This window comes from Salvelinus namaycush, chromosome 19 (genome assembly GCF_016432855.1).
Source record: "Salvelinus namaycush isolate Seneca chromosome 19, SaNama_1.0, whole genome shotgun sequence".
In the NCBI taxonomy this organism is placed as follows: Eukaryota; Metazoa; Chordata; class Actinopteri; order Salmoniformes; family Salmonidae; genus Salvelinus; species Salvelinus namaycush.
In genome coordinates this window covers 19250870-19374885 of record NC_052325.1, presented here as the reverse complement: position 1 = coordinate 19374885, position 124016 = coordinate 19250870, and the positions used below count along the sequence as shown (strand labels likewise).

General features: G+C 43.6%; 1 protein-coding gene across 1 annotated transcript; it reads left to right on the top strand.

Moving 5' to 3' along the window:
- The first annotated feature begins 23795 nt into the window (after positions 1-23795).
- Positions 23796-67657, top strand: LOC120064212 (proteoglycan 4-like). Its single transcript, XM_039014616.1, has 2 exons — positions 23796-24167; positions 65090-67657. Exon 2 carries the CDS (start codon positions 65365-65367, stop codon positions 66808-66810), a length of 1446 nt encoding a protein of 481 aa, XP_038870544.1. The 5' UTR covers positions 23796-24167; positions 65090-65364; the 3' UTR covers positions 66811-67657.
- Positions 67658-124016: the final 56359 nt, after the last annotated feature.

Genomic DNA, 124016 nt, shown 5'->3' with positions numbered 1-124016 from the left:
AGATTTTGGGTCTCTCTCGCTATACCTAAGCTGGATGTCGTAATGAAGTTATTTTTTGAATTCTAACACGGCGATTGCATTAAGAACTAGTGTATCTATCATTTCCTATACAACATGTATTTTTTAGTAACGTTTATGTATAGTTATTTGGTCAGAATAGTTGAGTGCCATAAAAATATCCGCACATTCTGGGAAAAAGATGCTACGTTAGCACAATGTATAACCACTGATTTCAGCTCTAAATATGCACATTTTCGAACAAAACATAAGTGTATGTATAACCTGATGTTATAGGACTGTCATCTGATGAAGCTTATCAAGGTTAGTCAAAAATTATATATCTTTTGCTGGTTTATTCGCTATCGCTAACGTGCCTATTGCTATCGCTAATGTGCCTTGATGAATGAATGCGGTAGTGTGGTAGGCTATTGTAGTAAGCTAATATAATGCTATATTGTGTTTTCGCTGTAAAACACTTAAAAAATCGGAAATATTGTCTGGATTCACAAGATGTTTGTCTTTAATTTGCTATACACCATCGATTTTTCAGAAATGTTTTATGATGAGTATTTAGGTATTTGACGTTGGTGTCTGTAATTACTCTGGCTGCTTCGGTCCTATTTGTGACGGTAGCTGTGATGGTAGCTGCAATGTAAAACTGATTTATACCTCAAATATGCACATTTTTCGAACAAAACATAGATTTATTGTATAACATGTTATAAGACTGTCATCTGATGAAGTTGTTTCTTGGTTAGTTTAGTTGGTTCTTGGTTAGTTAGGTTGGCTTTGTGCATGCTACCTGTGCTGTGAAAAATGTCTGTCCTTTTTTGTATTTGGTGGCTTCTTAAGGCTGCAAGCCCGATATCGGTACACCTATGACAACATCCAGCTCAAAGTGCAGGGCGCGAAATTCAAAAAAATATTTTTTTTAAATATTTAACTTTCACACATTAACAAGTCCAAGACACCAAATGAAAGATACAGATCTTGTGAAAAAAGCCACCATTTCAGATTTTTAAAATGTTTTACAGGGAAGACAAAATATGTAAATCTATTAGCTAACCACGTTAGCAAAAGACACCACTTTTCTAACTCTTACTCCATCAGGTGCTATCACCAATTCGGCCAAATAAAGATATTGATAGCCACTAACCAAGAAAAAACCTCATCAGATGACAGTCTGATAACATATTTATTGTATAGGATAGGTTTTGTTAGAAAAATGTGCATATTTCAGGTATAAATCATAGTTTACAATTGCACCCACCATCACAACTCGACTAGAATAAATACAGAGAGCAACGTGTATTACCTAATTACTAATCATAAAACATTTCTTAAAAATACACAGCTCACAGCAATGGAAAGACACAGATCTTGTGAATTCAGACAATATTTCAGATTTTCTAAGTGTTTTACAGCGAAAACACAATAAATCGTTATATTAGCATACCACATATGCAAACGTTACCCGAGCATTGATTCAAGCCAAAGAGAGCGATATCGTTATCATCGCCAAAATATATTAATTTTTTCACTAACCTTCTCAGAATTCTTCCGATGACACTCCTGTAACATCATATTACAACATACATATAGAGTTTGTTCGAAAATGTGCATATTTAGCCACAAAAAACCGTGGTTATACAATGACAATACTAGCAAAACTAGCCTGAAAATGTCGGGCGCCATCTTTCACAGTGATCTTGTCTCATGGATAACTATTCATAAACTTGACTAAAAAAATATAAGTTGGACAGCTATCGAAAGACAAATTAGTTCTTAATGCAATCGCTGAATTACATTTCTAAAATTATCCTTACTGTGCAATACAGGGTTCGCCAAGCGAAGCTATACCAAACAAAATGGCGGAATATGCGTTTAACATTTTTCGACAGAACAACGATTTATCATCTTAAATATTTCTTACTATGAGGTGATCTTCCATCAGAATCTTGGGCAATGTATCCTTTCTTGGGTCTAATCTTCTTTTGGTCGAAAGATGTCCTCTTGTCCGTCGAAATGCCCACTAACGTTCGACCGGGACCCCGAAACGTGCCCGGCGCTTCAAAGTGCATCACATAGAAATGCCTCAAAATCGCACTAAACGGATATAAATTGCTATAAAACGGTTTAAATTAACTACCTTATGATGTTTTTAACACCTATAACGAGTAAAAACATGACCGGCGATATATTACTGGCTAAACAACAGCTTGGAAAGAAGCAGGTCCAACGTCCATCGTGCGTCAGGCGCAGGGAGCAAAAGAACGGTACATCCGGTCTTTGGTGTTTTATACAGGCCCTGATTGCGCAATCGACTCCATTCAAATTGTCACCACTTACTGACATCTAGAGGAAGGCGTGGGCAGTGTTTGTATCCTCATAGGATTTACAGGGACTTTAAAACTGACCTGGGACCAGAGGCCAACATTTCTGAAATCTCACTCCCTATCAGGAAAAGTGCTGTAGAATGAGTTCTGTTCCACTCAGAGACATAATTCAAACGGCTATAGAAACTAGAGAGTGTTTTCTATCCAATAATAACAATAATATGCATATTGTACGAGCAAGAATTGAGTACGAGGCCGTTTGAAATGGGCACCCTTAATCAGAGCTACTCAATACTGCCCCTGCAGCCATAAAAAGTTATAAGACTGTCATCTGATGAAGTTGTTTCTTGGTTAGTTTAGTTGGTTCTTGGTTAGTTAGGTTGGCTTTGTGCATGCTACCTGTGCTGTGAAAAATGTCTGTCTTTTTTTGTATTTGGTGGTGAGCTAACATAAATATATGTGGTGTTTTCGCTGTAAAACATTTTAAAAATCGGACATGTTGGCTGGATTCACAAGATGTTTATCTTTCATATGCTGTATTGGACTTGTTAATGTGTGAAAGTTAAATATTTCAAAAAAATATATTTTGAATTTCGCGCCCTGCACTTGAAGTGGCTGTTGTCATATTGTGCCCGGCTTCAGGCTTGCAGCCCAAAGAAGTTAAGAACCAGTGTATCTTTCATTTGCTGTGCAACATGTATTTTTTAGTAAAGTTTATGATGAGTTTTTTGGTTAGATTTCGTGACTGTCCAAAATTTCTCCGGACAATTTGGTGCATTATGGCTACGTATTCACAATGTAAAACCACGATTTGTACCTCTAAATATGCACATTTTTGAACAAAACATAAATGTATTGTATAACATGATGTTATAAGACTGTCATCTGATGAAGTTGTTCAAAGGTTAGTGATTAATTTTATCTCTATTTGTGGGTTTTGTGAAAGCTATGTTGGCGGTGAATAAATGGAGTTGTGTGTTTGGCTATTGTGGTGAGCTAATATAAATATATATTGTGTTTTCGCTGTAAAACATTTAAAAAATCGGACATGTTGGCTGGATTCACAAGATGTTTATCTTTGATTTGCTGTATTGGACTTGTTAATGTGTGGAAGTTAAATATTTCAAAAATATATCTTTGAATTTCGCGCGCTGCGGAATGTTGTGGGTGTTCCGCTAGCGGAACCCCGGGGTGAGAAAGGTTAACCTACGCATATACATACACACTAATATTTGGATTCTCTCTTCTTCTCCTGGAGTCTCACCAAAGTTTATTACCACACAGCTGACAGTTCCAGTCCCCTCCAGATACGGGAAATCTGGAGGGGCTCTCCATGTCCTATCTTATCTCCCCAGAGTTATAGCCGGGTGAGTTCAAACATAGTTTAATGATCCACTTTGATTTCTTTAGGCACACACATACCTTCCTCTCTTCCCATGTACATGCAACATAACCTCTTTCTTATGAACTAACATTATTTATAAATATAGAAAAACAGGGTAGAATTCAATCAGTTATAGTTCTACGTTAAATGTATACATCATTTAGTCATTATTCATAAAATCCATAACAAAAACTTTCACAACTTTCTAAAACAACAAACCGAGCTCTCCTTCGTTCCGTGTTCAACAGGAAGTGACGTGTACAGTGATGTGTATTGAGAGTAAGAATAGTCGAATACACCAGGTGCAGTTTCTAAATTTGGTTGAGCATCAGCAGTTTTTCTCTTGTTATGTCAGTCACTCAATTAGCCATGTCAGCTAACAATTGTTTGATTGGTATTTAATCTAACCAGCTATCTAAACTTGTAGTAATCATGGTTGAAAACTGACCGGGCACGTGCCCAGGGGCCCTGACCTCCAGTGGGCCCCCATTGATTTTGTTAGTCATTCTCACTCAGATATCTTATTTTTATTTCATTTATTTATTTTACCTTTAGTTAACTAGATATCTTATTAACATGGCATAAGTCAGTATAAAATGTGTAGAATTACAGGACATGTGCTTTAAATCATCAAACATTTCTCTCCACCCCATGGCAAAATAGGTAAAATTGCAGGATGAACTGTAAACAGACGACATTTTTTACCCTATGGCAAAATGAGTAGAATTGCATGCTTTTTAAAAAAATACAATTGCAGTTCTGTCCATCCTATGATGAAACGTGAATAATGGCAGAAAACTTGCTTTAACACTGCAACATTTTCTCTTTTCCCAGTGTTAAATATGTAGAATTGCAGGAAATTAACATACAAAAAAAAATATCTCCACCGTCAAGAGGGGGGCCACTAAAATGTTTTACTGCAAGGTGGGAGGCCCCCCAACCAAATCTCACTAAGGGACCCCATACTGTCTCTTTCTCTCACCCTGTTCACACTCACGTTGTACAACACATTTCACACAAGGGTTGTGATACAACTGATATTTTGTGATAAAACAAAGTCTTCACAACAAACAAAAAATGATCACTGTGTGGTTTCTTCACAACACTTATGTATTCATGTTTGTGCAGAAAAACCCTCAGTTGCATCACAACCGTAGTTCCAAATGTGTTGTACATCAGGGGTACAACTCAAGTGTGTAGGAGGCCATACAGCCAGACTACTATAGGTTTTCTTCTTTAGGAGAAAAGAGTGTCCCCTGGCCTCCCTGCGCTAAGCTGAGCCATCGTTGCGAGAGACTTCCTCTGTGAAGTTTCTCTGGTATCCTGTAAAATTAAACTGATCAGGCCTGTTCTAAGATGTGACCCAGTTGTAAAAGAGTACTTGACTACCTGATAAAAAAAAAAACTGTTTATTAATATCACCTCAGCAAGGATTACTGTAGTCTGTATATGATTCAATTCCATTTTTCCGTTTCTGGCTTTGTCTAAGCTTGGAAAATAACCAGCAGTTTGTATGGCTATATGGCAGGGCATTGTCTTGTGAGTTCGACGTTACAGTAGGAGGAGGTTCCTGATATCTTAAGCCCAGATATATCCACTCTGTAGTTGTGCAATCACTGCCTGGTGACTCTTATTCCTGTTTTTCCTGCCTGGCCATGGGGATTTTAGGGCTGGTTTGCTACACACACCATCTCTCTCACTCTCGCTCTCGCTCTCTCTCTCGTTCCAATAAACACCCAGCACACATCCATAAGACAATGCAGGTACAGGCCATACACTGCTAGAGAAATGGCGCGAGAACCAAAAAGGGTTCTATGGTAACCCAGGTTACTGTACCACTCAGCCCCGTCTTAGGACCTATGTTAGGAATAGAAATTTAGATAAAGAGACTGTGATATTTGTGTGTGTGTGTGTGCGCGCATGTTCCTGTGCGCACAGACGCTCGCAGTGCAGAGATTGACTAATGTGATGTCAGTTCAGTGTCAGAACCATGTCAGTAAGGTTAGGGAGTGGAATGGGAGGGGCCTCCAGACAGGGGCTGTAAGGACTGGGGAGTGTTGTTAGGGGAATCCAGCTCAACTGATGTCAGCAGTAGTCTAGCCCTACACTCTATTAGACTGGAAACAGTTCTCATGGCACTGTCATTGTTTAACAAAGAACCCAGCACACAGAGGTACACTGGAATATGTACATTTAAACTGGGTAATGTACTAATCATAGGGTCCAAATCACCATATCCTCCAGGGGTCGCTACACTAATCTATGGCTAACCCTGTGCTTTAACCTCTCGGGTTGTCTAGGGGTTACGTTTAGGATAAAGCAAAAAAATCTAATGTGTATGTCCTGTGACAGTAGAGAGCAATGTAATGTTCTGTGAGGAATGATTATTAGGATGACTTCTGAAACCAAACCAACCTGGTGTCAGTGCAAAGGCCTATGGGTAATGTGGGCAGGTTTGTGGTCAGGCAGCTCAAAGAGCAGGTTGAGATGTACATGTGAGGAGGATGTTGGACTATGGGGAAACTTCCACCTTCCTTCCTCTCTCTCTCCCTCTCTCTCTCCCTCTCTCTCTTTCTTTCTCTCTCTCCCAAGTTATATAGCAAGTCTTCTCACTACAGGAACTTTGGTGCAAACAGCATGCAGCGAGAGAGAGAGAGAGAAAGAGAGAGGGAGAGAGAAAGAGGAGATAGACACAGACAGACAGACAGACAGACAGACAGACAGACAGACAGACAGACAGACAGACAGACAGACAGACAGACAGACAGACAGACAGACAGACAGACAGACAGACAGACAGCAGAGTGATGTGTGCACCTGATAGGAGAGAAAGTGAGAAAAGGAGAGGTTTTGTGGATCAGCGTACACCTGCGTGGTTGCTTGGTTTGTGAGTTAGTATTGGGACGAGAGAGAGAGAGAGAGAGAGAGAGAGAGAGAGAGAGAGAGAGAGAGAGAGAGAGAGAGAGAGAGAGAGAGAGAGAGAGAGAGAGAGAGAGAGAGAGAGTCTCTGAGAGGTTGTGATGTTGGAGAAAGCTGTAGGTTTAAGCCGGGTGTATGGCTTGGGGATACAAGGATACAGACAGCTGTGGTTTGACATGACTGTGTTCACAGCTGCCTTAAACTGAAGTGAAAACAGGAAATATATGTAAATAAAGATAGACTTTCCACAATAGATAGACTGTGTTTAGTCAGATGCGTTTTCATCACTTCATTGTACTTTGCTACCTATCTTTCTTTGAGGCTGCTAGAGGGAGACACTCCCCTGGGTAAAAAAAGAGAGAAAAGAAACATGTTGTCTCTGCAACTCTTGGCACGGTTATCTCCCCTTTTAAATGTCAGCGCTTTTGTTAGCTTTGTGGTTGCTGGGCCTTGGTCAAGACAGGAGTAAACGACTTAGATACAGAACAACACTCAGAGAGAGATGAAAAAACTCTGTGCCATAGGACCCCTTAAACTTTCTATAAGTATACCAATTCAATGCATGCACACAGACCAGATCTGTTGCAACATACAGGGCAGAGATGCATGGATAGGGATTGACTTCAAAGTGAACTATCTGGGGAAATATCTCTTGAAAGCCACTCACTGCCTCTCTCTGGTGTAGTGTGGTGTCCTGTTGTGTAATCGGGCTGCGCTACTAGTATGAGTCCTGTAATCCTTTTAAAACATGCTTGTATTGGTGGGTTACAAACTCAAAGATAATCTGGATTATACGGCCTCTAGTTTTGATGATGTGTTCTATGACCATATTCAAACTGTCATTATTCATAACATTCGAAGCCCATGGTTTGCCTGAAATTATCTCTTATCATTCAAGTTTCCTTCAGTCACATAACGTAACAGATAGTACTGATGAGTCAATGTGACCAATGTGATATTATTTAACCCTACACTGTAAGAGTCTATCCAAGTCCCAGCCCCCGCATTGACATCAGGGGCAGAGTGGTATGATGCTGTACTCTCAGTGTTGCTCAGATTAAACCAGTCATTCAGTCTTGTTTCCACACTCATGGTTAACTGCGAGGGCGGACATCAACACAAACTGTAAAGTCCTGCCAAGGTGTGTGTTGACGCGGGGGCGCACACACACACAATCGTGTAGTTAGTGAGTTACCACTGCTACTATAAAAACGGAACTGATTCTCACTCTTGTGCTGCCCTCCAGTGGTACTACACTGAGATAAAATGTTTCACATAAAAGAGACAAGATATGGATAAAGATGTGATTAATACAACATCTGATTAATTAATTCAATTACCATAAAGCAGTATGATGATCAGACCCATTAAGCACTTTTCAAACACCCTGGAATGATCATGGGATCTTTTGCCATGTTTACTATAGTTGAAGTTTCTACCTATGCCGAGTAATAGGCAGTATATTTCAAAAAGTAACAAACGAGAGACAATAATTTATTTTATCCAGTGGATGGCAGCAGTGTACAGTGTACAAACGTTTCCTCCAATATTCCTAATCACCATTCAACCACAACTCAGAGAGAGAGAGAGAGAGAGAGAGAGAGAGAGAGAGAGAGAGAGAGAGAGAGAGAGAGAGAGAGAGAGAGAGAGAGAGAGAGAGAGAGAGAGAGAGAGAGAGAGAGAGAGAGAGAGAGAGAGAGAGAGAGAGACGAAGCACCCCATTCATAACTTGAGCAAAGTCCTCTCAGCCTCATCCAGGAGTTTCACTTCTGATCCTGATACATCTGACCCTGTCTGAACTTGTGACCGGCCAACAATTTGCAATGTAAGCTATCTACCTTCACAGACCTCAGAAAGGTCAATGCAGGCGGCCCTCAGAAAGATCAATGCAGGCGGCCCTCAGAGAGATCAATGCAGGCAGTCCTCAGAGAGAGCAATGCAGGCAGCCCTCAGAGAGAGCAACGCAGGCAGCCCTCAGAGAGGTCATTGCAGGCAGCCCTCAGAGAGATCAATTAAGGCAGCCCTCAGAGATATCAATGCAGCCAGCCCTCAGAGAGATCAATGGAGGCAGCCCTCAGAGAGAGGCTACCTTAATATGGTTCCCAATCAGAGACAATGCAAAACACCTGCCTCTGATTGAGAACCATATTAGGCCAAACAACAAACCCAACATAGAAACACAAAACATAGACTACACCCACCCAGCTCACGTCCTGACCAACTAAACAAAGACTAAACAAAGGAAATAAGGTCAGGAACGTGACAGTACTAGGCTTTGGGATAGTTAATAAAAGGCAAGAACCAGAGGACCTGAGACCTACAGGATACATAACTTAAAAGCATGTCTGACAACCCCACATGTACTGGCCCCCAGTACAGATATACAGACTGAATCAACAACCCCACCGGTCCCCTATATACAGACTGAATCAACAACCCCACTGCTCGCCGAAATACAGACTGAATCAACAAGCCCACTGGCCCCCGAAATACAGACTGAATCAACAACCCCACCGGTCCCCTATATACAGACTTAATCAACAACCCCACTGCTCCCCTATATACAGGCTGAATCAAAAACCCCACTGGCCCCCGATATACAGACTGAATCAACAACCCCACCGGTCCCCTATATACAGACTGAATCAACAACCCCACTGACACCCTCGATACACAGACTGAATCAACAACCCCACTGTCCCTTATTCAGACTGGATCAACAACCCCACTGCCCCTTATTCAGACTGGATCAACAACCCCACTGCCCCTTATTCAGACTGGATCAACAACCCCACTGTCCCTTATTCAGACTGGATCAACAACCCCACTGCCCCTTATTCAGACTTGATCAACAACCCCACTGACCCTTATTCAGACTGAATCAACAACCCCACTGTCCCTTATTCAGACTGGATCAACAACCCCACTGCCCCTTATTCAGACTTGATCAACAACCCCACTGACCCTTATTCAGACTGAATCAACAACCCCACTGTCCCTTATTCAGACTGGATCAACAATCCCACTGCCACTTATTGAGAATGAAACAACAACCCTTACTGGCCCCCAATACACAGACTGAATCAACAACCCCACTGCCCTTTATTCAGACTGGATCAACAACTCCACTGGCCCTCGATATACAGACTGGATCAACAACCCCACTGCCCCTTATTCAGACTGAATCAACAACCCCACTGACCCTTATTCAGACTGAATCAACAACCCCACTGTCCCTTATTCAGACTGGATCAACAACCCCACTGCCCCTTATTCAGACTTGATCAACAACCCCACTGCCCCTTATTCAGACTGAATCAACAACCCCACTGACCCTCGATACACAGACTGGATCAACAACCCCACTGCCCCTTATTCAGACTTGATCAACAACCCCACTGCCCCTTATTCAGACTGGATCAACAACCCCACTGCCCCTTATTCACACTGGATCAACAACCCCATTGGCCCCCGATATACAGACTGAATCAACAACCCCACCGGTCCCCTATATACAGGCTGAATCAACAACCCCACTGGCCCCCGATACACAGACTGAATCAACAACATCACTACCCCTTATTAAGACTGGATCAACAACCCCACCGCCCCTTATTCAGACTGAATCAACAACCCCACTGGCCCTCGATACACAGACTCAATCAACTACCCCACTGCTCCTTATTCAGACTGGATCAACAACCCCGATGCCCCTTGTTCAGACTGGATCAGCAGCCCCACTGCCCCTTATTCAGACTGGATCAACAACCCCACTGCTCCCCGAAATACAGACTTAAACAACAACCCCACTGGCCCCCGATATACAGACTGAATCAACAACCCCACCAGTCCCTGTCGTGGAGAATCGTCTCAGAAATATAACACTCTTACAAGAACTTGTGAATTCAATATAGACTTTAATACAAAGTAGCAAAAATGAGCCTTTCCATGAAAGGACCCCATTACAAAACGTAACAGCGCCCCTCCATGGAAAAAGACTAACTTCTCATATCACAGAGTCCTGCCTTTATAGGACTTCTGTCTTTGCCTAATGTATAGAGTCCCCTCTCTCTATATGAAAATAGCTTCCCTCAGGTCATCTCCCTTATTTTCTTTTCATCTCAGAGCTTGCTTGTTAATAAATTTTTCCTTCTAATCCAGCTATTTATAATGTCTACACTTTCTTATCTCTTTATTTATCCGCTTGCTATATTCTCTCTTAGCCTATTTTACTGTTTAATTCCTGATTCACGGTTTTAGTGAAACAAAGTCTCTCCTGTCCTTCAGGCTATTTTTAAACTGCAGCCTCTGTTGCTACAGAGTGCCTGGTCGCCTGCTGTTTCCTCCTATTTCGTTACACTGCTCGTGATATTTTTAATATGTGTTCTAGACTTCTGTTATGGTGTTTCTTGTGTATTTTTGTCACTATTTATTCTAGACAGCCTAGATTTATTTTAACCACGTAGTATAATTTTAGTTTATTTTTAAATTCTTTCTTCCTTCTTCGCATCCGTTATATACTTTGCATCCGTTATATACTATCCGTGCCATGTTTAATACCTCTTTAATTATTATTATTATTTATTTTAACACCTATTGTATTCTTACAATGGTCGTTTAACACATTATCACGTCAATGTTTTATCCTTAATTATAACTTATTTTGCCCAATGTTTATCGATTTCGTTCCATTTGTCTAGCAATAGTTAAGAGTGCCTCCCCTTAACCTTATTATCCTGTTGTCACGCCCTGGCCTTAGTTATCTTTGTTTTCTTTATTATTTTAGTTAGGTCAGGGTGTGACATGGGGGAAGTTTGTGTGTTTTTGTCTAGTCTAGGGTGTTTGTATTGTATTGTTTTTTTTTGTAGAGTTCATGGGGTTGTGTTCAGTGTAGGTGTATGGTTGCCTGGATTGGTTCTCAATCAGAGACAGCTGTCTATCGTTGTCTCTGATTGGGAGCCATATTTAAGGCAGCCATAGGCATTAGGTAGGTGGTGGGTAATTGTCTATGTTTTACGTTAGTAGCTTGTGTCTGCACTTTCGTTTGTTAGCTTCACGGTTGTTTTGTTTAGTTTGTATTAGTTTCGTGTTCGTTTCATCTTCTCAAATAAAAGAAGATGTATCTATATCACGCTGCGCCTTGGTCCTCTCTTTCACCTAAAGATGATCGTGACAGAATTACCCACCACAAAAGGACCAAGCAGCGTGATAAGCGGCAGCAGGAGCAGCGCAAGGAGGAATGGCAATGGGAGCAGAGTCTGGACTACACTACGTGGGAGGAGATCGACAGGTGGGCGATCGACCCAGGGAGAATGCCGGAGCCCGCCTGGGATTCTCTGGAGCAGTGTGAGGAGGGATACCGGCGAATGGAGGCAGCACGACGACGCGGTAGGAAGCCCGAGAGTCAAGGCCAAAACATTTCTTGGGGGGGGGGCTACAAGGGAGTGTGGCGAAGTCAGGTAGGAGACCTGCGCCAACTCCCCGAGCTTACCGTGTAGAGCGAAAGTACGGGCAGACACCGTGTTATGCGGTAAAGCGCACAGTGTCTCCTGTACGTGTGCATAGCCCGGTGCGGTACATTCCAGCTCCACGTATCGGCCGGGCTAGAGTGAGCATTGAGCCAGGTGCCATGAAGCCGGCTCAACGCGTCTGGTCTCCAGTGCGTCTCCTCGGGCCGGTGTACATGGCACCAGCCTTACGCATGGTGTCCCCGGTTCGCCAACACAGCCCAGTGCGGGTTATTCCACCTCCCCGCACTGGTCGGGCTATGGGGAGCATTCAACCAGGTAAGGTTGGGCAGGCTCGGTGCTCAAGGGAGCCAGTACGCCTCCACGGTCCGGTATATCCGGCGCCACCTTCCCGCCCCAGCCCAGTAACACCAGTGCCTACACCACGCACCAGGCTTCCAGTGCGTCTCCAGAGCCCTGTTCCTCCTCCACGCACTCTCCCTGTGGTGCGTGTCTCCAGCCCAGTACCTCCAGTTCCGGCACCACGCACCAAGCCTCCTGTGCGTCTCCAGAGCCCTGTACGCACTGTTCCTTCTCCCCGCACTCGCCCTGAGGTGCGTGTCTCCAGTCCGGTACCACCAGTGCCGGTACCACGCACCAGGCCTATAGTGCGCCTCGACAGTCCAGTGTGCCCTGTTCCTGCTCCCCGCACTAGCCTTGAGGTGCGTGTCTCCAGTCCGGTACCACCAGTTCCGGCACCACGCACCAGGCCTACTGTGCGCCTCAGCAGGTCAGAGTCGTCCGTCTGCCCAGCGCCATCTGAGCCATCCGTCTGCCCAGCGCCATCTGAGCCATCCGTCTGCCCAGCGCCGTCTGAGCTGCCTTCCTGCCCAGCGCCGTCTGAGCTGCCTGCCTGCCCAGCGCCGTCTGAGCTGCCTGCCTGCCCAGCGCCGTCTGACCTGCCTGCCTGCCCAGCGCCATCTGAGCCATCCGTCTGCCCAGCGCCATCTGAGCCATCCGTCTGCCCAGCGCCATCTGAGCCATCCGTCTGTCCCGAGCCGTCAGAGCCGCCCGTCTGTCCCGAGCCGTTAGAGCCGCCCGTCAGTCAGGAGCCACTAGAGCCGTCCGTCAGTCAGGAGCCGCTAGAGCCGCCAGTCAGGAGCTGCCAGAGCCGCCAGCCAGTCAGGAGCTGCCAGAGCCGCCAGCCAGTCAGGAGCTGCCAGAGCCGCCAGCCAGTCAGGAGCTGCCAGAGCCGCCAGCCAGTCAGGAGCTGCCAGAACCGCCAGCCAGTCAGGAGCTGCCAGAGCCGCCAGCCAGTCATGAGCCGCCCTCCAGTCATGAGCCGCCCTTCAGTCATGAGCTGCCCTCCAGTCATGAGCTGCCTTCCAGTCATGAGCTGCCTTCCAGTCATGAGCTGCCTTCCAGTCATGAGCTGCCCTCCAGTCATGAGCTGCCCTCCAGTCATGAGCTGCCCCTCAGCCCGGAGCTGCCCCTCAGCCCGGAGCTGCCCCTCAGCCCGGAGCTGCCATTAGTCCGGAGCTGCCCTTCAGTCCAGAGCTGCCTCTCTGTCCGGAGCTGCCCTTCAGTCCGGAGCTGCCCCTCTGTCCTGAGCTACCTCTCTGTCCTGAGCTACCTCTCTGTCCTGAGCTACCTCTCTGTCCTGAGCTGTCTCCTCAATTTAGTGGGGACCTTGGTGAGGATTCCTAGGCCAAGGTCGGGGGCGAGGGTTGCCACTCAAAGGACGCTGAGGGGGACAAAGACAATGGTGGAGTGGTGGCCTCGTCCTGCGCCGGAGCCGCCACCGCGGACAGATGCCCACCCAGACCCTCCCCTTGAGTTTTAGGGGTGCGTTCGGAGTCCGCACCTCAGGAGGGGGGTACTGTCACGTCCTGACCATAGTGCTTATGTGTTTTGCTTGTTTTAGTGTTGGTCAGGACGTGAGCTGGGTGGGCATTCTATGTTGTGTGTCTAGTTTGTCTGTTTCTGTGTTCGGCCTAATATGGTTCTCAATCAGAGGCAGCTGTCAATCGTTGTCCCTGATTGAGAATCATATATAGGTGGCTTGTTTTGTGTTGGGATTTTGTGGGTGGTTGTTTCCTGTGTCAGTGTTTGTGCCACACGGGACTGTGACGGTTAGTACGTTTGTTATTTTGTATAGTGTCTTGTATTCGTGTATATTAAATCATGGAAACTTATCACGCTGCACATTGGTCCTCCGATCCTTCTCGCCTCTCCTCGTCCGAGGAGGAGGAAGAGCTAGACTGCCGTTACAACTGCCCCTTATTCAGACCTAATCAACAACCCCACAGCCCCGTATTCAGACTGGATCAACAAGCCCACTGGCCCCCGATACACAGACTAAATCAACAACCCCACAGACCCTTATTCAGACTGGATCAACAACCCCACTGCCCCGTATTCAGACTGGATCAACAACCCCACTGACCCTCGATATACAGAAAAAATCAACAACCCCACTGGCCCCTGTTATACAGACTTAATCAACAACCCCACTAGTCCTCTATATACAGACTGAATCAACAACCTCATTGGTCCCCTATATACAGGCTGAATCAACAACCCCACTGGCCCTCGATACACAGACTGAATCAACAACCCCACTTCCCCTTATTCAGACTGAATCAACAACCCCACTGACACCCTCGATATACAGACTGAATCAACAATCCCATTGCCACTTATTGAGAATGAAACAACAACCCTTACTGGCCCCCAATACACAGACTGAATCATCAACCCCACTAACCCTTATTCAGACTGGATAAATAACCCCACTGGCCCTTATTGAGACTGAATGAACAACCAATACTGGCCCCCTATATACAGACTGAATGAACAAACCCACTGCCCCTCATTCAGACTGGATCAACAACGCCACTGGCCCCCTATATACAGACTGAATCAACAACCCCACTGGCCCTCATTCAGACTGGATCAACAACCCACTGGCCCTTATATAGACTGAATCAACAACCCCACTGGACCCCGATATACAGAGAATGATCCTGCCTCACTGACTGGACATTGAGCATCTTAAAACAGAATGGTCCTGCAACCCCACAGCCCACTGTCCCTTATACAGAATGATCTTGACTCACTGCCTGGCTACTGAGCATCATGCATCCATCAGCAGACTACGCCAGGGTGAGATGTGATGGGATGGGAGTGAACATTTCCCCTAATGGGAAACAATTACACAGTCAGTAGGTTCTTCAGTGACTTCTGATGAGAGTTGTTGGCTGAGGAATTGGCCATGTAATCATGTGTGTGTAATGTGATAATGCAGCTTATTGCTCTGTGACTCGCGAGCGGAGCCCATAGAGTTGAGGCAGATAGAGATAGAGACATATTCAGAGGGAACTCTAAACCTCTATGAGACATCACTGGTTTTTAACCCATCCTAATCTGAAGATTTAACCCCTCCATCCCAACAGCTTCTGGGTATAGCCCCAAAAAATCTAATCAAAGTGTATTTTCATATGCAGAGGATACAGAAGGGTGTATCAAATAAAATAAAATGATATCAAATCAAATGTTTGTCATATGCTTCGTAAACAACATGTGTAGACTAACAGTGAAATATTTACTTGCGCGTCATTTTCCAACAATACAGAGTTAAAGATAAAAATTATTTTAAAAAATGTTATAGTGTAAATAGGAATAAATACACAATGAATAACGAATAACATTAACGTGTAAAAAAATGACATGGTTATATACAGGGAGCACCAGTACCGTTAGATGTGCAGAGGTCCAAAGTAATTGAGATACTGATGTACATATAGCAGAGGAGGCTGGTGGGAGGAGTTCTAGGAGGGCAGGTTCATTGTAATGACTGGAATGGAATAAATGGAACAATAACAAACACATCAAACATATGGAAACCACATTTTTGACTCTGTTCCATTCATTCCATAACAATGAGCCCGTCTTCCTGTAGCTCCCCCCACCAGCGTCCTCTGACATAATGGTAGGGGTAAAGTGACTTGGCAACAGGATAGATAAGACAGTAGCAGCAGCGTATGTGGTGAATGTGAAAGTGTATGTGTGTGTGTGATGGTGCGTGTGTGTGGCATCAGTATGTATGTGTGTGCGTGTTATGTGTGGACGTAGGTAGTGTGTGTGTGTGTGTGTGTGTGTGTGTGTGTGTGTGTGTGTGTGTGTGTGTGTGTGTGTGTGTGTGTGTGTGTGTGTGTGTGTGTGTGTGTCAGTGTAAGTATGTGTGTGTGTGTGTCAGTGTAAGTATGTGTGAGTGTGTGGGTTGAGTCCAGTGTGTGTGCATAGAGTCAGTGCAAAAAAGGTCAATGTCTGGGTAGCCATTTGATTAGCTATTTAGCAGTCTTGTTTAGCACTCTTGTTTAGCAGTCTTATGGCTTGCCCTCTTCACAACTCTGTGGGTGTGTCTGCACCATGTTAATTCCTTAGTGATGTGGACGCAGAGGAACTTGAAGCTCTCGACCCGCTCCACTACGGCCCCATTGACGTGGATGGGGGCATGCTCGCCCTCCTTTTCCTGTAGTCCAAGATCAGTCCGTTAGCAAACTTGATGATGGTGTTGGAGCCGTGCGCGGCCACACAATAATGGGTCAACAGGGAGTACAGGAGGGGACTAAGCACACATCCTGGGGGGGGGCCCTGTGTTGATGGTCAGTTGCGGCGGATGTGTTGCTGCCTACCCTCACCACCTGGGGGCGGCCCGTCAGGAAGTCCACGATCCAGTTGCAGAGGGAGGTGTTCAGTCCCAGGGTCCTTAGCTTGGTTATGAGCTTGGAGGAGACTATGGTGTTGAATGCTGAGCTGTAATCGATGAACAGCATTCATACATAGGAATTGGGTGAGGGCAGTGTGGAGCGCAATAGAGATTGTGACGATGTGATGATGATGTTGATGTGAGCCATGAAAAGCCTTTCAAAGCATTTCATGTAATTTGCGGTACAATGAAATGCACCTTACAGTCACACGAGTAGACATTTGATATAATTATTTAGCATTTTAGATAAAGCATGCTGAGGCTTATACTGTGTGCCGACACACTCCTATGTGTTTGGTTCGCTTTATCCACTATACACTCTAATGAAGCCAGTGTACACTACTCTACAGTAAAGTTTGTCATTGAAAGCGTTTGCCTTTCTGGGAACAGAATATCTGTTTGTGAAGAGGACATGTAAAACCTTGAATGTATTCTTAATCTATTCAAATAAAAGTTGAGCTCTTACAAACATACATATATGCACTGCAGCTTCTCCACAGCCACAGTCAGGGTCTGCGTCCCATAACGGAACCCTATTCCCTATGGACTACTATTGACCAGGGCCCAGAAGGCTCTTGTCAAAATTAGTGCACTATATAGGGAATAGGGTGCCATTTGGAATATTGTCAGTGTCTCAGAATTGGACATGAATCACTCTTTGAATAAAATATGAATGTATTTTATTTTCTCAGACATTATATTGGAAGGGAATAGATGCTTAGAAGGAGAGAAACAGAACTGTCTGTCATGTTCTCTGTTGTCTTTAGATTTCCAGATTTTTCAAATTATGTTTTTGACATGCTTAATTATGTTGTGGAATGATGTGTTGCCCACAGTATCCTGCACTTCTTAATGTACACTGTAAAACATTTAGTGTAAAATTGACAGTAACTTACTGACTGCAATTGGCCAATATGTTACTATAACTTATTTTACAGTCCAGCTACTGTAATCCATTTTACGGTACCAGAAATGTCACTGTAATATAATTTACAGTATGTTACTGGAATTGCCCATGCAGCGACATATTACCCAGTGTTCTTTGCAAGTTTTCATTTTTACATTTACATTTTGGTCATTTAGCAGGCGCTCTTGTTATTAGCAACGTACAGTCAGGGCAGTCACAGTCACAGCAAGTAAAACGTCTCTGTGACGGTTACCGAAAATGTTGTAGTTAAGGACACATTGGTCTTCAAAATAATTTGAATTACAACAAGATAGTCAGAGATATTGTTGCTGAATGGAATTGACAATTGTGCTTGGTCGGTGCTGTGTCCAGGGTTTGTGCTGGTGTTGTGGCTTGGACCAGTAAATCCTGGGTTGGTACTGGTGTTGGGGCCGGGAATGGATGTCGTGCTGGGACCGGGACTGGAGGCCAAGGGTTGGTACTGGGTCTGGGGGCCGGGGGCCGGGGGCCGGGGGCCGGGGGGAAACAGGAACCGGGAACCAGGAACTGAGGCTGCTGCAGGTGCTGGGTCGGGATCTGTAGAGGGGAGGAAGGACAACCTGAGGAGCAAGCAGACACACATGGGAGCCCTAGACACAGAGGTCAACAGTGATACTTCTCTGAGGCCTGCTCTCTCTGGGTAAAGGTGTAATCTTTGCTCCCTCCGCCGCACCTCATCTGGTAGTCTGGTGCTGACCAATTGGATCTGGATTGCTGCTGGTACTGTTGCTGGATCTACACAGTGGAGGAAGGACAACCCAAGGCACAAGCAGACACACAAGAGTACCCTAGATCCAGAGGTCAAATGTTGTGTTCCCCTTACTCCAGGTCTGGGGTTTAGTCCCTCCTCCACCCCTCTTCCAGTGTCTAGAACTGTTGATGGATCTGCAGAGGGCTTACGATTAAAAAGTTTACAATCTACAACTCTTATATGTTCCCTACATAAATGTAATTGTTAGAGAACTACTACTACATATCACTTAAATTGGTACAGTACTCTCATTAACGGGTGCAAGAAATATAGCGACTTATAAGACATGCCTTAAAATATGTTAATGAGCCAGCAATTCTTTCTCCTCCCACATTATTTCTCAACCATTAAAGGTTTGAGACTTGCTGCTACTCCGGCCTGTCTCCTCCATAAATAAACTCAGCAGAAAATGAATCGTCCCTTTTCAGGACCCTGTCTTTCAAAGATAATTTGTAAAAGTACAAATAACTTCACAGATCTTCATTGTAAAGGGTTTAAACACTGTTTCCCATGCTTGTTCAATGAACCATAAGCAATTAATGAACATGCACCTGTGGAACGGTCGTTAAGACACTAACAGCTTACAGACGGTACGGAATTAAGGTCACAGTTATGTAAACTTAGGACACTAAAGAGGCCGTTCTACTGACTCTGAAAACACCAAGAGAAAGATGCCCAGGGTCCCTGCTCATCTGCATGAACGTGCCTTAGGCATGCTGCAAGGAGGCTGACGACTGCAGATGTGGCCAGGGCAATAAATTGCATTGTCCGTACTGTGAGACACCCAAGACAGCGCTACAGGGAGACAGGACGGACAGCCGATCGTCCTCGCAGTGGCAGACCATGTGTAACAACACCTGCGCAGGATCGGTACATCCGAACATCACACATACTGGACAGGTACAGGATGGCAACAACAACTGTCCGAGGTACACCAGGAATGCACAATCCCTCTATCAGTGCACAGACTGTCCGCAATAGACTGAGAGAGGCTGGACTGAGGGCTTGTAGGCCTGTGGTAAGGCAGGTCCTCACCAGACATCACCAGCAACAATGTTGCCTATGGGCACAAACCCACCGTCGCTGGACCAGACAGGACTGGCAAAAAGTGCTCTTCACTGACGAGTCGCGGTAAATTACTGATAAAATGTTAAAAACAGGTAACAGTGTATACTTTCAGCATTTCAATTAACATGTTGTACATGAGATTATTTCCTAGAGTACCATGCAGTCAAGGCACACTTTCCAATGGCAAATACATACATGGTTAGTAATGTGATTATTGGTATTCAATCTGCAGTTACCTTGTACTATACATTAAATAACGATACACTACTATACATTGAATACAGTCTGCCTGCTGTCTTCCCTTTCTGATTCAACACGTGGTTAATATATTGTGACAGCCAGACAGGCTGTTGAATGAATGCCCACAAATGCATCTCACATGTCACCCTATTCCCTATATAGTGCACTTCTTCTGGTCAAAAATAGTGCACTATATAGGGAATATGGTTACATTTGGGTTGCAAGCCTTTGTGAATACCCTTTGCTGCAGGGGGAGAGATTGCATTGGTTGCAGGGTAGCAATGAAACAAATAAGCACTGTGATGTGTGAGGAGGAGTATGATAAAGTTGCTTCATAAGTTGCAGAACATTGTGTGTGTGGAATCATTATGAGGCATTAGCCCTCTGGAGGCTGCTATGGTTTTATTGGCTCGCCTCATGCAGCAAAGTCTCATCCATTAAACAAATCATGGACTTATGTATTAGATTAGCTACACCACTGGCACCAGGGGAGCTAAAGCAGGCAGGCAGGTAGACAAACACACACACTCACACACAAACACACACACACACACAACCTTATCGTTTTATGATTCTGTTTCATAATAATCTGTGGAATAAATTATGTAATTGACAGCATTAAGAAGATACTGTCAGAGGAGCGATCTTTAAAATATATATAATGAAATTGAAGAAAAAAATAGAGTGGGCTGAATTGCATTTGAGGTATTATTAAAATGATAAACGGCAGTCACTGGAGTTGCTTAAGAGCGAGAATAAGCCGCAGCCCCGATTAAAATTGAAAACTAATTTTAATATTTCTTAATCACTTGTCAGTGATATTAAATGCTCATCACACTGAGTCGTATTTTAATAACCATGTGTCTAAATGATAAGATGTTCCAATGTGTCAAATTAAAAGACACTGAGACAGTAAACTTGTTGGTACCTGCTTGAGTCACTGTGTGTATCCCACCCTATTCTCTATGTAGTGCACTACATGTCACTAGGGCCCATAGGGCTCTGGTCAAAAGTAGCACACTATAAAGGGAATAGGGTGCCATTTGGGAGGCACACATGAGGCACACATTGAGTCATCCCACCTGCTAGCTTTATGCTAAATGCATCGTGACGCTGTGACCTCTGAGGTGATAGTCTACCTCCCCCCTGTGGTGAAAGGTCAGAACTACAGTTGCAGTGCTGCAGAAAACAGTCCTTTGTGACTTTCTGCAAAGTGAGCATTGTAAACTTCCAATGTTCAAAGTCTTTGGGGAAGGACTCAAGGATCATTTGAAGAGAACATGAAAGAAGGACAGAAAGTGAAACAGGGCTATTTGCTTAACATTTAAAGGTCCTGAACAGTCACTCTGAAAACTACTTTCTCTCCCATGGCTAACTACCAGGAAGTTTAAAAAGACAGGCTGAGTGGGCGGAGCTTATATTCATGACCTCGCCTTTATTGAAAGCTCTTTGAAAGGCCTACTGTATGTCAAGCAACTTGGAATCAGTGAGCATTGTAATACACAAAGCAATTCAAACAACATTTAAATTATATCAATTATACATATATATATATATTTGGAGTTGGAAGTTTACATACACTTAGGTTGGAGTCATTAAAACTCGTTTTTCAACCACTCCACAAATTTCTTGTTAACAAACTATAGTTTTGGCAAGTCAGTTAGGACATCTACTTTGTGGATGACACAAGTCATTTTTCCAACAATTGTTTACAGACAGATTATTTCACTTACATAGTCACTGTATCACAATTCCAGTGGGTCAGAATTTTACATACACTAAGTTGACTGTGCATTTAAACAGCTTGGAAAATTCCAGAAAAATATGTCAAGGCTTTAGCAGCTTCTGATAGGCTAATTGACATCATTTAAATCAATTGGAGGTGTACCTGTAGATGTATTTCAAGGCCTTCCTTCAAACTCAGTGCCTCTTTGCTTGACAGCATGGGAAAATCAAAAGAAATCAGCCAAGACCTCAGAAAAAAACATTTTAGACCTCCACAAGTCTAGTTCATCCTTGGGAGCAATTTCCAAACGCCTGAAGGTACCACGTTCATCTGTACAAACAATAGTACGCAAACATAAACACCATGGGACCACTGCAGCCGTCTGTCTGCTAGAGATGAACATACTTTGGTGCGAAAAGTGCAAATCAATCCCAGAACAACAGCAAAGGACCTCATGAAGATGCTGGAGGAAACAGGTACAAAAGTATCTATATCCACAGTAAAACGAGTCCTATATCGACATAACCTGAAAGGCCACTCAGCAAGGAAGAAGCCACTGCTCCACAACCGCCATAAAAAAGCCAGACTACGGTTTGCAACTGCACATGAGGACAAAGATCGTACTTTTTGGAGAAATGTTCTCTGGTCTGATGAAACAAAAATAGAACTGTTTGGCCATAATGACCATTGTTATGTTTGGAGGAAAAAGGGGGAGGTTTCCAAGCCGAAGAACACCATCCCAACCGTGAAGCCAATTGCACACTCTCTCAAAACTGTAGACATGTGTGGCATTGTGTTGTGTGGCAAAACTGCACATTTTAGTGGCCTTTTAATGTCCCCAGCATAAGGTGCACCTGTATAATGATCGTGCTGTTTAATCAGCTTTTTGATATGCCACACCTGTCAGGTGGATGGGTTATCTTGGCTAAGGAGAAATGCTCGCAGACACAGATGTAACGGATGTGTGCACAAAATGTTAGATACTTTTTTTTTTGTTATGCATATTGAACATTTTTGGAATCTTTAATTTCAGCTCATGAAACATGGGACACTTCAAATGTTGTGTTATTTTTTTTGTTCAGTCTAGAAGCAACAGTCCCTTTCCATAGTTTTGTCATCATACTTTGATCTGGTTTCCTTCAAATATCGTCCAATTTCAAGAAAAACATAATTTTGTCTGTTCATGACCTTTAAGCGTAGGGGGGTTTAAACTGGTGCTCAACACTTATGCCAGATGTTCCAAGTCTCTCACTGATTCATATTTTCATACCATTATCATTCTAGAATTATAAGTTAATTATATATTCTCTGAAGCTCTGAATATTTCTTTGGATTATGCTGCAGTTCAAAAATTACCCAATATTATGTCTGCCATTCATCATTATAGGCCAGGTTTCCTTACAAATCAACACATTAATATGTGTACGTTATCATTTACCTTGATTCTACAGTTCTCTTTAACATTGTAACATGTATATTCATAATACAGTTTAATTAAGGGAAAAACAACATGCAGAAGGTTTGGGGGTGTGTGTGTGTGTGTACGTGTATGTGTGTGTCCGTGTACATCCTATGTGCGCCCAACATAGAACAATTTGCATTTCTGACCAGACGTTTTGGCATATTGCAGCTCAGAGGGTGTTCACACCTCTCTTGAGGTGCGACAGAGAGAGAGGGGTGTTATTGAGAGGTAGGTCGTTCTGATGTGGACACACACTATTTACATTCTATCCAATTACTCGAACTTCAGTTGTCATTTGTTTTGTTTTTTATTCAAAAGTCAAAGCTGAATCACAACGAATTCAGTCCTATTTTAAACAACACATTATCTAAGACAATAAATACCATTGCCTATGCTACTCATAATGTTATTAATTATTATCACTTAGATATCTGTCTCTAGAAATGTAACCTCAAGAATATTTTAAGTGGTAAGAATAAATGCCTGTATATAGTTTATTGTGCTTACATGTTGGTCTCCCAAAACAGGTATTATACACGTTCGAGGGACACGACGGGAACCGACGCAACAAATTCAAGAATTTTGGCAACTTCAAAGAGCCAATGGGAGCCTCCCTGGAGTTCTAGGAGGAGGGCTTCAATAAATCAGCACTACCGTCGACCAATCCTGTTGACTGTGGGAGGACACAAACATGCAAGGGGTGTGTCTCTTAGACTGCGAGACGTCGCTTCGTACGGTGTCCAACTCGGAGAGAGTATTGGCATGATGAGCATTGCTTTACTATTTTGACAAGCCATATTACAGCGCTACTTTGGAACCTGGTTGGAAGCTAATCAATCTGTTTGAACTTTTATTCACAAGACATAAACCAGACGGGGAGAAGAAGTAGTTGGACTAATTAGCCTACTAACCCAAATTAATAACCTAACTGTAAACTGACACAACAAGCTACGTATACGTTTTCATCTTTTTCAATCCGAAAGGGTTTTTGCTTCTGGACATGTGAATCAAAGGAGTTACTGCGAACCCCTGAAAATGAAGTTACTAGCATCGGTTCTTTGTTGCTTCGGCTTTCTGCTCACTTCTGCGATGTTTCGGACGAGCTCTTCACAAGCAGGTGAGTGACTGACTGACAGTTCGGTGTCTGCCTGGCTGGTGCGCAGCGCAAGGTGTTTGGCTACCCTTGACACTCGTGCGCGTTGCGCACGAACAAAGTGTTATTTTGTGTGCCGCAACAGTCCCCACACATTTGTCCGTTATGTTTCAAATGTATCGGGGTTGTACTTTAAATTGTCTATACCCTCTATGTTGATTTTCGTTCATATCTGCTATAAAATCACCCTGGCTCCTTTGAAAATGTGTGTTCGCATTGAATGTTCGTCACACGTGTCTTTTGGCTTGGACAAACAGTGGACATCACATCACCGAGACCGAGACCAAGTCCACCCTATCCTCCTGGCTCCTGCTACTGCTTCATTATTCTCATATCGCGTCGTCCTTCGCTCTGTGAGAGTAAGGGGTGGTGGTGGGCATTTATAGTGTGCATCGGTCCGTCTTGGTGTGTTTGTTTGTTTTCAGAGAAAAACAACGTGTTTTGTTGGCTTTGGTGTACAAGTCCCAGGTACTTTTGTCATTTTGAAGGGGCACATGTATTATTATTATTATTTCTTTATACGAATTGGTAATAACAATTGCAGGCTATTATTATTCTACTGGTACTTCTTATTATTGTTATTGTTATTATTATTATTATTATTATCAGTTGTTGTAGAAGGCTTAGTAGTAATATATATATATAGTAGTAGTAGTGGTATATAAATAGTGGTAGTATAGGTTATGGAATAAAAATATAATATATCCTATAAGCGAGTATTGTAAAGAACTGAACTTTATTTTTGACATTGCTCACATTCATTGGCGGTCCCTGCTTGGAACAGTGCAGCTCTCCACAAGGTGGTAGTGTAGTATGAACCGGAGAGAAACGCTCCGGAAATCTTTATCCTCAGCTCTGAGCCATGCAAAGGGACAGAGCGCGCGCTGACTGACTGACTGATACCGACACACACACACACACACACACACACACACACACACACACACACACACACACACACACACACACACACACACACACACACACACACACACACACACACACACACACACAACAGAGAGATGGAGAGAGCGCTTTTGTGAGCACGGACCATAGACACAAACCAATACTTCATTGGTAATTAAAAAAAAATAATCCTAGAAACTGTTGTTATAGTATAGCAGATTTGGCAGGTGTTCTCAACTCTCGCTTCTAAACATCCTATAGACCCGTGAACAGCAAGGAATTAACCATAGCACCACACACTCCTGTGCGTGCCGTTTGTTCAAAGCTACACATGCAATAAAGCGCACCCACACTTCCCCGGGGGACAGGGGGTTGATTGAATAGCCTTTAGATGAAAAAAGAGGTTGAAAGATAAGGGGACAGGGGAGGGAATAAATAGCCTAACCTGTCCGTGCTGCATTTGTGATTAGACCTGTTTAGCCGATTACCTACACATTTTGTCGTCATATGAGTAATTATTAAAACATTATTAGAACAATAAAATATTGTTGTCAAAATGTGGCATAATTTTAAGTAGTGTGTCTCGATTTCAGACTTCCAGGCAATTACTTATGATTATTTATGCTCTTTCTACTGTCTATATATGAGACTGAAGTTGTATGCCATAGTAATGCTTCATCTGCTGCAGTTTGCCGCTTGCGTGTGTGTGAGTGTATGTCTTGGTCTATGTGTAGCCTTGTGCTTGCGTGTATTGTGATCCCCAACATCCACTGGACAGGATGTCAAGCACGAGGTGTTGGCATACCTCAGCACTTCAACCTTGCCATGTGTACCACTGGGTGTTTCACAGCTGCCCCTCTGATATAACGCACCAGTTCCAAATCCCTCTTTGGAGTTATGTTGCTTACTGACAATGGCTCTATATGACATTTACAGACGGGTTCGGCCCAATGACGTATATAAACCCTGGATTGCGCATTCTATGTATTGGCCATTAGGAGGCTTTGATGCCATCAGTCGATCATATTGGCACTACCCAGTAGGAGAAGTCCTCCATAGAAATTAATGGAATTCTAAAGTATTTCAATTATGTTTCAAGGACAAAATTGTACTGAACAAAAATATACACGCAATATGTAAAGTGTTGGTCCCATGTTTCATGAGCTGAAATAAAAACTCCCCAAAATGTTCCATAGCACTAAAAGCTTATTTCTCTCAAATTCTGTGTACACATTTGTTTACATCCCTGTTAATGAGCATTTCTCCTTTGCCAAGATAATCCAGCTACTTGACAGGTGTGGAATATCAAGAAGCTGACTGATTTCAATTGACTGATTCCTTATAACTGTAACTCAGTATGTTCATATTTTTTTCCAGTGGGTACATGTATTTAAGTATTTGTATTGTTGGCGTGGGGACAGTAACATTGTTTTTATATATGTTTTATGAGTAGATGACATAATATAATTTAAAAGTATGCATTAAGGTGTCTGTAATAGAATAAATGTGTCATGAATGAAGACATGAATAAATGTATTTCTATAGTTTCCTAGATATTCTTTCACAATGGGGAGTGCCAAAATGGAGGCAATGTGGCATCAACACAGCGCCCCCTATCAGTCATCAAGTGTATAAATATAGAATTGGTTCGGCGCCTCTTAGTGCTGTGGCGGTCATGAAATTTGGTGATTGTGAAAAAAATAACTGCCGGTCTCACGGTAATTGAACATTAATGAACATAAATACATGTTGCATGTCCTGGCTTCTACTCATAGCCGACAAGCCACTGATGCAGACCTTTGAAACATCTACATTTGGAAAAAGTCGAAAAAATCCATCACAACAAATCCATAATTTATTTTAGACAGGTCTAAAGAATCATAATATGAAGAAAACATAATATGAAGAAAAATATGAAGAACAGAATAGCATACCCTGAGTTGTCTTGATGTTAGGCCCTGATCTGGTTATGCAATACGGCTGTGGGCTACACTGGTTCATTTAGCAGACAAGATTTGCTTCGAATTCTGTGTCATTATTTTATAGAATGAAGAATACAATTGAACGTAGCTGAATAAAATAGAAAGGATATTTTCTCTGAAGTATTTGAGGGAGTGCGCACATGTGCTATTCTGTGTTGAGTGATAACAAAGAAACAGGAACTTCTATATGCTTCATTTATAGTTATTCATGCAACTTTAGTTGTGATCCAAACATTGGGCTTTATGTTTAGATTTTTTTATCTATTCTGAAGCTGCATGATGAGACTGTAATTTATTGAACTTTTCACACTTGATCAGCAATCAAATAGTGGAGAACCATTGATATAATAATTTTTTCAATCAATTGTTTTAATGTTTGACTTGTGGACGTTGTATGCCTCAGTAACATGACATGGGAATATAGAGCGCCATCTCAGACGCCACATGTGTTTGCCGTCTTTGCTACCTTCAGACAACATTGTGCTCTGAAGGAAGTGCAATTGCCATGAAAGAAGGGAAATATGAAATAATAAATGAATGATCTGGTCTTATTAATATTTATTGAATTACAAAAAATACTCCAAATTAATTTTGGCCTTCATCAAGGGAAATAGAATGTAGTCTCTGCTAGGATGTTTTGATCCTTTTTCATCATGAATCATATTTAATGTTTGCCTAGGGCTATATCCCCCTGGTATTTTCAGTTGCACTATGTTTGAAATGTTACAGTTTATCAATCTAATTAATGTACATGAAGGATAATACATGATTAAGGTAATTTCATGTTTTCAGATTTTAATGTCAGATGAGTGAATGAATGAATGACATGTTATTTCCGTGTCAAATCGCCAGTTGGCAACCCGTCCCTTATGGGATTATTTAACACATAAACATTACAGTAATTCACTGTGGTAATTCAGTGATAATTATTATTCCGGTATTTTCTGCATTAAAGATGGCCTTGGTTCATGTACTGTCAATATTCTGAATTATTACCCTGGCTATCTCCACGTACAGAGCTGAGGCTACAGTAGCTGAAATGACATGGAGAAGTTGTTTGGTTGACATTTGATTGTTTCTATTATTATATTATGCCCATCTCGAGTTCATAGTACATCTAAATGTTTCCATGGCCTGACTGACTCAGACAGAGAGGCTGGACTATGGAGAAAGAGAATGTGTTGTGGCTTGTGGCTTTCACAATTTCTAAACTACGTCACTTGTGTTCCCCTCTATCTAGCAAAAAATAATGGTGTCATTTTCTGTCCACACGGCAATACGCCACCACCACACACATACCCTCTTATTCATTTCTCTCCCGTCTTTCTCTATGAAAGAAGATGTGACCTCTGTGTCTCTGGCACTCAGCTGGAAGAACAGCAAGCCTTGATTCCCAGGCGATCTCCTCCGTAGCCAAGTGGAGGCAGACTAGCGGGCTGCTTGTGAGGCGCTCTGCACAAGCTGCTGTCTGCGCTAGCTGCTCTCTGAGTTAAGGGTCTCACTCAGATGCAGAACATGCACTACACACAGCAACAGTGTCCCCCTCTCTGCTGCAGAGAGCAGCAGCAAAAGCAGTGACACTAGGAGACACGTGTGTGTGTGTGTGTGTGTGTGTGTGTGTGTGTGTGTGTGTGTGTGTGTGTGTGTGTGTGTGTGTGTGTGTGTGTGTGTGTGTGTGTGTGTGTGTGTGTGTGTGTGTGTGAGGGAGTGCGGTGGCTTCGAAAGGGGGGAGTGATAGGGCATCGATATTATGTTTTGAGTTGTTGGTTGTTTTCTGTCCCCCAGTATTAGATTCAGTGAGTGTTGATGAGAGAGAGAGAGTAGCCTACCTGACCTCTGCATCACCCTATACACTCATATGTCACGTGTGCTATACAGCTATACAGCTATGCACCGCACAAGGACGGGCAGTAGGGCACATGTGTTTTGCCAGCGTCATTGTCATCCATCAAAATGTCCCCCGCTTGAGAATGTCTTAATTGAATTCTGAGCACCGTCCTAGCCCGAGGTCCACAGGACAGTAATTCATCACATGTAGCCTAGTCCTACTGCTGCACATGAGATTGCAAATCATGTATGTGTGATTAAGGCTAAGTCGGCTACATGAGACAATTAAACCACTTTGCTTCTAATTAGGCCATGTGAGTTTTCCTCTTTCTGTCACTGTCTTTCAGTCTCTGTTTCTCTCTTTCTCCTACTGTATCTTCTCTCTCTCGTTCTTTTTCTTCCTCTCTCTGCCTGTCTCTCTCTTCCCCTCCTCTCTTTCTGTCTCTCTCTCACTTTCTCTCTCCTCTTAATTGTCATAATGCTTTATCTATGGTTTCAGTAGCTCCACTCCTCTCTGAAAGGCAATCTTCTTTTTATTCTTGTTTTTCTTGATTATTTACAGCAGTATATCTGACCTGACGAAGATCCATGTTGGATTGAGACGTTGTCAATAAAGGTGGCAAACTGGGAGCATATTCAGTGTGTGGACCTCTCCGTAGGCGAGACAAAAATCTGCTGCCCCCCAATATGTTTGGCATTGGGCCAATTTTTTCCTCCGCTAAAAGTCGGAGGAACAGAACATAATAGCAGCCCAATTAATAGGCCTATGCTACAACATCGACAGGGCTGTAGTGGAGTGGGTCGAGAGTTTCAAGTTCCTTGGTGCCAACATCACCAACAAACTAACATGGTCCAAGCACACCAAGACAGTCATGAAGAGGCCACTACCAAACTTTTTCCCCCTCAGGAGACTGAAAAGATTTGGCATGGGTCCCCAGATCCTCAAAAGATTCTACAGCTGCACCATCGAGAGCATCCTGACCGGTTGCATCACTGCCTGGTATGGCAACTGTTCGGCATCTGACCGTAAGGCGCTATAGGGGGTAGCGCAAACGGAACAACATCAACATCATCCAACATCAACATTTATTTATTTCGTCTCCACCTAGAGTGGCCTCTCCTCTCCTGTGGTGCTGCATTGCAGTCAGCGATGTTTTCTCTCGGTAGCTGTCCATGATCCTGAAATCAAATCGTCTGAGTTTGATTGGACACCAGCCTGATCTCCAGCTCCTTCCACCTCTGGAAACTATCTAGGTGGTCATGCGACTTCTCATGCGAGCTGAGGAGGAGGAACTGATTCTTCCAGTCCCTGGTTCCATCACTGACCAGCGCAGATTTGCACTCGTGTGAAAAAAATTTGCAGCAAAAACAGAAGGCTGCATGGTTTTGCTTGGAATAGACAAGCTTTGGTCTCTCCACTCTCTCTCCGTTCGCCATCCTCCTATTGTAGTGGGCCACCGAAAAACGTTCATTGCCCCTAATCTCTTGGGAAATTCCCCTCCTTATCCTGATGTGGCCCAGCCTGCACTAACATATCCCCTAAATATATATTCATATATTTTGGCCACTCACTGGGATCTTTTATGTTTTTGTCTGGGAGTCGGATTTAGCAGCAGCACCACCACTGTCATCGGGGACGGGGAGTCTGGGTCCAAGATAGTAGGGTCTTCGTCTGCAATGTTTGGAGGTGTGGCTAGGCCTGGTACGACCACCTGTTCTTGTCATCATCAGTGGAAGTGTGTGGCTCAGACTCCCCCGGTTTGCCCTTTTCGCTGCTGGAATCAGCGAACGGGGGCTCATCGTTCTCGGCGAATGATTTGCCTGTCCTCGTAGGCTTGTCATTCTCCACACAAGCTGATGGACATTGCTGCACGCTGATACATTTCACCAGCGAACTTGTTTGGTTTACAAATTGTGCCTCTTTTCTTATTGTTTTTTTTAAATATTCACTATAATTATATCCACTAGTAGCAGCTAGCTAACATTAACAGGCTAGGTTAGGCTTCTGCCTTAATCACTAATCATCTTCATCACACACAAACGTAAAAAAAAAAATACAATTATTTATTTGGCAGATTAATTTTTATTAATGTTTCACAATTGGATAGTCCCATGTAAACACACATCACCATAGCGACCAAGGATAGTGGGAGTGAACTTCGGGAGAAGAGGGAATGGGATGGGGGCGGGAACTGCAGCAACGCTATGAGCTGGTGACTGGGGTGCCGCGGGCGGTGTAGTAGCCAATCAGGAGCGCCGCAGGGCAGCAGCAAATTGTCGAATTGCCGCCTCAAATTCAAGTGCTGCCATAGGCGACGGCCTAATCTTGCCTAATGGGAATGCCGGCCCTGCCTCTCTGTTCTTTTCAAGTTTACTTCTTTAGCCCAGCACCTTGTGAAAGTTACCTGAGTTTTACAACCATAGGCTTGCATAAAGGAAACAGTGAGAGGTAGCTGAATAAACCAGATGTCTTGTACAATAAAGCAACTGTCAATTAGAGCTAAGCCCGTACTGCTAGCTAGCACGTACATATTACCTCAACTAACCGGTACCTTAGCACATTGACTCTGTACCGGTAACCACCTGTGAATAGTCTCACTATTGTTATTTTACTGCTGCTCTTTAATTACGTGTTTCTTATTCTTACTCATATATATTTTTTGAAACTGCATTGTCGGTTAGCAGCTTGTAAGTAAGCATTTCACTGTAAGGTCTACACCTGTTGTATTCGGCGCATGTTACTAATAATATTTTGATTTGATTTGAGCAGGCCTGCATTGGACCACACTGAGTAAACTGTAAATCTATAAAGTGCTCCAAAATCCCACAATGCAGTTCATTACGAGGGTTCTTAACAACATTAGGTTACATTTCCAAGATGTGGTTGAACATGTTCTTTCAAAGTTGACAGTGAACATCATCGTCTTCTCCTTTTCTCTGTGTGTCTATGACATCTTCAGTACATGTAGTGTTATGACCCATCCTTCAACAGAGCTTTATTCAAACAAGCATGAACAATACAGATGTCTAGGTCCCTCCTAGTGCATCTGTCTATCTGGAGTTCCTATTGTGCTACTCTCACAGAAATGCACAGTACCGCTCTTAACTACCCCTCCTCTCTTGTCAGGCTTGTGTGTGTGTGTGTGTGTGTGTGTGTGTGTGTGTGTGTGTGTGTGTGTGTGTGTGTGTGTGTGTGTGTGTGTGTGTGTGTGTGTGTGTGTGTGTGTGTGTGTGTAGCAGAGGCTGAGAGACTGTCTGTCAGGAGGGTTGGCGGAGTGAAGGGCCTTTTGACAAGTGTGTGTTCTAAAGGTTTAAACTGACAGGGGGTTGGAAGAAGGGAGGACGGATGGGGGAGTAGAGGGGAGGAGGAGGAGGGGTGAAGCTTCAATGGTGATTGACAGCATCAACTCGGGTAATTCACTGTCTTTCCCCATCTTTCTCTGACTGCTGTAGTCGTCTATATGTTATTTCCCCCGCGCTTTCATCCCTCGTTTTCTTTGTACGCTCCACAAAAGAGGAGAGAATTAGAATGAAATATGGCTAATCTTCTCTAAGACGCACTCATTACCACAATGTTTAGAATTCAATGTTCAGATAATTGTGGCCTTTCTGTTCTCACTCAGCCTTCAGTGTCTGACAAGTCAGGGTGATTTGTTTTATTCTCTACTTCTAATTTTCTCTCTCCCTCACTTGTTGCCTTTTATAATTCCTAGTCTCTCTCAGCCTTGTTAGTTCCTCTCTCTCCCCAACTCTCCTCTCCCTTGGCTCCTGAATAACAAATAAAACAATAGTAATATGTTGGCAAACTTGAAAGCAGCTTGGGCTCCGCTCCACCTTCTGAAGAGCGTTAAATGTGTTGCGGGGGCGCAAAAGGGCTAATTTCATGCTTGTTTTTTTCTTTGTCTTTTAATTATCCCCTTTTAAAATATTCATAGCTATCTGTATTTACAATGTAATTACAGCATGGTTTTGAGTGATATTGACTGCTTCAGGACAGCTGGAATTCTTGCTCAAAGCTTAATCTTGATATGGGTCAGTTAATATAAAGCTGTTTTGAAAGCAGGTACAGCCAAACATAAGAAAATGTTTTTTTATCTCTCTCTTTCTCTCTCCTTTCTGTCTGACTGTCTGAGATACTGACTGACTGACTGAGACTGACTAACTGAGAGACAGAGGCTGTGATAGAAATAGCATGCATGGTCAACAACTCCATTGTTCAGCACCTCCCATGGTCCAGAGTTTAGAGGGCTGTGAACTCTGTGTGCCAGAACTGCCAGCCTAGCACTCGCTAGCACACACACACTCGCTAGCACACACACACACTCGCTAGCACAAACACACTCGCTAGCACACACACTCCCTAGCACAAACACACGTGCACACATACACACTGTCCCTCTCTGTGCCAGCCTCTGCAGCTAGCGTTGCCCCTGGTACCTGTGAAAAGCTTGTCACTTCCGCCAAAGCTACAGCCTGTGTGTGTGTGTGTGTGCACCTAGCAGTCACCTTGCAGCGGAGCAGAAATAGTGCAGCTCTCTTTCCCTGCCTTGGCGTAAAGGTACATAAAGCACAGAATGACAGGTGGAAATGCAATTGACCTTGGCTGGGTGGCTGGGCTGGCTGCTGAGGGCTGGCTGCTGAGGGCTGGCTGGGGTTTGGGTGGAGGGGGGTGGAGGATGAGGATGCAGGTTGCAGAGTAAATTCCATTGTTCAGAGAATGGAAAACATAGCCTGGTATAAAACGCAGAAGTATATGGGCATTGCTGGAGGAAAGCTGAACGATAACTAGATTACATTTCCTTTCTCCAAGGGATTTAGGGTGATTGGCATTTGTATAGTTTTTCAGGACATTGTGTGGGAGTCTGTAACATATCTAATTGCATGGTCTTTCCATTGTCAGAATTATGTCAGGACATATGTGCAATTACTTTGTCCAAGAACTCAACAGTTCACTGGTAGGGTTTTGATCAATATTAAATAATTGTAGCTGAATAATCCTGGCTCTTAACCAGCAAGATGAAACTGATACAAAAAGTAATATGACTGCTTGGTAAAGAGCAAGGTAAGGGAAGAGCTGTAGAGAGAGACTGAGTTAGTGAGTGTGATGGGAGAAAGATAGAGAAATTGGGAGAGAGAGAGACTGAGTTAGTGAGTGTGATAGGAGGAAGATAGAGGGAAACAGAGAGAGACAAACAACAAGAGTGTGGTTAAAATTGGCAAAAAACACACATTTCTTTCCAGAGGGCTGTGGGTTGAGACAGGGATGCAGCTTAAGCCCAAACTCTTCAACATACAGTACATATCAACAAATTGGTGAGGGCACCAGAACAGTCTGCAGCACCTGGTCTCACAATACAGGAATCGGAAGTCAAATGTCTAATGTTTGCTGATGATATGGTGCATCTGTTCCCATCCAAGAATGGCCTACAGCAGCACCTAGATCTTCTGCACTGATTCTGCCAGACCTGGGCCCTGACAGTAAATCTCAGTAAGACAAAAATAATGGTGTTCCATAAAGGTCCAGTTGCCAGGACCACAAATACAAATTCCATCTAGACACCGTTGCCCTAGAGCACAGAAAAAACGATACATACCTTGGCCTAAACATCAGCTCCACAGGTAACTTCCACAAATCTGGGAATGATTTGAGAGACAAGGCAAGAAGGCCATAAAATGCCATAAAAAGGAAAATCAAATTCAACATACCAATAAGGATCTGGCTAAAAATACTTGAATCAGTTATAAAACCCATTGCTCTTTATGATTGTGAGCTCTGGGGTCCGCTCACCAACCAAGAATTCACAAAATGGGACAAACACAAAATTGAGACTCTTCATGCAGAATTCTGGAAAAAAATATCCTCAGTGTATAACGTAAAACAGCAAATAATGCATGCAGAGCAGAATTAGGCCGATACCTGCTAATTATCAAAATCCGGAAAAGTGCCGTTCAACTCAACAACCACCTAAAAGGAAGTGAATCCCAAACCTCCCACAACAAAGCCGTCACCTACATAGAGATTAACCTGGAGAAGAGTGCCAGAAGAAAGATCCTGGGGCTCTGTTTGAAAACACAAACAGACCCCATAGAGCCACAGGACAGCAACACAATTAGACCCAAGCAAATCATGAGAAAACAAAAAGAGAATTACTTGACACATTGGAAAGAAATAACACAGAAAAAACAGAGCAAACTAGAATGATATTTGGCCCTAAACAGAGAGTACACAGTGGCAGAATACATGACAACTGTGACTGACTCAAATTTAAGGAAAGCTTTGACTATGTACAGACTCAGTGAGCATAGCCTTGCTATTGAGAAAGGCCGCAGTAGGCAGACTTGGGTCTCAAGAGAAGATAGGCTATGTGCACACTGCCCACAAATTGAGGTGGATACCGAGCTGCACTTCCTAACCTCCTGCCAAATGTATGACCATATTAGAGACACATATTTCCCTCACTTTACACAGACCCACAAACAAATCCAATTTTGATAAACTCCCATATCTATTGGGTGAAATACCACAGTGTGCAATCACAGGAGCAAGATTTGTGACCTGTTGCCACAAGAAACGTGCAACCAGTGAAGAACAAATACCATTGTAAATATCAAATCAAATGACATTTAATTGGTCACATACACACGGTTAGCAGATGTTAATGCGAGTGTAACGAAATGCTTCTGCTTCTAGTTCCGACAGTGCAGTAATATCTAACATGTCATCTAACAATTCCATAACAACAACCTAATACACACAAATCTAAAGGGATGGAATACGAATATGTACATATAAATATATGGATGAGCGTCGACCGAGCAGCATATGCAAGATGTAATAGATGGTATAAGATACAGTATATAAATTTCAAGTCGGAAGTTTACATACACCTTAGCCAAATACATTTAAACTCAGTTTCACAATTCCTGACATTTAATCCTAGTAAAAATTCCCTGTCTTAGGTCAGTTAGGATCACCACTTTATTTTAAGAATGTGAAATGTCAGAATAATAGTCGAGAGTGATTTTTTTTCAGCTTTATTTTCTTTCATCACATTCCCAGTGTGTCAGAAGTTTACAAAACACTCAATTAGTATTTGGTAGCATTGCCTTTAAATTGTTTAACTTGGGTCAAATGTTTCGGGTAGCCTTCCACATGCTTCCCACAATAAGTTGGGTGAATTTTGGCCCATTCCTCCTGACAGAACTGGTGTAACTGAGTCAGGTTTGTAGGCCTCCTTGCTCGCACACGCTTTTTCAGTTCTGCCCACACATTTTCTGTAGGATTGAGGTCAGGGCTTTGTGATGTCCACTCCAATACCTTGACTTTGTTGTCCTTAAGCCATTTTGCCACAACTTTGGAAGTATGCTTGGGGTCCTTGTCAATTTGGAAGACCCATTTACGACCAAGCTTCAATCTCTGACTGATGTCTTGAGATGTTGCATCAATATATCCACATAATTATCCTACCTCATGATGCCATCTATTTTGTGAAGTGCACCAGTCCCTCCTGCAGCAAAGCACCCCCACAACATGATGCTACCACCCCCGTGCTTCACAGTTGGGATGGTGTTCTTCAGCTTGCAAGCTTCCCCTTTTTCCTCCAAGCATAACGATGGTCATTATGGCCAAACAGTTCTATTTTTGTTTCATCAGACCAGAGGACATTTCTCCAAAAAGTACAATCTTTGTCCCCATGTGCAGTTGCAAACCGTAGTCTGGCTTTTTTAATGGTGGTTTTGGAGAAGTGGCTTCTTCGTGGCTGAGCAGCCTTTCAGGTTATGTCGCTATAGGACTCGTTTTACTGTGGATATAGATACTTTTGTACCTGTTTCCTCCAGCATCTTCATAAGGTCCTTTTCTGTTGTTCTGGGATTGATTTGCACTTTTCGCACCAAAGTATGTTCATCTCTAGGAGATAGAACTCGTCTCCTTCCTGAGTGGTATGACGGCTGCGTGGTCCCATGGTGTTTATTCTTGCATAATATTGTTTGTACAGATGAACGTGGTACCTTCAGGCATTTGGAAATTGCTCCCAAGGATGAACCAGACTTGTGGAGGTCTACAACATTTGTTCTGAGTTCTTGGCTGATTTCTTTTGATTTTCCCATGATGTCAAGCAAAGAGGCACTGAGTTTGAAGGTAGGCCTTGAAATACTTCTGCATATACACCTCCAATTAACTCAAATTATATCAATTAGCCTATCAGAAGCTTCTATAGCCATGACATAGTTTTTCTGGAATTTTCAAGCTGTTTAAAGGCACAGTCAAGTTAGTGTATGTAAACTTCTGACCCACTGGAATTGTGATACAGGGAATTATGAATTAAATAATATGTCTGTAAACAATTGTTGGAAAAATGACTGGTGTCATGCACAAAGTAGATGTCCTAACCGACTTGCCAAAACTATAGTTTGTTAACAAGAAATTTGTGGAGTGGTTGAAAAACTAGTTTTAATGACTCCAACCTAAGTGCATGTAAACTTCCGACTTCAACTGTACATGTGAGATGAGTAATGTAAGATATGTAAACATTATTAAATTGGCATTATTTAAAGTGACTAGTGATCCATTTACTAAAGTGGCCAATGATTTGAGTCTGTATGTAGGCAGCAGTCTTTCTGTGTTAGTGATGGCTGTTTAACAGTCTGATGGCCTTGAGATAGTAGCTGTTTTTTAGTCTCTCGGTCCCAACTTTGATGCACCTGTACTGACCTCGCCTTCTGGATGGTAGCGGGGTGAACAGGCAGTGGCTCGGGTGGTTGTTGTCCTTGATCTTTATGGCCTTTCTGTGACATCGGGTGCTGTAGTTGTCCTGGATGCGTTGTGCAGACCGAACCACCTTCTGGAGAGCCTTGCGGTAGAGGTGCAGTTGTCATTCCAGGTGGGGATACAGCCTGACAGGATGCTCTGAATTGTGCATCTGTAAAATTTAGTCGGAGTTTTACGTGACAATCCAAATTTCTTCAGCCTCCTGAGGTTGAAGAGGCATTGTTGTGCCTTCTTCACCACAATATCTGTATGGGTGGACCATTTCAGTTTGTCTGTGATGTGTACGCCAAGGAACTTTCCACCTTCTCCACTACTGTCCCGTCGATGTGGATAGGGTTGTGCTCCCTCTGCTGTTACCTGAAGTCCACGATCATCTCCTTTGTTTGTTTTATTTGAGTGAGAGGTTGTTTTTCTGACACCACACTCCGAGTGCCCTCACCTCCTCCCTGTTGTGTCGTCTGCAAACTTGATGATTGAGTTGGAGGTGTGCATGGCCACGCAGTCATGGGTGAACAGGGAGTACAGGAGGGGGCTGAGCACGCACCCTTGTGGGGCACCAGTGTTGAGGATCAGAGAAGCGGAGATGTTGTTTCCTACCTTCAGCACCTGGGGGCGGTCCGTCAGAAAGTCTAGGAACCAATTGCACAGGGCGGGGTTGAGACCCAGGGCCTCAAGCTTAATGATGAGTTGAGGGTAATATGATGTTGAATGCTGAGCTGTAGTCAATGAACAGCATTCTTACATAAGTACTCCTCTTGTCCAGTTGGGTTAGGACAGTGTGCAGTGTGATGGTGATTGCATCGTCTGTGGACCTGTTGTGGCGGTATGCAAACTGAAGTGGGTCTAGGGGGGCAGGTATGGTGGAGGTGATATGATCCTTGACTAATCTCTCAAAGCACTTCATGATGACAGAAGTGAGTGCTACGGGGCGATAGTCATTTAGTTCAGTTATCTTTGCCTTCTTGGGTACATGAACAATGGTGGCCATCTTGAAGCATGTGTGGAAAGCAGACCGGGATGGGGAGATATTGAATATGTTTGTAAACACACCAGCCAGCTGGTCTGCACATGCTCTGAGGACGCGGCTAGGGATGCCGTCTGGGCCAGCAGCCTTGCGAGGGTTAACATGTTTAAATGTCTTAGAGAGGGGGGCCCACAGTCCTTGGTAGCCTGTCGCGTTGGTGGCACTGTATTATCCTCAAAGCAGGCAAAGAAGGTGTTTAGTTTGTCTGGAAGCAAGACATCGGTGTCCGTGACGTGGCTGGTTTTCTTTTCGTAGTCCGTAATTGCCTGTAGACCCTGCCACGTACGTCTCATGTCTGAGCCATTGAATTGCGACTCCACTTTTTCCCTATACCGACGTTTCGCTTGTTTGATTGACTTGCGGAGGGAATAACTACAATGTTTATATTCGGCCATATTCCCAGTCATCTTTCTGTTGTTGAATGTGGTGGTTTGCGCTTACAGTTTTGCGTGAATGCAGCCATCTATCCACGGTTTCTGGTTAGGGTAGGTTTTAATAGTCACAGTGGGTACAACATCTCCAATGCACTTCCTTATAAACTCACTTACAAAGTCAGCGTATAAATCAATGTTGTTCTCTGAGGTTGCCCGGAACATTTCCCAGTCCACGTGATCAAAACAATCTTGAAGCGTGGATTCCGATTGGTCAGACCGCCGTTGTATGGTTCTAGTCACGGGTACATCCAATAGGAGCAAAATAGAGTCGTGGTCGGATTTGGCGGGAGAGGGAGTGTCTTGTATGCATCGCAGAAGTTAGAGTAGGAGTGGGCCAGTGTATTGCCCGCGTGAGTGCTGCAATAAATATGCTGATAGAATTTAGGTAGCCTTGTTCTCAAATTAGCTTTGCTAAAATCCCCAGCTACAATAAATGCAGCCTCAGGATGTATGGTTTCCAGTTTACATGGAGTCCAGTGAAGTTCCTTGAGGGCCGTCGTGGTATCTACTTGAGGGGGGATATACAGCTGTGACGATAACCGACAAGAATTATCTTGGGAGATAATGTGGTCGGCATTTGATTGTAAGGAATTCTAGGTCAGGTGAACAGAAGGACTTGAGTTCTTGTATGTTGTTATGATTACACCATGAGCTGTTAATCAAGAAGCATACAACCCCACCCTTCTTCTTCCCAGAGAGATGTTTATTTCTGTTGGTGCAATGCATGAAGAAACCCTGTGGCTGTACTGACTCCGACAACATATCCTGAGAGAGCCATGCTTCCGTGGAACAGAGAATGTTACAATCTCTGATGTCTCTCTGGAAGGCAACCCTTGCCCTAATTCCATCCACATTGCTGTCTAGAGACGGACATTGGCGAGCAATATACTCGTAAGCAGTGTGTGGTGTGCACGCCTTCGAAGTCTGACCAGGAGGCCACTCCGTCTACCTCTTCTGCGGCGACGTTGCTTTGGGTCGGCCTCAGGGATTAGATCCAATGTGCTGGGTGGTGGTCCGAAAATGTAAGGATCCGTTTAGGGAAAGACGTAATGTTGGTAAGTTGACGTCGCTCTTATATCCAATAGCTCTTCCCGGCTGTATGTAATAACACTTCAGATTTTCTGGGCTAACAATGTGTCACGTTCTGACCTTTTTTCCCCTTTGTTTTTGTCTTTAGTTAGTATGGTCAGGGCGTGAGTTGGGGTGGGCAGTCTATGTTATGTGTTTCTATGTTGAGGTTTGTCATTTGGCATGATATGGTTCTCAATCAGAGGCAGGTGTTTTGCATTGTCTCTGATTGGGAACCATATTAAGGTAGCCTGTTTTCACTGTTGGTTTGTGGGTGATTGTTCCTGTTCGTGTGTTCCTTGTTTTTCTGTGTTCACTAGTTCGGGACTGTAGCTTCGTTGGTTTTTCGTCTGTTTATTGTTTTTGTTCATATTGAGAAGTATTCTAATAAATTATGGATACGCACCACGCTGCGCTTTGGTCCTCCTCTCCTTCTACCGACGAAAGACTTTACACAATGTAAAAAATAATACATAAAAAAACTAAATACTGCATAGTTTCCTAAGGACTCGAAGCGAGGCGACCATCTCTATCGGTGCCATCTTAAATTAAATACAACCCATATTTATGTTTATTTATTTTCCCTTTTGTACTTTAACTATTTGCACTTTATTACAACACTGTATATAGACAAATGTCTTTATTCTTTTGGAACTTTTGTTCATTATCTATTTCACTTGTTTGGCAATGTAAACATATGTTTCACATGCCAATAAAGCCCTTTGAATTGAATTGAGAGAGACAAAGAGACTGAGATAGTGAGTGTGATAGCAGGAAAGAGAGAGAGAGAGAAACAGAGAGAGTGAGAGTGAGAGAGAAACAGAGAGAGCGAGAGAGAGAGAGAGAGAGACAGAGAAAGAATGAGTTGGCGAGTGAAAAAGGATGACAAAGAGGCACCACCGTCCCAAAGTCAACTGTACTTCATCCCCTGCTGTTACTGGTCATTTCCCTGAGTCACCGGTGCTTTATCACACACACCGCTGCAGCTGCCCTCAGTGGCCACGGCCACTCCCACAGCCACGCCCACACCCATGCAAATAGACACGGGTATCACGCTGAGGTTCAAGCTGTTTACATGCCCCCCTCCTTTGTTCTATCGCTCTCATGCTAAGAGACATTATCCCCCCTGGCAAGGTGAACACTATGCTGGTATAAGATCATTTGAAACGGGGAGTGTGAAAAATAGAGAGTGAGAGAGGGGAGAGAGAGGGAGAGAGGAGAGGGAGAATAGAATGAGGGAAAGATTTTAGCAGCATGGAGAGGAGATACTAGGCCAATATCATAGCTGCTGGACGGCACATTAATCAAGCATGGCCCTGGAGGAGAGCTAAGACGGTGACGGAGACACTTCATCCTGACACAGGACACAGGACAGGACAGCCAAATACTGACATGACAGACTCACACCCTGCCCGTCTTCTGTTCCCTCCTCTCCTCAACACCCACTGCCGTATCCATCCTCACTCCCCTCCACTCTTCCTTGGAATGGGGTGATTGATTGATTGATTCAGGTCCGACATGCCTGAGTTCATTTGGGGACAGAGTAAGGACGCTGTTAAGTGAACAAGCTGAGGTCAGCCCAGGCAAGGCAGGGGAAATAGGGATTTAGGACAGGGATTGAAAGGAACAGGATGTTAACCATGAAGCCCCAATGTGTTACAGACAGTACCAAGTGCCTGTGTGACTTAAGTGATAATGCCCGGGAAGCCGGTGTTTGGAAAACATATTGGCATGGGAGTTGTTAGGCACAAGACGATGTCGAGGACCGGCACACTGTCCCAATCTATCCTCTGGACACCGGCTTCGAGGGCATTATCACTTTTATACAACGGGTTACCAACATATTCAAATAAGGATTGACATATTTTCATGAAAGACTTTATTTTGATGAATTTAATTGTACTATGTAATCCTTCCACGAGATATAGTCCGACACATCTAGGGTTGCTACCCAAGCCGGCTGGTCATTCATTCTATCGGTTACAGTAGGTTGCCTGAGACGCGAGTGAAGTCAGTCGTGAAGTCTTTTTGTTCTGTATCTATTGACACGACCCAGTCATTCGTTCGACATTTTTCGTTGCCTTGCTTGCTGGCAACATTGTTATCTCTTGCTTGCTAGCTAGCCAACTATGGCTAACAGTCACGTCAAACAGTGCATCCAGAATAACAGTAAAGTAGCTGCATTTGCGCTTGTTTAAGCAGTTTTCGAATTACATTTATTTGGATACACCCATAACAATGAACTAGTGATGCGCAATTTCACCTGGCATAGAAAATGTGCTCTCTCGTCAGGACACTGTTCAGAGGAGCTAGCCAACTACACAGCTAACACAATCACTTCAAACTGAAGCTGGAAAGACAGCAAACTAGCTGCATTTTGTTTCGTTTGACCTGTTTTCGATTGACATTTATATATCCATGAAAATTATGCTGATTCATGATTTTGACTGGTTGAGAAAAGATGTCACTCGTTCAGTCACGTTAATCCTCAATGGGACAGTGGAGATTGAATTTCAATATTGAAACAATGTTTCAAATGTTGGAGAGACAGACAGCAAGTTTATACAAATCTCCGCTGTTGAAAACCTAATTCTAGTCTAAAAGAAGCTGATTGTCAAATCAATTCAAATTTTATTAGTCACATGCGCCGAATTCAACAGGTGTAGATCTTACAGTGAAATGCTTACGTACGAGCCCCTAACCAACAATGCAGTTTAAAAATACAGATAAGAATAAGCAATAAAAGTAACAAGAAATTAAAGAGCAGCAGTAAAATAACAATAGTGAGACTATATACAGGGAACATAGTTACAGAGTCAATTTACGGGGACACCGCTTAGTTGAGGTAATATGTACATGTAGGTAGAGTTATTAAAGTGACTATGCATAGATAACAGATAGTAGCAGCGATGTAAAAGAGCGTGGGGGATGCAAATAGTTTGGGTAGCCATTTGATTAGATGTTCAGGAGTCTTATGGCTCAGGGTAGAAGCCTCTTGGACCAAGACTTGGCGCTCCGGTACCGCTTGCCGTGCGGAAGCAATGAGAACAGTCTATGACTTGGGTGGCTGGAGTCGGAGGCCGAGCAGTTTCCATACCAGGCAGTGATGCAACCAGTCAGGATGCTCTCGATGGTGCAGCTGTAGAACCTTTTGCGGATCTGAGGACCCATGCCAAATCTTTCAGTCTCCTGGGGGGGAATAGGTTTTGTCGTGCCCTCTTCACGACTGTCTTGGTGTGCTTGAACCATGATAGTTTGTTGGTGATGTGGACACCAAGAACTTGAAGCTCTCAACCTGCTCCATTACAGCCTCATCGATGAGAATGGGGGCGTGCTCAGTCCTCTTTTTCCTGTAGTTCACAATCATCTCCTTTGTCCACAATCACTGTCGCATGCACAGATTAAATACCTCCGTATCTAGGAATGGTTTGGTGTGTTTGACTAAAACCAGTGCTCGAATTGGGTGAGAGTATCACATAGCCTTAGTCAAAGAAAAGGGCAAAAAGGATATCTATTGTTTGCTTTATAATTTTGAAATAAATACATAAAATATATCCAGATTATATCACGCATTCTATAACAATGCGTAACTCTGACGCCTTATGGTAGAAACAAGCTCTAAAATGCCTGCGAAAGACGTGACTCCGATGCATATGGGGATATATTGATTCCTCTCTATGACAATCTGAAGCTAAACTGCATCCTATAATATTCGATGATCTTTTCTCTTTTTGAAAAGATGAAAAGTGAATATGTTTGTTTAAAGCCAGGCAGCTTTTATGGAAGCACTTCTATTTTTGGGTTATACAACGTACGAGTTGCCAGCAGTTGAAGTTTGCTGCTTTAGCCGAGCCTTTGTCTGGGTGGAAAGGTAACTATTGAAGTGCCATGCTTAGATTCATAACGATGTCTAAGATGTAATTATTTTTGTCTCACCAAGAGCGAAAGAACGTCCAGGGCATTGGTGATTTTATCAATGTAATCAGATTGAAAATATTAGGCTATGTTATTGACATTGAACTGATTATATAGCCTACTAACCAGATGTGTTAAAAATTGTGTTTAATTTAAAATCAAATCAAACAAACATTGTCACATGCGCCGAATACAACAAGTGTAGACTTTACCATGAAATGCTTACTTACAAGCCCTTAACCAACAGTGCAGTTCAAGAAGAGTTAAGAAAATATTTACCAAGTAAACTAAAATAAAAAGTCATAATAAAAAGTAACACATTAAGAATAACAATAACGAGGCTATATACAGGGGGCACCGGTACAGAGTCAGTGTGCGGGGGTACAGGTTAGTTGAGGTACTTTGTACATGTAGGTGGGGATGAAGTGACTATGCATAGATAATAAACAGCGAGTTGGGGGGGGGATCAATGTAAAATGTCCGGTGGCGATTTTATTAATTGTTCAGCCGTCTTGAGGCTCGAGGCGCCTTTTGGTACTAGACTTGGTGCTCCGGTACTGCTTGCTGTGCGGTAGCAGAGAAAACAGTCTATAACTTGGAAGCTTGGCCCCAGTGATGTACTGTGCCGTTCGCACTACCCTCTGTAGCGCCTTACGGTCAGATGCCGAACAGTTGCCATACCAGGCTGTGATGCAACCGGTCAGGATGCTCTCGATGGTGCAGCTGTAGAATCTTTTAAGGATCTGAGGACCCATGACAAATCTTTTCAGTCTCCTGAGGGGGAATAGGTTTTGTCGTACCCTCTTTATTACTGTCTTGGTGTGCTTGGACCATGTTAGTTTGTTGGTGATGTTGGCACCAAGAACTTGAAGCTCTCAACCTGCTCCACTGCAGCCCCGTCGATGAGAATGGGGGCGTGCTCGGTCCTTTTTATCCTCTAGTCCACAATCATCTCCTTTGTCTTGATCACGTTGAGGGCGAGGCTGTTGTCCTGGCACCACACGGCCAGGTCTCTGACCTCCTCCCTATAGGCTGTCTGGTCATTGTAGGTGATCAGGCCTACCACTGTTGTGTCATTGGCAAACTTAATGATGGTGTTGGAGTCGTGCCTGGCCATGCAGTCATGAGTGAACAGGGAGCACATGAGGGGACTGAGCACGCACCCCTGAGGGCCCCTGTGTTGAGGATAAGCGTGGCGGATGTGTTTTTACCTACCCTCACCACCTGGGGGCAGCCCGTCAGGAAGTCTAGGATCCAGTTTCAGAGGGAGGTGTTTAGTCCCATGGTCCTTTGCTTATCAATAAGCTTTGAGGGCACTATGGTGCTGAACGCTGAGCTGTATTCAATGAATAGCATTCTCACATAGGTGTTCCTTTTGTCCAGGTGGGAAAGGGCAGTGTGGAGTGCAATTAGTGTTGACAACTTTCTCACTGCCCAATAAGGGACAAAAGGTGGCGTGCCAGTGCACGGTGCCACGGTGGTGTGGGTATGATGGTGTGGACGTTTACAGCAACAAACAAAAAAACATTTAAGATGCAAAAGAGGAAAAGAGGGGCATGAGTCACTCACCAAGTCTACTTTTTCCATGGATATTTTTTGCTGCTCTTGACCGATTCAAGCAGTCCTTTGTCCTTTTGCACAGCCAAAGAGAATTCCTTACACGACAGGGCAACCACCACCAGCTCCAGGTCAGTGAAGGAGAGCTCCTCAGAGGCCGATCTGGTTCAGTTTCACCATTACATTTTCTGGTGAGAATTTGTCAATTTATACTCGTCAATGAATGTAATGACAGTGTCCTAGAACTTCACAAAGTCCTGTTGCTGCTTGGACCTTTGTGCTGACAAATGTTTGTTCATCAGCTGCTTGGTCTAGTATCCAAAAAAGGTGTCCTGTTTCCACTGAAGTATGTTCATTTTGAACTCTTGGACTTCCTCGTAAACATCTGTGATGCAGAGCGTTGTTTGCTCCAGCTTTTTAACGAGTTGTTCAAAAACACACCCCACGTTGTGGAAAAAGCACAAATAAATCTTAGCAGCTTCCGTTCTTTCTTCATACTCAAAAAAACTCTTCAGTGCCACAGGACAGGTCTCCAAGGGACCTGATGTATGAAGTAAGAGCTGGCCAGCTTTGCAGGAGATAATCGATAGCTGGATGAAGAGAGCCATCGTGTGCAAACGTCACAGAATTTTATGCCACTCAATGTCAACAAAGGCAAAAAATGCAAGCAGTTCCTCTCTTCGGGAATCAGATACTGAGAAGTGGCTGTAGGTCTTTAAAACAAATGTCTCAATATCCACTGACAGCTGATCGCAGGCATGCCTGCAGGCATTTTCAGCTATGTGAGTTAGGCAATTAGCTTTCAGAATGTTTTAGTTGGCACTGCTCAATAACTGCTAAACGAAGTGGTGTTTTCCAAAGTTATCTGCTGCATAGGCTGTGATGTGTCAAAAATATATTATTTAAGAACAAATTCTTATTTACTAATATCCAGTTCATGCTTTTCCAGTTCATCAGATCTTGATGTATGCCATTTGCAGTTTCACCACTGTCTTCATAAAAGTCAAGTATCTTGCATTGCACTTCAGACATAGAGAAATATCTCACGCACACTGGAAACATTTTTCTATTTCCCTTGTTTGAGGCATCACTGGCAACTGAGAAATACACGGGCTCACCTTCGGTCGGGGATAGATCCAAAATATCGCCCACAGTCTTTGGTCTTAAAACATTCATTGTAACCATCTCAGCTTTCGTTCTTCCCAAGTGCATCTTCTTCACAACATTTGAGTCATGAAACAAAGCACCGTTGAGCTTAAAACAGTCGGTGCTGTTGTAGCTGAGTCCGTGTTTAACCGTGTGGTACACATACGAGGCTTCACTTTCCGCGATTTTGTCATTTTCCGCAGTAGACATCACGAAGAATGCACCGATATTGCTAGCACCTTTAGCTAGCATGGCCTTCTTGTGCATTTCTGTGGATGCATGCTAAGTTCGGTCATTCTCCCCTCTATGGCCAATTGAGAATTCCCGACGGCATAAAGTACAGAAAGCTTTTTTTCGAGTCACCACGTCGAGCTTAATCCACGTATTTTTTGCTTCCCATTGTTTGTTGTAGCTGCAGTATTTTCTTTTTTACACGTTTATCCATATTTCCTTGATATGCCAAACCGACCAAACAGAAATTACTTTGCAGGAATTGGATGCGCTGTACTGTAATTGCATGAATATACAGGAAAAGGAGGGTCCCGTACGGGACAATTCAATTTAGCCCAATATAGGGAACATTCCGGCTAATATAGGACAGTTGGCAACCCTAAGTGCAATAGAGATTGCATAATCTGTGGATATGTTGCGGCGGTATGTAAATTGGAGTGGGTCTAGGGTTTCTGGGATAATGGTGTTGATGTGAGCCATGACCAGCCTTTCAAAGCACTTCATGGCTACAGACGTGCTACGGGTCAGTAGTCATTTAGGCAGGTTACCTTAGTGTTCTTGGGCACAGGCTATATGGTGGTCTGCTTAAAACATGTTGGTATTACAGACTCGGACAGGGAGAGGTTGAAAATGTCAGTGAAGACACTTGCCAGTTGGTCAGCGCATGCTCGCAGTACACGTCCTGGAAATCCGTCTGGCCCTGCGGCCTTGTGAATGGTGACCTGTTTAAAGATCTTATTCACATCAGCTACGGAGAGCGTGATCACACAGTCTTCCAGAATAGCTGGTGCTCCCATGAATGTTTCAGTGTTATTTGCCTCGAAGCGAGCATAGAAGTAGTTTAGCTCGTCTGGTAGGCTCGTGTCACTGGGCAGCTCTTGGCTGTGTTTCCCTTTGTAGTCTGAAATGGTTTGCAAGCCCTGCCACAGCCGACAAGCGTCAGAGCCGGTGTAGTACGATTCGATCTTAGTACTTTATTTACGCTTTGCCTGTTTGATGGTTCGTCGGCGCATAGCGAGATATCTTATTCGCTTCCGGGTTAGAGTCCTGCTCCTTGAAAGCGGAAGCTCTAGCCTTTAGCTCAGTGCGGATGTTGCCTGTAATCCATGGCTTCTGGTTGCGGTATGTAAGTATGGTCACTGTGGGAACGTCGTCATCGATGCACTTATTGATGAAGCCAATGACTGATGTGGCGTACTCCTCAATGCCATCGGAGGAATCCCGGAACATATTTCAGTCTGTGCTAGCAAAACAGTCCTGTAGCTTAGCATCTGCTTCATCTGACCACTTTTATTTATTTATCTAGTCACTGGTGCTTCCTGCTTTAATTGTTGCTTGTAAGGCATAATCAAGATATAATTATGGTCAGATTTGCCAAATGGAGGGCGAGGGAGAGCTTTATGTGTCTCTGTGTGTGGAGAAAAGGTGGTCCAGAGTTTTTTTTCCCTCTGGTTGCACATAAAATCTTCTTCAGGCTAGGGTCCATTTTTCTCCACTTCCTGTCTGACTCAAGCCCAGAAGCCAGGATATGCATTTAATTGGTACCATTGGGTAGAAAACACTTTGAAGTTTGTAGAAATTTTAAAATAATGTATGAGACTATAACACAATTGATATGGTAGGAGATAATCTAAAGAACAACCAACCAGAATTATTATTTTTTTGAGCCCATGCTCTTTCAATGGAACGCTATGGGTCCTAAGCAATTCCAGTTCCCAGATTACAATTCCTATGGCTTCCACTAGATGTCATTAGTCTTTGTTCAAGGTTTCAGGCTCGTTTCTTCCCAAATGAGGAAGAACTTTGAGTTTTGGTACTGGGAGTTGGAAATCAGTCTGTGCGGGTGCGACGAAGAGGACGCGCACTTGCTAATTTTACTTTTCCATTGAACATACTTCTTTCTGTAGGAAATATTATAGTTTAATTACATTTTAGGGTACCTGAGGATTAAATAGAAATGTATTTTGACTTGTTTTAACAAACTTTAGCGGTAGCTTTTTGGATTCCTTTCTCTGCATGTTGAGTGGAGTACTCAAGTCGATGGCACCAACTGAACAGACTTTTTGGGATATTAAGGATTTTATCTAAATTGGACACTGGTGGGATTAACAAGTTTCTTTAAAATGGTGTAAAATACTTGTATGTTTGAGGAATTTTATGAGATTTCTGTTTGAATTTGCGCCCTGCACTTTTAATGGCTGTAAGAAGTTAATATCGGGCACCAGCTGTTATTTACAAAAATACATAGTCCGCTGCCCCTTGTCTTACCAGACGCCGCTGTTCTATCCTGCCGGTACAGCGTATTACCAGCCAGCTGTGTGTTGATAGTGTCATTCAGCCACGTCTCCGTGAAGCATAAGATATTACAGTTTTGAATGTCCCTTTGGTAGTTCAATCTTCCGCGTAGGTCATTTATTTTATTGTCCAAAGATTGCACGTTTGCGAGCAGAATGAAAGGAAGTGGGGGTTTATACGATCGCCTACGAATTCTCAGAAGGGAGCCCGTCCTCCAGCCCCTTTTTCTCCACCTCATGCAAATCACTGGGATCTTGGGTTGTTCCCGAGAAAGCAGTACATCGTTTGCGTTATCCTCGTTAAAGGAAAAAAAGGATTCTGCCAGTCCGTGATGAGTAATCGCAGTCCTGATGTCCAGAAGTTATTTTCGGTCATAAGTGACGGTACTGGCAACATTATGTACAAAATAAGTAAAGATACATTACAAACGCAAATAAACGAACAAAAAACACAATCGGTTGGGGAAATGTCAAGTCAATATAATAAACTTGGCAAAGAAAACGTCCCTTTTTCAGGACCCCGTCTTTCAAAGATTGTTATGTACGCCTCTAGGAAGAGGGAATGCCTCTAGGAAGAGGGAACGCAACACCCTGCTACAACTCAACTGGTGTGAAAGAGGTATGGGACTGTAGGTGCGAGTAAGGATGACAAAGGCAGTGAATTTACCATTTACAGGGAACTTATTGATTCCTTCACACGGTAAATTTGGGGAAAAGGGGCTGAACGGAACCAAAGCAAAGAAAGTAAATGTCAAAGCCCCCTCTCCTACCTTACCTGCCTACCCACTACTTACCCATCTTAGCACCACCTGGTGCGCTAGCCAAAATACAGGGGGTGGTCCACCCAGGTCTTACCTAGTGTGAATAGCCAGTAAATACTACGGGTTATGTATGCCCACAGGCCTCTTGCCTAAGCAATCCCTAGGTGACTTCCCCTTCACCCCTGAGAACAAATTAAACAGTATATTAAACAATTTCACAAAAAAACTCTGAGAAACACAGGACATCAAATAAGCTCTATCTGACTGAGCAACAAACTAACACATAACATAACCATCAGCTCTCTCAGCAACAACTAACATAGTACATACCAAATCTCTTTCTGGGAAACAACCAACATATGATATAACCCTCAGCTCTCTTCTGAGCAACAGAAACTGGCTTATATAGCTGGAAGAAGGAGTCTAATGGGATACAGCTGTATCCTGGTGAGGGGGTGGGGTCAGCGCTCCACTCATCAATGGGGCCGACCAACCAGCTGCTTGGGGGAATCCAGGAAGCCATTTTCCTGAAACACACACATACAAACAAAACCACAACACAGGAACTGGGCTACGTAACAAAGATAATTAGTAAAAATCCAAATAACTTCACAGATCTTCATTGTAAAGGGTTTAAACACTGTTTCCCATGCTTGTTCAGTGAACCATAAACAATTAACTTCTTGAGCCTATGGGGGCGCCATTTCGACTTTGTAAAAATGAGTTCCCAAATTAAACTGCCTCGTACTCAATTCTTGCTCGTACAATATGCATATTATTATTACTATTGGATAGAAAACACTCTCTAGTTTCTAAAACCGTTTGAATTATTTCTCTGAGTGAAACAGAACTCATTCTGCAGCACATTTCCTGTCAGGGAGTGAGATTTCAGAAATCGAGGTCCCTGTTCTGAGGTCAGTTTATAAGTCCCCATGTAAGCCATCGGGCTACATGCACTGCATACGTCTTCCTCTAGATGTCAGTAAGCGGGGAGAATTTGAATGGAGTGGATTGCGCAATCTGGGACCCTATATAAGACCGTGGAACAGAAGTACCGTCCTTTTCAACGGTGCGCCTGGAGCAAGAAGACATCACAATGGCGTCCTGCAAACGCTTTCGTTTTAGTAGTTCTATATCTCCGGTCATGTTTTTATTCGTTATAGGTGTTAAAGACATCAAAAGGTAGTTAATTTAAACCGACTTATAGCAGTTTATAGCAGTTTATTGCGATTTTCTGGGATTTCTTTGTCATGCGCTTTCACGAGTTGGACACGTCTCCAGTGGGTGGCTATCGTTAGCTGCTATTTCGACAGGAGAAGAGGACATCTTTCAACCCAAAGACGATTGTTCTGGAGAAAGGACACCTTGCCCAAGATTCTGATGGAAGCTCAGCTAATAGTAAGCAGTCTTTATGCTGTTAATTCGTACTTATGTTGACAAATGTCAAATAATAATTCCGCCATGAATTTCGGTGCGTCTCGCTTTAGCGCACGCTGTATGCTTGAAGTAACGTTAATTTACAAAATGTAACCCAGCGATTGCATTAAGAACTAATTTGTCTTTCAATTGCTGTCCAACCTGTATTTTTTTAGTCAAGTTTATGAATAGTTTTCGATTAGAATAGGTGCCTCTCCAAGATGGCGCCGGACAGATTGCTTGAGGTTTTGGACACTATTCTCATTGTATAAGCACGATTTGTGCCGCTAAATATGCACATTTTCGAACAAACTCTATATGCATTGTGTAATATGATGTTATAGGACTGTCATCTGAAGAATTCTGAGAAGGTTAGTGAAAAAATTAATATATTTTGGTGGTTTATACGTTATCGCTATTTTTGCCTTGAATTAATGCTGTTGTGATGTTTGCTATTGTGGTAAGCTAATATAACGCTATATTGTGTTTTCGCTGTAAAACACTTAGAAAATCTGAAATATTGGCTGAATTCACAAGATCTGTGTCTTTCATCTGCTGTACACTGTGTATTTTTAAGAAATGTTTTATGATGAGTAATTAGGTAATACACGATGGTCTCTGTAGTTATTCTAGTCGCTTTGGTGAGAGTTGTGATGGTGGCTGCAATGGTAAACTATGATTTATACCTGAAATATGCAAATTTTTCTAACAAAACATATGCTATACAATAAATATGTTATCAGACTGTCATCTGATGAAGTTGTTTCTTGGTTAGTGGCTATTTATATCTTTATTTGGTCGAATTTGTGATAGCTACTGATGGAGTAAAAAAATGGTGGAGTAAAAAAGTGGTGTCTTTTGCTAACGTGGTTAGCTAATAGATTTACATATTGTGTCTTCCCTGTAAAACATTTTAAAAATCAGAAATGATGGCTGGATTCACAAGATGTGTATCTTTCATTTGGTGTCTTGGACTTGTGATTTCATGAATATTTTATTATATGATATCCCTGTGGCTTTAGGCTAGGCTATGCTAGTCAGCTTTTTTGATGGGGGGGATCCCGGATCCGGGTTTGGGAGGTGTTAGAGGTTAATGAACATGCACCTGTGGAACGGTCGTTAAGACACTAACAGCTTACAGACGGTAGGCAATTAAGGTCACAGTTATGAAAACTTAGGACACTAAAGAGGCCTTTCTACTGACTCTGAAAACACCAAAAGAAAGATGCCCAGGGTCCCTGCTCATCTGCGTGAACATGCCTTAGGCATGAGGACTGAAGATGTGGCCAGGGCAATAAATTGCAATGTCCGTACTGTGAGACACCTAAGACAGCACTACAGGGAGATAGGACGGACAGCCGATCGTCCTCGCAGTGGCAGAACACATGTAACAACACCTGCACAGGATCGGTACATCCTAACTTCACACCTGCGGGACAGGTACAGGATGGCAACAACAACTGCCCAGGTTACACCAGGAATGCACAATCCCTCCATCAGTGCACAGACTGTCCGCAATAGGCTGAAAGAGGCTGGACTGAGGGCTTGTAGGCCTGTTGTAAGGCAGGTCCCCACCAGACATCACCGGCAACAACCTTGCCCATGGACACAAACCCACCGTCGCTGGACCAGACAGGAGTGGCAAAAAGTGCTCTTCACTGACGAGTTGCGGTTTTGTCTCACCAGGGGTGATGGTCGAAATTCGCGTTTATCGTCGAAGGAATGAGTGTTACACCGAGGCCTGTACTCTGGAGCGGGATCGATTTGGAGGTGGAGGGTCCGTCATGGTCTTGGGCGGTGTGTCACAGCATCATCGGACTGAGCTTGTTGTCATTGCAGGCAATCTCAACGCTGTGCGTTACAGGGAGACATCCTCATGTGGTACCCTTCCTACAGGCTCATCCTGACATGACTCTCCAGCATGACAATGCCACCAGCCATACTGCTCGTTCTGTGCGAGATTTCCTGCAAGACAGGAATGTCAGTGTTCTGCCATGGACAACGAAGACCCCGGATCTCAATCCCATTGAGCACGTCTGGGACCTGTTGGATCTGAGGGTGAGGGCTAGGGCCATTCCCCCCAGAAATGTCCAGGAACTTGCATTTTTAATTATTATTATTTATTAAACGTTTATTTAACCAGGAAGGGCTCATTGAGAGCGTCCTGTCCAAGATAGGCAGCACCAAGTCATTACAAAAATTACAGACAAACAACATGAAAAACTACAAGTAATCTAGTAAAAACCATAGAATTCACAAGAGTATAACAAAATCAAAAACAGCAAATTAAAAACATTGACAGGTCAGGGAATCAGTCTCAAGATCATTCATCAGTGATTTAAAAATACCAATCGGGACAAGTTCTTCCAGTTTAAAAGTATTTTGTAAGGCGTTCCAAGACGATGGCGCAGAGTACATAAAAGGCCTTTTACCAAATTCAGTTCGGACATTTGGAACAGTTAGCAGGATAAAGTCCAGCGAATGAAGAGAGTACCCACCACATTTATGAACAATAAAAATGCCCAAATAAAAAGGTAGTAAACCAAAAACGTCTTTGTAAATAAAAGTATACCAGTGACTGAGCCTACGAGTGACTAGAGAAGGCCAGCCAACCCTGGTATACAAAGTGCAGTGGTGCGTAAGGGTGTCAATTGATCTCAAACACTGAGAGGAAGCATTCATATATACAATTCAAAAGTAAAAGAGGCCTTATTCCTAAAATAAAATCCCAATTTCAGCTTTTTTTGTCATTTGTTGAATATGCAATTTAAAAGAGAGGCCGTCATCAATTAAAATTACAAGATATTTATTTGAGGTTACAGTCTCAATCACAATGCCCTGACAGGTAATAATAGGTGAAAAGTTCAGAGGTCTATTTCTTGCTTTAGAAAACACCATTAGTTTAGTTTTGTCAGTATTGTGGATAAGCTTCAATTTAAACAAGGTATGTTGAACAGTATAAAAAGCATTTCGCAAGTTCTGGAAAGCTTTTGTAAGAGACGAGGCACAACAGTATCAGCATAAAAATGAAGTTGCGCATTTTGGAAATTTTTGTCTAAATGATTTATATAAATAGTGAATAAGAGAGGACCAAGTACAGAGCCTTGGGGCACACCATTACAGACAGACAATTTAACAGACATGAGCCCATCAAATTGAGTGCACTGAGTTCTATCAGACAGATAGTTAGCAAACCATGCAACTGCATGCTCCGAAAGACCTACACTCGACAATCTCTGCCTTAGTATAGCATGATCAACTGTATCAAAAGCATTAGAGAAATCAATAAAAAGTGAGACACAGTGCTGTTTTTTGTCAAGGGCTTCAGTGATATCATTTAAAACCTTCATGGCTGCTGTAAATGTGCTATGCTTCTTCCTGAAGCCCGATTGGTACATTGATAAAATAGTAAATAAAAACTATTTTAGCTGTTCACTCACAAGGGTTTCAAGTATTTTCACCAGGGGTGACAGTTTTGAGATTGGCCTATAATTATTTAAAAGAGTTGGATCTCCCCCTTTTAAAAGTGGTAGGACAAATGCTGATTTCCAGATCTTTGGAATTTCATTACATTCCAGGGTTAGATTGAACATATATGTAAGTGGTTCAGCTATGAAATCAGCTGCCAGATTTAAAAAGCAGGGATCCAAAAGTACAGGACCTGCAGGCTTTCTCTGATCTAAGGATTTCAGGGCTTTATGTACCACTGCACTGAGAATGGCAAAAAGCTAAAAGTTTGACCAGCTCTCACTGGTTCATCCACACAAGGTTGTACAGAGACAGAGAACACTGAATCAAACACCCTACCAGATGATACAAAGTGCTCATTGAAACAATTCAGCATTTCAGTTTTGTCATATACAGCAACAAAGTCCTTCAACACACATGACGGTAATTCATTAACATTACTGTTACCAGACATAGACTTAATAGCCTTCCAAAACGTTCTAGGGTCATTCAGGTTATCAGTGGTAACAGACATAAAATATTCAGACTTGGCCTTCCTGAGAAGAAAAGAACACTTGTTTCGTAACTGCCTAAAAATAAGCCAATCAGCATCAGAACATGATTTCCTTGCTTTAGCCCAGGCTAAATTACGGTCGTGAATAATACAAGACACCTCAGAAGAAAACCATTGATTATCCCGCCCTTTAACCCTGAACCTGCAGAATGGGGTATGTTTGTTTACTATTTGGGAAAAACCATCATGAAAGAATTTCCAGGCAGTTTCCACATCAGGAATAAGCTCAATCTGCTCCAGTCAAAATAAAACACATCATGAAGGAAAGCCTGCTCATTAAAATACTTCACATTTCTCTTACAAATAAACGTGGATTTGTCTTAGGAACCTTAGTATGACCACAATGGTCACTTAAATCATTACAAAAAACACCAACCGCAGAATATTTATGTGGAACATTTGTCAATATCAAATCAATCAGGGTAGAATTTTCTGGGCATTTAAGATTTGGACGAGTGGGTGAGTTAATCAACTGGGTAAGATTCATAGAATTACAAAACATTTTTAAATCATCAGATACCGGCTTTAACCAACACCAGTTGAGATCACCAATGAAGATAATTTCACTGTAAAGAAGTGTAGACATAAATGCATCACCGAGAGCAGAGGGGGGTCTATAACAGCCAATCACAGTTATAGAGAGACCCTTTGAAACCTCAATATTCAAAGCAAGAAATTCCAACTGTTTACAAATAGTTTCAGACTTTGCCACACTTAAAAGGGAATTTAATTTTTACATATATAACCACACCCCCACCTTTCTTAACTCAATCATTGTCATATGTACCCACGCAGCGGCAATGTTCGTTTTCTCTGAGAAATGTAAAAAAAAATAGAGGCCAAGGAAGGTAAGGGGAGAGAGGAACAGCCTGCATGTATGAGTCTGAATGTGAGTGTTTGCGCGTATGAGTAGATTGGGTGTTGAGGTCGTTTGAGAGAACGGGTTGGCGATTGTTGAGCTGCCACTGACAGCCAGGCGAAGGGTAAAAAGGAGCAGCTTGGACGAGACACTCCGCGGATGAAGGAGGAACTCAGGCCAGCCAGAGATAGGGTTACTTTGGTAAACTGCCGAGTTGAGGGAGACCCGTGATCTTTACACCAGCAAAAACAAAATAGTTTGCACTACACAACAAGGAAGTTACTCAATCATAAATAAATAGGTTATAAGTAGGTTAAAATGTACTAGTCACAGACAAACAACATGACATGCTGCCATCTTGGATTTTGACCACTGTGAGATCTGTGGAAGAGTGGGGTAACATGGTGTGGGGTAACATCTCACAGCAAGAATTGGCAAATCTGGTGCGGTCCATGAGGACTGCAGTACTTAATGCAGCTGGTGGCCACACCATATACTGACTGTTACTTTTGATTTTGACCCGCCCTTCGTTCAGGGACACATTATTCCATTTCTGTTAGTCACATGTCTGTGAACTTGTTCAGTTTATGTCTCAGTTGTTGAATCTTGTTATGTTCATACAAATATTTACACATGTTAAGTTTGCTGAAAATAAATGCAGTTGACAGTGAGAGGACGTTTTTTTGTTGTTGCTGAGTTTAGTTATGGAGCATTGGTCACCAACCGGTCGATCTCGATAGACTTGTCGATCTCCACGGCATTTCTAGTAGATCGCCAAACATTTCTGTAAAGAAACGATAAAGCCTCCCATGTTTTTTTTTATTAGTCTCGGACTGTTGGTGGTAGGTGCAGCCAATTCAGCTGTCCTGCGCGCCGGGTAGGCAAACTGTTGACATTTCATGTGTGGGCCTGGTGGGAAATCAAGTGCACTATGCTACCACTGGCCAATCAGATTGCTCAGATGACCGAGATGGCGTTAACGTAGCAGGCATAAAAGAAAGCTACGGCTAAATTGATACTGTGAGATTTCAAAACTTTTTAAACCATGACTGGAGAGAGACTGTCAACGAATACAGCAAAGAACTGATGTTTTTATGAGTGAGTTCATGTTTAAGTGCTTACTCAACACTTTATGTTCAACACTTTTATGAGCCATAAAATGTGCGTTCTTCCTATTTCCACTCAGCGCTACAACAAGCAGTGCAGCAGTAATGAATGAGTAGGAAAGTGTATCTATAGGCTTGCATTGTTGTTATTATTAGCGGTTTCGGTCTTTTTAATATCAAGGAATATTTCACTTTCTCTGTTCATAGGAGTAACAACATGCATTTGTGCATGAGGCGGAAATAATACGGTACGACTCGAGTTTCACCATCAGCTGGAAGACGGTGTCCCTTTTTGGTCAGTGTCAGGAGGAAAGGGAGAGCGGAGGGGTGTTGAGTGACGGACCCTCAGTCTGCTGCTCCCTCCCTCCCTCTGCTGAGACTGACCCTCAGATGCAGGCACCATCAGCCCAGTAAAATAAAAAGCGAATTATTTAAATGTATGCTCACTCAGCTGTGCTTCACAAGTAATACTACAATGGATCTATTACCGGTGTGATCATATAGCCTACCTCAAATTTTGAAATATAATTTTAAAAAATGTCTCGAACAACAATGCCTTGGCAGGTAAATTCAAGCAAAGCCAGTATGCGGTGATAATGTACTGGGCATATAGTTTACTGCACAAACCTCATTGCTACAGTACTGTTTTTAATTGGTTAATGTTGCATAGGCTTACATATTTTAAGTCATGTTAATAAAAAAATCAGCATGCATTTTGACTCAGAAAGTGATCTTGACTCAGAAAAGGTTGGTGACCACTGTTATGGAGGATAGCTAGGCTAACATTACTTCTCCTTTGCTAGCTATAGCCAACTAAAGCTAACACACAATCATATCATACAGCTGAAATGACAGCAAACTATGTGTATTTTCGTTTGTTTTACCTTATTTTATATTGCCAATTGTTTGGATGTATCCAATTTAATGATCCTGATAACTGAATTCGCCTGGATCAGAGAATATGTCAGTGTCACCACGTTCATATGTATGGCCCAGTGTAAAAAAAAAATGCAACATGTTGCACAGGTCAGATAGTCAGTCACAAAGCAAGGCTTATATTAACCCCCGCTGTACCAAATCAAATGCAATGCAATAATCATGGGGAAATAATGTCTCGATGCTTTTTTCTGGGGGAGATGAAGTTTATGAATTCCTCGCTGAGCTGTGTGACCGTGGATTGATACTTGAAATGTAAATGTGGCATCATGGCGTTTTGCATTAATTATCATGAATAACTTAAGGCTATCAACCAATGAGCATCCAGTATCCAAACGTACCGTTTTATAACAGCCACTATACCTCAAATAAGCACAGTCACAGTGGTGGCACCCTATTCCCTTTATAGTGCTAAAATATTTATTATTTTCCACTGAGCCATTTACTTTTTATGTTCATATTTTATTATTCCTTATTCTTTCTGCATTTCTGAGAATTAACCTGCAAGTAAGCATTTTGTTGTAAGCATATCATGTGTATCCCATACATAATAAAAGTTGAAACTTGATGACAGCTCTGTTTTCTATACAGTAACTGTGTACCTCTACTTTGTCCTCCTGAGCAGTGGCAGCTCAGTGTGGTCTGTTAGTAGTGGCAGCTCAGTGTGGTCTGTTAGTAGTGGCAGCTCAGTGTGGTCTGTTAGTAGTGACAGCTCAGTGTGGTCTGTTAGTAGTGGCAGCTCAGTGTGGTCTGTTAGTAGTGGCAGCTCAGTGTGGTCTGTTAGAAGTGGCAGCTCAGTGTGGTCTGTTAGTAGTGGCAGCTCAGTGTGGTCTGTTAGTAGTGGCAGCTCAGTGTGGTCTGTTAGTAGTGGCAGCTCAGTGTGGTCTGTTAGTAGTGGCAGCTCAGTGTGGTCTGTTAGTAGTGGCAGCTCAGTGTGGTCTGTTAGTAGTGGCAACTCAGTGTGGTCTGTTATTAGTGGCAGCTCAGTATGGTCTGTTATTAGTGGCAGCTCAGTGTGGTCTGTTAGTAGTGGCAGCTCAGTGTGGTCTGTTAGTAGTGGCAGCTCAGTGTGGTCTGTTAGTAGTGGCAGCTCAGTGTGGTCTGTTAGTAGTGGCAGCTCAGTGTGGTCTGTTAGTAGTGGCAGCTCAGTGTGGTCTGTTAGTAGTGGCAGCTCAGTGTGGTCTGTTAGTAGTGGCAGCTCAGTGTGGTCTGTTAGTAGTGGCAGCTCAGTGTGGTCTGTTAGTAGCGGCAGCTCAGTGTGGTCTGTTAGTAGTGGAATGGGTAAAAACAGTATCTACCCCTGTGTGTTCTGCCAGTGGGACAGGTAGAGATAGTGTCCTTCCCAGGCCAGTGTGTGTTAGGAGCTGAAGCTGTGTGTTCTGCCAGTGGGACAGGTAGAGAGAGTGTCCTCCCCAGGCCAGTGTGTGTGTTCTCTCTGGGGGTCCTGAGCCGAGCCCTCCCACATTAAAAACTACTATGGTATACTATGGTATAAATCATATCCTATTCACTGTAGTGTTTATGCAGATTTTATTGTAGTATTTACTAAAGTCCGCAAAAGCAGTACAGCGAATACTGTAGTATTTACTGTAGTATACTAAGGGTTCTCCCCAAAAGAAGGTAAGAGGGGCACTGCGCCACCTTGTGAACTGGCTGTGCCACTATGTAAAAATAATAATAAGATATATATTTATTTTACTTTGTTATCATTTAAGGCACTAGATTGCAGGAAATAGCAGTTAAAGGTGTTAAAAAAGTTAAACATCTCAGTCCCAAGGGGGGCAGAGCCTCCCTCCTGGCTTCCCCCACCTTACTCATCACCACCACCTTGTTAAAACATCCAGAGGAGAAGGCTGGTACTGTAGTGTTCACAGTTAACTATAGTATAATACTGTAGTAAAATAAAACTGTAATAAATACTATAGTATTTACTGTAGTATTTTTGCAGGCTGTAGTATTTACTGTGGTGTTTTTGGAGGCTGTAGTATACTGTAGTATTTTTGCCGGCTGTACTATACTGTTGTATTTACTGTAGTGTTTTTGGAGACTACTATACTGTAGTATTTACTATATCTTTGACATATAATTGGAGGCTTTCTCCTTAAGGAAACCTTAAAAGAAATAATCCATAACCTGTAGGTAGGACTGGGGTCGGAATGGATAGTGCAGCACTTTTGCTCTTTTCTATAACCTGTAGGGAACACAGTATATGGTCATGTACAGTTGAAGTTGGAAGTTTACATACACTTTGGTTGGAGTCATTAAAACTCGTTTTTCAACCACTCCAAAAATTACTTGATAACAAACTATAGTTTTGGCAAGTCGGTTGAGTGTGCCTTTTAAGTTGGCTGTGCCTTTAAACAGCATGGAAAACTCCAGAAAATGATGTTATGGCTTTAGAAGCTTCTGATAGGCTAATTGACATAATTTGAGTCAATTGGAGGTGTACCTGTGGATGTATTTCAAGGCCTACCTTCAAACTATGTGCCTCTTTGCTTGACATCATGGGAAAATCAAAAGAAATCAGCCAAGACCTCAGAAAAAAAATTGTAAACCTCAACAAGTCTGGTTCATCCTTGGGAGCAATTTCCAAACGCCTGAAGGTACCATGTTCATCTGTACAAACAATAGTACGCAAGTATAAACACCATGGGACCATCCCAACCGTGCAGAATGGGGGTGGCAGCATCGTGTTGTGGGGGTGCTTTGCTGCAGGAGGTACTGGTGCACTTCACAAAATAGATGGCATCATGAGGAAGGGAAATTGTGGATATATTGAAGCAACATCTCAAGACATCAGTCAGGAAGTTAAAGCTTGGTCACAAATGGGTCTTGCAAATGGACAATGACCCCAAGCATACTTCCAAAGTTGTGACAAAATGGCTTAAGAACATCAAAGTCAAGGTATTGGTGTGGCCGTCACAAAGCCCTGACCTCAATCCTATAGAACATTTGTGGGCAGAACTGAAAATGTGTGTGCGAGCAAGGAGGCCTACAAACCTGACTCAGTTACACCAGCTCTGTCAGGAGGAATGGGCCATAATTCACACAACTTATTGTGAGAAGCTTGTGGAAGGCTACCCGAAACGTTTGACCCAATTTAATCAATTTAAAGGCAATGCTACCAAATAATAATTGAGTGTATGTAAACTTCTGACCCACTGGGAATGTGATAAAGAAATAAAAGCTGAAATAAATTATTCTCTCTACTATTATTCTGACATTCCACATTCTTAAAATAAAGTGGTGATCCTAAGGCAGGGAATTTTTACTAGGATTAAATGTCAGGAATTGTGAAACTGAGTTTAAATGTATTTGGCTGAGGTGTATGTAAACTTTCGACTTCAACTGTAGGTTTCTCACTAATGGGTTGCACACATTGGGATATGTAGGCAGAGTATATGCAAATTAAATACTGTAGTATTTACTATAGTTAAAGGTCTTGTGTTTTTGCGGAAATTACTCTAGTATTCTACAGTATACTACTACATTCTATAGTTAGTACTACACATGATCAAGGGATATTACAGTGTGTAGCAGAGGTGGGACCAAGTAATTGTTTTACAAGTCACAAGTAAGTCTCAAGTCTTAGCACTCAAGTCCCAAGTCAAGACCGTCGTTTGTCAAGTCTGAAGTCGTAAACTTTGAGTTTTGAGTCCTAAACAAGTCATAATGTGCTCTTCACCAAATGTAATACCATTTAATATTTTTAACAAGAGTAATAGTTAGTATATTACATGTACGCAAATCATGAATGCTTTTAAAAATATCTATATATTTATTACTTTCCAAATAAACGTTATTTCCTTGGAAATACATGGGTAGCCATGAGAGAAACCCCCCCCCCCCCCCCCCAAATAGTGATAGACTATTGAGGATCGCTATGGGGCGCAATCGGGTGATGTAGGCTTGTACACAATCGCCCAACCTTAACACACACACACACTCTCTGTGTGGTTACAGTGGGCTAACGTATGTCAATGGTTTTAGGAACAGCAGTAACATCAGGCAGGATTTAGGCTACCAACTGCCTAGCCAGTTGTAGCTCAATCTTGGGTGCAATGATCACGTTCCCTCACTGACTGACTGTGTGGAGGCCCATTGATTTAACGTTACGTTAGCCTACATGATACACCAGTAAAGTTATAAATTATATAGCTGTCGGCTATATTAGCCACGACTTACCGTTCTTTGTGCAGCTTCAAATGTCGAACAGAGTTGGAAATTGTTGCGCCTCCGTCTGTAATTTTCTTCCCGCATGTTTTGCAAGTTGCAATCTACTTTTTGTTGATACAGCGTCGTCTTTATATCCGAAGATATTAATTTTGGGTATCATCTTTCCAAGGGCTCCATCTGAATTCACTCGCCGACGTTCCTCTGTACTGCCAGGCACAACTTTTTCTCAGCTGGCACAATTTGATTGGCTGCTGTCCGATTCAAACTGTAATCCTTTAAATGAAGAGTTGATGCGCTGCACACTTTTTTTAATAGCATAATTTTTAATATTTGGGCTTGGGGAGGGTATCAAGTCAGGTCGCGTCATAAGGCTCAAGTCCAAGACAAGTCATTGGTGTTAAAGTCGAGTTGCAAGTCATCATATTTGTGACTCGAGTCCAAGTCATGTGACTCGAGTCCATACCTCTGGTGTGTCGTATAGTATTCTACAGTATATTACATAATTCTATAGTAAGAGAACACCTTGTTGACCTGGAACCAGGGCCAGGAGCCAGGGTTATTTAGGGAACAAGGATGACAGTGTCTCTTGGTTGCTTCCCAAATGGTACCATATTCCCTTCATAGTGCACTACTGTTGACTTGGGCCAATAGGGTGCCATTTGGAACATAGCCTCTGTCTGGCTTGTAAATATGCTTTGTCCTGGAAGTGCCCTGACTAAGGAGCACCTATACATCACATGATGGCACCTTGTAAACTCCTTCGTCAAATTGGCTCCGTTTTTGCACACATAAGACATCATTTTACTCCAGCTATGTCCACATTTAACATTTTAGTCATTTAGCAGATTTTAACGACTTACAGGAGCAATTAGGGTTAAGGGCCTGGCTCAAGGGCACATCAACATATTTTTCACCTAGTCGGCTCTGGGATTCGAACCATACGTGAGTTTGTCAAAATTTGATTGGTGTTCAACTTCTTTATGGGTTTGTGTAATTTGAGGTAAATATGCGTCTCTTATATGGTCATACATTTTGCAGGAGGTTAGAAAGTGCAGCTCAGTTTCCACCTCATTTTGTGGGCAGAGGCCACATATCCTGTCTTCTCTTGAGAGTCAGGTCTGCCTATGGCGACCTCTCTCAATAGCAAGGCTATGCTCACTGAGTCTGTACATAGTCAAGGCTCTTCTTAGTTTTGGGTCAGTCACAGTGCTCAGGTATTCTTATTTAAGGCAAGGTAGCATTCCAATTCGCTTAGTAGTTTGCTTGATTCATTCCAATGTGTCAAGTAGTTATCTTTTTTGTTTTCTCATAATTTGGTTGGGTCTAATTGTATTGCTGTCCAGGGGCTCTGTGGGGTCTCTCTCTCTCTTTTTCTCTCTCTTTCTCTTTCTCTTTCTCTCTCTCTCTCTCTCTCTCTCTCACTCACACTCACACTCACACTCACACTCACACTCACACTCACACACACACAGCTGGGCTCATTTTGAGGGGTTTGTCTGTGTGTCTCAGTCAGCAGTGAAGTCAATAGGATGAATAATACATAGAATCAGACAGTCTTCCCAGGGATATGTCAAACTGTCAGTACTGTTTATTGGGAAAACACAAACTTTTCACTGATGTTAGCCAATAGGCTTCTGCAGCCTGCATGCTATGGGTTGAATCCTAGGCTTTAGTGAATATATTTGAAGGTTTGATTTAGTCTTGGATTCCTTTCATGTTCTGAATGAGTTCTAAATGCCAAGACTTCCCTTCTTCTGTTCAACATCTACTACCCCTTTAGCTGTGAAAGCTAACACACACACCATCTAGGGTGGCATGAGTAGGGTTGAGCAGAGCTGTGTATGTGCTAGGCTAGTCCAGGTCCAGTACCAGCTGCCAGCTCCCATCAGCCTAATAGGGGTTCAGACACCATGGCCCCGGGGATGTCCTCGCCAGGTTAACCTGCCTCACCCGCTGCCTGTGTCTCTGTCTTCACCTCTTTCTCACTGCAGCTCAACATAAGCCAGGTACATAGGCCAGGTAGGGGAGACTGGGTATGGTTGTAAAACAGGTTGTAACACTTGCAAATCCTCCAATCATGAGCAAGGTAGAATCATATGATCCACTCTGCACATGCTCAGTTTCGTCCTGAACCCTCATGTGAAAAATCAAGTCTCTGTGATAAACTCTGCATATTCTATTGACAGAAATAGGATTTTGAGTTAAGAAAGTAATTATTTTGACCAAATGAGTTTTTGTGATGGCATCAACTGCTTTGTAGTTCCATTCACCAAACTTATATCAGGTTTATAAGCAGTCTGTGTAGAGCTATTTGATGTTAGCAATGCTAAAGTTTCAACATTTAGCTAAAATGAAAGGTTAGGGTCAGGGTTAGTTGTACCAAACTTGTGAGAAACTGTTACAACTAACCCAGAGTAAAACTGAATGTTTTTGGTATATGTTTTCTTTTTCTTTCAGCATGCCTAGATCATGGAAATGAAAGACAAACAGGGGAGTACCTCTCCACACTTTGAAAAGAGTGTCAAATGATGTAGCAGAGCAGGGGAAGTCAATCAGATCAGTTGCAAAGTTGTATGGCATATGTCATGTGACGCTGTACAGATTCTGCAAAGAGATAAACAAGCTACTGGAGAAGAGGTTGAAAGAACTTCCTCATTTAGGCTACCGTGGGAACAGGGTCTTTATGGATGAGCAGGAGCGTTATCCGAATATCTCTTGAGAGCAGCTGATATATGCCCACTGTGCCCATTGCTATACAGCCCACGTCTCCAGCTGCCATCCAGCCCACTGTGCCCATTGCTATACAGCCCACGTCTCCAGCTGCCATCCAGCCCACTGTGCCCATTGCTATACAGCCCACGTCTCCAGCTGCCATCCAGCCCACTGTGCCCATTGCTATACAGCCCACGTCTCCAGCTGCCATCCAGCCCACTGTGCCTATTGCTATACAGCCCACGTCTCCAGCTGCCATCCAGCCCACTGTGCCCATTGCTATACAGCCCACGTCTCCAGCTGCCATCCAGCCCACTGTGCCCATTGCTATACAGCCCACGTCTCCAGCTGCCATCCAGCCCACTGTGCCCATTGCTATACAGCCCACGTCTCCAGCTGCCATCCAGCCCACTGTGCCCATTGCTATACAGCCCACGTCTCCAGCTGCCATCCAGCCCACTGTGCCCATTGCTATACAGCCCACGTCTCCAGCTGCCATCCAGCCCACTGTGCCCATTGCTATACAGCCCACGTCTCCAGCTGCCATCCAGCCCACTGTGCCCATTGCTATACAGCCCACGTCTCCAGCTGCCATCCAGCCCACTGTGCCCATTGCTATACAGCCCACGTCTCCAGCTGCCATCCAGCCCACTGTGCCCATTGCTATACAGCCCACGTCTCCAGCTGCCATCCAGCCCACTGTGCCCATTGCTATACAGCCCACGTCTCCAGCTGCCATCCAGCCCACTGTGCCCATTGCTATACAGCCCATGTCTCCAGCTGCCATCCAGCCCACTGTGCCCATTGCTTACAGCCCACGTCTCCAGCTGCCATCCAGCCCACGTCTCCAGCTGCCATCCAGCCCACGTCTCCAGCTGCCATCCAGCCCACGTCTCCAGCTGCCATCCAGCCCACGTCTCCAGCTGCCTCCCAGCCCACGTCTCCAGCTGCCTCACAGCCCACGGTCTCCAGCTGCCTCACAGCCCACGTCTCCAGCTGCCTCACAGCCCACGGTCTCCAGCTGCCTCCCGGCCCACGTCTCCAGCTGCCTCCCGGCCCACGTCTCCAGCCGCCTCCCGGCCCACGTCTCCAGCCGCCTCCCGGCCCACGTCTCCAGCCGCCTCCCGGGCCACCTCTCCAGCCGCCTCCCGGGCCACCTCTCCAGCCGCCTCCCGGGCCACCTCTCCAGCCGCCTCCCGGGCCAACTCTCCAGCCATCTCCCGGGCCACCTCTCCAGCCGCCTCCCGGGCCACCTCTCCAGCCGCCTCCCGGGCCACCTCTCCAGCCGCCTCCCGGGCCAGCTCTCCAGCCGCCGTCCGGGCCAGCTCTCCAGCCGCCGTCCGGGCCACCTCTCCACCTGCCGTCCGGGCCACCTCTCCACCTGCCGTCCGGGCCACCTTTCCAGCTGCCTTCCGGGCCACTTCACAAGGCAGCTGTGTATCAGGCTGTGGATGGGAAACATCTGATTACTCTTCTGATTTCAACCTAGTTGATATATGCCCCTTCCCAAAAGCAGAGCCCAGGAAAATTACAAGTGGTAGGAAGAGGAGAAAAACTGTGATTTTGACGGATACACCCATCAGGCAGGCACTGGAAGAAGAGCATAAAAAGTCCGGCACTCAGAAGGCAAAAATGTAAATAGTCCTGTCTAAAAAAAACAGCAGGAAAGAAGCAAGCCAAGACAAACAACACTGAACAACAACAAAAAACTGTCCTTCGTAAGAAAACAGCCAAAACAAAGTACATTGAACCAGAAGATTCAGATTCCTCCAACGAGGAAAGTTTCCGCATTGTGTGCATGGAGCACTTTAACAATTCCAAGTACAAAGTCTGGGTGCAGTGTTGGGAATGCAGATAATGGGCCCACCAAGCCTGTAACGCAGGACAGCCATACCACTGTCACCATAGAGGTGGGTGAAGGAAGGACGGCTCACAATAATGGCTGGAACAGAGGAAATGGAATGGCATCAAATACTTGGAAACCATGTGTTTTGTTTTATTTGTTACCATTCCACCCATTCCGCTCCAGCCATTACCACATCCCATCCTCCACAACTAAGGTGCCACCAACCTCCTGTGCATTGTCACAATTGTGACTCTGATTAAGTGAACATGTCCAACATTCAGTCAGACAGACAGACACCACAAACGTTCAGGTGTTTAGTTTAATTGTTGTTTGGTTGAGAAAGACCATTTAGTGGAGGGTAAAATAATAAACATTTTATTATTTATATTTATTATTATTTATGCCAAACAAAATGTTAAACATGACAATGTTGCTCTCATGATCTCAATAAAGGCGTTCAATAATTACTTGCATGTCATGATTTATGCACCTTTTCGTTCTGTGACAATTCACCCCAAACTAACCCAGACCATGGGGTGAATTGAAACACTTCATTCCTTGTATTTAAGACAACACCATGCATTTGCAGTTTGATTTACATATATAATAACCACACCAATTTGTAAAGGACATATATAGGTTGTCCTTCCGGTCTCTCCTACTGTAAGGCCTAATGAGAGTGAGAGAGAAAGGGGCAACTAGTGAAGAACAAACACCATTGTAAATACAACTCATATTTATGTTTATTTATTTTCCCTTTTGTACTTTAATCATTTGCACATTGTTACAACACTGTATATAGACATAATATGACATTTGAACTGTCTTCATTCTTTTGGAACTTCTGTGAGTGTAATGTTTACTGTTCATTTTCATTGTTTATTTCAATTGTGTTTATTGTCTACTTCACTTGCTTTGGCAATGCTAACTAGGGATGAAATGGTTACCAGTTTCACGATAAACCACGGTAAAATTCCAGACGGTTAATATTACCGTTTCATATTTTGATTTGATTCCCGTGGTTTGAAAAACTCACGGTAAATACTGTCCAGCATCAGCCAAAGTTATCAACAGTCTGACACAGGCGCAGCAGGCAACGTGGGTTTTGTTTCGTGTGAAAACATGGCGGAAGATAGTGACAGCGCTCGGGAGATTTTTCAGCCTTCTAAGAGGACCAAATCTGAAGTGTGGTCGTATTTTGGGTTTTACAAGAGTTCTGAGGGAAACTTAATCGAAGATGGTCACCCTGTCTGCAGAACATGCAAAAACAAATCGCTGCGAAAGGGGGCAACACTTAAAATCTCTTGAGTCATCTTCGTGACCACCACCCACTACTTTATAGCGAATACAAGGTAAGTTAACTTTTAGCTCAATGTATGATGTGGGGACTTCGGAATGGAGGAAAATGTCATGGTTTGTCTGTCTAACTTGTTAATTGCTTGTCAATAATGTCAACTGAAGCTTTCAGTGTTACCTACTCTTGTAAAAACACTACACGTTGTTCTGCTGCTGTATGTGTCGTGTGTCTGCAGACTCTATTCACCCATTGCACACGATAACACGTTATGTAGTTTAGTCACGCAACCAACATATTTTGTTCATTTAAAATCCAGCAGACGTCGACTTGGTTGTAAAAGTGTTCCAACAGGAGAAACACTATAGACTTCTATACAAGACTCCTATATGTATGTCAATTGTTGGGCTCATTGCAATTACTATCACTGTCTTAAGACTAATTTGTATTTATGTAAATTGTGCATGGGGTCATTGCATTTACTCAAATGCAGCACAAAAGATAGACTGTGTGTAAGTGAATAATAATAATTCTAATGTAACAACACCAATAATAATAGCAATAATACATTAGCTATTCCCTTGTTTACAGAGTGGACGTGCAGCAGGCAAACCCAGTGATGCTACTGGTCCCTCATCTACAGTTGTGACACAGACAATCGAGCAAGCATTTAAAAAGGCTTGCTGCTTATGCACCCACATCAACAAATGCTCAAGACCTCACTGCAGCCCTTTCATATTACATTGCAAAGGACATGATGCCATTTCAAATTGTTGAGAGGCCTGGCTTTCTGAGGCTGCTAAAGGTTGCTGTGCCTACCTACAAAGTGCCATCACAAACATTATTTTTCAAGACTGAAATCCCAAACCTGTACAACTAGATTAAAGCTGATGTTGGAAAAGGTTTGGCTCAAGGCACATGGTTTGCTGCAACTACTGACCTCTGGACCAGTGAATGCGGGGGTGGTCAACTCTACATCAGCTTCAATATCCATTACCTCACCCCAGACTGGCAACTTGAATCAAAATGCCTGGAAACACAGTTCTTACCAGGAGGACATGTTCATTGTAATAGCTGGAATGGAGTTAGTGAATGGTAAAAAACAAATGAAACATTTGGAAACAACATATTTGACTGTTCCATTGATTCCACTCCAGCCATTACAATGAGCCTGTGCTCCTATAGCTCCTCCCACCAGCCTCCACTGCTCCACATGTATATTATATGATAATAGTCTATTGTGTATGCATTTTTTTTGTGCATTTTTACTGAATTAAGTACACTTTGATGTAAGTTGTCTAACACTTTTGTGGCTTATTTGTTGTTTTAATGGATGTGGAAAGGTAAATGAAATGGAAAGGTAAATTACATTTTTACTTCCTCCCAAAAACACTTTGAAAGGTCAGATTCCCTGCATGCTCTCTGATCGCTTGCCTCCTTCCTCCTGCTTCTTGTCTATCCTCCAGAATGCAACTTTTAAATTGGGAGATAATGTTGCCCTTGTGGTGATGATTGCCCTTGTGGTTCTCTGAAGCCATCTGTCATAAGGTGTGTGTGTGTGCACGCGTGTGTGTTTCTGCATACAACACAGCTTGCCTCAAAAGTGTGTGTGATGGAACCCAAGGATTTAGGAGCCAATCAGAGGGTTGTTTCATCCGCACTAGTGCTCACCCCTTTCCCTGTGCATCCTGTCTTGCTTTAGTCTCTCTCTGCAGAAGCCAGCACATCTCAGGCCAGCACACTCAGACACCAGGCTAACAAAGTTATGGTGTACTCAATGGACTTTTAATTAGTCCCAAAAATATAGAAAAACTTAGAGTCCAGCCTGTGTCTTGTTTGTGTCTTTGCATCTGCATGTGAGTATCAGTTACATATGGTTCAGAAGGCTGAAATGATAAAGTCATAGGTATGACCTTAGATGACCCGCATCCCCTCACTCACCCTCTCCATCTCTGTAATACTGCAGGTAGGCTCTGGTGTACTGCAGGGCTATATCCCGAATGGCACCCTATTCCTTATATAGTGCACTATTTTGACCAAAGCCCTGGTGAAATATAGTGGACCCTATAGGGAATAGGGTGCCACTGGGACACAGGTCAGCTCACCTCCCAGAGCCCCTACGTCTCACAGCTGTAGCGGGGTTAGAGAGGTGCTGTGATGCTCCAGGGTTAGCTAAGAGGGAAGGAAGTAGATAGGTGATTGTTTCTCTTATCTTCTTCTTGTTCTTGCCATCTGCCCCTGCATTCCACTAATTTACTTAATTAGAACAACAAACCTGATAAAGTGCTCATTAGGACACAGCTTCAGCTTACCATCAGTGGAGAGGGGGGAGGGAGGAAGGAGGATAGGAAGGGGGAGAGGGAGTCAGAGGGGGATAACTGCAAACCTCACTTCCCCCCTAAGCAGGATGTGACCTCAATGAGCTCCCCAACCGAGAAACTGATTCTCCCTCATCGATGCTGCTGATTTCAGACTCCCTCAGAGGTTGCATCATAAACTATTCCCTTTATAATACACTACTTTTGACCAAGGACCATAGCACTTGGGGCAAAAGTAGTGTACTTAATATACAGTTGAAGTTGGAAGTTTACATACACCTTAGCCAAATAAACTCAGTTTTTCACAATTCCTGACATTTAATCCTAGTAAAAATTCCCTGTTTTAGGTCAGTTAGGATCACCACTTTATTTTAAGAATGAAATGTCAGAATAATAGTAGAGAACGATTTATTTCAGCTTTTATTTCTTTCATCACATTCCCAGTGGGTCAGAAGTTTACATACACTCAAATAGTATTTGGTAGCATTGCCGTTAAATTGTTTAACTTGGGTCAAACGTTTCGGGTAGCCTTCCACAAGCTTCCCACAATAAATTGGGTGAATTTTGGCCCATTTCTCCTGACAGAGCTGGTGTAACTGAGTCAGGTTTGTCGGCCTCCTTGCTAGCACACGCTTTTTCAGTTCTGCCCACACATTTTATAAAGGATTGATGTCAGGGCTTTGTGACGGCCACTCTAATACCTTGACTTTGTTGTCCTTAAGCCATTTTGCCACAACTTTGGAAGTATGCTTGGGGTCATTATCCATTTGGAAGACCCATTTGTGACCAAGCTTTAACTTCCTGACTGATGTCTTGAGATGTTGCTTCAATATATCCACATAATTCCCCTCATGATGCCATCTATTTTGTGAAGTGCACCAGTCCCTCCTGCAGTAAAGCACCCCCACAACATGATGCTCCCACCTCCGTGCTTCACGGTTGGGATGGTGTTCTTAAGCTTGCAAGCCGCCCCCTTTTTCCTCCAAACATAACGATGGTCATTATGGACAAACAGTTCTATTTTTGTTTCATCAGACCAGAGGACATTTCTCCAAAAAGTACGATCTTTGTCCCCATGTGCAGTTGCAAACCATAGTCTGGCTTTTTTATGGTGGTTTTGGAGCAGTGGCTTCTTCCTTGCTTGCTGACGTCTATAGGACTCGTTTTACTGTGGATATAGATACTTTTGTACCTGTTTCCTTCAGCATCTTCACAAGGTCCTTTGCTGTTGTTCTGGGATTGATTTGCACTTTTCGCACTCAAGTAAGTTCATCTCTAGCAGACAGAATGTGTCTCCTTCCTGAGCGGTATGAAGGCTATGTGGTCCCATGGTGTTTATACTTGTGTACTATTGTTTGTACAGATGAACATGGTACCTTCAGGTGTTTGGAAATTGCTCCCAAGGATGAACCAGACTTGTGGAGGTCTACAACTTTTTTTCTTAGGTCTTGGCTGATTTCTTTTGATTTTCCCATGATGTCAAGCAAAGAAGCACTGAGTTTGAAAGGAGGCCCTGAAATATATCCACAGGTTCACCTCCAATTGACTCAAATTCTGTCAATTAGCCTTTTCAGAAGCTTCTAAAGCCATGACATTTTCGAATTTTCCAAGCTGTTTAAAGGCACAGTCAACTTAGTGTATGTAAACTTCTGACCCACTGGAATTGTGATACAGTGAATTATAAGTGAAATAATCTGTCTGTAAAATATTGTTGGAAAAATTACTTGTGTCATGCACAAAGTAGATGTCCAAACCGACTTGCCAAAACTATAGTTTGTTAACAAGAAATTTGTGGAGTGGTTGAAAGACTTTGGTTGGCGTCATTAAAACTAGTTTAAGTAAACTTCCGACTGTATATGGAATAGGATCCATTTTGGTACGCAACCAGAGTGTCTTACCATCTTCAGCTCTCAGTTTAACACAACCTTGTTGGCACTGAGTGTATTTAAGAAGCACTCATGATATCAGTGTTACATTAAAATGATCCATGACACAGCCTCAGTTTTTGTTCCTGTCAAAACCAATGAGGAGATTTTCAGTGATTTTCTGTTTTGTTGTTTGTTTTCAAGCTTTTGACTCAGGCTGGTGATGTGGTAAGAGTGGGGGGGGGAGGGTGGGAAGAGTAGAGAGGGGGAGTGGAAAGAGTAGAGAGGATAGGAGGAGAGGAAAGCAAAGCAACGGAGATGAGTGGAGAGGAGAGCAGAGGATAGGAGAGAAGAGAGGGCAACAGGGTTTCCATGTGCCTTTATGTGTAACAGGCTCCCTCAGGACGTCACAGAACACTGTCTCTACAGTCACAGCCTGGACCCTGCCAGACAGCAGGCCATTTACATCCTCCACAGAATCTGAAGGGCCTGCATCCCAAATGGCACCCTGTTCCCTTTACAGTGCACTACTTTTGACCAGTGCCCATAGGGTCCAATTTGGGACGCAACCCAGAACATTCCATTCCAAAACAAAGGACTTGGGAAAGCTCAACAGGGAAACTTTCCTTTGTCAGTTGTTACAGCAGACCTCTTGTAAAAGTAGATGGTGAAACTGCCATGTAAATGCATGCTATTAGGGTATTTTCCGCTAATGGCCTACTGTAGCTTTGTAGAAACTGGCTCCAAACGTCTGTTTTGAAGCCCCTCACCTCCCCTAGAAAGTCTAATCTGAGTACTCTCAATGCACTTAACTTTTTACCCTTGATACTCTAAGTCCCATTACTAATACTCTTGATGGTAGCTGCTGCAGTAGCTACTGCCCTTGGAATCTGAGGCAAACTAAAGAAAAATAGCTAAACAATTAAATAGATGCAGAAACAAAGTTGAGTGTTTGCAAAGCGGCTAGCGAGTGTTTGTTGCAGGGTACGTGAGCGGCCTTTACTTCTTGACAGGCAGCCTGTCTACCTGACAACTGACGGAGGAGAGAAGCGAGGAGAAATGTTAGCTAGCGAGGCGCTAGTGGTTGAGATGCTAATGAATGGAGAGCTCAGATGAATAAACAAGAGGTTTGTTGTTGTTTAGGTCGGCTGGGCTGCAGGCAAGGTGGAAGTGGATCTAGGTACACGGCCTGAAACCCTAACGATATAGACGATGGAAAGCCACAAATTGACTGTATTCTTCTCTCTCTCTCTCGCTCTCGCTCTCGCTCTCGCTCTCTCTATTCCTGTACAACCTTTCCTACCCGCTTCCTCCTTCCACCCCTCCCTCCCTCCTCCTCTCTCCTCCCTACCCCACCCTGGAGAAATGTCACTGGGGTTCTGTATCATCCGTCAAACTGGCATCTCTGACAGAGTGTGCGGTTGAAAGGCCATGCTCCGATTGGCAGGGGATCTTCTGACTGGGCTGTGTCAGGCAGGGCAGGCAGGCCACTCTCTCACTGCCACAAACACACACACACACACACACACACACACACACACACACACACACACACACACACACACACCATACACCCTCCCTCCCTCTCTCTGTGACTATTATAATCCAATACTCTGAAAAATATCGACTCCACTTTGCTTTTTTCCTTTGTTCTCTGTCCATTGTTTTCCTGACTCTGAGCAGGATTTTTCTGGTGTGTGTTTCTGTTGGTGTCAAGGTGGATTCGTGTCAAGAGAGTGTGCGATCCATCGCAAATGAAATGTCCAATCTTTCCCACTGTTTTAAGGGGTAGGCACTATAACACAACAGCAAACAGCAGAAAGTTAGTGTGATCTGTATTTGTAAGACTAATTCATTAATTGACTAATTAATTTCCACAAGTCTAAGGGGAGAAATGGTACCACAAAGTAACCCCACAGTCAATACGTTGACAGAACCGGAGACTTGGGACTCTCATTAACAGTTGTCCCTCTCCTCTAACTGACGCCTTCAGCTAATCACAATTCAGTTTGACTGAAATTAGAAGTGAATGGGCCATAGCTGTTTAACACTAGACCAAAGGATGACCTAGGCCTCAATGCATTGTCTAGTCTAGTACACTTTATCCCAGTGATTACTATTGATTACACTCAGAGCCTTAAAGAGATGTACTCTGGCCATCAATATGTAGCTAAGACCACGTCTCAATTTGGATTCTTTCCACTTTACTTTAAATGCACAAACCACCCAAATTGGCACGGTGCTCAGTTCAAATCGATCAAAACGGCATTGCGGTATTTCTTCTACGCAAAAGCATATGAACATACATTTTTCTTCCTGCATGGCCTCTACAAGGTGTCAAAAGCGTTTCACAGGGATGCTGGCCCAGGTTGACCCCAACGCTTACCACAGTTGTGTTAAATTGGCTGGATGTCCTTTGGGTGGTGGACCATTCTTGATATACACTGCAAACTGTTGAGCACGAAAAACCCAGCAGCGTTGCAGTTCTTGACACAAACCAGTGCGCCTGGCACGTACTACCGTACGTCGTTCAAAGGCACTTACATTTTGTCATTCACTTGGTCAATGGATGTCATGGAAATAGCAGGTGTTCTTAAAGTATTCATACCCCTTGACTTTTTTCATATTCTGTTATGTTACAGCCTTATTCTAAAATGGATTAAATAGTTTTTTATCCTCATCAATCTAGCCACAATACCCCATAATGACAAAGCAAAAACAGGTTTTTAGAAATGTTTCCACATTTATTAAAAATACATAACTGAAATATCACATTTACATAAGTATTCAGACCCTGTACTCAGTACTTTGTTGAAGCACCTTTGGCAGCGATTACAGCCTTGAGTCTTCTTGGGTATGACACTACAAGCTTGGTACACCTGTATTTGGGGTGTTTCTCACATTCTTCTCTACAGATCCTTTCAATCACTGCCAGGTTGAATGGGGAGCGTCGCTGCACTGCTATTTTCAGGTCTCTCCAGAGATGTTCGATCGGGTTCAAGTCCGGGCTCTGGCTGGGCCACTCAAGGACATTCAGAGACTTGTCCCAAAGCCACTCCTGTGTTGTATTGGCTGTGTGCTTAGGGCCGGTGTTCTGGTGGAAGGTGAACCTTCGCTCCCCAGTCTGAGGTCCTGAGTGCTCTGGAGCAGGTTTTCGTCAAGGATCGCTCCCCAAAATTGCAAGAATTATTGTGCGTTGACTGCTTGTCAGAATGCATGTTTCCCTCCCTATTGCACTCGGAACTTGATTGCATCTCGAGAGGAACATTTTTGGTCGCATAAGACACACAACAACAAGCTGACTAGGTAAATAGATCTATTATTTTTCTATTCATTACTCATTTTGTTTGCGAAGGAAAAGTTCATGTGAACTGTTCTACCATGTTCAAAGTTTTTTTTTCATGTTCATTATTTTTTAGGCAATGATTTTGCTGTGGAGCAGTGCCACATATAAATTACTGCAACGGAACACTGGAACGCTACAGCTGTAATTTATGAGATACCCACACAGCTCAGGTCCGATGTGAAGCTTCCGAGAGGATTCTTATTGGAAAGAAAGTATACCTAAACACGCTTCAGCCCAACTTGAACAAAAAAGGAATCAACTGAGGGACTTCATAAAATCATAAAAACATCCATACCTTACCTTACATTCTCTGAAGTGTCCTAGGGTAAGGAATGTTTTTTTTTTAGTTGTCTTATTGGTTCCTGACCCCAACCATCACCTCATTGGTCCCCATTCACATTCTTAGTGGTCATTGATTTGTTTGTAAACCTTTTTATTTTGTTGACAGGGATGTGTTGGATGCAAACTCTCTACAGTAGCTACATCAGTAGAGCATGATTTCTAAGACAATTGAATATACACATTCTGCCACTGTGCTTCTGCTTGCTCTCTTTGGTCTATGTTCATGCTACTATAACCACTTTGTGACTACTGTGGAGGTATTTTATTTAACCTTTATTTCTTTATCCAGGTTAGTCTCATTGAGATAAAATCTCTCTTTTTTTAAGGGCTTTAGAGTTGACCTGATTCTGAGTATTTTGCCTCAGCGTTCCGGTCTGTGTAGTTATATGAGATATTCAGTAGAACAGGCTGTTTGGGCCTTTCTGATCCAGTGACATGGGCATAGCCTGTGTCCCAAATGGCACCCTATTATTTCCTATATACTGTTCTTCTTTTGAGCAGGGCCCAGTGCACTATGTAGGGAATAGGATGCTATTTGGACCACACCAGGTCTGCAGAACTGTTTCCAGTTTCTTCTCATACATATGGAGCAGGCTGACACCACCAACCGCTTGGCCAAACATAGTTGGCACAGACCATGGAGGATGGTGTGTTTGCGTGTGTTTGTCAGCGTGCCTGTTTGCTTTTTATGTGTGTGCGTGTATGTGTGATAGTGATGTAACTAAGAGAAAAGCAGGATGAAGATGCCAGCATGAGGCCTGTTGTTGTGAGTGTGTCCTGGGGACTGAGAACCCACTGGGCTGTGGAAGACTAGAGCCATAACACCACACTACATGATCAAATCAAATGTTATTAGTCACGTGCCAAATACAACAGGTATGCAGTGAAATGCTTACTTACGAGCCCCTAATTAACAATGCAGTTTTAAAAAATACAGATGAGAATAAGAAATAAAAGTAAGAAGTAATTAAAGAACAGCAGTAAAATAACAATAGCGAGAGTCAATGTGCGGAGGCACCGGTTAGTTGGGGTAATATGTACATGTAGGTAGAGTTATTAAAGTGACTAGATGCGTGGATGATAATAACAGAGTAGCTGCGGTGTAAAAGGGGGGGGGGGGGCAATGCAAATAGTCTGGGTAGCCATTTGATTAGGTGTTCAGGAGTATTATGGCTTGGGGTAGAAGCTGTTTAGAAGCCTCTTGAACCTACACTTGGCGCTACGGTACCGCTTGCCGTGAGGTAGCAGAGAGAACAGTCTATGACTAGGGTGGCTGGAGTCTTTGACAATTTTTAGGGCCTTCCTCTGACACCGCCTGGTATAGAGGTCCTGGATGGCAGGAAGCTTGGCCCTAATAATGTACTGGGCCGTTCGCACAACCTTCTGTAGTGCCTTGTGGTCGGATGCCGAGCACTTGCCATACCAATCAGTTATGCAACCGGTCAGGATGCTCTCGATGGTGCAGCTGTGTATCATTTTGAGGATCTGAGGACCCATGCCAAATCTTTTCAGTCTCTTGAGGGGGATTAGGTTTTGTTGTGCCCTCTTCACGACTGTCTTGGTGTGCTTGGACCATGTTAGTTTGTTGGTGATGTGGACACCAAGGAACTTGAAGCTCTCAACCTGCTCCACTGCAGCCCCATCGATGAGAATGGGGGCGTGTTCGGTCCTCTTTTTTCTGTAGTCCACAATCATCTCCTTTGTCTTATTCACGTTGAGGGAGAGGTTGTTGTCCTGGCACCACACGGCCAGGTCTCTGACTTCCTCCCTATAGGATGTCTCGTCATTGTTGGACACTGTTGTGTCATCGGCAAACTTTATGATGGTGTTGGAGTTGTGCCTGGCCATGCAGTCATGAGTGAACAGGGAGTACAGGAGGGGACTGACCAGGCACCCCCGAGGGGCCCCTGTGCTGAGGATCAGTGTGGCGGATGTGTTGTTACCTACCCTTACCACCTGAGGGTGGCCCGCCAGGAAGTCCTTGATCCAGTTGCAGAGGGAGGTGTTTAGTCCCAGGGTCCTTAGCTTATTGATGAGCTTTGAGGGCACTATGGTGTTGAATGCTGAGCTGTAGTCAATGAATAGCATTCTCACATAGGTGTTCCTTTTGTCCAGGTGGGAAAAGGCAGTGTGGAGTGCAATTTAAATGGCATCATCTGTGGATCTGTTGCGGCGGTATGCAAATTGGAGTGTGTCTAGAGTTTCTGGGATAATGATGTTGATGTGAGCCATGACCAGCTTTTCAAAGCACTTCATGGCTACTGACATGAATGCTACGGGTCTGTAGTCATTTAGGCAGGTTACCTTACTGTTCTTGGGCACAGGCACTATGGTGGTCTGCTTAAAACATGTTGGTTTGACCGGCTCGGACAGGGAGAGGTTGAAAATGTCAATGAAGACACTTGCCAGTTGGTCAGCACATGCTCGCAGTACACGTTCTGGTAATCCATCTGGCCTTGTGAATGTTGACCTGTTTAAAGGCCTCACGTCGGCTGCGTAGAGCGTGATCACACAGTCTTTCAAAACAACTGGTGCTCTCATGCATGTTTCAGTGTTGTTTGCCTTGATGCGAGCATAGAAGTAGTTTAGCTCATCTGGTAGGCTTGTGTCACTGGGCAGCTCTCGGCTGTGCTTCCCTTTGTAGTCTGTAATGGTTTGCAAGCCCTGCCACACCCGACGAGCGTCGGAGCTGTTGAAGTACGATTCAATCTTAGTCCTGTATTGACACTTTGCCTGTTTGATGGTTCGTGTACAAAAATACATAGTCCGCCGCCTTTTGTCTTACTAGACGCCGCTGTTCTATCCTGCCGGTACAGTGTATAACCAGCCAGCTGTATGTTGATAATGTCGTTGTTTAGCCTCGACTCCGTGAAGCATAAGATATTACAGTTTTGAATGTCCCATTGGTAGTTTAATTTTATTGTCCAAAGATTGCACGTTTGCTAGCAAAATGGAAGGAAGTGGGGCTTTATTCGATCGCCTACGAACTCTCAGAATGCAGCCCGCCCTCTGGCCCCTTTTTCTCCACCTCCTCTTCACGCAAATCACGGGGAACTGGACCTGTTCCCGAAAAAGCAGTATATCACTCGCGTCAGGCTCGTCAGATTCATTAAAGGAAAAAAAGGATTCTGCCAGTCCGTGGTGAGTAATCGCAGTCCTGATGTCCAGAAGTAATTTTTGGTCATAAGAGACAGTAGCGGCAACATTGTGTACAAAATAGTAAAAAAATAAGTTACAAACAACGCAAATTAACGAACAAAAAAACACAATCGGTTGGGGACACGTAAACGTCAGCCTTCTTCTCCGGTGCCATTGTTACAAAGACGTACAGACAGACAGACCACTTGTTGGGCGTGTTACTCTGTTCCTCTGTTTGTGTCTGTCTGTTTTGTCTCTCTGTCTGTGTTTGTCTGTTCTGTCTCTCTGTCTGTGTCTGTTCTGTCTCTCTGTCTGTGTCTATCTGTTCTGTCTCTCTGTCGGTGTCTGTCTGTTCTGTCTCTCTGTCGGTGTCTGTCTGTTTTGTCTCTCTGTCTGTGTCTGTCTGTTCTGTCTCTCTGTCTGTGTCTGTCTGTTCTGTCTCTCTGTCTGTGTCTGTCTGTTCTGTCTCTCTGTCGGTGTCTGTCTGTTCTGTCTCTCTGTCGGTGTCTGTCTTTTTTGTCTCTCTGTCTGTGTCTGTCTGTTGTGTCTTTCTGTCTGTGTCTGTCTGTTGTGTCTCTCTGTCTGTGTCTGTCTGTTGTGTCTCTCTGTCTGTGTCTGTCTTTCTCTGTATGTGTCTGTCTGTCTGTCTGTCTGTCTGTCTGTCTGTCTGTCTGTCTGTCTGTCTGTCTGTCTGTCTGTCTGTCTGTCTGTCTGTCTGTCTGTCTGTCTGTGCGTGCGTCTGTCCTCATGCCTGTTTGTGAATGTATATGCTTTGTATCTATGAAAATGGCAGTGTATTTGTGTTTTGTTTGTGTGTGAGTGTTGATTTATATGTTTGTTTGGGTTTGTTGAAGGGTGTGTACATGATTTTTGTTTTGTAAGTGCTTATTTGTGTATAGCCTGGCAAACCTGTCAACTAAACATGTGTTAATTTTCCCAACATTCTTTCTTCCTGAAACAACGTTAGGCTAGAGGAGAGGGGGTAACTGTGGTGCACACACACACACACACACACACACACACACATATACCGCACTGAGGCAGAAGCAAAACGTTCAACTTTTGAAAGTTGGGCTCCTAATTAGTGGAATTAGCCTGAGATCAAAGAGGACAATTAAGAGTGGTGTGTTGTAACACACGGCCTCATTTACATCCCAATACACGGCCCTCTGTGTGTGTGTGTGTGTGTGTGTGTGTGTGTGTGTGTGTGTGTGTGTGTGTGTGTGTGTGTGTGTGTGTGTGTGTGTGTGTGTGTGTGTGTGTGTGTGTGTGTGTGTGCTGTACATGGCAGGCTGCAGTAGAGGAGTGGAGAGGAGATAGCACCTCATTATGAAGATCAGCCAGATTGCTAATCAGGAGTGCCCAGCTAACCAGAGTAAAAACACACACGCACGTGTATGTGTATACTGCAAAGCTAGATAGCTAAGGTGATGAGGAGTAGGACGAGACCATGAAAGAGCCTATTATGACTACCTCACTACTCTGTCTTCATTTCAAATGGCACCCTATTCCCAAAATAGTGTACTACTTTTGACCAGGACCCATTGGGATGAGGATGCAGTTTGGGACGCACCCCTTGTGATGTGTAGTAGTGTTGACTCTTGTTAGCTTACAATCTTGAGCCAAAACTCAGTATTGAAGGAGGTACTGAACAGAAGATCAGGGGATTGGAGAGACCACCTATTTGCACATGGTCAATGACGTTGGTTCATCGTTGTAGTACAATAGGCAATTTAGGCTTCTCCAGGGAGGAAATTAAGATATGCAAGCTTAGGTATTTAATGCGACCTTGATGTGTACTAGCTGCTTGAACTGAGGTGGCAGGCTTGTCTCACCTTCAGTCCAGTTCTCTCTGTTTGCATGCTTCCCCACCGTATCCTCACTTCGTACCAAAAGAGCTGTGATTTTCCCCTCTCCCTCCTCTCCTCCCTCCTCTCTCGCTCATTACTCTTCCTTAAACAGTAAAGGTGGATTGGGTTGGCGCAGCCTGGCGCGACGGGTGTTTGGGTCCTGGAGGAAACAGCTGTTTTCCCCCTCTCCTTCTCTCCCAACACCTATTGGGGTGATTATCAGTGGTGTCAATCTGAGGCCTGTCCTCCACTGGCCTGGAGGGGCTGAGCTGATGGACAGATCTCAGCTGAGACAAAGAGAAGAGCAGAGGAGAGGAGGAGAGGAGAGGAGGCATGCAGCATGCTCTAACCATCTGGACAGGAGAGACGAGATGGGAGAGGAGTAGAGAGTTGGAGAGGATAGAGTAGGAGAGAGGAGAGCAGCCCAAGTGCTGTCTGGGGGTCTTTCTTTCCTTTTTAGACCAAGTTGCTGCTTCCTACAGCAGCCATTTCCTGCTCCCAATCAGATCTTATTAACTTAATTTGTTGTCCCTTTTTTATCATCTTTCTAACAACTCTAGCCTTTAGCTGGCCCTATCCAACCCCAGGCTCGAGGTAATATGATGTCCTCATCTGGACAGACCACAGGACACATCGGACATTTGTTTCAGCAGGACAGAAGGTGATGAAACTAATCCCCAAAAAATTTATTTTTAAATGTAAGCTCAGGAGATAAAAAGCTTTTCTCTTTCATGTTGTTCAGCGCCTTTTCTTCTCTCTGTCTCTTTTCTTCTCTTGATTCTACCTTTATCATTATTTTCCGTTCTGTCATTTTCTCTGTTCTCTGTCCATCCATACCTGTGGTGTTTCATTCTGCTTTAGTATCAGCTCATTACTGTGAATAAATAGTATTTCTGGGCAGAAGTGTTAAATATGGCTGTTATCTTTAACGGGACAGCTGTCTGCAGATAGAGCTAGCTAGCTAGTGGCATGGAGCCACCATGAACATGGTACCTAGAAACAGCTTTAAAAATAGGTCTCTTTTGTTTTCTAACGCCATACAACTTGATCAACCGATGCCTTAAAAGAGGAAGGAGTACGCTTTTGTCTTGGAAATGTCTCTTTTCTACTGTCAGTTGTTATTCTGTAATTATTGAGTGACTTAATGCGTGACAAGAATGACAAGTCAAATCTGTCTGACTTTGGAAGTTTTTTACTCTGCCTCGTTTGCAGTTTATATTTATTTATTTATTGGAATTTGAATTTAACCTTTATTTAACTAAGTCTATTAGGAACAAGTTCTTATTTACAATGATGACTTACACAATGACGTTGAAAGCCATGATATTTTGAATCCAACGTCAGTCCACTATTTTATTTAAACACTCAGTCTCTCAGCAGCCCACATTGTGTCTTCACAGGCTTGTCATCTCCCATCGTCATGGTACGCTGACTTAGCTGCATCTTAATTAACATGGTAACGGCTACTCGGAGTACATAGCATGCCATGAGTCGGCAGGCTATCAATCTACTTCTTCCTGTCTATCTCCCTCTCTCTTTCTCTCGCTCTTGCCATCTTTCTCTCTCTCTCCCTCTCATCCATGCCCCTCTCTCTCTCTCTCTCTCTCTCTCTCTCTCTCTCTCTCTCTCTCTCTCTCTCTCTCTCTCTCTCTCTCTCTCTCTCTCTCTCTCTCTCTCTCTCTCACTCTCGATGGATAGATAGATAGATAGATAGATAGATAGATAGATAGATAGATAGATAGATAGATAGTGCATTCAGAAAGTATTCAGACCCCTTGACTTTTTCCACATTTTGTGACTTTACAGCCTTATTCTAAAAAAGGACACAATACCCAATAATGACAAAGTGAAAACAGGTTTTTAGAAATTTTTGCACATTTATAGTGGGGCAAAAAAGTATTTAGTCAGCCACCAATTGTGAAAGTTCTCCCACTTAAAAAGATGAGAGAGGCCTGTAATTTTCATCATAGGTACACTTCAACTATGACAGACAAAATTAGAAAAAAAAATCCAGAAAATCACATTGTAGGATTTTTTATGAATTTATTTGCAAATTATGGTGGAAAATAAGTATTTGGTCAATAACAAAAGTTTATCTCAATACTTTGTTATATACCCTTTGTTGGCAATGACAGAGGTCAAACGTTTTCTGTAAGTCTTCACAAGGTTTTCACACACTGTTGCTGGTATTTTGGCCCATTCCTCCATGCAGCTCTCCTCTAGAGCAGTTATGTTTTGGGGCTGTTGCTGGGCAACACAGACTTTCAACTCCCTCCAAAGATTTTCTATGGGGTTGAGATCTGGAGACTGGCAAGGCCACTCCAGGACCTTGAAATGCTTCTTACGAAGCCACTCCTTCGTTGCCCGGGCGGTGTGTTTGGGATCATTGTCATGCTGAAAGACCCAGCCACGTTTCATCTTCAATGCCCTTGCATACCTTAAGGGAAGTCTGAGACGGGAGCCGTATGGTTAGTGAAGAAAGTCCCATTGCAAATGTACGGTCCCTTACCTGACGTCTTGCGACGTCGCAGAAAATCGCGGACGGCGTCGGGCCGTGGGCGGCGGAGAGCTCTTTCAGGAAGTCACCCAAAAAAACGTCTCGGACTTTCGGTTTCCGTTTTATAAAAATGACAAATTTTTGACTTTTTTCCGCATTCTCGAAAATTCCCACAAGAGGGAAAATAAATCGTATTGCAAGCGCACGAGCACGTGGCAAACGAGCGCGGCCTTTTCTCCTAAACTGAAAATATTTCGAAGACGAAACTCGGCGAGCATAGGTTTGGAGTAATGGGCAGTTGGCCCCGAACGAGATGGTGTCGAGACCTCGGCGCTTTTTGAGTTATGGCCATTTTTCTGGGATTAAAGGGTTAAAACGCAAGTAGGGTGCTAATTTGACCGCTTCATGTCAAAGTACATAAGCATACGGTGTCAGGAAAAAAAGAACCAGCCATTTATCTATCGTAATTTAAGAGAAAATGTACATTGACCGTTTGGTGATGTTCACAAAGAGGAATTTTTTTTTCAAAAAAATCACAGATCCAGTTGCAGTGTGTTCAGACGTACATTTTTAAAGTGGGTCTCGATGCTCTGCGAGAATCCTGTGATTTTATATGATTTTATGAAATAACACACACTCATTTAACCCTCTTTAAATAAGTCAGTTCTTAACATAAAGACTTAAAACTCAATATTATATAAGAGCCTACCCCAAGGAGGGTATGTGTTCACTTTCAGCTTCCTATGTCAACTGGAAGTACCTTAAAATGGTGCCATAGGGTCAGGTTTGAAGGGTAATAAGGTCAGATCTTTTCAAAACTTCACTTGTGTGATTAGACAACCCTCATGAACTGTAATCAGTCATTTCTCCCAACAGATGTCAAAGAAAAGCTCTCTCACACAAACACACACACACAAAAAGCTATGATGGAGTGAAAAAGTACGGTGCTTAAAGACACACAAAGCCTGCAATGGCATTACTATTATCTCCAGGCCGTGCCAAGTTCAACGAGATGCCCCGCTTGACCGTAGCTCGCTCGGTCTGAGCGCAGCGACCGTTACAAGAAGACGGACACGAATGACCCTTTGACCTCAATGTCAATTTTATTTGCTTTTGGGAGACAGAGAGAGAACCGTTAAGGTTAGAAGCACAATTTCACCTCAGGAACAATCCTAAGGTCCTCCCGATCTGTGCAAGCCTAACCTTGACCTTGTGGCATTAACCCTTAACAGTTAAAAGAAGGTGTTTACATCAAATAGTTTACAATGAAATGTCTCCCCATTGGAATACATTGACTGCACCTCTAAATTCAACCTAAAGCCTATGTGGGTTATGAATGTCTTATGAACCTGTCTTTGATGTCAGTCCATCAGGCCACCATGAGGTCTACCTGTGTCGATTCTAAGCTTCCTGGAGCAACCGGAAGTGGTTAAATCACCCTAAAAGTGTTTGCCATAGCCAACCTGCAGTTTGAGAGAAATAGTGCATTCAGCCCTATGTAAATCAGTCAAATTTTAACATACAGACTTAAAACTCAGGATTCTGTAACAGCCTACTCCAGTGATGATATGTGTTTATTTATAGCTTCCTGTGACAACCGGAAGTGCCATAACTGGTGTCAAATGGGCTGTTTCGAAGGGTTAAAAATGTCAAATCTTTCCAAAACTTCATATATGTGAATAGACAACCCTCATGAACTGTAAATCAGTCCTTCATCCCATCAGATTTAAAAAAAAAAAAATACACACCGACACAGAAATGATGGAGGGACACACTGAGGGGCTAAGAGGCAGACAGTGCCTGCAGTAGTTACTTTTGTTCCAACTTTTAAAGAACCGTCAGACCTAGAGTTCTGAAAATTTACAAACCTGTTCTAGACCTCAGGTCGATTGTGCACGGTGAATTATATGGCTCTAGAAGGTTCTCGGATCGATAAAAAGCATCGTGTATTTGCCATGTTTTCAATTCATTTTGACCTCAACGAAACGGACGACATTTAGAAAAGTCCCAGAGTCTCAAGACTAGGTGCGTTGAAACCGGCTCGGCCCATAGAGACAGACCCCAACAAGCCTGTTTGATTGCTCATTCAAGGACCCCGTAGCAAGGCAATGAAAAAAGTGGAATTTCAGCACCAATTAGGGTTTTGCTCGGGCACCGAATGACCTATCGAGCCGAAACTTGGGATTCGAGGTCGCTTCACATAGGGCTAAACATAATGTGTGAACTGGACCCGCAGCTAGAACATAACTACGTATTATTTGTTTTATTATGGTTTAAATAGAAGGCGCTGTGAATTTTGTGCCTGCTCTGAAATATGTTATAGTTGGCATCTAAAGGAGTTGGAAAAAGTGAGTTTGGAGTCAGATGGTATCAGTTTGGTGTCTGAAAATATCTATTTGACTGATGGACACTGACTTGCTCGTTGACTTTTGTACATTTGCAATATGTTTCAACGGGGAGGTACCATGAGGAAAAAGCGACATGATGAAATTTCACGAAACGAGCGATGGAGAGGAACCACTATCACTGCCCGGCCATCCTGAGGTCATCAGACCGTTGACTTTTGCATTTCTAAAGTATTTAAGAGAATGTACGTTACATTTGCAATATGATTCAACATCACATCATATTGCAAATGCACGTTACATTTGCAATATGATGTGATGTTGAATCATATTGCAAATGTAACGTGCATTCTTTAAATACTTTAGAAATACAAAAGTCAACGTCCTGATGACCTCAGGATGGCCGGGCAGTGATAGTGGTTCCTCTCCAACGCTCGTTGCGTGAAATTTCATCATGTCGATTTTGGTGATGGTACCCCCGCGTTGAAACATATTGCAAATGTACAAAAGTCGACTAGCAAGTCAACTAGCAAGTGTCAACAAAAGTCAACTAGCAAGTGTCCATCAGTCAATTGGATATTTTCAGACACCAAACTGATACCATCTGACTCCAAACTCACTTTTTACAACTCCTTTAGAAGCCAACTATCACATATTTCAGAGCAGGCCCAAAATTCACAGCGCCTTCCATGAATGCACCAAAATAGCATTCTGAAATCACCACTAAAATGACATCACCATATTCTCCAGGCCGTGCCGAGTTCAACGGGATGCCCCGCTTGACCGTAGCTCGCTCGGTCTGAGCGCAGCGACCGTTACAAGAGAACGGACACAAATGACCTTTTGACCTCAATGTCAATTTCATTTGCTTTTGGGACACAGAGAGAGAACCGTTAAGGTTAGAAACACAATTTCACCTCAGGAGTGTTCTTAAGGTCCTCCCGATCTGTGCAAGCCTAACCTTGACCTTGTCGCATTAACCCTTCACAGTTAAAAGAAGGTGTTTACATCAAACAGTTTACAATGACATTTCGCCCCATAGGAATACATTGACTGCTCCCCTAAATTCAACCTGAAGCCTATGTGGGTTATGAATGTCTTATGAACCTGTCTTTGATGACAGTCCATCAGGCCACCATGAGGTCTACCTGTGTCGATTCTAAGCTTCCTGGAGCAACCGGAAGTGGTTAAAATCACCCTAAAAGTGTTTGCAATATCCAACCTGCAGTTTGAGAGAAATAGTGCATTCAGCCCTATGTAAATCAGTCAATTTTTAACATATAGACTTAAAACTCAGGATTCTCTAACAGCATACTCCAGTGAGTATATGTGTTTACTTACAGCTTCCTGTGCCAACCGGAAGTGCCATAATTGGTGTCAAATGGGCTGTTTTGAAGGGTTAAAAATGTCAAATCTTTCCAAAACTTCATATTTGTGATTAGGCAACCCTCCTGAACTGTAAATCAGTCATTAGTCCCATCAGATTTCAAAGAAAAATTTACACACCCAAACAGAAATGATGGAGGGACACACTGAGGGGCTAAGAGGCAGACAGTGCCTGTGGTAGTTACTTTTGTTCCAACTTTTAAAGAACCGTCAGACCTAGAGTTCTGAAACTTTGGAAACCTGTTCTAGACCTCAGGTTGATTGTGCACGGTGAGTTATGTGGCTCTAGAAGGTTCTCAGACCGATAAACAGCCTCGTGTATTTGCTATGTTTTCAATTCATTTTCAGCTCAACGAAACTGACAACATTTAGAAAAGTCCCAGAGTCTCAAGACTAGGTGCATTGAAACCGGCTCGGCCCATAGAGTCAGACCCCAATGAGCCTGTTTGATTGCTCATTCAAGGACCCCGTAGCAAGGCAATGAAAAAAGTGGATTTTCAGCACCAATTAAGGTATTGCTCGGGCACCGAATGACCTATCGAGCCGAAACTTGGGATTCGAGGTCGCCTCACATAGGGCTAAACATAATGTGAGAACTGGACCCGCAGCTAGAACATAACTACGTATTATTTGTTTTATTATGGTTTAAATGGAAGGCGCTGTGAATTTTGGGCCTGCTCTGAAATATGTTATAGTTGGCTTCTAAAGGAGTTGGAAAAAGTGAGTTTAGTGTCAGATGGTATCAGTTTGGTGTCTGACAATATCCAATTGACTGATGGACACTGACTTGCTAGTTGACTTTTGTGCATTTGCAATATGTTTCAACGGGGGGGTACCATCACCAAAATCGACATGATGAAATTTCCACGCAACGAGCGATGGAGAGGAACCACTAACACTGCCCGGCCATCCTGAGGTCATCAGGACGTTCAATTTTGTATTTCTAAAGTATTTAAAGAATGCACGTTACATTTGCAATATGATTCAACACATCATATTGCAAATGTAACACTGTGTGTTATGTTTGCAATATGATTCAACACATCATATTGCAAATGTAACACTGTGTGTTATGTTTGCAATATGATTCAACACATCATATTGCAAATGTAACACTGTGTGTTATGTTTGCAATATGATTCAACACATCATATTGCAAATATAACAGTGTGTGTTTGCAATATGATTCAACAGTGTGTTATGTTTGCAATATGATGTGATGTTTTTCACTGTTGAATCATATGCAAATGTAACGTGCATTCTTTAAATAAACCCTATGTGGGTTATGAATGTCTTATGAACCTGTCTTCAATGACAATCCATCAAGCCACTATGAGGTCTACCTGTGTTGATTCTAAGCTTCCTGGAGCAACCGGAAGTGATAAAATCACCCTAAAAGTGTTTTGCCATACCCAACCAGCAGTTTGTGATATATAGTGCATTCAACCCTGTGTAAATCAGTCAGTTCTTAACGTATAGACTTAAAACTCAGGATTCTGTAAAAGCATACCCCGATCAGGATAGGTGTTTATTTATAGCTTCCTGTGCCAACCGGAAGTGCCTTAAAATGGGGTCATAGGTGCTGTTTCAAAGGGTTAAAAAAGTCAGATCTTTCCAAAACTTTAAGTGTGTGATTAGGCAACCCTCATGAAGTGTAAATCAGTCATTTCTCTAAACAGATGTCAAAGAAAAGCTCACACACACACACACAGACACACACAGCAAGGATGGAATGAAAAAGTATGGTGCTTAAAGACACACAGAGCCTTAAATGCTTTTAGGGGGGATCCAGACTTCCATACCCGCTCTGGGAGCACTATACTACGGGCAAAAATCAATGGGTGCTGGCCTGAGTGATTTATGGAGGTTTTCAAAAAAAGTCAAAAAATATTCTGTTTCATGTTTTGGGTTATCACGCACGATTTTCAATACAGTTTTAACTGCTTCATTTTGGCCTTTAAAAAAAAAATGTTATTTTCGACTATGAAGGGGGTGATACGTTTTTTCCAAATTTTTGACATTTTTGACTTTTGACTTCCTATGAAATCACATTCCAAATGCACAAAACATATTCCTTAAGTACAAGTAAACATTTATAAAAAATTATGATAATAAATGTGACTAAAGTATTTTCATACAGTTCTTACACATGGGTAATTGACATAAAACTCGAAAGAATTTCAAAAAACGGTCCAGAAAGCACTTTTTTAAGGGGGTGATAAGTTTTTGCCAAAACTTTCAAAATCTCAAAATTTTACTCTTGGGTCTTGACTTGCGTTACAAAAGGCCTATGAAAAATTTAGATAGAACAAACTCGCCCACTATAGGAATTTTGGAGTGTTACACAGCTCATTTGCAATATGGCATTTGCCATCAACTTTGGACGAAACAGCGCCGGATGTAATGTGAAATCCCACACAATCCCATTGTGTATATGGTCCGCTCGGTGCCAATAAGTTGCCATGTTATTTTGTACAATTGAGGGGGGAGTTCCCTTACTGATGGAAGGAGGTTTTCCCTCAAAATCTCACGATACATGGCCCCATTCATTCTTTCCTTTACACGGATCAGTCGTCCTGGTCCCTTTGCAGAAAAACAGCCCCAAAGCATGATGTTTCCACCCCCATGCTTCACAGTAGGTATGGTGTTCTTTGGATGCAACTCAGCGTTCTTGGTCCTCCAAACACGACGAGTTGAGTTTTTACCAAAAACTTCTATTTTGGTTTCATCTGACCATATGACCTTCTCCCAATCTTCTTCTGGATCATCCAAATGCTCTCTAGCAAACTTCAGACGGGCCTGGACATGTACTGGCTTAAGCAGGGGGACACGTCTGGCACTGCAGGATTTGAGTCCCTGGCGGCGTAGTGTGTTACTGATGGTAGGCTTTGTTACTTTGGTCCCAGCTCTCTGCAGGTCATTCACTAGGTTCCCCCGTGTGGTTCTGGGATTTTTGCTCACCGTTCATGTGATCATTTTGACCCCACGGGGTGAGATCTTGCGTGGAGCCCCAGATCGAGGGAGATTATCAGTGGTCTTGTAGGTCTTCCATTTCCTAATAATTGCTCCCACAGTTGATTTCTTCAAACCAAGCTGCTTACCTATTGCAGATTCAGTCTTCCCAGCCTGGTACAGGTCTACAATTTTGTTTCTGGTGTCCTTTGACAGCTCTTTGGTCTTGGCCATAGTGGAGTTTGGAGTGTGACTGTTTGAGGTTGTGGACAGGTGTCTTTTATACTGATAACAAGTTCAAACAGGTGCCATTAATACAGGTAACGAGTGGAGGACAGAGGGGCCTCTTATTAAATAAGATGTTACAGGTCTGTGAGAGCCAGAAATCTTGCTTGTTTGTAGGTGACCAAATACTTATTTTCCACCATAATTTGCAAATAAATTCATAAAAAATCCTACAATGTGATTTTCTGGATTTTTTTTTCTCATTTTGTCTGTCATAGTTGAAGTGTACCTATGATGAAAATTACAGGCCTCTCTCGTCTTTTTAAGTGGGAGAACTTGCACAATTGGTGGCTGACTAAATACTTTTTTGCCCCACTGTATTTAAAATAAAAAACAGAAAACGTATTTGCTTAAGTATTCAGACCCTTTGCTATGAGACTCGAAATTGAGCTCAGATGCATCTTGTTTCCATTGAGATGTTTCTACAACTTGATTGGAGTCCACCTGTGGTAAATTCAATTGACTGGACATGATTTGGAAAGGCACACACCTGTCTATATAAGGTCTCACAGTTGACAGTGCATGTCAGAGCAAAAAACAAGCCATGAGGTCGAAGGAATTGTCTGTGGAGCTACGAGACAGAATTGTCGCGGCACAGATCTGGGGAAGGGTAGCAAAAAAATGTCTGCAGCATTGAAGGTCCCCAAGAACACAGTGGCCTCCATCATTCTTAAATGGTAGAAGTTTGGAACCACCAAGACTCTTCCTAGAGCTGGCTGCACGGCCAAACTGAGCAATCAGGGGAGAAGGGCCTTTGTTAGGGAGGTGACAAAGAACCCTATGGTCACTCTGACAGACCTCCAGGGTTCCTTTGTGGCGATAGGAGAACCTTCTAGAAGGACAACTATCTCTGCAGCACTCCACCAATCAGACCTTTATGGTAGAGTGGCCAGTCGGAGGCCTCTCCTTAGTAAAAGGCACCTAAAGACTCTTAGACCATGAGAAACAAGATTCTCTAGTCTGGTGAAACCAAGATTGAACACTTTGGACTGAATGCCAAGCATCATGTCTGCAGGAAACCTGGCCCCATCCCTACTGTGAAGCATGTTGGTGACAGCATCATGCTGTGGGGATGTTTTTCAGTTGCAGGGACTGGTAGTCTAGTCAGGATCGAGGGAAAGATGAACGTAGCAAGTTTTATTTATTTATTTTATTTCACCTTTATTTAACCAGGTAGGCAAGTTGAGAACAAGTTCTCATTTACAATTGCAACCTGGCCAAGATAAGCAAAGCAGTTCGACACATACAACAACACAGAGTTACACATGGAGTAAAACAAACATACAGTCAATAATACAGTAGAAAAATAAATCTATACAATGTGAGCAAATGAGGTGAGATAAGGGAGGTAAAGGCAAAAAAAGGCCATGGTGGCGAGGTAAATACAATATAGCAAGTAAAACACTGGAATGGTAGATTTGCAGTGGAAGAATGTGCAAAGTAGAAATATAAATAATGTGGTGCAAAGGAGCAAATTAGTAAATACAGTAGGGGGAGAGGTAGTTGTTTGGGCTAAATTATAGATGGCTATGTACAGGTGCAGTAATCTGTGAGCTGCTCTCACAGCTGGTGCTTAAACCTAGTGAGGGAGATTTTCCAGTTTAAACCTAGTGAGGAAGTGTTTCCAGTTTCAGAGATTTTTGTAGTTCGTTCCAGTCATTGGCAGCAGAGAACTGGAAGGAGAGGCGGCCAAAGGAGGAATTGGCTTTGGGGGTGACCAGAGAGATATACCTGCTGGAGCGCGTGCTACAGGTGGGTGCTGCTATGGTGACCAGCGAGCTGAGATAAGGAGGGACTTTACCTAGCAGAGACTTGTGGATGACCTGGAGCCAGTGGGTTTGGCGACGAGTATGATGCGAGGGCCAGGCAACGAGAGCGTACAGGTCGCAGTGGTGGGTAGTCTATGGGGCTTTGGTGACAAAACGGATGGCACTGTGATAGACTGCATCCAATTTATTGAGTAGGGTATTGGAGGCTATTTTGTAAATGACATCGCCGAAGTCGAGGATCGGTAGGATGGTCAGTTTTACGAGGGTATGTTTGGCAGCATGAGTGAAGGATGCTTTGTTGCAAAATAGGAAGCCAATTCTAGAATTAACTTTGGATTGGAGATGTTTGATGTGAGTCTGGAAGGAGAGTTTACACTCTAACCAGACACCTAGGTATTTGTAGTTGTCCACATATTCTAAGTCAGAACCGTCCAGAGTAGTGATGTTGGACAGGCGGGCAGGTGCAGACAGCGATCGGTTGAAGAGCATGCGTTTAGTTTTACTTGTATTTAAGAGCAGTTGGAGGCCACGCAAGGAGAGTTGTATGGCATTGAAGCTCGTCTGGATGGTTGTTAACACAGTGTCCAAAGAAGGGCCAGAAGTATACAGAATGGTGTCGTGTGCGTAGAGGTGGATCAGAGACTCACCAGCAGCAAGAGCGACATCATTGATGTATACAGAAAAGAGAGTCGGCCCAAGAATTGAACCCTGTGGCACCCCCATAGAGACTGCCAGAGGCCCGGACAACAGGCCCTCCGATTTGACACACTGAACTCTATCAGAGAAGTAGTTGGTGAACCAGGCGAGGCAATCAATTGAGAAACCAAGGTTATTGAGTCTGCCGATGAGGATGTGGTGATTGACAGAGTCGAAAGCCTTGGCCAGGCCAATGAATACGGCTGCACAGTATTGTTTCTTATCGATGGTGGTTAAGATATCGTTTAGGACCTCGAGCGTGGCTAAGGTGCACCCATGACCAGCTCTGAAACCAGATTACATAGCGGAGAAGGTGCGGTGGGATTCGAAATGGTCGGTAATCTGTTTGTTGACTTGGCTTTCGAAGACCTTAGAAAGGCAGGGTAGGATAGATATAGGTCTGTTGCAGTTTGGGTCAAAAGTGTCCCCCCCTTTGAAGAGGGGGATGACCGCAGCTGCTTTCCAATCTTTGGGAATCTCAGACAACACGAAAGAGAGGTTGGATAGGCTAGTAATAGGGGTTGCAACAATTTTGGCAGATCATTTTAGAAAGAAAGGGTCCAGATTGTCTAGCTCGGCTGATTTGTAGGGGTCCAGATTTTGCAGCTCTTTCAGAACATCAGCTGACTGGATTTGGGAGAAGGAGAAATGGGGAAGGCTTGGGCGAGTTGCTGTGGGGGGTGCGGTGCTCTTGACCGGGGTAGGGGTAGCCAGGTGGAAAGCGTGTCCAGCCATAGAAAAATGCTTATTGAAATTCTCAATTATAGTGGATTCATCGGTGGTGACAGAGTTTCCTATCCTCAGTGCAGTGTGCAGCTGGGAGGAGGTGATCTTATTATCCATGGACTTTACAGTGTCCCAGAACTTTTTTGAGTTTGTGTTGCAGGAAGCAAATTTCTGCTTGAAAAAGCTAGCCTTGGCTTTTCTAACTGCCTGTGTATATTGGTGTCGAACTTCCCTGAAAAGTTGCATATCACGGGGGCTGTTCGATGCTAATGCAGAACGCCACAGGATATTTTTGTGTTGGTTAAGGGCAGTCAGGTCTGGAGAGAACCAACGGCTATATCTGTTCCTGGTTCTAAATTTCTTGAATGGGGCATGCTTATTTAAGATGGTGAGGAATGCATTTAAAAAAAATAACCAGTTATTCTCTACTTTGACGGAATGAGGTCAATATCCTTCCAGAATACCCGGGTCAGGTCGATTAGAAAGGCCTGCTTTCTGAAATGTTTCAGGGAGCGTTTGACAGAGATGAGTGAAGGTCGTTTGACCGCTGACCCCTTACGGATGCAGGCAATGAGGCAGTGATCGCTGAGATCTTGGTTGAAAACAGCAGAGGTGTATTTAGAGGGCAAGTTGGTTAGGATGATATCTATGAGGGTGCCCGTGTTTATGGCTTTGGGGTGGTACCTGGTAGGTTCATTGATAATTTGTGTGAGATTGAGGGTATCAAGCTTAGATTGTAGGATGGCTGGGGTGTTAAGTATGTCCCAGTTTCGGTCACCTAGCAGCACGAGCTCTGAAGATAGATGGGGGGGGGGCAATCAGTTCACATATGGTGTCCAGAGCACAGCTGGGGGCAGAGGGTGGTCTATAGCAGGCGGCAACAGTGACAGACTTGTTTTTAGAGAGGTGGATTTTTAAAAGTAGAAGTTCAAATTGTTTGGGTACAGACCTGGATAGAGAGATCCTTGATGAAAACTTGTTTGAGAGCGCTCAGAACCTCAGACTAGAGCGAAAGTACACATTCCAAATAGACAACGACCCTAAGCACAGAGCACACAGCACACAACCAAGACAACACGGGAGTGGCTTAGGGACACGTCTCTGAATGTCCTAGAGTGGCCCAGCCAGAGCTCGGACTTGAACCCGATCGAACATCACTGGAGAGACCTGAAAATAGCTGTGCAGTGACGCTCCCCATCCAACAATTCTACAAACCTGTTTTTGGTTTGTCATTATAGGGTATTGTGTGTAGATTGATGAGGGGGGAAAACAATTTAATCCATTTTAGAATAAGGCTGTAACGTAACAAAATGTGGAAAAAGTCTGAACACTTTCCGAATTCACTGTATCTGTCTATCTTTGTATCAGTCCTCTATGCCTTGTCCCCTCTAAAGATAAATGGACTAATAGTATCATTATGTCACTGTCAGACTCTTCCCTTCGACATGCAGACCCCTGTCTCTGTGTGGCTGTCTGGCCTTTTGTACCCAGGAGCAGACATGATCTAACATAGTCTCTTTTTAAGTCCTTCTGCTACCACATTTTCCCCTCAATATGTTAGGCTAATGTCTTTCCCCTCACCACACCAAGCACTCAGCATTTTAAATCCCAAACTGTCATGCCCCTCTTTTTCTTTTGAGTGTGTTTCCTTTCCATTCCATTAAACACCAAGCTCTCCTCTATTTTTCATCCCTAGACTTGTTGGACAACCCTGACACTTCTTTCTGTTCCTCGTCCAATAGTGATTATTTCGGCCAAATAGCTGAAATTAGCAATTGGTAAAAATCTGACTCTCCTTTGCCAGCTGGAGCAGATGCTTAAATTAACCATTCAAGGCAAAAATTCAGCTGGCCGGAAGGAAGGAATTGGAGATAGATAGTTAGACACACACACACACGCACAGTCAGAGAGAGCGAGAAACACACACACACACACACACACACACACACACACACACACACACACACACACACACACACACACACACACACACACAGAGAATGACACATAGAGCAGGAAGGAAGGAAGGAAGGAAGGAAGGAAGGAAGGAAGGAAGGAAGGAAGGAAGGAAGGAAGGAAGGAAGGAAGGAAGGAAGGAAGGAAGGAAGGAAGGAAGGAAGGAAGGAAGGAAGGAAGGAAGGAAGGAAGGAAGGAAGGAAGATTGAGAGAGACAAAGAGTGAGAGAGACACACATAGACACACACAGAGACTGACAGAGTGGCTCAGACAGCGAGACACAGACAGAGAGACAGAAACAGAGAGAGAGAGCCAGAGACAGTGAGAGAGACACAAACTAGTTTTACATCCAACCTTTTTATGCGCATAAAGTACATGTTGGATAAAAAATGTCATGACAGGCCTGATGGAAACAGAACATTTGTCGGTAATCTTTCCAAATGTCGACAAAACAAAATACGCTAGAAAAGGTGGCATCTTTTTGTGTCGGTAAAATGTATTATGTGAAAAATGTGGTGGAAATGCTTTTATGGGCAAATATTGATACAAAGCCATCATTTTGAAGTAAACTTGGAGTCACACGATGATATGTGGTGTGGTCCTCCCACTACGACTTGGGAAAGCATACAGTTTATTAGGCTACAGATGAAAAACTTACGATGAACTTCACAGAGTGGTGAAAGTGCAAGGTGATGAACGATGCTCCTTTCTTATTCTGGTGACATGATCATCAATGCTTGGCTGCTGTTTGAAAAAATATATACACTGCTCAAAAAAATAAAGGGAACACTTAAACAACACAATGTAACTCCAAGTCAATCACACTTCTGTGAAATCAAACTGTCCACTTAGGAAGCAACACTGATTGACAATAAATTTCACATGCTGTTGTGCAAATGGAATAGACAAAAGGTGGAAATTATAGGCAATTAGCAAGACACCCCCAAAAAAGGAGTGATTCTGCAGGTGGTGACCACAGACCACTTCTCAGTTCCTATGCTTCCTGGCTGATGTTTTGGTCACTTTTGAATGCTGGCGGTGCTCTCACTCTAGTGGTCGCATGAGACGGAGTCTACAACCCACACAAGTGGCTCAGGTAGTGCAGTTCATCCAGGATGGCACATCAATGCGAGCTGTGGCAAAAAGGTTTGCTGTGTCTGTCAGCGTAGTGTCCAGAGCATGGAGGCGCTACCAGGAGACAGGCCAGTACATCAGGAGACGTGGAGGAGGCCGTAGGAGGGCAACAACCCAGCAGCAGGACCGCTACCTCCGCCTTTGTGCAAGGAGGTGCACTGCCAGAGCCCTGCAAAATGACCTCCAGCAGGCCACAAATGTGCATGTGTCAGCATATGGTCTCACAAGGGGTCTGAGGATCTCATCTCGGTACCTATTGGCAGTCAGGCTACCTCTGGCGAGCACATGGAGGGCTGTGCGGCCCCACAAAGAAATGCCACCCCACACCATGACTGACCCATCGCCAAACCGGTCATGCTGGAGGATGTTGCAGGCAGCAGAACGTTCTCCACGGCGTCTCCAGACTCTGTCACGTCTGTCACATGTGCTCATGTGCTCAGTGTGAACCTGCTTTCATCTGTGAAGAGCACAGGGCGCCAGTGGCGAATTTGCCAATCTTGGTGTTCTCTGGCAAATGCCAAACGTCCTGCACGGTGTTGGGCTGTAAGCACAACCCCCACCTGTGGACGTCGGGCCCTCATACCACCCTCATGGAGTCTGTTTCTGACCGTTTGAGCAGACACATGCACATTTGTGGCCTGCTGGAGGTCGTTTTGCAGGGCGCTGGCAGTGCACCTCCTTGCACAAAGGCGGAGGTAGCGGTCCTGCTGCTGGGTTGTTGCCCTCCTACGGCCTCCTCCACGTCTCCTGATGTACTGGCCTGTCTCCTGGTAGCGCCTCCATGCTCTGGACACTACGCTGACAGACACAGCAAACCTTTTTGCCACAGCTCGCATTGATGTGCCATCCTGGATGAACTGCACTACCTGAGCCACTTGTGTGGGTTGTAGACTCCGTCTCATGCTACCACTAGAGTGAGAGCACCGCCAGCATTCAAAAGTGACCAAAACATCAGCCAGGAAGCATAGGAACTGAGAAGTGGTCTGTGGTCACCACCTGCAGAATCACTCCTTTTTTGGGGGTGTCTTGCTAATTGCCTATAATTTCCACCTTTTGTCTATTCCATTTGCACAACAGCATGTGAAATTTATTGTCAATCAGTGTTGCTTCCTAAGTGGACAGTTTGATTACACAGAAGTGTGATTGACTTGGAGTTACATTGTGTTGTTTAAGTGTTCCCTTTATTTTTTTGAGCAGTGTATAATCTCACTCTTCTGTCCATAATAATCTCATCGTGTAGGCCTGTGGTCACCAGCCTTTTCTAAATCAAGATCACTTTCTGAGACCTAAAGCAAGATCTACCACTCAGATTTTTTTAAACATGACTTAAATAACATAAGCCTATGCAACATTAACCAATTAAAAACAGTACTGTAGCAATGAAGTTTTGTACAGTAAACTATAGGCCCAATACATTATTGCATATTGGCTATGCTTGAATTTACATGCCAATGTTGTTCTTCTGAGACCATTTTGAAATTACATTTCAAAATTGTAGGTATTTGATCACACGAGTAATCTATCATTTGTTGTATTACTTGTGAGTCACAGCTGAGTGAGCATAATAATTGTTTTATTTTACTGGACTGATGGCCTGCATCTGATGGTCAGTCTTAGGGGAGGGAGCAGCGGTGAGGCTGCCTCTCACTGGACTCACCATCCCTCCGCTCTCCGTCCCTCCACTGAGAAAAGTGGACAGTCTTCCAGCTGATGGTGAAACTCAAGTCTCACTGCATTATTTCTGCCTCATACACCAATTCACGTTGTTCCTCCTATGAACAGAGAAAGTGAAATATTCCTCGATATTAAAAAAGACGCAAGCCGCTAATAATAACAACACAATGTTATTAAAACACTTTGCTACTCGTTCACTGCAGCTGCAGTGCTGGTTGCAGTGGAAGTAGGGAGAACGCTTATGAAAGTGTTGACAGTGCTGAATAACAACTTAAACAGGAACTTACTTATAAACACAGCAGCTCTTTGCTGTATTCATTGAGTCTCTCTCTAGTCATGGTTTTAAAAGTTGTGAAATCTCACAGTATCAACTTTGCTGTGCGTTCAAAGCTTCTTTTAACGGCCTATTGCTTGGGGAAACTGTGCAGACAGAGTGATCTGAGCTATCTGATTGGCCAGCGGTAGGCCTATAGGCACACTTGATTTTCTCTCTGGGCATGCCGGGTATGCGGAGTTCTAACTTCCTCGTTGAAAATGGGAACACTTTGCCTTCCCGGGCTTGGGCTGCTGAATCAAGTGCACCAACAGCATTGTTGTTTTTTACAGAAATGTTTGGAGATCGGCCAGTTGGTGACCTCTGATGTAGGCTATACCCGCACTGTCTCTATACCCGCACTCAAATCAAATCAAATCAAAGTTTATTTGTCACGTGCGCTGAATACAACAGGTGTAGACCATACAGTGAAATGCTTACTTACAGGCTCTAACCAATATTGCGTAGAAAAAATTGTATGTGTGTGTGTGTAGGTAAGTAAAGAAATAAAACAACAGTAAAAAGACATTTGAAAATAAGAGTAGCAAGGCTATATACAGACACCGGTTAGTCAGGCTTATTGAGGTAGTATGTACATGTAGGTATGGTTAAAGTGACTATGCATATATGATGATCAGAGAGTAGCAGTAGCGTAAAAAGAGGGGTTGGCGGGTGGTGGGACACAATGCAGATAGCCCGGTTAGCCAATGTGCGGGAGCACTGGCTGGTCGGGCCAATTGAGGTAGTATGTACATGAATGTAAAGTTAAAGTGAATATGCATCTCAGATAAACAGAGAGTAGCAGCAGCGTAAAAGAGGGGTTGGGGGGGGCACACAATGCAAATAGTCCGGGTAACCATCTGGTTACCTGTTCAGGAGTCTTATGGCTTGGGGGTAAAAACTGTTGAGAAGCCTTTTTGTCCTAGACTTGGCACTCCGGTACCGCTTGCCATGCGGTAGTAGAGAGAACAGTCTATGACTGGGGTGGCAGTCTATGACTGGTCTATGACAGTCTATGACTGGTCTTTGCCAATTTTCAGGGCCTTCCTCTGACACCGCCTGGTGTAGAGGTCCTTGGATGGCAGGCAGCTTTGCCCCAGTGATGTACTGGGCCGTACGCACTACCCTCTGAAGTGCCTTGCGGTCGGAGGCCGAGCAATTGCCGTACCAGGCAGTGATGCAACCGGTCAGGATGCTCTCGATGTTGCAGCTGTAGAACCTTTTGAGGATCTCAGGACCCATGCCAAATCTTTTTAGTTTCCTGAGGGGGAATAAGCTTTGTTGTGCCCTCTTCAGAACTGTCTTGGTGTGGTTGGACCATTCTAGTTTGTTGTTGATGTGGACACCAAGGAATTTGAAGCTCTCAACCTGCTCCACTGCAGCCCCGTCGATGAGAATGGGGACGTGCTCGGTGCTCCTTTTCCTGTAGTCTACAATCATCTCCTTTGTCTTGGTTACGCTGAGGTATAGGTTTTATTCTGGCACCACCCGGCCACGTCTCTGACCTCCTCCCTATAGGCTGTCTCGTCATTGTCGGTGATCAGGCCTACCACTGTTGTGTTGTCTGCAAACTTTATGATGGTGTTGGAGTCGTGCCTAGCCAAGCAGTCGTGTGTGAACAGGGAGTACATGAGGGGACTGAGCACGCACCCCTGGGGAACTCCAGTGTTGAGGATCAGAGTGGCAGATGTGTTGCTACCTACCCTCACCACCTGGGGGCGGCACGTCAGGAAGTCCAGGGTCCAGAAGGAGGGAGGTGTTTAGTCCCAGGTTCTTTAGCTTAATGATGAGCTTTGAGGGTACTATGGTGTTGAACGCTGAGCTGTAGTCAATGAATAGCATTCTCACATAGGTGTTCCTTTTGTCCAGGTGGGAAAATGCAGTGTGGAGTTCAATAGAGATGCAATAGTATGCAAATTGGTGTGGGTCTAGAGTTTCTGGGATAATGGTGTTGATGTGAGCCATTACCAGCCTTTCAAAGCACTTCATGGCTATGGACGTGAGTGCCACGGGTCTGTAGTCAATTAGGCAGGTTGCCTTTGTGTTCTTGGGCACAGGGACTATGGTGGTCTGCTTGACGCATGTTGGTATTACAGACTCAATCAGGGACATGTTGAAAATGTCAGTGAAGACACCTGCCAGTTGGTCAGCACATGCACGGAGCACACGTCCTGGTAATCCATCTGGCCACGCAGCCTTGTGAATGTTGACCTGTTTAAAGGTCTTACTCACGTCGGCTACGGAGAGCGTGATCACACAGTCGTCCGGAACAGCTGATGCTCTCATGCATGCCTCAGTGTTGCTTGCCTCGAAGCGAGCATAGAAGTGATTTTGCTCGTCTGGTAGGCTCGTGTCACTGGGCAGCTCGCGGCTGTGCTTCCCTTTGTAGTCTGTTATGGTTTGCAAGCCCTGCCACATCCGACGAGCGTCAAAGCCGGTGTAGTATGATTCAATCTTAGCCCTGTATTGACGCTTTGCCTGTTTGATGGTTCGTTGGAGGGCATAGCAGGATTTCTTGTAAGCTTCCGGGTTAGAGTCCCGCACCTTGAAAGCGGCAGCTCTACCCTTTAGCTCAGTGCAATGTTGCCTGTAATCCATGGCTTCTGGTTGGGGTATGTACGTACAGTTACTGTGGGGACGACGTCATCAATGCACTTATTAATAAAGCCAGTGACTGATGTGGTGTATTCCTCAATGTCATCGGAAGAATCCCGGAACATGTTCCAGTCTGTGATAGCAGTCTGTCTCTATACCCGCACTGTCTCTATACCCGCACTGTCTCTATACCCGCACTGTTTCTGTTGGCTAGAGCGCACGTGCCAATACCAGAGTGGGAACACTTGCTATATATTGCTAAATGTTTTGTGAGAAAACCATCAGTAGAGTTGAAAATGTGATGGACATTTTTTATTCGGTACATGGGAATATAACTGCAAAAGGTGTTTCTATGTGCAGTACGACATCACGCACAGCCTTTTATCCACAACAAGTCAATTAGATGGAAACATCTCTGGTGGGAAAATGTGCATATTGTTTTTATGCAGATTTTTGAATACTCACATAAAACTGTCGCCAATTGCATGGAAACCTAGCTACTGATGATACATGTATAAGGTTAAGAAATGGCATATTCTTAGTTTCAGCCAATTAGTGTGGGAAGTCACTGGTAATTAACTCTCTGGGGACCCCGAGGAATAGTCATGCACTCGTTTACATAATAATGATGAGAGCAGTGCGCTCCCTCTCCTCCCCTTCTCTTTCTCTCGCTCTCCTCCCCTCTCTCTCTCTCTTTCTCTTTCCTCTATCTTCTCTCTCTCTTATCTCTCTCTCCTCCACCCCTCTCTCTTTCTCTCGCTCTCCTCCCCCCTCTCTCTCTCTCTCTTTCCTCTATCTTCTCTCTCTTTCTCTCTCTCTCCTCCACCCCTCTCTCTCTCCCTCTCCTCCCCTCTCTCCCTTTCTCTCTCTTTCTCTTTCTCTCTCTCCCCCCCCCTCTCTTTCTCTCCCTCTCCTCCCCTCTTTCTCTCGCTTTCCTCTCTCCTCTCTCTGCTCTGGCCCCGTGGACAAAGACAAAGACGCATATCCCACTCTTTTGCACTCTTTCTTTCTTCTCTTCCTCAACTCTGCCTTCCTGGACCAAGAGATACATGTATCCCACAATTTTTTCCCCTCTGATAACTGAAACTGTAGGGTTGAATCCCATATGACTGTAGCATATTCCTGCCAATCAGATGGACTCTACACATTGACTTTTCTCTTGTTGAATTGAGGAATATTATTACCTTCCGTGCAGGTGTCAAGGCTTGCTATCTGGATCTAGATTGATTAGCGAGAGAAATCATACACATCTGTGCAAATCTAAATTGTTGTGTCAGATTGATGTCTGCCGCTCGTTTTTTCTTTCCCTCTGCTGTTTCCTTGAAAGCCTAGTTTACTAATGGAAATATATGATCATCCTTTTTTCTTCTCTCCTTTCCTCTCTTCGTCCTTTGGCCTTTGACCTTTGGCCTGTGCCAACACTGCAGCATTTCATTTTCCACTGCACACTGATAGGGACATTGAGGGGGGAAATTATATTTTTGGACAAAGAGCTGTTCTCTCTTCTGTAAAGGGATTCACAGCAAAACAGGATAGCATACGTCCTGGGTCAACGGCCATAATGTTAACAGGTGGCTATGGTTAGGAGGTAAAGTAAAAGAATACATGCACACATTTCATGTCTTGCAGCAGGTGCATTAGACAGGTGCATTAGACAGGTGCATGCTGGTAGTAGCAGGAATAGAACAGAAACGCTAGGGTCATGAATTGACTTAAGATGAACAGTTTGCGATATGATTATTCTGAGTTTTTATACTGTTCAACTAGACCTTACAATCCACTATTTTCCTTTTCACATGGGTTACATGTAGCTAAGGGGCAGCAAGTGAGTGAAGAAGAGAAAACGTAACACACAGAAATTCATGTCTGCGGGGTTGTGTGTTTTCTCACTGCCGTGCCTCTTATTTTCCTCCATGTTCCTTTGATAGCGTCGTACGGAGTCCGGATTAAAGCTTTAAGTTCACTTCCTGTTTCATTAAAGGAGCTTTAATTTAATTAACCAACGCGGCATGAGCTCCCTCCGCTAGCTCCGCTCGCTATCCTCCCCCTGACACAAAAACACACACACACACCCTATGTTCCTTACTGAAGGTTTCAGACCCTCAGAGGGGAAGAAGGGAAGCAAAAAAAGAAGATGAATAAAAATGTATCCTGGCTTCCAAGGAGGAAGTGTCATTTTAATCAGGCCTCCACTTATATGGCATTAACATCGCAGAGGAGAGAGTGGAGTGGTGCAGGCAGAGACACAGCACAGCCTAGTGCTTAGTGTCAGCTATACCCTGTCCAGGCTGTACCTAGGTCAGATGTTAACCAGAATATTAGCCAGAATACAATGATCTGAATGGAGTCAGCTTTTACGGTTTCAGAATATTTCCCACACTCATTAGCACGAATCTATCCAATCTCACAGTACAGCATTGCTACAGTATAATGCTGTACTGTGAGATTGGATTTGAGATACAGTTCCAGTCCAAATTTGGAAACACCTACTCATTCAAGGGTTTTACTACGTGATTCCATATAGGTTATTTCATAGTTTTGATGTCTTCACTATTATTCTACAATGTAGAAAATAGTACAAATAAATAAAAACCCTTGAATGAGTAGGTGTGTCCAAACTCAAATCAAATATCAAATAACATTTTATTTGTCACATACACATGGTTAGCAGATGTTAATGCGAGTGTAGTGAAATGCTTGTGCTTCTAGTTCTGACAATGCAGTAATAACCAACGAGTAATCTAACCTAACAATTCCACAACTACTACATTATACACACAAGTGTAAAGGGATAAAGAATATGTACATAAAGATATATGAATAAGTGATGGTACAGAACGGCATAGGCAAGATGCAGTAGATGGTATCGAGTACAGTATATACATATGAGATGAGTAATGTAGGGTATGTAACTATAAAAGTGTCATAGTTTAAAGTGGCTAGTGATACATGTATTACATAAAGATGGCAAGATGCAGTAGATGATATAGAGTACAGTATATACATATACATTATATTAAGTGGCATTGTTTAAAGTGGCTAGTGATACATTTTTGATCAATTCCCATCAATTTCTATTATTAAAGTGAGCTGGAGTTGAGTCAGTATGTTGGTAGCAGCCACTCAATGTTAGTGGTGGCTGTTTAACAGTCTGATGGCCTTGAGATAGAAGCTGTTTTTTTCAGTCTCTCGGTCCCTGCTTTGATGCACCTGTACTGACCTCGCCTTCTGGATGATAGCGGGGTGAACAGGCAGTGGCTCGGGTGGTTGTTGTCCTTGATGATCTTTATGGCCTTCCTGTGACATCGGGTGGTGTAGGTGTCCTGGAGGGCAGGTAGTTTGCCCCCAGGGATGCGTTGTGCAGACCTCACTACCCTCTGGAGAGCCTTCCGGTTGTGGGCGGAGCAGTTGCCGTACCAGGCGGTGATACAGCCCGACAGGATGCCCTCGATTGTGCATCTGTAGAAGTTTGTGAGTGCTTTTGGTGACAAGCCGAATTTCTTCAGCCTCCTGAGGTTGAAGAGGCGCTGCTGCGCCTTCTTCACAATGCTGTCTGTGTGGGTGGACCAATTCAGTTTGTCCGTGATGTGTACGCCGAGGAACTTAAAACTTACTGCCCTCTCCACTACTGTCCCGTCGATGTGGATAGGGGGGTGCTCCCTCTGCTGTTTCCTGAAGTCCACGATCATCTCCTTTTGTTTTGTTGACGTTGAGTGTGAGGTTATTTTCCTGACACCACACTCCGAGGGCCCTCACCTCCTCCCTGTAGGCCGTCTCGTCGTTGTTGGTAATCAAGCTTACCACTGTAGTGTCGTCCGCAAACTTGATGATTGAGTTGGTGGCGTGCATGGCCACGCAGTCGTGGGTGAACAGGGAGTACAGGAGAGGGCTCAGAACGCACCCTTGTGGGGCCCCAATGTTGAGGATCAGCGGGGTGGAGATGTTGTTACCTACCCTCACCACCTGGGGGTGGCCCGTCAGTAAGTCCAGTACCCAGTTGCACAGGGCGGGGTCGAGACCCAGGGTCTCGAGCTTGATGACGAGTTTGGAGGGTACTATGTGTTAAATGCTGAGCTGTAGTCGATGACCAGCATTCTCACGTAGGTATTCCTCTTGTCCAGATGGGTTAGGGCAGTGTGCAGTGTAGTTGCGATTGCGTCGTCTGTGGACCTATTGGGGCGGTAAGCAAATTGGAGTGGGTCTAGGGTGTCAGGTAGGGTGGAGGTGATATGGTCCTTGACTAGTCTCTCAAAGCACTTCATGATGACGGAAGTGAGTGCTACGGGGCGGTAGTCGTTTAGCTCAGTTACCTTAGCGTAACTGAGGGCTGTGTCAGTGGCACTGTATTGTCCTCAAAGCGAGCAAAGAAGTTATTTAGTCAACTGGGAGCAAGACATCCTGGTCGGCGACGGGGCTGGTTTTCTTTTTGTAATCCGTGATTGACTGTAGACCCTGCCACATACCTCTTGTGCCTGAGCCGTTGAATTGCAACTCTACTTTGTCTCTATACTGACGCTTAGCTTGTTTGATTGCCTTGCGGAGGGAATAGCTACACTGTTTGTATTCGTTCATGTTTCCGGTCACCTTGCCCTGGTTAAAAGCAGTGGTTCGCGCTTTCAGTTTTGCGCGAATGTTGCCATCAATCCACGGTTTCTGGTTTGGGAATGTTTTTATAATTGCTGTGGGTACGACATCGCCGATGCACTTTCTAATGAACTCGCGCACCGAATCAGCGTATTTGTCAATGTTGTTGTTGGACGCAATACGGAACATATCCCAATCCACATGATCAAAGCAGTCTTGAAGCATGGAATCAGATTGGTCGGACCAGCGTTGAACAGACCTGAGCACGGGAGCTTCTTGTTTTAGTTTCTGTCTGTAGGCTGGAAGCAACAAAATGGAGTCGTGGTCAGCTTTTCCGAAAGGAGGGCGGGGCAGGGCCTTATATGCGTTGCGGAAGTTAGAATAACAATGATCCAGGGTTTTACCAGCCCTGGTTGCACAATCGATATGCTGATAGAATTTAGGGAGTCTTGTTTTCAGATTAGCCTTGTTAAAATCCCCAGCTACAATGAATGCAGCCTCAGGATATGTGGTTTCCAGTTTACATAGAGCCAAATAAAGTTTGTTCAGGGTCATCAATGTGTCTGCTTGGGGGGGGGGGGAATATATACGGCTGTGATTATAATCAAAGATAATTCCCTTGGTAGATAATGCGGTCGACATGTGATTGTGAGGAATTCTAAGTCAGGTGAACAGAAGGACTTGCATTCCTGTATGTTGTTATGATCACACCACATCTCGTTAATCATAAGGCATACCCCCCCCCGCCCCTCTTCTTATCAGAAAGATGCTTGTTTCTGTCGGCGCGATGCGTGAAGAAACCAGCTGGCTGCACCGACTCCGATAGCATCTCTCGAGTGAGCCATGTTTCCGTAAAGGAAATAACGTTACAGTCTCTGATGTCTCTCTGGAAGGCAACCCTTGCTCGGATTTCATCAACCTTGTTGTCAAGAGACTGGACATTGGCGAGTAGTATGCTAGGGAGCGGTGCGCGATGTGCCCGTCTCCGGAGCCTGACCAGAAGACCGCTTCGTTTGCCCCTTTTACGGCGACGTTGTTTAGGTTCGCCGGCTGGGATCAGATCCATTATCCTGGGTGGAAGGCAAAACACAGGATCCGCTTCGGGAAAGTCATATTCCTGGTCGTAATGATGTTGAGTTGACGTTGCTCTTATATTCAGTAGTTCCTCCCGACTGTATGTAATAAAACCTAAGATTACCTGGGGTACCAATGTAAGAAATAACACGTAAAAAAACAAAATACTGCATAGTTTCCTAGGAAGGCTAAGCGAGGCGGCCATCTCTGTCTGCGCCGGAAGTACTTTTGACTGGTGCTGTACATACTGTACATTTATATCCTTACTGTCATATATTCCTCTTACCAATATGTGAGGAACACTGAAAGCGTCCCACATTCCCATCCACATCCTGTGGCCTGAGTTTCTTTCCCATTGATTGGTTAGTTGAAGGCCTGTATCAGGATGTCAGGGGCTGGGTGGCAGCCTCATTCTGTCACAGTGTGGACAGACAGTGGTTAGGATACATGCCCTCTCATGACCGTCACACATATCACAGCTCTCAAACTAGGACAAAGTCATGAGACGAGATCAATCCTCAACAATTTAACAAAAGGTAAGGCATTTGCCCTTGTTTTGCATTTGTATTAATCTATGTCCGTGCGTCTGGCAGTATCAATCCTCCTATCTCTTTCCCTCTACTCTCTCTCCTCACATCTCTGTACCTCTCATCACTCTCCCTCTCTTATCTCTCTCCTCCTCTCTCCTTCTAACTCTTTCCCTCTTTCTTCTTCTTCTCTCCCCTTTCTCTCACTCCTCTCTCTTCTTCTCCCTCTTCCCTTCCTCCTCTCTCCTCCCATCTCTCTCCCTCTTATCTCTCTCTCCCATATCTCTCCCTCTCTTATCTCTCTCTCCTATCACTCTCCCTCTCCTCTCTCTCCTCCCATCTCTTTCCCGCTCCTCTCTCTCCTCCCATCTCTCTCCCTCTGCCCTCTCTCTCCCTCTCCTCCAATCTCTCTCCTCTCTCTCCCCACTCACATCATATCTCTCTCCCTCTCCTCTAATATCTCTCCCTCTCCTCTCTCTCCCTCTCCCCTCTCTCTCCCTCTCCTCCTATCTCTCTCCTCTCTCTCCCCTCTCTTATCATATCTCTCTCCCCTCTCTCATCATACCTCTCTCCCTCTCCATCTACTCTAATATCTCTCCCTCTCCTCTTCTCTCGCCCTCTCCTCTGTCTCCTCTCTCTCTTCCCTCTCTCCTCCTATCTCTCTCCCTCTCCTCTCTCTCCCTCTATCTCTCTCCTTCTCATCTCCCCCTCTCCTCCTGTCTCCTCTTTCTCTTCCCTCTCTCCTCCTATCTCTCTCCCTCTCCTCTCTCTCCTCACATCTCTGTACCTCTCATCGCTCTCCCTCTCTTATCTCTCCCCTCCTCTTCCAACTCTCTCGCTCTCTTCTCTCTCCTCCTATCTCTCTCCCTCTCTCTCTCCTCTTCTTGATCTACTCCAGTGTTATTTAATGGACTCCTGCTGGCTTTATCTCTCCTAATGAAGCAGCATGAAGCAACAGTGAGGGGCGTGTGTGTGTGTGCATGCATGCTTGTGTGTGTGTGTGTGTGCACGCGTATGCGTACGTGTGTGTGTGCATGCGTGTGTGTGTGTGAGGTAGCATTGAGGGTCCTGGTTACACAGCATGTTGTTATAAATGTGTACCTCAGAGCACCAGCAGCACTTCTCTGCTAAGGCCTGTTCTGACTGTTCACTCCCAGAGCCACTCATATCCTCCTCTCCTCTCTCCCGCCCCGGGATACCTCTTTCTGGTGAATGCATCATGGCTGCATCCTTCCTGAGCTGTGCTGCTTAGGGCTGGCTACATGACACGCCCAGTAATGATAGGTGGTGGTGGAGGGATGGGGGGGGAGTGATGTGGTGAGGAGGGATGGAGATGTAGAGGCTGACAGGGAGAGAGGGTGACAGGGAGGGTGGTTTACAAAAGGTTTTTCTGCGAAGGGTGACATATTCTAAGCTTTTGACATGAGTCAATTGACATGGCAGTCTCTGTCGTATCAATTTACAGGACAAGTGTTTCAGGGACATACTGTAGGTAAGGAGGCCCATGTCCAGGCAGCCATAGATGAGAGAAGTGGGAAACCAGAGGACAAGGCACTGTTATTGTTGAGTAAGTGTGCCTTACATGTTTTTCATGCCTAAAGGGGGTTGTAGCTCTTCCGTCTCTCTCGCTTTCTCATTTTTCTCTTTCTCTCCGTCTCTGTCTCTCGCTCTCTCTTTGTACTTTTACCCAATCAAGCCTAAGGGCATCACATCAAATTGATATTACAGTAAGTGAAAGCCTGTTTGGTTTGACCCGATGGCAGGTGCTGAGTTATCTGTAAGTGGTACTCTAACTGATAGGATCCAATCCGTTTTGTGTTGTCTGGTTGATTTGCTCTGACTGCTGTCATATCTCTATTGTAGATAGTGTGCTTCTCTCTGTTCATAATGTGAACAGCAGTGGACTCTTGCTCTGTGGATGGGCTGTTAACACAACAGGGTGAGTCGTGCCTGGCCGTGCAGTCATGAGTGAACAGGGAGTACAGGAGGGGACTGAACACTCACCCCTGAGGGGCCCCCGAGTTGAGGATCATTGGGGCGGATGTGTTGTTACCTACCCTTACCACCTGGAGGCGGCCCATCAGGAAGTCCAGGATCCAGATGCAGAGGGATGTGTTTAGTCCCAGGGTCCTTAGCTTAGTGATGAGCTTCAAGGGCACTTTGGTGTTGAACGCTGAGCTGTAGTCAATGAATAGCATTCTCACATAGGTGTTACTTTCGTCCAGATGGGAAAGGGCAGTGTGGAGTGCAATAGAGATTGCATCATCTGCAAATCTGTTGGGGCGGTATGCAAATTGAGTGGGTCTAGGGTTTCTGGGATAATGGTGTTGTGAGCCATGACCAGCCTTTCAAAGCACTTCATGGCTACAGACTTGAGTGCTACGGGTCGGTAGTCATTTAGGCAGGTTACATTAGTGTTCTTGGGCACAGGGATTATGGTGGTCTGCTTGAAACATGCTGGTATTACCGACTTCGACAGGGAGAGGTCGAAAATGTCAGTGATAACACTTGCCAGTTGGTCAGCGCATGCTCTGAGTACACGTCCTGGTAATCCATCTGGCCCTGTGGCCTTGTGAATGTTGACCTGTTTAAAGGTCTTACTCACATCGGCTGCGGAAAAAGTGTGATCACACAGTCGTCCGGAACAGCTGATGCTTTCATACATGTTTCAGTGTTACTTGCCTCGAAGCGAGCACAGAAGTAATTTAGCTAGTCTGGTAGGCTCGTGTCACTGGGCAGCTCTTGGATGTGCTTCCCTTTGTAGTTTGTAATAGTTTGCAAGCCCTGCCACATCCGACGAGCGTCGGAGCCGGTGTAGTACGATTCAATCTTAGTCCTGTATTGATGCTTTGCCTGTTTGATGGTTCATCGGAGGGCATAGCGGGATTTCTTATAAGCTTCCGGGGTAGAGTCCCGCTCCTTGAAAGCGGCAGCTCTACCCTTTACCTCAGTGCGGATGTTGCCTGTCATCCATGGCTTCTGGTGGGGTATGTACGTACAGTCAGTGTGGGGATGACGTCATCAATGCTCTTATTGAGCCAGTGACTTATGTGGTGTACTCCTCAATGCCATCAGATGAATCCCGGAACATCTCAGTCTGTGCTATCAAAACAGTCCTGTAGTTTAGCATCTGCTTCATCTGACCTTATTTTTATTGACCGAGTCACTGGTGCTTCCTGCTTTAATATTTGCTTGTGAGGAGGAATCAGGAGGATATAATGATGGTCAGATTTGCCAGATGGAGGGCGAGGGAGAGCTTTGTACACGTCTCTGTGTGTGGAGTAAAGATGGTCTAGAGTTTTTTTTCCCCCTCTGGTTGCACATTTAACATGCTGGTAGAAATTTGGTAAAACGTATTTAAGTTTCCCTGCATTAAAGTCCCCGGTCACTAGGAGCACCACCTCTGGATGAGCTTTTTCCTGTTTGCTTATGGCGGTATTCGGCTCATTGAGTGCGGTCTTAATGCCAGCATTGGTCTGTGGTGGTATGTAGACAGCTACGAAAAATATAGATAAACTCTCTAGGTAGATAATGTGGTCTACAGCTTATCATGAGATACTCTACCTCAGGCGAGCAAACTTTGAGACTTCCTTAGATATTGTGCCCCAGCTGTTGTTTACAAATATACATAGACCTCCACCCCTTGTCTTGCCAGAGACTGCTGTTCTATCCTGCCGATATAATGTATAACCCACTAGCTGTATGTTATTCACGTTGTCGTTCAGCCACAACTTGGTGAAACATAAGATATTACTGTTTTTAATGTTCCGTTGGTAGGATATACTCGCTTTTAGTTTGTCCAATTTATTTTCCAGCGGTTGTACATTGGCCAATAGTACCGATGGCAAAGGCAGAGTAGCCACTCGTCGGCGATCCTCACAAGGCATCCGGATCTCCTTCCGCGATAACGTTTCCTTCTCTTTCTCCTGTGACTGACGGGGATGAGGGCCTGTTCGGGTGTCTGGAGTAAATCCCTCTCGTCCAACTCATTAAAGAGTCATTCTACGTCCAGTTCAAGGTGAGTAATCACTGTTCTGATGTCCAGAAGCTCTTTTCGGTCATAAGACACGGTGGCAGAAACATTATGTCCAAAATAAGTTACAAATAACGCTAAAAAACATACACAATAGCACAAATGGTTACGGGATCGTAAAATGGCAGCCATCTCCTTCGGCGCCATTCTTCTGGATTCAACTCTAAGTGGTTATTTACTGTAAATACTGGAGGGTTCATCATATGCTAATCCTACTCAGGATGAAGAATCAGTGTCTTTATAGTGAGTGGGGAATGATCTCTTGGTGTAATGAATATGTTGGGAGACAGATGCTGATTTCAAGCACAGGGCGCACAGGTGTTTATTGTAAAGGACCACAGGAGGAGGAAGGTAGCTGGGTCCAGGGACAGGCAGAAGGTCATACACAGGGAGTCTGAACAGGTAACAGTACAGGCAGGGGAAAGGCTAATGACGTAGTCCGGGAGATCAGGCAAGAGTTTGATGACAGGAATAGTCAAAAAGGCGACGTAGGTGAGGATGGCCAAAAACTAGAATACATGGGTGGACTAATACGGAAAATGAACAGAGCTCCGAATAGAACATGTAAAAAAAAAAAACAATACCTCACAATGATGTGGTGCAAGGAACTGAACTACTCTAAATAGTGTGTGTAAATGACCTACAGGTCTGTGAACAGGTGATCAGAATTCCAGTGATTGGGATCTGGAGAGTGAGCTGTGTTCCGGGATCTGTGTTTGTGAGCTGGAAAGTAAGCTGGGACGTGAGCTGCGTTCAGGGGATCTACGTGTTTGAGAGTGTGAGTTGGATGCAGATGTTACAGTACCCCCCCTCCACGGGCGGCTCTTTACGGCGTAGGAAGCTGAGCACGGGGACGCGTTCAGGGGATCTACGTGTTTGAGAGTGTGAGTTGGAAGCAGTTGTTACACTTGGTTGTATTCTTTTGACAACTCTTTTATATTCCTGTATTTTATTCCCCTCTGTGTATTTTCCACTGTGAATTATTATCATTTTAATGTCCCTCAATGTATTTATTTCTCAGTTTCCTTATAGGTACACCTCTTCATTCTCACTCAAGTCATTCAGGCATTGTCTTGTACTACATTTCCTCTCTCTCTCTCTCCCTCCCTCTCTCTCTCCATCTACTTGCTCTCTCTCACTCTCACTCTCAGATGAATAAACAAGAGGGCTGTTGTTGTTTAGGTCGGCTGGGCTGCAGGTGAGGTGGAAGTGGATCTAGGTACACAGCCTGAAACACTAACAAAATAGTCAATGGACAGACACAAATTGGCAGTTGTGTTTTATCAACCCTCTTCCAAATCTTATTGCCTTTAGAGGGCACTTGATAGACAGCATATGACTTTGACAATTAGATTCAGATGCAATACTTTATTTCCATACCAACAGAAGTTGTTAGGAATTCAACTTAGAGTATCCAATTAAAAACAGTGACAAATGTTACACATGCAGTCATTGTGCATAGCTTATACATACATTAGACACAGTACACATGCTCTAAAAGTTTTTCTGCAATATAAATATGGTCCTTGCAATTACATCCACTGTTTCAATGTCTTACAAGTGATTCCCACTGTCACATAGAAAGCTACCAGCTGATAATAACACACAGTCCCTCTCCACTCCTTCCCTTCCTCTGTATTATACTGTATATGAATCCTTTGGAAGGTTCTATATGACCGTTTACAGCCTTGGCACAGCACCCAGGGCTAAGATGACATTCACAGACAAACAGAACGTGTATCTGTGTTCCAAATGGCACCCTATTCCTTATATGGTGCACTACTGTTGATCAGAGCCCTGTTACTGTATATGGGCCCCTGACATAGTGCACTACATAGAGATTAGGGTGCCATTTGGGACAGTGTCTGTGCTGTAGCCAGGGGATGTGCTGTACAGTAAAACTCTATGGGGACATCATAAAGCGATTAGCGATACGACCTGAGGTCAAAAGGTCAAATAGGGGTGGTTATATTTGTCGTGTTTCACTGGTCAGATATGTACAAGTGGGTAACCTGTACGAGTGTGAGGTGTAAAATTGAAATGTGTTTTTTTGCATATCACAACTCCCTCTGAGACATCCTCAGAGAGTGGGGTCACGGCCAGGGATAAGACATTATTGACGGCGACCCTGGAGCAAATAGGGTTAAGGGCAGATGGACACATTTTCACCTTGTCGGCTCGTGGATTCGGTTACTGGCCCAACACTTTAACTGCTAGGCTACCTGTGTGTGTGTGTGTGTGCGTGTGCGTGTGTTCGTTCGTCACTGTGTGTGGGTTGTGTACAGCTGTTGTATGCTAGTCAGTCAGTTGGCGTTTGCTCAGCCTTCTAACCTTGGGGTCAGCCCTGCTCTAGTGTAAATTTGCTTAATCAGTGCCTTCAGAAAGTATCTATACCCCTTGACTTATTCCACATTTTGTTGTTGCAGCTTGAATTCAAAATGGATTAAATATTTTTTTCTCACCCATCTACACACAATACCCCTGAGTCAATACTTTGTAGAAGCAACTTACATTTGTGAGTCTTTCTGGGTAAGCCTCAAAGAGCTTTCAACACCTGGTTGGAGCAACATTTGCCCGTTCTTCTTTTAAAAAATGTTCAAGCTCTGTCAAATTGGTTGTTGAGCATTGCTCGACAATCATGTTCAGGTCTTGCCATAGATTTTCAAGTAGATTTAAGCCAAAACTGTAACTCGGAACGTTCAGTGTCTTCTTGGTAAGCTACTCCAGTGTGGATTTGGCCTTGTGTTTTAGGTTATTGACCTGCTGAAGATGAAATCATCTCCCAGTGTCTGGTGGAAAGCAAACTGTTCTAGGTTTTCCTCTAGGATTTTACCTGTGCTTAGCTCCATTCTGTTTATTTTTTATCATGAAAAACTCCCCAGTCCTGGCCTCCCGGGTGGCGCAGTGGTCTAGAGCACTGCATCGCAGTGCTAGCTGCGCCACCAGAGTCTCTGGGTTCGCGCCCAGGCTGGGCTGGGTTCGCACCCAGGCTCTGTCGCAGCCGGCCGCAACCGGGAGGTCCATGGGGCGACGTCGTGTGGGTTAGGGAGGGTTTGGCCGGTTGGGATATCCTTGTCTCAGTATGTAAAATGTAATAAAATGTATGCACTCTACTGTAAGTCGCTCTGGATAAGAGCGTCTGCTAAATGACTAAAATGTAAATGTAAAATGTTAACGATGAAAAACAGACCCATAACATGATGCAGCCACCAGTATGCTTGAAAATATGTAGAGTGATACTCAGTAATGTGTTGTATTGGATTTGCCCCAAACATCAGATTTTCTATTCAGGACAAAAAGTTAATTGCTTTGCCACATTTTTTTGTAGTATTACTTTAGTGCCTTGTTGCAAACACAATGCATTATTTTGAATATTTTATTTTGTACAGTCTGTCAATTATGTTAGTATTTTGGAGTAAGTACAATGTTGTTGATCCATCGCCAGTTGTCTCCTATCATAAACTCTTTAACTGTTTTAAAGTCATTTATATCCCTGAGCGGTTTCCTTCCTCCCCGTCCACTGAGTTAGGAAGGACGCATGCATCTTCATAGTGACTTGATGCATTGATACACCACCCAAAGTTTAATAACATCACCATGCTCAAAGGAATATTCAATGTCTGCTTTTTTTGCACCAACTACCATTAGGTGCTCTTCTTTGTGAGGCATTAGAAAACCTCCTTTGTCTTTCGGTTGAATCTGTGTTTGAAATTCACTGCTCGACTGAGGGACATAACAGATAATTGTGTGTGGGGGGTACATGTGGGGGGTACAGCGATGAGGTAGTCATTAAAAAATCATGTTAACCACTATTACTGCACACAGAGTGAGTCCATGCAACTTCTTATGTGACTTTTTTAATTAAGGAATGTTTTACTCCTGAACTTATTTAGTCTTGCAATAACAAAGGAATTTAATACTTATTGACTGAAAACGTCAGATTTTCATTTTTAATTAATTTGTAAAAATGTTGAGAAACATAATTCCACATTATGGTGTATTGTGTTTAGGCCAGTGACCAAAACACCTCTATTTAATCAATTTTAAATTCAGGCTGTAACATAACAAATTGTGGAAAAAGTCAAGCAGTGTGAATACTTTCCGAAGGCACTGTAATTGCAGTGAAATTGTTATTAACTTTTATTTCATCAAGGGAGACCAATTGAGACCATGGTCTCATTTTGAATGGTGCCCTGAGGACATAAAATAAAATATAAAACTACAAGATACAATAAGAGGTACATTACATTAGAACATCACAGGCATCGTAAACAAATTATTTAAGTCAATCAATTAAAACAATTGCACACCTCAGTGAACTCATTTATCAACAGGGTTTTAAACTGTCCTAGTGGCACCAGGGAATCCAAATGTAATGAATTTTGTAAGTGATTCCAAAAATGTGGAGTGTTAAAACTAAAGGTCTATTTACCTTGTTCGCTAGAAACCCAGGGAACGTCAAGAGTTAACCAACCCTGTGAACAAGTATCTCATGTTTTTATACTTTAACTTTTACCGCCTCTCAACCCCGGATCCGGGATCACCCCCCACCCCCCCCACACTGATTAGCATCGCTAGCATAGCGTCACAATTAAATAGTAGCATCTAAATATCATTAAATCACAAGTCCAAGACACCAAATGAAAGATACAGATCTTGTGAATAAAGCCACCATTTCAGATTTTTAAAATGTTTTACAGGGAAGACAAAATATGTAAATCTATTAGCTAACCACGTTAGCAAAAGACAGCACTTTCCTAACTCCATCAGTTTCTTACTCCATCAGGTGCTATCACCAATTCGGCCAAATAAAGATATTGATAGCCACTAACCAAGAAAAAACCTCATCAGATGACAGTCTGATAACATATTTATTGTATAGGATAGGTTTTGTTAGAAAAATGTGCATATTTCAGGTATAAATCCTAGTTTACAATTGCACCCACCATCACAACTCGACTAGAATAAATACACAGAGCAACGTGTATTACCTAATTACTAATCATAAAACATTTCTTAAAAATACACAACTCACAGCAATGGAAAGACACAGATCTTGTGAATTCAGACAATATTTCAGATGTTCTAAGTGTTTTACAGCGAAAACACAATAAATCGTTATATTAGCATACCACATATGCAAACGTTACCCGACCATTGATTCAAGCCAAAGAGAGCGATATCGTTATCATCGCCAAAATATATTAATTTTTTCACTAACCTTCTCAGAATTCTTCCGATGACACTCCTGTAACATCATATTACAACATACATATAGAGTTTGTTCGAAAATGTGCATATTTAGCCACAAACAACCGTGGTTATACAATGACAATACTAGCAAAACTAGCCTGAAAATGTCGGACGCCATCTTTCACAGTGATCTTGTCTCATGGATAACTATTCATAAACTTGACTAAAAAAATATAAGTTGGACAGCTATCGAAAGACAAATTAGTTCTTAATGCAATCGCTGAATTACATTTCTAAAATTATCCTTACTGTGCAATACAGGGTTCGCCAAGCGAAGCTATACCAAACAAAATGGCGGAATATGCGTTTAAAATTTTTCGACAGAACAACGATTTATCATCTTAAATATTTCTTACTATGAGGTGATCTTCCATCAGAATCTTGGGCAATGTATCCTTTCTTGGGTCTAATCTTCTTTTGGTCGAAAGATGTCCTCTGTCCGTCGAAATGCCCACTAACGTTCGACCGGGACCCCGAAACGTGCTCAGCTCTTGGATGGGCGTCACATAGAACTGCCTCAAAATCGCACTAAACGGATATAAATTGCTATAAAACGGTTTAAATTAACTACCTTATGATGTTTTTAACACCAATAACGAGTAAAAACATGACCGGCGATATATAAGTGGCTAAACAACAGCTTGGAAAGAGAGGAGGTCCAACGTCCATCCTGCGTCAGGCGCAGGGAGCAAAGGGACGGTACATCCGGTCTTTGCCGTTTTATACAGGCACTGATTGCGCAATCGACTCCATTCAAATTGTCACCACTTACTGACATCTAGAGGAAGGCGTGGGCAGTGTTTGTATCCTCATAGGATTTACAGGGACTTTAAAACTGATCTGGAACCAGAGGCCAAGATAGCTGAAATCTCACACACTGGGAGGAAAAGTGCTGTAGAATGAGTTCTGTTTCACTCAGAGACATAATTCAAACGGCTATAGAAACTAGAGAGTGTTTTCTATCCAATAATAACAATAATATGCATATTGTACGAGCAAGAATTGAGTACTAGGCAGTTTAATCTGGAGAGCAAATTATGCTAATGCGAAACAGCACCCCCTATAGTGGCAAGAAGTTAACAACAAAGTTAGGTATAGTAGCGCTTTTGTAAATAAAAGGAGTAATGAAGTGACCTATGGTACTTTAAAGAGGACCAGACAACCTTTTGATACAGGATGCAGTGATGCGTATTAAAACTATTACCTGTGATGAAGCGAAGGGCGCTATGGTAGACGGTATCTAAAGGTTAAGAGTAGTGGCTGCTGCAATCCCATAATTTATAAGCGGGAACATGCTCGATGAAAGAACCATCAAATGTATAAATGTGTAAGCCATCTGAAATATTTCTCAGAGAATGGAAACAGCATGCATTTAGTTTTTTTCTGAATTATGTCCCAATTTTAAATCAACAAGGACTTTCTGAAAGGCAACAAAATCAGATTGCTGCTCCAACATAGTCTGGTCAGCAGTAGGGTCAATAGCGTGCATAACAGTGTCATCTGTATACAGATGAATGTTACAGGTTTTTGCAGATACACCAATATTATTTATATAAATAGTAAAGAGGACAGGTCCCAAAATCAACCAATGTGGGTTATTTATTTATTACCCCTTTTTCATGGTAGGTCTCGGGAGAGGGAAAGGTCAAGAGCCGTGCGTCCCACGAAACACAACCCAACCAAGCCTCACTGCTTCTTGACACAATGCCCACTTAACCTGGCAGCCAGCCGCACCAATGTGTCGGAGGAAAAGCAGTGCGGGTTGGCTGGGTTGTGCTTCGAAGGATGGGAGTTGCAGCGATGGGAAAAGACTGTAACTACCGATTGGGGAAAAAAAGGGGTAAAAACATTTTTTTTTTTAAAGTTCTTAGCCGAGAGTTTGCCAATGATTCTAATATTTTTGCAAGGTAAGATACACTACATTACCAAAAGTATGTGGGAACCTGCTCGTCAAACATCTCATTCCAAAATCATGGGCATTTATATGGAGTTGGTCCCCTCTTTGCTGCTATGACAGCCTCCACTCTTCTGGAAAGCTTTCCACTAAATGTTGGAACATTGCTGCTGGGACTTGCTTCCATTCAGCCACAAAAGCATTAGTGAGGTTGGGCACCGATGTTGGGCGATTAGGCCTGGCTTGCAGTTGGTGTTCCAATTCATCCCAAAGGTGTTCGATGGGGTTGAGGTCAGGGTTCTGTGCAGGTTAGTCAAGTTCTTCTACACTGATCTCGACAAACCATTTCTGTATGAACCTTGCTTTGTGCACGGGGGCATTGTCATGCTGAAACAGGAAAGGGCCATCCCCAAACTGTTGCCACAAAGTTGAAAGCACAGAATTGTCTACAATGTCGTTGTATGCTGTAGTGTTAAGATTTCCCTTCAATGGAACTAAGGGGCCTAGCCCAAACCATGAAAAACAGCCCCAGACCATTATTCCTCCTCCACCAAATGTTATAGTTGGCACTATGCATTCGGGCAGACTGTGTTCTTCTGGCATCCACCAAACTCAGATTCATCTGTCGGACTGCCAGATGGTGAAGCGTGATTCATCAGTCCAGAGAACGCATTTCCAAAGCTGCAGAGTCCAATGGCGGTGAGTTTTACACCACTCTAGCCGACGCTTGGCATTGCGCATGGTGATCTTAGGCTTGTTTGCGGCTGCTCCGCCATGGAAACCCATTTCATGAAGTTCTCAACGAACAGTTCTTGCGCAGACGTTGCTTCCAGAGGCAATTTGGAACTCGGCAGTGAGTGTTGCATCCGAGGACAGACGATTTTTACGCGTTACGCGCTTCAGCACTCGCCAGTCCCATTCTGTGAGCTTGTGTGGCCTACTACTTTGTGGCTGAGCCGTTGTTGCTCCTAGACATCGCAATTTCACAATAACAGTACGTACAGTTGACGGGGGCAGCTCTAGCAGGGCAGAAATTTTAGCAACTGACTTGTTGCAAAGGTGGCATCCAATGACTCTGCCACGTTGAAAGTCACTGAGCTCTTCAGTAAGGCCATTCTACTGCCAGTGTTTGTATATGAAGATTGCATGGCTGTGTGCTCAATTCTATACACCTGTCACCAACGGGTGTGGCTGAACTAGCCGAATCCACTAATTTGAAAGGGTGTCCACATACTTTTGTATATATAGTGTAGTTTACAAATTGTCCGGTAATTATCTAGGTCAGAAGGATCCCCACCTTTGTAAAGTGTGACGTGCCGCCTTCCAGATCTTAGGGATAGCACCTGAAGCTATTGTTAATAGGGATGCATGATATATCGGTGAACATATCGGAATCTGCCGATATTAACTAAAAATGCCATCTTCGGTATCGGCCCGATGTCTAGTTTAACGCCGATGTCAAAAACCGATGTCAAAGCTGACGTGCATACCTATAACGTAGGCGTAATGACGCCACGTAAAATGTTGCGCTACACGTGCAACACAGCATTCCTAACCTAGCCCACAATGTCTGCTGTGTGGATTGAGCAGTCAACAAGTCGAGCAGTCATTTGAAAGAGTAAGAACATTTCAGCGAGGCAACTCAAAGGCAAAATCCATTAACGCCAAGATAATGGAATTCATTGCACTTGACAATCAACCGTTCTCTGTCGTGGGTGATGTTGGCTTCTGCGACTGGTCGAGCATCGGTACACACTAACTTTAACAAGTGCGCTATTGTTCAGATGTTGCCCTACCGGAGTTACACACAATAGCTTCACGACATACAATGGAACACCGTTTGGGTTTTTGTGTGTCAAAAAAGATACGTCAAATAACACTATTTGACATGTTAAATAAGCTTTTAATTTGAAATGTCAAATAACACAGTTCTATTATAGAATGTTGTGTATTCTGAATTTGCACGTGCAAGCCAAGCGCCACCACTGCTATCAGTAGCACTGTCAAAGCTGTACAAAAAAGTCTGCAAACAAGCAAACACCAGCCACGAACGATGTGTTTACAATACCGCGTTGGTAATAAAGCATTATTTGTTCGACCGCAACTTCTGGGGAACTGTAGCTAGCTAGCTTTAGCTTTGTACCTAGATAGAACCAATACAACCAGCCTGAAAACAATGACCAGTAGAAACTGCAGTCATTTTCATTATTCTTAGCAATGATTTAGGAATTTAGGAGTAAGTATTAGCTAGGTAGCCACTTGTTGTTCGCCTATTGAAATGTAACTTCAGTTCATGAAAATACATAGCTAGCCAGCTACTTAACCCTGTTGCCCAAAGCTAACATTATAAGCAGCCAGCTAGCTTCATCTAGCTAGTGAGGCTCGACCTGACTGGGTTATGTGTTGTGATGCTTGCCACAATAAGGATTAGGCACAATAGTGGAATTTGCGGTTTCTTTGAAAGTGATTTAGAATAGATAATGTTAAAAAAGGTTGAAATGTGAAGCAATGAAATGGGGTATCAGTCTACTCGGTGACACCCACAGCACACAACTGTGAAGAGTTTACGCAAATATTAGTGTTGTAGCTCTTATTGCGAGACTGTGACTGTGTGAAATCACCACCCCAGTCAGCCTATTGTGTGTATTGACATTTATATTGTGCTGTACAGCTTTACCTAAGGGTTGGGGATCAATGAAATGGGGTAACAGTCTACTCAATACCTAATATATTTTTTCCCAACTTCCAAAACTATGAAATAGCACATATAGAATCATGTAGTAACCAAAAAAGTGTTAAACAAATCCAAATAGATTTTAGATTTTAGATTCATCAAACTAGCCACCCTTTGCCTTGATGACAGCTTTATACACTCTTGGCATTCTCTCAACCAGCTTCAATCAAATGGCTACCCAGATTATTTGCATTGCCCCCCCTTCCCCCTTCTTTTACACTGCTGCTACTCTCTGTTTTTGTTATTTATGCATAGTCATATGAACTCTACCTACATGTACATATTGCCTCGACTGGCCGGTGCCCCCGCACATTGACCCTGTACCGGTACCCCCCTGTATATAGTCTCACTATTGTTATTTTATTGCTGCTCTTTAATGTTACTTTTATTTCTTATTCTTATCATAATTGTTTTTCATTTGATTTGAGGAATGCTTTTCCAACAGTCTTGAAGGAGTTCCCACATATGCTGAGCACTTGGCTACATTTCCTTCACACTGCGGTCCGTATCATCTAAAAACATCTCAATTGGTGTTGAGGTCATGGGGATTGAGGAGACCGGATCATCTGATGCAGCGCTCCATCACTTTCCTTCTTGGTCAAATAGACCTTCATTGTTCTTTGTCATTGTCATTGTTCTGTTAAAAATCTCAAATTTGGACTCATTTGACCAAAGGACAGATTTCCACCGGTCTTATGTCCATTGCTTGTCCCAAGCAAGTCTTCTCTTCTTATTGGTGTCCTTTAGTAGTGGTTTGTTTGCAGCAATATGACCATGAAGGCCTGATTCATGCAGTCTCCTCTGAACAGTTGATTATGAGATGTGTCTGTTACTTGAACTCTTTGAAACATTTATTTGGGCTGCAATCTGAGGTGCAGTTAACTCTAAATAAGTTATCGTCTGCTGCAGAGGTAACTCTGGGTCTACAATGTATTCAATGATCTAGTTTTTTGACCCATTAATTCTGCATGGTTACAGGGTTAAATACGCATGTTTACAGGGTTAAAACATAAAGAACTCAAAGGGTTAAGTTTAGGTATTTATTCTGAGTGTAAGGTTAGGGCTATGGTTAGGGGAAGGCTTAAAACTAAATAATTAAAAACAATGCGCCGTTTCCATTAAGTATCATCAAGTACTATCCTTTATTGCTAGCAAATTGCGAACATTGTTCTCTGGCTCTGAGCCTTGTGAGTTTGAGCTGTGCCATCTTTTTTATTCATTTTTTAGCGCCGACGAAGGCTTATATCGACGTCCTCAGGACCTTTTCAAACGTCTGAAATCGACGTCTCTTTCATGTGACCAGCCTGAATAGAGAGCAGCTCTACAAATGATCACTTAAGGACATTTTTTAAGTAAAGGACAGTAATGTTACGAGTAAAGTAGGAAGCCCAGGTTTCAATAGGCAATAAGATATTAATGTGTCATGGAAGGAGTGTGGGTACTTGGCCTGGCAAAGCCGTTTTATGCGCTGACTGAATGGCAGCTGATCATTTTGAGTTTTTTACTCCGCTGGTCTCGGGAAGAAATGATGTCCTCATAAAGAAGTAAAAATGTATCTGACACTGAGAGAAGACTGAAACACTCAAAATGTGGTCTGGAGACTGGACTTGAGTACTACAACACTGCATATAGCTACAGTAATACCATCTCTCTCTCTCAACATTTTCTATTACTTCCTGAACTTCGATTTGGTGTAACTTATTGACTACTTTCTTTCTCTCTCTCTCTCTTTCTCTGTTTGTTCTTCCTCCTCACCCCCAGGCAGAACACTGGGCCAAGGTTCTCTAGGCTCGGAAGAGAGCAGAGCAGTGTTTACTCTAAGCATTGATTGCTACAGTTCAATAACCAAACAGGTCTTTAGCCTTGAGGAGAAAGTTGACCAGTTGTTCTGCTCTTCTGCAAAGATGAATGGACAGGTTTTAGCCTCCTGTAGAAATGTGCTAACAGTGTTTGTCTCTAGCATTAGAACAGATTGTTACAGTGACTAACTCCCAACAGTCAGCTTCTCTGAGTGTTGTAAATATTGACCTGGTTTTGGAGGATAAAGTCATGTTCCCTCTGTATTTGTGTGTAGAGTGTGTTTCTATCTGTGTGTAGAGTGTGTGATGATGTGTATTGTAATGTGTGTTGGTGTGTATGATGTGTGTGTGGTCTGTGCGGTGTGTGTGATGTCAGCCCGAGCAGAGCAGAGCCACATCTAAGCGTGTGCAGCGAGAGAGCGGCTGGCTGATCTGGCCAGCTGAACC

What these genes read in the sequence shown, in the direction of transcription:
- LOC120064212 (XM_039014616.1), top strand. Translation starts at nt 65,365, where the DNA reads ATGCCCACTGTGCCCATTGCTATACAGCCCACGTCTCCAGCTGCCATC.